General features: G+C 44.2%; 1 protein-coding gene across 5 annotated transcripts; it reads left to right on the top strand.

Annotated features, from left to right (window-relative positions):
* The first annotated feature begins 9,963 nt into the window (after window positions 1-9,963).
* LOC112216778 (GRAM domain-containing protein 4-like) lies at window positions 9,964-76,065 on the top strand. 5 transcript variants are annotated; one of them, XM_042300057.1, is made up of 20 exons: window positions 9,964-10,125; window positions 15,444-15,660; window positions 30,340-30,460; window positions 57,817-57,937; window positions 58,667-58,740; window positions 60,479-60,623; window positions 61,629-61,654; window positions 61,769-61,860; window positions 62,420-62,511; window positions 66,298-66,346; window positions 66,463-66,534; window positions 66,664-66,707; window positions 66,831-66,940; window positions 67,352-67,506; window positions 68,034-68,051; window positions 69,549-69,693; window positions 69,836-69,929; window positions 72,560-72,650; window positions 72,808-72,876; window positions 72,968-76,065. In XM_042300057.1, the coding sequence occupies exons 2-20, from the start codon at window positions 15,496-15,498 to the stop codon at window positions 73,079-73,081; spliced, it is 1,797 nt and encodes a 598-aa protein (XP_042155991.1). In that variant the 5' UTR covers window positions 9,964-10,125; window positions 15,444-15,495; the 3' UTR covers window positions 73,082-76,065. The 5 variants fall into 5 exon arrangements, with proteins under 5 accessions (XP_042155991.1, XP_042155989.1, XP_042155990.1 ...); XM_042300055.1 differs by lacking the exon at window positions 9,964-10,125 and adding an exon at window positions 10,158-10,373; XM_042300056.1 differs by lacking the exons at window positions 9,964-10,125; window positions 68,034-68,051 and adding an exon at window positions 10,158-10,373.
* Window positions 76,066-118,644: the final 42,579 nt, after the last annotated feature.

The following is a 118,644-nucleotide window of genomic DNA, read 5'->3' as shown; positions in this document are numbered from 1 at the left end:
GGGCCAGCCAACGAGAGCGTTCAGGTCGCAATGGTGGGTAGAATATGGGGCTTTGGTGACAAAACGGATTGCACTGTGATAGACTGCCTCCAATTTGTTGAGTAGGGTATTGGAGGCTATTTTGTAAATGACATCGCCAAAGTCGAGGATTGGTAGGATGGTCAGTTTTACAAGGGTATGTTTGGCAGCATGAGTGAAGGATGCTTTGTTGCGAAATAGGAAGCCAATTCTAGATTTAACTTTGGATTGGAGATGTTTGATATGGGTCTGGAAGGAGAGTTTACAGTCTAACCAGACACCTAAGTATTTGTAGTTGTCCACATATTCTAAGTCAGAGCCGTCCAGAGTAGTGATGTTGGACAGGCGGGCAGGTGCAGGTAGCGATCGGTTGAAAAGCATGCATTTAGTTTTACTTGTATTTAAGAGCAATTGGAGGCCACGGAAGGAGAGTTGTATGGCATTGAAGCTTGCCTGGAGGGTTGTTAACACAGTGTCCAAAGAAGGGCCAGAAGTATACAGAATGGTGTCGTCTGCGTAGAGGTGGATCAGAGACTCACCAGCAGCAAGAGCGACCTCATTGATGTATACAGAGAAGAGAGTCGGTCCAAGAATTGAACCCTGTGGCACCCCCATAGAGACTGCCAGAGGTCCGGACAGCAGACCCTCTGATTTGACACACTGAACTCTATCAGAGAAGTAGTTGGTGAACCAGGCGAGGCAATCATTTGAGAAACTAAGGCTGTCGAGTCTGCCGATGAGGATGTGGTGATTGACAGAGTCGAAAGCCTTGGCCAGATCAATGAATATGGCTGCACAGTAATGTTTCTTATCGATGGCGGTTAAGATATCATTTAGGACCTTGAGCGTGGCTGAGGTGCACCCATGACCAGCTCTGAAACCAGATTGCATATTAGAGAAGGTATGGTGAGATTCGAAATGGTCGGTAATCTGTTTGTTGACTTGGCTTTCGAAGACCTTAGAAAGGCATGGTAGGATAGATATAGGTCTGTAGCAGTTTGGGTCAAGAGTGTCCCCCCCTTTGAAGAGTGGGATGACCGCAGCTGCTTTCCAATCTTTGGGAATCTCAGACGACACGAAAGAGAGGTTGAACAGGCTAGTAATAGGGGTGGCAACAATTTTGGCAGATAATTTTAGAAAGAAAGGGTCCAGATTGTCTAGCCCGGCTGATTTGTAGGGGTCCAGATTTTGCAGCTCTTTCAGAACATCAGCTGAACGGATTTGGGAGAAGGAGAAATGGGGAAGGCTTGGGCGAGTTGCTGTGGGGGGTGCAGTGCTGTTGACCGCGGTAGGAGTAGCCAGGTGGAAAGCATGGCCAGCCGTAGAAAAATGCTTATTGAAATTCTCAATTATGGTGGATTTATCAGTGGTGACAGTGTTTCCTATCTTCAGTGCAGTGGGCAGCTGGGAGGATGTGTTCTTATTCTCCATGGACTTTACAGTGTCCCAGAACGTTTTTGAGTTAGTGTTGCAGGAAGCAAATTTCTGCTTGAAAAAGCTAGCCTTAGCTTTTCTAACTGCCTGTGTATAATGGTTTCTAGCTTCCCTGAACAGCTGCATATCACGGGGGCTGTTCGATGCTAATGCAGAACGCCATAGGATGTTTTTGTGTTGGTTAAGGGCAGTCAGGTCTGGGGAGAACCAAGGGCTATATCTGTTCGTGGTTCTAAATTTCTTGAATGGGGCATGTTTATTTAAGATGGTTAGGAAGGCATTTTTTTTTAAATATCCAGGCATCCTCTACTGACGGGATGAGATCAATATCCTTCCAGGATACCCCGGCCAGGTCGATTAGAAAGGCCTGCTCGCTGAAGTGTTTCAGGGAGCAATTGACAGTGATGAGTGGAGGTCGTTTGACCGCTGACCCATTACGGATTCAGGCAATGAGGCAGTGATCGCTGAGATCTTGGTTGAAGACAGCAGAGGTGTATTTAGAGGGCAAGTTGGTTAGGATGATATCTATGAGGGTGCCCATGTTTAAGGCTTTGGGGAGGTACCTGGTAGGTTCATTGATCATTTGTGTGAGATTGAGGGCATCAAGTTTAGATTGTAGGATGGCTGGGGTGTTAAGCATGTTCCAGTTTAGGTCGCCTAGCAGCACGAGCTCTGAAGATAGATGGGGGGCAATCAGTTCACATATGGTGTCCAGAGCACAGCTGGGGGCAGAGGGTGGTCTATAGCAGGCGGCAACGGTGAGAGACTTGTTTTTAGAGAGATGGATTTTTAACAGTAGAAGTTCAAATGGTTTGGGTACAGACCTGGATAGTAGGACAGAACTCTGCAGGCTATCTTTGCAGTAGATTGCAACACCGCCCCCTTTGGCAGTTCTATCTTGTCTGAAAATGTTGTAGTTTGGGATTAAAATTTCAGAATTTTTGGTGGTCTTCCTAAGCCAGGATTCAGACACAGCTAGAACATCCGGGTTGGCAGACATCTCCAAAGTCAAGGATCGGTAGGATAGTCCGTTTTATGAGGCTATGTTTGACAGCATGAGTGAAGGATTATTTTTTTGCGAAATAGTGGCTAGGAGAGTTTACAGGAAGGAGAGTTTACAGTCTAACAAGACACCTAGGTATTTGTAACTGTCCACATGGTCTAAGTCTGAACCGTCCAGAGTAGTGATGCTGGACGGGAGGGCAGGTGCGGGCTGCGATCGGTTGAAGAGCATGCATTTAGTTTTACTTGCATTTAAGAGCAGTTGGAGGCCATGGAAGGAGAGTTGTATGGCATTGAATCTCGTCTGGAGGTTAGTTAACACAGTGTCCAAAGAAGGGTCAGAAGTATACAGAATGGTGTCGTCTGCGGAGAGAGGGATCAGAGAATCACCAGCAGCAAGAGCGACATCATTGATGTATACAGAGAAAAGAGTTGGCCCGAGAATTGAACCCTGTGATACCCCCATAGAGACTGCCAGAGGTCCAGACAACAGGCCCTCCGATTTTACACACGGAACTCTGTTTGAGAAGTAGTTGGTGAACCAGGCAAGGCAGTCATTTGAGAAACCAAGGCTGTTGAGTCTGCCGATAAGAATGTGGTGATTGACAGAGTCGAAAGCCTTGGCCAGGTCGATGAATACGGCTGCACAGTATTGTCTTTTATCAATGGCGGTTATGATATCGTTTAGGACCTAGAACATGGCTGAGGTGCACCCATGACCAGCTCATGACCCAGATTGCATAGCGGAAAAGGTACGGTGGGATTCGAAATGGTCTGTGATCTGTTTGTTAACTTGGCTTTCGAAGACCTTAGAAAGGCAGGGTAGGATAGATATAGGTCTGTAACAGTTTGGGTCTAGAGTGTCTCCCCCTTTGAAGAGGGGGAAGACCACGGTAGTTTTCCAATCTTTGGGGATCTCAAACGATACAAAAGGGAGTTGAATAGGCTAGTAATAGGGGTTGCAACAATTGCGGCGGATAATTTTAGAAAGAGAGGGTCCATATTGTCTAGCCCAGCTGATTTGTAGGGGTCCAGATTTTGCCTCAGTGCAGTGGGCAGCTGGGAGGAAGTGCTCTTATTCTCCATGGACTTTACAGTGTCCCAGATATTTTGGGAGTTTATGCTACAGGATGCAAATTTCTGTTTGAAAAACTGCCTGTGTATTGGTTCCTAACTTCCCTGAAAAACTTCCCTGAAAAGTTGCATATCGCGGAGTCTATTCGATGCTAATGCAGTACGCCACAGGATGTTTTTGTGCTGGTCAAGGGCAGTCAGGTCTGGAGAGGGCTATATCTGTTCTTGGTTAAAAAATGTTTTTGAATGGGGCATGCTTATTTAAGATGGTGAGGAAAGCACTTTTAAAGAATATCCAGGCATCTTCTACTGACGGAATGAGGTCAATGTCCTTCCAGGATACCCGGGCCCGGTCGATTAGAAAGGCCTGCTCGCTGAAGTGTTTTAGGGAGCGTTTGACAGTGATGAGGGGTGGTCGTTTGACCGCAGACCCATTACGGACGCAGGCAATAAGGCAGTGATCGCTGAGATCCTGGTTGAAGACAGCAGAGGTGTATATAGAGGGCAGGTTGGTCAGAATGATATCTATGAAGGTCCCCGTGTTTACGGATTTAGAGTTGGACCTGGTAGATTCATTGATACATTTGTGTGAGATTGAGGGCATCTAGCTTAGATTGTAGGCCGGCCGGGGTGTTAAGCATGTCCTAGTTTAGGTCACCTAACAGTACGAGCTCTGAAGATAGATGGGGGGCAATCAATTCACATATGGGGTCCAGGGCACAGCTGGGGGCAGAATGTGGTCTATAACAAGCGGCAACGGTGAGAGACTTGTTTTTGGAAAGGTGGATTTTTAAAAGTAGAAGCTCAAATTGTTTGGGCACAGACCTGGAAAGTAAGACAGAACTCTGCAGTAGATTGCAACTCCTCCCCCTTTGGCAGTTCTAAAAATAAAAAAAAACTTAGGGAGGAGGCTTCTAATGTTAACATACATGAAACCAAGACTTTTACAGTTACAGAAGTTAACAAATGACAGTGCCTGGGGAATGAGAGTGGAGCTAGGCACTGCAGGGCCTGGATTAACCTCTACATCACCAGAGGAACAGAGGAGGAGTAGGATAAGGGTACGGCTAAAGGCTATAAGAACTGGTCGTCTAGTGCGTTGGGAACAGAGATTAAAAGGAGCAGGTTTCTGGGCACGGAAGAATAGATTCAAGGCATAATGTACAGACAATGGTATGGTGGGATGTGAATACAGTGGAGGTAAGCCTAGGCATTGAGTGACAATGAGAGAGGTTTTGTCTCTAGAGACATCAATTAAACCAGGTGAGGACACCGCATGTGTGGGAGGTGAAACAAAGGGCTAGCTAAGGCATATTGAGCAGGGCTGGTGGCTCTACAGTGAAATAAGACAACAATCACTAACCAAAACAGCAATGAACATGGCATATTGACATTAAGGAGAGGCACGCGTAGCCAAGTGATCATAGGGACCAGTGGGTAGCTAGGAGAGCTGGAGACACGGCGATTCAGACTAGCAGCTGTCTGAAAGGGTCTTTGGGGGACGTTGCGACGGAAGAGTCTGCTGTAGCCCCCTCGGATGGTTACGTCGGCAGACCAGTCGTGTTGGATCTGCAGGGCTCCGTGTAGGCAGTAAAAGGGTCCAGGCCAATTGGCAAAATAGGTATTGTAGCCCAAGAAATTGGCTGATGGTCCTCTTCAGCTAACAGTCCGATATGCTCTAGACAGCTAGCGGGCTGCTGATAGCAGGCTAGCGTATGGGCCTTCAGGGGACGTCGCGACAGAGGAGCCTGTTGATACCCCTCGGGCGGTTTATGTCGGTAGACCAGTTGTGATGGATCGGCGGGGCTCCGTGTCGGCAGTAAAAGGGGTCCAGGCCAATTGGCAAAATATAAATGTATTGTAGCCCAAGGAGTGGCTGATGGACCTCTTCAGCTAGCTGTGAGATGGGCCTAGCACGAGGCTAGTTCCAGGCTCACTGGTGCTTGCTTCTGGACAGAGATGTTAGCCAGGGGGTAGCCACTCGGATAGCAGCTGTGATGATCCAGGTGAAAAGGTTTAGAGCTTGCGGTAGGAATCCGGAGATGTGGAGAAAAAGCGGTCCGATATGCTCTGGGTTGAATCGCGCTGTTCAGACTGGCAGGACTTGACCGGGCTAAGGCTAGCTGATGACCGCTAGCAGTGGCTAACTGACTACTAGCTAGTTAGCTGGCTAGCTTCTGTTTGGTGTTCCGGTTCTAAAATATAGAAAATAGCAGATCCGTACCACATTGGGTGAGGCGGGTTGTAGGAGAGTATGTTGAAACTGAGGTTAAAAATATATACGAAGGAAAAAATGTATACACACGGGACAGGACAAGACAAAGACGTCTGAACTGCTACGCCATCTTGGAGACCCTTTTGGGTAGGGATCCCTGCAAAGTACCGGCTAGTCGGCTGCGGAGAGACCCATAATGGCGGCGACACTTCCACCAAACCAGAGCGGCATCCAGCTACTGGGGTAGAAGAGAAAGAAAAAGTAGGCGGGCGTGGATTCCCCAGTAGCTTGTGTACGTTCTCTTCTTGACAGGGAATTCTCACCTTGTCTGATAGAGAATTACATGTCTATCAAAAATGTCAGCCCAAGATAATCCTAAAAGAAACACATAACTCATTTGAATTTTTGTAAAATTCACAATGTGAAAAGTGAAATGAATGTCAACTCATCAGATATAGAAATAGGATATCGATATATCAAATATCATTATCAACGGCTGGGGTCACTTTACGTCCAGGTCCATAATTTCAGAAAGTGAATTAAAATTCAATTAATCAACTTTTTAATTTTTTTTTACAATTGACATGCATATCAATTCATATCTGATCTCCTTTCTATCTCTTACAAAATGTCTAATCTCATTTCCCCTCATACAATTGTGTGTTTACATCATTAAAGAAGCACCAACCCCTCCAAGCTGTTCTATAATTGACTCAAAGTGTGTTAGTCGTGATTGCGTAAGAAGACAACATGTGCAATGAATGCTCTAGAAAATGCTCAATTGGGATTAGGACTTTTCTTAATAACATGGAGGGAGGATTTGGGCGCCTCAGCCCCACAGCTCTGATATATATATAATATATACAGTATATATATAAATAAATAAATAAAAGAGAGAGAGAGAGTTGTGTTTAGGCCAGAAATAGAGTAGGGATTACTTACTGTAAAACCATGGTATAAAATAATTTAGTTTCCACAAAACATACCTCCTGCTACTGTTACATGACCAATGAGAAATTTGGGATCAGGATTTTATGTCATAGTGCTGCGATATTGTGTCAAATAAAATGTGTTACAATATTGTAAGACGGTCATTGAATTACCTCAAATATGGTCTCAGTGGACTTACGTAACACAACGCATATGCACAGTGGTGATTGAAGTTTTTAAGTCTTGATTTGAATGTTCCTCTTAATCTGCTGTATTACTTAACAATGTAAGATAGTGTTGTGAGAGGATGACCTGGCATTTTATCTGATTGGTTTTACTGCAAGATGCTTGAATTGCAAAACAGTGCTTGCTTTGCTCATCCAGTGCAATGACGAACAGCTCAGTGACATTTTAGTCCATCTGTTTCATGTTTGTTAAGTGAGCATCACCTCGTGGAGGACATTAAAAGAGAGGGAGAGAGAGTAAAGAGAGAGAGTGGAGAGAGAGAGATTGGGTAGGAAGAGAGAGAGAGGGAGACCAGACTTCTGCCTAGTCCAAAATCAAACCCTCTTCTCCTAGACACTTTGTTGGTCTGAATGGATCAGATGGATGCAAGCCATATCATGAAATCATGAATATTACAGCAGCTCCACCTAGCCCTCCATTCTCAGATCTAGGTTTACAGGACAGACAAGCGACAGAAGGAGGCTGGTTTTGGACTGGGCCAAAACACTGAACAAAAGTCCCATGTTACATGTGTGAAATAAAAGATCCCAGAAATGTTCCATACGCAAAACAGTTTATTTATCTCAAATCTGTACATCCCTGTCACTGAGTATTTATCATTTGCCAAGATAATCCATCCACCTGACAGGTGTGGCATAACAAGAAACTTATTAAACAGCATGATCATTACACAGGTGCACCTTGCAAAGGCCACTCTAAAATGTACAGTTTTGTCACACAACACAATGTTACAGATGACTCAAGTTTTAAGGGAGCGTGCAATTGGCATGCTGACTGCAAGAATGTCCACCAAAACTGTTGCCAGAGAATTGAATGTTAATTTCTCTAGCATAAGCCACCTCCAATAGAGTTTAGAGAATTTGGCAGTACGTCCAACCGGCCTCACAACCGCAGACCACGTGTAACCATGCCAGCCCAGGACCTCCACATCTGGATTCTTCACCTACGGGATCGTCTGAGACCAGCCACCCGGACAGCTGGGGAAAGAAATACTGAGGAGTATTTATTTCTGTAATAAAGCCCATTAGTGGGGAAAAGCTAATTCTGATTGGCTGGGTCTGGCTCCCCAGTGGGTGAGTGGGTGCCCAGTCATGTGAAATCCATAGATTAGGGCCTAATTTTTTTTATTTCCATTGACTGATTTCCTTATATGAACTGTAACTCATTGAAAAAAAATAATTTAAATTCTTGCATGTTGAGTTCATATTATTGTTCAGTATACATGTCAGAGAGGCATGTTTGTTCTACGTAGCATATTACTATCTGAACATTCCAAAACATTGCATCCTGCTGAACATGCCCCAGTGTAAGTCTATATGCCTACTGAAGGGGTGTCCACATACTTTTGTATATATAGTGTTTGTGGACAACCCTTCAAATTAGTGAATTTGGCTATTTCAGCCTCACCGTTGCTGACAGGTGTATAAAATCAAGCACACAGCCATGCAATCGCCATAGACAAACATTGGCAGTAGAATGGCCTTACTGAAGAGCTCAGTGACTTTCAACGTGGCACCGTCATAGGATGTCAGTTTCTGTCCTGCTAGAGCTGCCCCGGTCAACTGTAAGTGATGTTACTGTGAAGTGGAAACGTCTAGGAGCAACAGCGGCTCAGCCGCAAAGTGGTAGGCCACACAAGCTCACCGAACTGGACTGCCGAGTCAGCACAAGAACTGTTAGTCGGGAGCTTCATGAAATGCTGTTCATGGCCGAGCAGCTGCACACAAGCCTAAGATCACCATGCGCAATGCCAAGCGTCGGCTGGAGTGGGGTAAAGCTCACCACCATCGGACTCTGGAGCAGTGGAAACGCGATCTTTGAAGTGATGAATTATACTTCACCATCTGGACAAATCTGGGTTTGGCGGATGCCAGGAGAATGCTACCTACCCCAATGCATAGTGCCCACTGTAGTGTTGTGAGGAGGAATAATGGTCTGGGGCTCTTTTTCATGGTTCGGGCTTGGCCCCTTAGTTCCAGTGAAGGGAAATCTTAACGCTAAAGCATACAATGACATTCTAGACCATTCTGTGCTTCCAACTTTGTGGCAACAGTTTGGAGAAGGACCTTTCCTGTTTCCTGCATGACAATGCCCCTGTGCACACAGCAAGGTCCATACAGAAATGGTTTGTCGAGATCGTTGTGGAAGAACTTGATTGACCTGCACAGAGCCCTGACTTCAACCCCATCGGACACCTTTGAGGTGAATTGAAACAAGACTGCGACCCAGGCCTAATCACCCAACATCAGTGCCCGACCTCACTAATGCTCTTGTGGCTGAATGGAAGCAAGCACACGCAGCAATATTCCAACATCTAGTGGAAAACCTTCCCAAAAGAGTGGAGGCTGTTATAGCAGCAAAGGGGGATCAACACCATATTAATGCTCATGATTTTGGAATGAGATGTTTGACGAGCAGGTGTCCACATACTTTTGGTCATGTTGTGTACTTTTGGCCATGAAGTGTATCAACAGTCTCATCACTGAGTCACAGACCTTGTCTCACAACAGACTGACAACAGACAGACAGACACAGGGTTCTAAGTATCAGCCTGTACAATAGAACACATTACTTTCAGCTGCTGGAGAGTATAGAGAAGACCATTCATTGTATGGTGACAATTGCATGTTGACTAGTCTACATTAGTTTTTGCGACAACTGCAATACAGGACAAACGGGCTTATACATTGTTTTGGAGCTCATTTCTGTAGATGATGGATGTTTAGATTTCTGCCTTGCTCATGTGAGTGGACACATGCAAAGGTTTGTATTCCAAAAACACTTGCCAACTGTTTGGTTATTTCATTAAAAATGGTTTTGTTGCAGTTTATATATAAATAATGTTTATATATGTGCAAATGTAAATTAATTCAATGTATGTATGTATGTATGCAATATTTAATTATCACCTGTATTACATGAGAGAACTGTCCCAATAATATATGACGTCAACTGTGCACATGCAATACTGTTGGTAGGCCTACATCGTTAAAATACTGTCAGCCAACAGAGGATGCTGATGGGCATTATGAAAGCAGACGAACACATAGTGAGAGGTACAACAACAGCAAGGGCAGGCTTGTTGATAACTTTGAAACTCCATAAGCGGCCCCTTTAAGAAAGGACGTCTGCTGACATGACGAAATGTCCTGGTCTTGTGTGAGAGAGCTATGAAATCAACAAGCGAGAGAGACTGGTTTCAAACGGTACTGAATGAGATAGTCTATGCTATTCTCTCTTAAGGGGGGGGGGAGTTGGCATTTCTACAAAACTAATCAAGGCTGCAGCGGGATGTAAATCGTTGCTCTGGTTTACAAAAGAGCGGATTGTGATGGCGGGGCTGAGGCTCAATAAACAGCTTGTGTCTTGGCGGTTGTGAGCAGGTGTAAGCTACTGGATACATTCAAAGGCAATTCTCAGTGTTAATGAAACTTTGCTACGATTTACGGGCTGGGTAAGAAAACTTGATATTTTTTAAATATAAATAATGTCCATGCAAAGTAGCCAAGCTCAAGTATTTACGTGTGGTGTGTATGTTGGCTTTTAGTTGGGTAATTCATTATTATTTAATGGAGCGCAAGGTCTACTGTGCGTAGTCTCATTTACGAAGATTACAATTTAATTGGGAAATAGGAATTGGCCAGTACAAATGAACGTTGCATCGCCATAGAGTAAAACAAAATGACTGGTGGGAAGCTGAGACTAACCTAACGGACTTGTTACATTATGTCACAGCGGGCCAACACCTACTGTTGCTTACGCGCTTTGTTACAGTCGCGAAGCAGCACAACACTGGTCCTTCATACTCCGTCGATCACGGTGTTTTTAGGCTCATATCTTCCCAGTACCTTTTTAGCCTTTTGAGCAGAAGTCTCAGTTCCATTCCACAAGTCATTGGATCAAGGCGTCTTCTGTACGGGGAAGGTTTGTTAAGAAACCCCCAGACGCTCGGTCTGAACATTACATGCCTCGCTTGCCGTACGGTTTTGGAAGCATAAGGATCTTTCATATCAGAAATAAATAATTTGTGAACAATGTTAAATGTATACTTTTTTTTATAGGGTTGGGGGGTCAGTGTCCCCACATGGACATATATCCATGTTTGTGTGTGCTTATAGAAGACACCTGTTCTAATTTGCTATCTGGCATGCTCCCAAACACCTGTATGTAAACAGAAGGCCGCTAAGAAACATGTCACTGAAAAAAATACGGTTAGCTGCAACTGTGGAAAAAGTTGTTAAAACGGTACACAACACAGCCTTGTTCACAGTGAAGGCCTTAATTCCACTATAAGTTTTGGAATACTGACTATCCAAACAGCAAGAGACAAGTGACCTAATTTGGATTTGTGTGTTCAGACCGCTGACAATAACAGCTAGTTGTCATAATAAGTGTGTGCTCAGCCTTCAGAAGTGATGTAGTAAGCTATGGTGACAAACAATGCCTCCTGCCATGGATGTTTCCCAGTAAGAATACTTTTTTTTTTTAAAGCCTCAAAGGACGAGATGATCCAACTTTCAAAACGAAGTCCATTTTGGATGGGCAACTTAGTTACCAACCTAGCTAGCTGTTTAGCCTTCTAGCACATTCACTCGTTTGTTTGGAAACTAATAAGAAATGCCAAATAACAGTCTAAGAACCAGACGGGTAAATTAATCCGATTTGACCGTTCAAACAAAGGTCCCATGGCCAGGAATCAGATTTGTATTTGACTTCAAACCACCTACGAATTTGCTTTGAAATGTGGCTTGAAATATCTACCACCATGTGCTTTTTGGCTGTTTAGATTGCAGGAAAAATAACCGATTCTTATGGGATATGCAGAGAAACAGGATTTGAGTCGCTTCAAACTGCCAATGCTTAAGTGTGGATTTTGCATTTGTGAAAGGATTTTAATGTGACATGACAGTAAACGAATTTAGGTTTCTAGAACCATATCGCAATTGAGAACCGATTCATGCTTAGTTTTTGGCTGCCAAAGCTTGTCTACCTTTGAACATAACATATATATGGTGCTTTGACTCTTTTAGGGAGTAATGGTAAGCTCCTTAAGAGTACATCTTGGCCTAGAAGTGCCTGTCCCTCACCGATGATGTGTTCATTGAATAGAGTTATTAGCAGAGTTGACATGGCGACTGGAATAATGGGGTCAGCTGTGGCTAGTTAGACTCGGTAGCCTACTGTAATTTATATTTGGGTCATAATTTGATCACCCATCATAGACTGAATAGCCTCAATCACAGCACATAATCAAACATTGTATTGTGATGATGAGTCTTCCTTTCAACCTAACAATTTACAGTGTGCCTACTTAGGCAATATGGCCATCCGCCTTGATTCCGACTGTAATAAAGTGAATTCCTTATTCATCTCGTCGTTTAGGCCTATAGTGTGTTGTCATCCTGATTTAGCCTAGCTTCCCGTTGTAAAATATGTGAGCTTGGACCAAGTGTAGTGAGACTCATAGACCAAGTAGAATCTCAGCAACTTGGATGAGAGAGAAATAAGCATGACTAGCTTTCTGGTGTCCCCCGAGAACTATACCAATGTCATTTTATAAATTCTAATTGTTGAAAATAGTTTTTTGTTGTTGTCCCTATTCCACTAAATTTGTAATAAAAATGACCGAACACTCAACTCCTTCACTAAAACGTTTCAACATATAGCCTAACTCTGACATTCATTCAGAAATCACTCTCTGAATGAACAATCACATGTAGACTACAGGTTCAATGGGTCTGCAACCAGGAATGACATTGACAGGGGGTTGCGTGTATTTCATGTGAAACTAAACCTATGTAAGGTGACTGTGCCTAGTAAATGTAACACCTACAGGTGGGTATGAGATGTGTAAAGCACTTGCCAATGGGGGTTTCCGGGTGGGCGTTTCTAGTTGGTAATATTCTCAGAAATGTCTGTCAATTTGTTTTACTATCCCTCACCCTAAACCTAACCATGTTTGATTTAATGTCTCTGTTGAATTCAACAATGTCCTATTTTCTATGCCAGGGTCTTCCATCACTGCTAACAATGCCAGTGACTATCCAGTTCCTAGAATGCTGTTCTCTTCTCAGAAAGTGCTCAATCAAAAAAAAAATTGGCATTGAGGATAGCAGAGCCAAGTCTCTCTGTGGCCCCTTCTCTTTTCCAGCAGACCCACATCAGAGGTGGGAAGCTCATTGACGTGAGACATGACAGCACTCATGGCTGGCATACAGTAGCAATGGCTCTCATAGGAGTATATAGACTGATGTGTAGTCATGAGTACTGTGTGTCAATGTGCCTGAATATTTATGAGGTGTGTGTGTCTTGAGTCTGTGTCGTCTAACTGTGTATATGTTTGACTGATTGTATGATTAAGCAGTACTTCAGACCTCTCTGGGAATATCCCATTGAAGAACTCACTCTTCTCTGAACAACATTACAGCTTTACCCTATAGTACCACCTCGCCTTGCTCCCGCAACTGTCCAAATGCTTCACTAAGCTGATGGTGTTGAGTTCTGTGGTCAATATCTGATCTAAGGTAGAGGTTAATCAACTCCTTAAATGGTCATGGTTAGGATTAGGGCAATGGTAATCTGATTCTAGATCTATGGTTAGGGATAACTTCTACCTGGATCATCATTGCTTGGGGCTTAGTGACACACTGAACATAGAGGTGTATAATGAGGTGAGCAGAGGACTTCCTAGAGATGCACATGAGGACACAACAAGCTTAGATGACATCCACCTTGAGAGCCAGATCAGATTCCACTGGCCTGAACTATCCTATAGGAAGTCCTGTGCCTCCATGTGTGTCATCCTTTTTGGTCTAATGGTGTCATCACTTGTAGGACACAGAGCTCTGAAGCTCACCATTTTACATTAGAGTGAAGGATCCCTTGGCTGTGTAGATGTGTCATTGGTGCCATTCGCATCATTAGATGCTCTCTCAACATTTAGGTTTGTTTGTGTGGGATTTTAATGAAGTGTGAGTGAGCCAAGGCCTTTCAGGTAGGTGTGTGTGTGTGTATCGCGTTCTTTCTCTGTTCACATGTGGGTGGAAGTGTTTTTTTGTTGTTTTTTCAGCTGAAGGAAAGGGATAGAGGTATGACGGTCCTGATGGTTTCTCTGCCCACACAGAGACCGGAGTCAGTGTTGTGGTCAGAGAAACATTGAGTATAATTCCTCTCCTCTCTTTCTCTCATCTAATGGGCGCCAGGCTTTCCAGCTCCTCTAGCTCACTGTTACTCTGAGACGTGCTGCTTCTGCTCCAAACTAATGAAAACGTGAAGGCTGTAGATAGAAAGATGCAGTAGGCCTATAACAACACAGCAAGAACCTTGAGGGCTGCATGGTGTTATCAAGCCAGATCTGTTTCTAAGGGGAGGGGTGTGTGTGTGTGTGAGAGCTATTGTGTCACCCACAAAGTTTCCGCTAGCCCCTTTCCACCCCCTTTCCAGGGCCGGCTCCAGACATAAGCGGTCGCTTAGATCCCCGACCTATTTGTTTTCTTCTATTCTTGTTTACAATGAAAGTGACTTGAAAGTGACAATTCCCAACCATAACAAACTGAAAATGCAACCCAAAAGTTTGTAGAGTCACACTTGATGTAATCATTACGTGCTAGGAATATGGGTCAAAATACTGTCAAATTTAATGTAATACACTATTAGTTTATTTGTCCAAATACTTCAAATGGGGGGGACTAGATACAGAGTGAGAAAGTTAGACCTAAATGCTAACCTCCCCTGTTATTGGTAATGGTGAGAGATTAACATGTTTTAGGGGTATGCTATTATGATACCTTTTGAATGGGAGGGGGGGGACTAGATGCATAAAGTGCTTTTATTTGAAAATTGTAAAACGGATATGTATGAAAATCCCTCAAGTTAAAGGTGACATTCTGCACTGTTGCCTCATACAGAACATTTGATCTCAAATCTAAAATACTGGAGTAGGCTATAAAACCAAATGAAATGTTAAAAAAAATTTTTTTTTTTAGCTTCACTGCCCATATATATATATATATATATACACACACACATACTCAGAGGGGGTAGATCTAGGTCAAAAGGATTCACATGAATCAGGTCATTAAGTCATAGTTTTGGAGTGTTTGAAGGGAGAGGGTGATCACATCTTGTCTCCATCTCGCTCCACGCCTCGTTCTGGGGTTGTGATCATTTCCTAAGCAGGAAGGGCTGTGGCCCTGGATGATGGCTGACGACTCAACCACTGATGGGCCTTCGATGGATCTACCGCTAGATCTATATGGCTGTGTTCCAAATGGCACTCAATTCCCTTTTCTAGCTCACTACTTTTGAGCAGGGCACTGTAAAGGGAATAGGGTATTTTTTTACCGCTTGTATCGGCAACACTCAACGATTGTCTTAACTTGTGCATCTGTGTTCCGTAGTGTTTAGGTACTTATTTACAAGAAACTACTTTTGTCCAAAGAAATGTCTTGCTATCGAACCCACCCTTTCATTTTCAGTGCTTTTCAAAGGGGAACCTCTGACCCTTGTCTGTTTGTCTTTTCAGGATTGCTGTACACCATGCTAAGGTAAAGCCGCTGAAGAGAGGGGTGTTGAACATGCTAAAGCGGCTGGACAAAATCAGGTTCAGAGGTCAGAAGCGAGACGACTTCCTGGATCTAGCAGAGTCCCCCAACGGATCCGACAATGAATGTAGCGATGACATCCTGCTGAGGACGAGGCCTTCACTCAAGTCACAAGACACGGAAGAACTAGGAGACCCTGTAAGAATGCATTCCACTTTGCTGTGTTCTTTGACTCAAATGAGAGACCGTGAGTAGGGCCACAAGTTTTTCCTTGCACTGTTACCCGACCAGGAAAAACTCTGGGCCATAGTTGGTCTGGAAAAACTCTACGTCAGTGTTTCCTAGCGTCCATGTTTTTACCTGTGCGCGCGCAAGCTTAGGGTTCTGTATGCAAATTGCCTATTATTTTGGCTGGCATGGCTAGAATAAGCGCTCTGACTTTGAGAGGCCTCAAAGGAGCATAGGGTGTGTGTGTCAGTCACCAGATTCTTGGAACGGCGCTTGATAAAACACACGGCATCAACGGCATCAACAAAACACAAAGCTATGGAATTTCTTGTGCAAGAGTGGTGTCGCATCTCTCCAAGAGAGTTCCAGACACTTGTAGAATCTATGCCAAGGCGATTTGAAGCTCTTTTGGCTCGTGGTGCCCCAACGCCCTATTAAGACACTTTATGTTGGTGTTTCCTTTATTTTGGCAGTTACCTGTATATTGTGTGTCAGTTAGTGATGTGCAGGCTGACTCAACCTGCAGTCCCCACGGTTATATCCACAAGGCAGATGGATTTAGGGTAGAAGTCGACCGATTAATCGGATTGGTCGATTAATTGGGGCCGATTAATTAAGGCCGGTAAACTCTGATTTTGCCAATTTAAAAAAAAAAGAAGTGTTTTTTTACACCTTTTTATTTAACCATTCAAGTCAGTTCAGAACACATTCTTATTTTCAATGATGGCCTAGGAACGGTGGGTTAACTGTCTTGTTCAGGGGCAGAACAACATATTTTTACCTTGTCAGCTCGGGGACTCAATCTTGCAACCTTAGGACTAACTAGTCCAACGCTCTAACCACCTGCCTCACGAGGAGCCCACCTGTTACGCGAATGCAGTAAGAAGCCAAGGTAAGTTGCTAGCTAGCATTAAACACTAATCAATCATAATCACTAGTTATAACTACACATGGTTGATGATATTACTAGTTTATCTAGCGTGTCCCGCGTTGCATATAATCGATGTTGTGCGCATTCGTGAAAAAGGACTGTCGTTGCTCCAACGTGTACCTAACCATAAACATCAATGCCTTTCTTAAAATCAATACACAGAAGTATATATGTTTAAACCTGCATATTTAGCTAAAAGAAATCCAGGTTAGCAGGCAATATTAACCAGGTGAAATTGTCACTTCTCTTGCGTTCATTGCACACAGAGTCAGGGTATATGCAACAGTTTGGGCCGCCTGGCTCATTGCGAACTAATTTGCCAGAATTTTACGTAATAATGACATAACATTGAAGGTTGTGCAATGTAACAGGAATATTTAGACTTCTGAATGCCACCCATTAGATAAAATATGGAACGGTTCCGTATTTCACTGAAAGAATAAACGTCTTGTTTTCGAGATGATAGTTTCCGGATTCGACCATATTAATAACCTAAGGCTCGTATTTCTGTGTGTTATAATTAAGTATGATTTGATAGAGCAGGCTGACTGAGCGATGGTAGGCACCAGCAGGCTCATAAGCATTCATTCAAACAGCACTTTTGTGCGTTTTGCCAGCAGCTCTGCTGTTTAGGACTTCAATCCTATCAACTCCCGAGATGAGGCTGGTGTAAAGATGTGATGTGAAATGGCTAGCTAGTTAGCGGGGTGCGCGCTAATAGTTTCAAACGTCACTTGCTCTGAGACTTGGAGTAGTTATTCCCCTTGCTCTGCATGGGTAACGCTGCTTCGAGGGTGGCTGTTGTTGTTGTGTTCCTGGTTTGAGCCCAGGGAGGAGTGAGGAGAGGGACGGAAGCTATACTGTTACACTGGCAATACTAAAGAACATCCAATAGTCAAAGGTTATATGAAATACAAATGGTATAGAGAGAAATAGTTCTATAATAACTACAACCTATAACTTCTTACCTGGGAATGTTGAAGACCCATGTTAAGAGGAACCACCAGCTTTCATATGTTCTCATGTTCTGAGCAAGGAGCAAGGAACTTTAACGTTAGCTTTCTTACATAACACATATTGTACTTTTACTTTCTTCTCCAACACTTTGTTTTTGCATTATTTCAACCAAATTGAACATGTTTCATTATTTATGAGGCTAAATTGATTTTATTGATCAATTATATTAAGTTAAAATACGTTTTCATTCAGTATTGTTGTAATTGTTATTATTACAAATACATTTTTAAAATCTGCCGATTTTTAATCGGTATCGGCTTTTTTTGTCCTCCAATCTGTATCGGCGTTGAAAAATCATGACCGGTCAACCTCTAGTTTAGGGTCATGAAATATTGTGTGTGTCAGTTAGTGATGTGCAGGATGACTCAACCTGCAGTTCCCACGGTTATATCCACAAGGCAGAGAATATTGTGTGGATGAAGGGCAGGTGGGCGGTCGGGTTGAATAAACTGAATACATAAAAATACAAATGTATCATTCTTATGCCATTTATATCTATAATTGACATTAGGTTTTTCTTTCATAGTTTACATTTTTTTTAAATTAGTGTGTATGCCTGACTTGACGCATGACAAATAGCCTACACACCAATTTCCAAATGGGCAGAAAAAGTTAACTTGGATCCACTGAGGTTAAAAGGACAATGTCTGCGTGTTTAATTCAACAAGAGAGAAGCTACAAAATGGAGAGTTAAAAATAAAAGAGAAGGGAGGGCCAGAAATGTGATGTTTGGTAAAGATTTGATGATGGTAATAGAGAATGATCAGTGCCTATGTTGTTTGAGGAGCTATGCAAATTCGCCAGTCACAAGACCAGGACTTCAAATAGGCCTATGGCATGTCAAGGGAACTGTTGCCTACTGTTCAGAAAGATTAAATGTAAACTGAAATCTGGACACTGACTATACAGTGCATTTGGAAAGTATTCAGACCCCCTTGAATTTTTCCACATTTTGTTACTTTACAGCCTTATTCTAAAATGTTAAATAGTTATTTCCCCCTTATCTACACACAATTCCCCATGACAAATCAAAAACAGGTTTGTAGAAATGTTTGCCAATTTTTTTTATTTTTAAACTACTGAAATATTACATTTCCGTAAGTATTCAAACCCTTTACTCAGTACTTTGTTAAAGCACCTTTGGCAGTGACTATAGCCTCATCTTTTTGTGTATGACGCTACAAGTTTGGCACACCTGTATTTGGAGTTTCCCCCTTTATTCTCTCTCTCTCAGGTTGGCTGGGGAGCTGCACAGCTATTTTCAGGTCTCCTGAGATGTTTGATCAGGTTCAAGTCCGGGCTCTGGCTGGGCCACTCGGACATTTAGAGACTTGTCCCGAAGCCACTCCTGTGTTGTCTTGGCTGTGTGCTTAGGGTCGTTGTCCTGTTGAACCAGTTTGGCTAGGCGGCCAGCTCTAGGAAGAGTCTTGGGGGTTCCAAACTTCTTCCATTTTAAGAATGATGGGGGCAACTGTGTTCTTGGGGACCTTCAATGTTGCAGAAATGTTTTAGTACCCTTCCCCAGGTCTGTGCCTCGACACAATCCTGTCTCCGCGCTCTACGGACAATTCGACCTCATGGCTTGGGTTTTTGCTCTGGCATGCACTGACATGCACCGTCGACCTTATATAGACAGGTGCATGCCTTTCCAAATCATGTCTAATCAATTGAATTTACCACAGGTGAACTCCAATCAAGTTGTAGAAACATCTCAAGGATGATCAATGGAAACAGGATGCACCTGAGCTCAATTTCGAGTCTCATAGCAAAGGGCCTGAATACTTATGTAATTAAGATATTTCTGTTTTATATATTTGTTAAAATGTCAACCTGTTTTTGTTTTGTTATTATGGGTGTGTGTGTGTGTGTGTGTGTGTGTGTGTGTGGAGATGAGGATTTTATATAATCCATTTTAGAATAGGGCTGTAACGTAACAAAATGTGGAAAAAGTAAAGGGGTCTGAATACTTTCCAAATGCACTGTATGTCTATGACCTGTCTTTAATATCTCCTGTTTTAATGTTACTACAGATGTGTGTGTGTGTGTGTGGCAGCTTCCAATGGAGTTGATTACATGTCCCTCAGGAAGACATAATAGACAAACCTACTTCAGAGAGGAAGGGAAAGCGAGTGAAGGAAACACAAGGCGGTTTGATATGCTCTGTTCCTGTTTACTCTGTTCATTCTTCAGAGGGAGGGTTGGCTGGATGGAGGGAGGGACACAGGGTAAACACAGTACTTCTATAGACTCTCATCCACTATGGTTACTCCGTGAATTTATCCTCCCCTGCTTGCCAATGAATATATCATTACTGCCGATGATCTCAGTGTTTGGACTTCTCTTGTCTTAAGGGGATATTTTAAACTGCGCCGGTCATCTTGACTTTTTCATGCTTCATCAGCCAGCCAGTGTTTTCCCCCCCAAATTAAAACAGTAGATTAGTCACTTGATTGTATAATTTCCTCAAAGGAGGCCAGTTTCTTGTGCTCATCTGCTGGTTTCTAATATAAATTGAGTCCTTTGCAGGGTTAGGACTCTAGGCTGAGTGCACACATTTTTTGCGCACATGTGTGTACGTCTCCCAGTATTTGTGGAGGTCGCAGGCTGCCCGCCGTGTGTTTCTATGCCAGGCATGTGGGCAGCTGCTCACTGAGTGGGTGTGCGAGGTCACTGACTGCAGGAGGCCTCAGGAAAACACACAAACATTGCGTACGCTCTTCATATACGGTGCCTTCAGAAAGTATTCAGACCCCTTGACTTTTTCCACATTTTGTTACATTACAGCACCTGTCTAGATAAGGTTCCACAGTTGACAGTGCATGTCAGAGCAAAAACCAACCCGTGAGGTCGGCGGAATTGTCTGTAGAACTCAGAGACCGGATTGTGTCGAGGCACAGATCTGGGAAGGGTACCAAAACATTTCTGCAGCATTGTTAAATGGAAGAAGTTTAGAACCCCCAAGACTCTTCCTAGAGCTGGCCACCCGTCCAAACTAGAGGTCGACCGATTTAATCGGAATGGCCATTTTAAATTGGGGCCGATTTTCAAGTTTTCATAACAATCGAAAATCGGTATTTTTGGACACCGATTTGGCCGATATTTTTATTTTATTTATTTAAAAGAAATATTTAACTAGGTAAGTCAGTTAGGAACACATTCTTATTTTCAATGACGGCCTAGGAACGGTGGGTTAACTGCCTCGTTCAGGGGCAGAACGACAGATTTTCACCTTGTCAGCTCGGGGGATTCAATCTTGCAACCTTACAATTAACTAGTCCAAAGCTCTAACCACCTGATTACATTGCACTCCACGAGGAGACTGCCTGTTGCGCGAATGCAGTAGAAGCCAAGGTAAGTTGCTAGCTAGCATTAAACTTATCTTTATAAAAAACAATCAGTCAAGTTAACTACACATGGTTGATGATATTACTAGTTTATCTAGCGTGTCCTGCGTTGCATATAATCGTTGCGGTGCGTATCGTTGCTCCAATGTGTACCTTACCATAAACATCAATGCCTTTCTTAAAATCAATACACAGAAGTGTATATATTTTTAAACCTGCATATTTAGCTAAAAGAAATCCAGGTTAGCAGGCAATATTAATCAGGTGAAATTGTGTCACTTCTCTTGCGTTCATTGCACGCAGAGTCGTTGTATTTGCAACAGTTTGGGCCGCCTAATTTGCCAGAATTTTACTTAATTATAAAATTGAAGGTTGTGCAATGTAACAGGAATATTTAGACTGATGGATGCCACCCGTTAGATAAAATATGGAACGGTTCCGTATTTCACTGAAAGAACAAACGTCTTGTTTTCGAGATGATAGTTTCCGGATTCGACCATATTAATGACCTAAGGCTCGTATTTCTGTGTGTTGTTATGTTATAATTTTGTCTATGATTTGATAGAGTAGTCTGACTGAGCGGTGGTAGGTAGCAGCAGGCTCGTAAGCATTCATTCAAACAGCACTTTTGTGCGTTTTACCAGCAGCTCTTCGCAAGCACAGCACGGTTTGACTTCAAGCCTATCAACTCCTGAGATTAGGCTGGTGTAACCGATGTGAAATGGCTAGCTAGTTAGCGGGGTGCGCGCTAATAGCGTTTCAATCGTCACTCGCTCTTGAAGTAGTTATTCCCCTTGCTCTGCATGGGTAACGCTGCTTCGAGGGTGGCTGTTGTCGTTTTGTTCCTGGTTTGAGTCCAGGTAGGAGCGAGGAGAGATACGGAAGCTATACTGTTACACTGGCAATACTAAAGTGCCTATAAGAATAGTCAAAGGTTAATGAAATACAAATGGTATTGAGAGAAATAGTCCTATAATTCCTATAATAACTACCACCTAAAACTTCTTACCTGGGAATATTGAAGACTCATGTTAAAAGGAACCACCAGCTTTCATATGTTCTGAGCAAGGAACTTAAACGTTAGCTTTCTTACATGGCACATATTGCACTTTTACTTTCTTCTCCAACACTTTGTTTTTGCATTATTTAAACCAAATTGAACATGTTTCATTATTTATTTGAGGCTAAATTGATTTTATTGATATTATATTAAGTTAAAATACGTTTTCATTCAGTATGGCTGTAATTAAAAATAAATAAAAATCGGCCATTTTTTTTAAATCGGTATCGGCGTTGAAAAATCAATCGGTTGACCTCTCGTCCAAACTGAGTAATCGGGGGAGAAGGGCCTTGGTCAGTGAGGTGACCAAGAACCCGATGGTCACTCTGACAGAGCTCCAGAGTTCCTCTTGGAGATGATTGTTCTTCTAGAAGGTTTTCCCATCTCTGTAGCACTCCACCAATCATGTATTTTAATGGTAGAGGGGCCAAATGGATGCCACTCCTCAGGAGCATGACGGCCTGCTTGGAGTTTGCCAACAAGATTCTCTGTTCTGATGAAACCAGGATTGAGGTCTTTGGCCTGAATGCCAAGCGCCACATCTGGAGGAAACCTGGCACCATCCCTACGGTGAAGCATGTTGGTGGCAACATGCTGCGGGGATGTTTTTCAGAGGTAGGGACTGGGATGCTAGTCATGGTCGAGGCAAAGATGAACGGAGCAAAGTACAGAAATTTTGCTCAGGATCTCAGACTGGGGCGAAGGTTCACCTTCCAACAGGACAATGACTCTAAGCACACAGTCAAGACGACAACACTGGGGTTGTGTTCTCAGCCGCATCCTGTACTCCCTGTTCACTCATGACTGCATGGCCAGGCACGACTCCAACACCAAGTTTGACGACGATACAACAGTGGTAGGGCTGATCACCGACAACGATGAGACAGCCTATAGGGAGGAGGTGGTGGTTGTATGGTTGCTCTAGAAGACCTGGTTGTGTTGTCAGGACAACCTCTCCCTCTGTGATCAAGACAAAGGAGATGATTGTGGACTACAGGAAAAGGAGGACCGAGCACACCCCCATTTCTTATCGATGGGGCTGTAGTGGAACAGCTTCAAGTTCCTTGGTGTCCACTTCACCAACAAACTATCATGGTCCAAACACACCAAGACAGTTGTGAAGAGGGCACAACAAAGCCTATTTCCCCCTCAGCAGAAAAGATTTGGCATGGGTCCTCATCCTCCCAGTTCTACAGCTGCACCATTGAGAGCATGGTTGCATCACTGCTTAGTATGGCAACTGCTCTGCCTTCGACCGCAAGGCACTACAGAGGGTAGTGCGTACGGCCCACTACATCACTGGGGCAAAGCTTCTTGCCATCCAGGCCCTCTATACCAGGCGGTGTCAGAGGAAGGCCCTAAAAATTGTCAGACCCCACCCACCCCAGTCATAGACTGTTCTCCCTACTACCACATGGCAAGCTGTACCGGAGCGCCAAGTCTAGGTCCAAAAGGCTTCTTAACAGCTTCTTCCCCCGAGCGATAAGACTCCTGAACAGCTAATCAAATGGCTACCCAGGCCCTTATTAAAAATATATATTAAAAAAATAAATGATGCTGCTGCTACTCTGTTTATAATCTATACATAGTCACTTTAAATCTACCTACATGTAGATATTACCTCAACTAACTGGTGCCCCCGCACATTGACTCTGTACCAGTACCCCCTGTACATAGCCTCGCTTGTTATTTTACTGCTGCAGTTTTAATAATTTGTTACTTTTTAATTTTTTTACTTCGATTTTTTTCTTAACTTAAAGTATTGTTGGTTAAGGGCTTGTAAGTAATTTAATTTTGATTTGAGGAGTGGCTTCGGGACAAGTCTCAATTGTCTTGAGTGGCACAGCGAGAGTCTGGACTTGAACCCAATCTAACATCTCTGGAGAGACCTGAAAATAGCTGTGCAGCAACACGCTCCCCATCCAACCTGACAGAGCTTGAGACGATCTGTAGAGGAGATTGGGAGAAACTCCCCAAATACAGATGTGCCAAGGTTGTAGCGTCATACCCAAGAAGACAGAGGCTGTAATCGCTGCCAAAGGTGCCCCAACAAAGTACTGAATAAATGTAATTTTTCAGTTTCTTATAAATTAGCAAACATTTCTAAACAGTTTTTGCTGTGTGTGTGTGTAGATTGAAGGGGGGAGGGACAATTTAATACATTTTTAATTTTTTTAAATTTAAAATGACGGCCTAACCCGGACGACACTTGGCCAATTGTGCGCCGCCCTATGGGACTCCCAATCACGTCCAGTTGTGATACAGCCTGGAATCGAACCAGGTTCTGTAGTGACACCTCTAGCACTGAGATGCAGTGCCTTAAACCACTGTGCCACTAGGAAGTTAAAAAAAGGGGAGTAGGATTCTTTAGACTATTGAAATTGTCTCCCATTCCCTTGTGTTTAACCTCTTAACTCACGTGCCAAACTCCAGGCCTGGCCCTCTAGCCCATTCAATCTGGCCCGCAGGTGGCCAGAAAACTGTGTAGTCAGACATAATGGACCTACATTTGTGGTCAGTTTCCTTTGTCCAGCTTGCTAACAGTCAGCTAAAGCTAAACAGTCCAGCAGCATCTCAAGTTCCAATAATGATGGAAAGAGGACTATTTTTACGGTGAGGAAATCTAGTAAATTTAAGTGCGGCCCTCCAGACCTTGGTAAAGACTGAATGCGCGCCCTGGGAAAAGGAGTTTGACACACCTAATCTTACTGGTTAACTCGCACTTCTAATGAACTGGCGCACTGGTCACGAGTATTAATCCCCTGGCCACAGCACACCCAAAATGTTCTCCCTCTGTGATTTAAGCCTGCACTGGGAACAGTGCCAGAGATACTGGGTCACCAACCGTTGCCACGCCTTCTTCCCAGTAGCCTAGAGTACTGCTGCTGCTTCAGGTTACTCTGTGTTAACGGTTAGCGTTACATCACCTTATGGCTTCTTGGCATCAGATGATACGAAAGTAGTTGTTTTCCTCCACTTCTCGTCTCTTTGGTCTCGCTATCTTTCTCTCACTGTCTCTAAACCGTCTCTTTGTACTGTATGTACCTCTCTCTCTTGTTCTATTCTAGACTAGTCTCTGTCTTGTTTCTGTGGGGGTTAGATGATGACAGGAGAAGGCTATTGATGGAAGAGAAGTGGAGTAAATGTTTATTTTCAGCTCAATAAGATGTCTCAGCCGGTCTGTAGCTTGAGGGTGAATAAGATAAAACAAATAGCATGACAGGAGGCAATTCCTCAGCGGCGATTCCTCCTGGCCGTTCTAGTATGGCCGTTCTAGTATGACCTATCTCCTGTAGCTTTTCATTCAATATCTCATACAACACTGAGATTGTAGGTGCAAGTGATCCATCCACATGTCAATGCACTGTCCCCATTCCTGATTTTAAGGCTTTCTGCAAAGGTACAAGGCTCCGATGCATTCTAATCAATATTTAGCTAAACTATGGAACTTTCGGATTGGTTATATTGAAGAGGAGTACTTTTGACTGTATCTCGGAGCAATCATGAATCTATTCCATGCTTCTGTAATGTTATGGTTCAGCCCATTTTTTTATTTATTTTTTTAATCCCCATCTAAGTAGAGCAAATCTCACTAGGAGTTTTTTTGCAAGTCATTTTTTAACTCCCGACCTTCGCTAAGGCGTTGTTTGCTTGACCTAATGTGGAAGGAGTTCTATCAACGTGAACAGGCATCTACTTTAGTAGTCTGGCAGACTGTATAGCAGTCCAGCCCCTCTCTACAACACCAGGCCAAGCCTGAGGGCTACAGCCTACAGCTGTCTCATGGGGCCCTTATTGCTCCCTATATGAACGGAGACTGTTTTGCACACATCCAACTTGGCACTGGAGCTGGACAAAACTATAGAAAGAAAGGGTAATGTCCTCACTGTTTTCTGCTATAAAACATCCATCCTTTCCCCCCTAACACTCCCTCCTATCACAACAGACCAGGTGGGTGGAGCTATCATTGATCTTTGCTGGAATGCTCTGATAGTGATGTTGAGGTCTTTCTATTGTTAGGTGTGCCCTCTGTTTGATTGTGAGTGGTCTGTCTCTGATGTTGGGGATCTGTTATTGGTCTGTCTTCGATTGGACAAAATTGTTTCCCCTATAATCACACGTCAAATATACCATTATGCAGCTTGTAGTTTGACGGTTTACCTGCCACAGATATAATTATTAGGGTTGGAAGGTATCCAGTTTTGTCATACCGTTTCTGTACCATATTGGGGTATACTGTATTGCCGAAGGTTTACACAAGGGGCGCTATTAAACAACAAAAATGGTACACACACAGTGCATTCGGAAAGTAGTCAGACCCCTTGACTTTTCCCACATTTTGTTAGGTTTACAGCCTTATTCTGAAATGGATTAAGTTGTTTTCCCTCATCAATCTACACACAAGCACCTTTTTGGTAGCGACTACAGCATCGAGTCTTCTTGGGTATGACGCTACAAGCTTGGCACATCTGTATTTGGGGAGCTTCTCCCATTTATTCTCTGCAGATCCTCTCAAACTCTGTCAGGTTAGATGGGGAGCATCGCTGCACAGCAATTTTCAGATTTCTCCGGAGATGTTCGATATTCTTTATCCCCTTACACTTGTGTCTATAAGGTAGTAGTTTTGGAATTGTTAGCTAGATTACTTGTTGGTTATTACTGCATTGTCGGAACTAGAAGCACAAGCATTTCGCTACACTCGCATTAACATCTGCTAACCATGTGTATGTGACAAATAAAATTTGATTTGATTTGAGATGTTCGATCAGGTTCAAGTCCAGGCTCTGGCTGGGCCACTCAAGGACATTCACAGACTTGTCCCGAAGGCACTTCTGCATTGACTTGGCTGTGTGCTTAGGGTCGTTGTCTTGTTGTAAGGTAAACCTTCATCCTCAGTCTGAGGTCCTGAGCGCTCTGAAGCAGGTTTTAATCAAGGATCTCTGTACTTTGCTCCGTTCATCTTTGCCTCAATCCTGACTAGTATCCTATCCCAGCCGCTGAAAAACATCCCCACAGCATGACGCTCCCACCACCGTGCTTCACCGTTAGGATGGTCCCAGGTTTCCTCCAGAAGTGATGCTTGGCATTCAGGTCAAAGATTTCAACTTGGTTTTATCAGACCAGAGAATCCTGTTTCTCATGGTCTAAGAGTCCTCCAAGCAGGCTGTCATGTGCCTTTGTTTACTGAGTGACTTCCGTCTGGCCACTATTATAAAGGCCTGATTGGTGGAGTGCTGCACAGATGGTTGTCCTTCTGGAAAGTTCTCCCATCTCCACAGAGGATCTCTGTCAGAGTGACCATCAGGTCATCACCTCACTGACCAAGGCCCTTCTCCCCCGATTGCTCAGTTTGGACGGGCTGCCATCTCTAGGAAGAGTCTTGGTAGTTCCAAACTTCTTCCATTTAAGAATGATGGAGGCCACTGTGTTCTTGGACATTCAATGCTGCAGAAATGTTTTGGTACCCTTCCCCAGATCTGTGCCTCGACACAATCCTGTCTCGGAGCTCTATGGACAATTCCTTCGACCTCATGGCTTGTTTTTTTTCTCTGACATGACTGTCAACTGTGGGACCTTATATAGAGAGGTGTGTGCCTTTCCAAATCATGTCCAATCAATTGAATTTATCACAGGTGGACTCCAAGTTGGAGAAACCTCTCAAGGATGTTCAATGGAAGCAGGATTCACCTAAGCTCAATTTTTGAGCCTCATAATAAAGGGTCTGAACACTAATGTAAAGGATTTTGTTTTTTATTTATTTGCAAAAATGCCTTCTGTTTTCACTGTTATTATGGGGTATTGTGTGTAGATTGAGAAACGTTTAATCAATTTTAGAATAAGGCTTTAATAATGTAACAATGTGGAACAAGTCAAGGGGTCTGAATACTTTCTGTGTGTGTACAAAACATTAAGAACACCTGCCTTTTACATGAGACTGACCAGGTGAATCAAGTTCAAAGCTGTGATCCCTTATTGATGTCACTTGTTAAGACCTGTTAAAGATGCATTTTTAAGCCTTGAGACATGGATTGTGTTTGTGCCATTCAGCGGGTGAATGGGCAAGACCAAATATTTAAGTGCCTTTTTGAATGGGCTATGGTAGTAGGTGCAAGGCACATCGGTTTGTGTCAAGAGCTACAGAGTTTTTCACACTCAACAGTTTCCCATGTGTATCAAGAATGGTCCACCACCCAAACAACCAGCCAAATGCTGTGGGAAGCATTGTAAACATGGGCCAGCATCCCTGAGTAACACTTTCAACTTGTTGTAGAGTCCATGCCCCAATCAATTTAGACTGTTCTGTTGGCAAAAGGGGGGAGAGCAACTTGATATTAGGACAGTGTTATTATTTTTTTGTACACACACACTGAGTGTACAAAAATATTAATAATTTAAAAAAATTATACACAACAATTTAGGCAACGGATCTTGATCCAGGAGGGGATTGAATGTCTGGTGTAACCAAGAAGCTTGATCTTGACATCTAGCCATCTTAGTTAGCAAATGTATAGCTGGAGCACTGAAGTAGATACATTAGTTGACACATCTTAGATTTCATGGGTGGGGGTGTCTTTTATGGGTACCCTTGAGCGGTATTGTAAATCTTACTGTCGATATTTCAAAATAGTCCGTTATGCGGTGTAAGCCTAATAATTCTATGTTTTCTGCCCAGGATCAAACATGAGACCAGCTCAATGCCAGCTGCTGACTTTCTAGTAATTTTCTGAAAAATCACTTTCACAATCATAGAAATAGAAGCATAGAACTGAGGGGGAGTAGACCTGAACAGTGGTTTTGTAAATGAAGATGCCCGTAATATGCTTCCCCCATTCATCCAGAGTTTGAGAAATAACCTTTTGTTGGGCTACGCAGCGTCCTAGTTCTTTAAATTCCTGGGCTCTGCAACATAGACCAACCCCCCCAACACACATGATGTGTTGTCTTCTTAGGTCTCTCTTTATGTGGTCTCTTGTCATGTGTTTTTGTCCTACACTTTTATTTTTAATCCCAGCACCCGTCCCCGCAGGGGGCCTTTTGGTAGGCCGTCATTGTAAATGAGAATAAAAGTTGAACAAATAAAATCATCAAACACACACACTACTACTCGTTCCTCAGTGCTGCAGATACTCCATGCTAGTTCTGCACTGCTGCTTCTTTACTCCTCAGGACCAGATCACATGACCTGGGTGTTTACTTCCTGTTCCAGACGCACCCAGTCTAGCCCCTCCCCTCTTGTTTCTCTCTATCCCCCTTCTCAAATCAACTCTCTGACATTTGGGCTACAGAGTGAAGGCTCTCTGTTTTTAGTTTTTCATTCATCTCACCGTCTTTTCTCTTCATCCCTTGTTAATCACTGGCTGCATCCCAAGTAGGGCATCTTTAACTAAATTCCTTTCTCTCTTCTCATCCCTTGTTCTCTCTCATGCGGTGTTTGTCTCTCATGCACTTGACAGGCAACATAACAGATTAAGACACGCTGCAGTCAGGAATGCTGCAGGGAGAAGCTGCTGCTGCAGTGTGTGTTCGGCTTTATGTGTGTGTTGGCCGTGACTGTCTTTGTCTGTGGCAGGAGCCTCTTAAAGGGACACCCTGCCTGCGTTGGTCCGTTGGCGGCTGGTAAACCTGCAGTGGCTCAGAATAACTGCAGCTTCCACGCTTTCCTTCTCTCCTCCCTCCTATCATCCTCTGTTGCTTTCTTTAACACAATCCTATTTCTGTCGCTTTCTCTTGACATCTTTTTCATCTACTGATCCTCTTCCCCCCCCCTCCACTCTTCCCCTCTTTCACCATCTCTCTCTCACCTGGTATTGGTCTGGTAATCTATGGAGTAATGCGGTGTCGTGAACTAAAGCCATGAGTCAGTTGGGGGTAGAGAGTGGTTGAGTCATCAGTGTTGCGTTTGAACTAGAGGACAGTCAGTCGGTAGGGATCTACTCTGCAACGCTTTTCAAAACGGGAGGGAAACGCACTGGCTGTGTGAGTCATCATACTGGAGATATAGCTACTCCGCCGTGTGTGTGTGTGTGTGTGTGTGTGTGTGTGTGTGTGTGGGTTTTATTCATGCTTGTTTTAATGTGTGTTAAGTCGATCTCATGTATGTTATTTTTAACGTGCGTTTCTTCTGTGTGTGATGTCATGCCTGTATTAATGTTAATTTAGCCTCTTGGTGTGTGTTCGTGCGTGCAGATGAGTTCTGGGGCTCTCACCATGGAGCCCGCCTTTCAGGACTTCCAGTGTGTGTGCGTGTGCGTTTAATATTACGCCTGTATGAACGTGCACTTCTCCTCTGTGTGCAGGCGGGTTCGGGGGCTCTTAACATGGCTGCAGCCTTTCAAGACTTCCAGAGGAGCGAGTCGGACCGGCTAAACGAGGTGAAGGGTCATCTAGAGATTGCCTTACTGGAGAAACACTTCCTACGTAAGTGACCTTAACAACCCTAACACACGTTTTAGCTGCTGTAGCTTTTTATTCGTCCTCTGTTGCGATCTGCTTGTGGACATGAATTGGGGGAGTCTGTGTGAGAATGGGAGAGGCTGGAGGAATGGGTGTTGTGGTGGAGGGATGTACGAGGGAGTTGGGGAAACTGGTTCATACTCTAACACACACCTCTGTGCTGGGTCAGCCACACTCGTAATGCCTCTGGCCAATGTGGCTGCCCTGCCCCATTAACCCAACTCAGGGATGGGTACATACTGTACCAAGCCTATGCTGCTGTAGTGTAGCACGTGTAGTGGCCTGTGCTTGTGTGTGTGTGTGTGTGTGTGTGTGTGTGTGTGTGCGTGCAGTTTTTCCATCCACAGGTCTGCCAGTGTGCCTCTGCATCCCTGAGAGTGTGAGTATGCATTGCTGAAGCTAACACGTGGGCTAAAACTGTATGGCCAAAGCCTTTTGCTAAGGCTACAGTGGGACAAAAAAGTATTTAGTCAGCCACCAATTGTGCAAGTTCTCCCACTTTAAAATATGAGAGGTCTGTAATTTTCATCATAGGTACACTTCAACTATGACAGACAAAATGAGGGGGAAAAAATACAGAAAATCACATTGTAGGATTTTTAATGAATTTATTTGCAAATTGTGGTGGAAAATAAGTATTTGGTCACCTACAAACAAGCAAGATTTCTGGCTCTCACAGACCTGTAACTTCTTCTTTAAGAGGCTCCTCTGTCCCCCACTCGTTACCTGTATTAATGGCACCTGTTTGAACTTGTTATCAGTATAAAAGACACCTGTCCACAACCTCAAGCAGTCACACTCCAAACTCCACTATGGCCAAGACCAAAGAGCTGTCAAAGGACACCAGAAACAAAATTGTAGACCTGCACCAGGCTGGGAAGACTGAATCTGCAATAGGTAAGCAGCTTGGTTTGAAGAAATCAACTGTGGGAGCAATTTATTAGGAAATAGAAGACATACAAGACCACTGATAATCTCCCTCGATCTGGGGCTCCACGCAAGATCTCACCCCGTGGGGTCAAAATGATCACAAGAACGGTGAGCAAAAATCCCAGAACTACACGGGGGGACCTAGTGAATGACCTGCAGAGAGCTGGGACCAAAGTAACAAAGCCTACCATCAGTAACACACTACGCCGCCAGGGATTCAAATCCTGCCGTGCCAGACGTGTCCCCCTGCTTAAGCCAGTACATGTCCAGGCCCGTCTGAACTTTGCTAGAGAGCATTTGGATGATCCAGAAGAAGATTGGGAGAATGTCATATTGTCAGATGAAACCAAAATAGAACTTTTTGGTAAACTCAACTCGTTGTGTTTGGAGTTGCATCCAAAGAACACCATACCTACTGTGAAGCATGGGGGTGGAAACATCATGCTTTGGGGCTGTTTTTCTGCAAAGGGACCAGGACGACTGATCCGTGTAAAGGAAAGAATGAATGGGGCCATGTATCATGAGATTTTGAGTGAAAACCTCCTTCCATCAGCAAGGGCATTGAATATGAAACGTGGCTGGGTCTTTCAGCATGACAATGATCCCAAACACACCGCCCGGGCAACGAATGAGAGGCTTCGTAAGAAGCATTTCAAGGTCCTTGAGTGGCCTAGCCAGTCTCCGGATCTCAACCCCGTAGAAAATCTTTGAAGGGAGTTAAGTCCGTGTTGCCCAGCAACAGCCCCAAAACATCACTGCTCTAGAGGAGATCTGCATGGAGGACTGGGCCAAAATTCCAGCAACAGTGTGTGAAAACCTTGTGAAGACTTACAGAAAACATTTGACCTCTGTCATTGCCAACAAAGGGTATATAAGAAAGTATTGAGAAACTTTTGTTATTGACCAAATACTTATTTTCCACCATAATTTGCAAATAAATTCATTAAAAATCCTACAATGTGATTTTTCTGGATTTTTTTTCTCATTTTGTCTGTCATGGTTGAAGTGTACCTATGATGAAAATTACAGGCCTCATGTTTTTAAGTGGGAGAACTTGCACAATTGGTAGCTGACTAAATACTTTTTTGCCCCACTGTATATGGCTGAAGCTATAGGCTTGAAGCTATTGCTAATTGCCAGTGCTAAAGCTGTATGTCCAAAGCTATAGTGAAGCTAAAGCTATATGGCTACATGTACAGTGCTAAATAGACACTCTCCTAGTAATTATTTGGATAGTGAAGCTAAAATGTTAAATTTAGCTCTATACTCCAAAATTTTGGATTTGAGATCAAATGTTTTTGTTTTATGTGGCGACAGTACAGAATATCACTTTTTTTTTTTTGTATTTTTCATACATACCGATTTAAAAAATAAATAAAAAAAAGAATAATTATTATTTAGAAATGAAAGCACTTTGACTCTAAGTCCTGTTAAATAAAACGGCACACCAAAAGACTTCCATAATTCATAAATTACCAACTGACTCTGTAGTGAGAATGTAAGCTAATTAAAAGCAAGCTAATTGCAATGCCTCATAAAGATTCACATTGGTTAAAGAGGATGGGCTATCAGCTGATCATTCATGTTGTTGATTATGTAAATCTACTAGTTAGCTAGCTATGCTGTCCCCCCCAATTTTTTTTTACTTGATTATAGTTTGTTCTGTTGCTGACGTGCCTCTTACCAGTGGCGATTTTGGCATGTAAATCTTGATGGGGCAAACACCCCATTTTTATATATATATATATATATATTATTGTTTAGTGATGTGTAGTGGCTTTGTTGGCATGCATCAACCATAAAATAAATATATATACTAAACAGTACATAAATTGCACTATAATGGTGACAACCTGTGCCCACAAACTGTTAGGGCCTACATAAAGCTGTCCCAACAGCAGTGGTTTCTTTTCAGCACCATGGATTGACTCCTTACCACCTCTACACCTGGCTATCAGCCTTGTCTGGCAGTGACACAGTTCATTCAGCCTCATTTACTGCCTTTTTAAAAAGACATAGCTACTATGGCTGACTTGCCTAAACAAATGTGTTTTCTACTGATTATTGAGATTTTGAAATTATGGCATAAGGGACCGACAAGCGCATAAGAGGCCATCCGTAATTTATATTAAGACATTAATGAGCGAGCTAGGATGGATGTAGTCAGTATAACTATTTGATCAGCACTTTTGAAATGTACAGCGACAGAATACAGAACATGGGCTGTTCGTTCGTACAGTATTCTCCCTGTACACCAAGTCAGAACAGTAGGATAAATAAAGGGGGCATATAAGCAGATAATGAAAGCTCTTACAATATTAGATTACATTTAGCTAAAACAGTCTATAGGCTACCTGTGCACCACCAAGTCAAAACAGTAGGTGAAATTGAGGGGGAAAGGGACAAAATTATTAGGGTGAGGCACATGGGGCTTTCAAGATGCTGGGAACTCGGGTGGGGGGAACAAGGTCAACTCATGACGTCAGTGATCTTTAGGTCGGAGCTCTAGAAAGAGGCCAGAGTTCTCAACTTAGATTTTAGAGTTTGATGACTGTTAAACATTTTGCCAGTCGGTACTCGAACCCCCTCCAGAGTTTCCAGTTGTCTTCAACTGTAGTGTATTTATTTCAAAGGTTAGTATTTCGTTCTCATTCCAAGCACGCAATGGTTACATCAAACTTGGTACTCTACAAACTCAGGAGTCAGAAAGCAGAAGGTGAGTTTTTAATACGGAACAGATGCAAAAGAACAAACATGGGATGCGAACTGAACGTGAGAGACATTAACACCTAAGGAATGATTTAACAAAGGGGGCTAAATAATCAGGGAAGTGCAGGTGTCCATAATGAGGGGGTGCCAGGACCGGTGGTTAGTAAACTCGCGACATCGGAGTGGGACTAGATGTGACAATCGTGAATGAGTGCATAAATATCATAACCACCCCCAAAAATGCTAACTGCCTCTGTTATTAGTAATGGTGACAGGGTCACATGTTTTGGGGGTATGATCTTATGACACCTTCAAATGGGGGGACTAGATGCATAAAATGCTTTGACTTCTAAATGGTTAAATGGATATGTATTAAAATACCCCTAAATAAAAGGTGCCATTCTGTACCTTTTGCCTCATACAGTACCAGTCAAAGGTTTGGACACCTACTCATTCAAGGTGTTCTTTATTTTCTACTATTTTCTACATTGTAGAATAACAGACATCAACTATGAAATGTAACACACATGGAGTCGTTAAACAAATCAAAATATATTTGAGATTCTTCAAAGTAGCCACTCCTAGCCTTGACAGCTTTGCACACTCTTGGCATTTTCTCAACCAGCTTCACCTGGAATGCTTTTCAAACAGTCTTGAAGGAGTTTCCACATGCTGAGCACTTGTTGGCTGCTTTTTCTTCAATCTGCAGTCCAACTCTGCCCAAACCATCTCTATTTTGTTGAGGTGAGGTAATTGTGGATGCCAGGTCATCTGATGCAGCACTCAATCACTCTCCTTATTGGTCAAATAGCCCTTACACAGCCTGGAGGTGTGTTGGGTCATTGTCCTATTGAAAAACAAATGATGCTCCCACTAAGTGCAAACAAGATGGGATGGCGTATCGCTGCAGAATGCTGTGATAGCCATGCTGTTTAAGTTTGCCTTGAATTCTAAATAAATCACTGAGTGTCACCAGCAACGCACCATCGCACCACCTCCATGCTTCACAGTTCGAACCACCCATGCATAGATCCGTTCACCTACTCTGCGTCTCAGAGGCATGGCAGTTGCAACCAAAAATCTCAAATTTGGACTCATCAGACCAAAAGACAGATTTCTATCAGTCAAATGTCCATTGCTCATGTTTCTTCTACCAAGCAAGTCTCTTCTTATTGGTGTCTTAGTAGTGGTTTCTTTGCAGCAATTTGACCATGAAGGCCTGATTTTTCACACGGTCTCCTCTGAACAGTTGATGTGTCTGTTACTTGAACTCTGAAGAATTTATTTGGGCTGCAATCTGAGCTGTGGTAACTCTGGGTCTTCCTTTCCTGTGGCGGTCCTCATGAGAGCCAGTGTCATCATATCGTTTTAATGGTTTTTGCAACTGCACTTGAAGAAAATAAATTCCACAAATTAACTTTTAACAAGGCACACCTGTTAATTGAAATGTATTCCAGGTGACTACCTCATGAAGCTGGTTGAGAGAATGCAAAGCTGTCATCAAGGAAAAGGGTGGCTACTTTGAAGAATCTCAAAATATGTTTGTTTAAAAAAAAAAAAATGTTGGGTTACTTCATGATTCCATATGTGTTATTTCAAAGTTGTTGATGTCTTCACGATTATTCTACTATGTAGAAAATAGTAAAAATAAAGAAACCCTGGAATGAGTGTCAACTTTTGACTGGTATTATAAATATGTAACATTTGATGTCAAATTACATCAAATCCAAATTAAATATTTTTAGCTAAAGCTGGTATGGCTGCCAGGTGTATTCTGTTAAGTTTTTCTTATTTAGGTATTCTTTTAGCAGGTTAATTATTTAGCCGTAGTCTCCCTCAGCCCTGTAGAGGGTCCTTATGAAGACCCTGTTACACACACACACACACACACACAGATGGATGAGAGACTCGGCATCTAATAACAGCACGGTCTCATCACCAGTACTCATTTAGACAGACCAATAATGTCCCAATGAATGTTGTCTACAGAGCTGAGTGCCATTTGTGTCGTTGGTACTTAGCCCACTTTTTTTTTTGGTCAGGGCAATTTGCTCTTTCAAGTTCACTCTCCTGTTTGTGTGGGATCTGTATGGAGAGGGGAGGTAGATAGAGGGGAAGTCTATCTAAAAGATAATCTGCATATACACTTGACATACTCATGCATTATTCACCTCTGCTTTGTTACCAATGACAGTCTTCCATAGCTGATGTTTGAGTTAGTCTTCATCATGTTATAGAAGATGGTACCAACATGGCAGCCTTGCCTTGCTGAAGGTCAGAATAGAGATGTGTTTAGTCCCTGGCCTCTCTACACACGTCATACTCAATGGCAGTAGGGGACTGTTGTGTTCGTGAACTAGAGTGAATCTGTTTCTGGGTTATACAGGTCCTGACCAGGCCCCCCCTCTGCTCTCTTTCTCCCGTCCTCTATCCCTCTCTTCCTCCCAGTGTAATTGGACCAGTAGGAGCGGTGAAGCATGAGAATCCATTAGCAGCTAAATGGACTTTGCTCTGTTTATTCTTGCTTTCTGTTCATCTCTGCTTTCTGTTCTGTTCATCTCTGTTTATCTCTGCACAGTTTGTTCAGTGTGGGGAGGTAGTGGAGCAGCGTGAAGAGAGAGAGAGAGAGAGAGAGAGAGAGACAAGCATATGGGGTCTGAGTGGATGAGACTTGCTCGTGGTTAGACTATAGCATTGCCTATAGTTGTTCTGAGGCCCGTCTGAACAGCTGAAAAAAACCTCACGCCACTAGACAGGCTAATATGCTACTAGAACTCTCAGAAGAGATCAATCGAACTCGACTAAAATAATGGATATGCCATTGAAAAACGAGATGCTACAGGAAAAGGGGAGTGTGCATTCTCTTTGAAGTGGAACAGGTTGAGAGCTTCAAGTTCCTTGGTGTCCACATCACCAACAAACTATTATGCTCCAAGCACACCAAGACAGCTGTGAAGAGGGCACGACAAAGCCTATTTCCCCCTCCAGGAGAAAATATTTGGCATGGGTCCTCAGATCCTCAAAGTTCTACAGGTGCGCCATAGAGAGCACTGGTTGCGTCACTGCCTGTTACGGCAACTGCTCGGCCTCCGACCGCAAGGCGCTACAGAGGGTAGTCCGTATGGCCCAGTACATCACTGGAGCTAAGCTGCCGCTACTGGAGCACCAAGTCTAGGTCCAAAAGGCTTAACAGCTTTTACCCCCAAGCCATAAGACTCCTGAACAGGTAATCAAATGGCTAACCAGACTATTTGCATTATGTACCAACATTCGTGTCTAGTTTGAGAAACAAACGTCTCATAAGTTCAACTGACAGCTTCATTAAATACTACCCGCAAAACACCCGTCTCAATGTCAACAGTGAAGAGGTGACTCTACGATGCTGGCCTTTTGGGCAGAGTTGCAAAGAAAAAACATACCTCAGACGGGCCAATAAAAAGAAAAGATTAAGATGGGCAAAAGAACAGACACTTGACAGAGGAACTCTGAGACTGGTGTTTTGCGGGTACTATTTAATAAAAGCTGCCAGTTAAGGAATTGTGAGGCATCTGTTTCACAAAGTAGACACTAATGTACTTGTCCTCTTGCTCAGTTGTGCACTGGGGCCTCCCACTCTTTTTTTATACTGGCTAGAGACAGTTTGTGCTGTTCTGTGAAGGAGGTAGTACAGTGGTTTTTTTTTATTGCTTCTTTAATTGCTTTAACAGTTTTCAGCTGTGCTAACATAATTGTAAAAGTTTAGCCTTTTTAAAATGATTTTGGATTAGCTAACAACATGCGATTGGAACACAGGAGAGATGTTTGCTGATAATTGGCCTCTGTACACCTATGTAGAGTTGAAGTCGGAAGTTTACATACACTTAGGTTGGAGTCATTTTTCAACCACTCCACAAATTTCTTGTTAACCGACTTTCCAAAACCAGTTTGTTAGGATATCCGCTTTGTGCATGACGCAAGTATATTTTCCAACAATTGTTTAGACAGATTATTTCACTTATAATTCACTGTATCACAATTCCAGTGGGTCAGAAGTTTTCATACACTAAGTTGACTGTGCCTTTTTAAACAGCTCGGAAAATTCCAGAAAATGAGTCAATCGGTGTGCCTCTTTGCTTGACATCATGGGAAAATCAAAAGAAATAAGCCAAGAGCTCAGAAAAATAATTGTAGACCACCACAAGTCTGGTTCATCATTGGGAGCAATTTCCAAATGCCTGAAGGTATCAAATTCATCTGTACAAACGATAGTACGCAAGTATAAACACCATGGGACCACGCAGCCGCCATACCGCTCAGGAAGGAGACGTGTTCTGTCTCCTAAAGATGAATGTACTTTGGTGCGAAAAGAGCAAATCAATCCCAGAACAACAGCGAAGGACCTTGTGAAGATGCTTGAGGAAATGGGTACAAAAGTGTCTATATCCACAGTAAAATGTGTCCTATATCGACATAACCTGAAAGGCCGCTCAACAAGGAAGAAGTCACTGTTCCAAAACCACCATAAAAAGCCAGACTACGGTTTGCCACTGCACATGGGGACAAAGATTATACTTCTGGAGAAAAGTCCTCTGGGCTGATGGAACTGTTTGGTCATAATGACCATCGTTATGTTTTGAGGAAAAAGTGGAGGCTTGCAAGCTGAAACGCACCATCTCAACCATGAAGCACGGGGGTGGCAGCATCATGTTGGGGAGCTTTGAGCAGGAAGGACTGATGCACTTCACAAAATAGATGGCATCATGAGGCTGGAAAATTGTGGATATATTGAAGCAAACTCTCAAGACATCAGTTACGAAGTTAAAGCTTGGTCACAAATGGGTCTTCCAAATGGACAATGACCCAAAGCATACTTCTGAAGTTGTGGCAAAATGGCTTAAGGACAACAGTCAAGGTATTGGAGTGGTCATCACAAAGCCCTGACATCAGTCCTATATAAAATTTGTGGGCAGAACTGAAAAAGTGTGTGTGTGTGAGCAAGGAGGCCTACAAACCTGACTCTGGAGGAATGGGCCAAAATTCACCCAACTTATTGTGGGAAGCTTGTGGAAGGCTACCCAAAACGTTTGACAAAAGCTAAATAATTTAAAGGCAATGCTGCCAAACTCTATGCTAATTGATTGTATGTAAACTTCTGACCCACTGTGAATGTGATGAAAGAAATAAAAGCTGAAATAAATCATTCTCTCTACTGTTATTCTGACATGTCACATTATTAAAATAAAGTGGTGATCCTAACTGACCTAAGACGGGGAATATTTACTAGGATTAAATGTCAGGAATTGTGAAACTGAGTTTAAATGTATTTGGTTAAGGTAGTCATTTACAACATTAACAATGTATACACTGTATTTCTGATCAATTGAGAGAAAGCCAAGAGTGTGCAAAGCTGTCATCAAGGCAAACAGTGGCTACTTTGAAGAATATAAAACATATTTTGATTTAACACCTTTTTGGTTACTACATGATTTCATAGTTTTGATGTATTCTATTAATTCTACAATGTAGAAAATTGTAAAAGTAAAGAACCCTTTGAATGAGTACGTGTGTCCAATGTTTGACTGGTACAACAGGGCCCAAACATGGTGTACTATGTAGGGTATAGGGTGCCATTTGGGATGCAACACCCCTCACTATATGAGATGGAAAGTCGGTGAGGAAACAGCAGGCTTGTCTGTTGTGGTGATCCTGTTTGTTCTTGTTGCCTGATTATTGATATTGTCAACTAATCACTCCTTCCATTTCAGTTCTACAGGGACCGTTTTCCCAGTGCTGTTGTAGCACTAACCAGAGTCGTTGACCCAATGTAGGTTTGTAGAGTGCCCCGCCCTATGGGAGTTCCGGTCACGGCTGGTAATGACCCATAATGACACAGGCTGTAGTGACGCCACAACTCTGCGATGCAGTGTCTTAGAATGCTGCGCCCCTCAGGAGGGCAGGGCATATATAAATGTTTTTTTTTTTTTTTCACATGTAGATGTGGGAAACTAAAAATGCTAGCTAACTTGCAATTTTTTTTTTAGCCAGGCTGCCAGCTAGTTACTGCTAGCAAGGGAAGGCAACTCTTCCTTGCATTCACAAACTGAGCTGACAAGTTTCTATCGCCCCGTTGTGAATGGGAGTGTGTCCGGTGTGCATATCACATTACCAAAAGGTGTCTGCTGCTCAAAAAAATCCCACTCCACACACACACACACACACACACATAGATCAACTGAGTGAAGCTTGTCGTAACTTCCTCCTCATGTTGGGTCAGTGGGTGTGTTGCGATGCTTGAAAGACAGAAAGAACAGCTGGTCCCTCTCTCTCTCACGTGTGTGTGTGTGTGTGTGTGTGTTACATTGTTGTTGTGTCACTGTTGCCCTACGGTAGCTCCTGGCTCTCAGAACCGATTAGTATAGTTTAGATCTCGCTCTCTCTGTCATGGCTGATTCAACCTCTCTTCCCTACAACCCTCTCACTTCATGTACCCTGTGAAAAATCCGACAATGTCTCCTAGAACGACAAAGCACTATCGATACAGGTGCTTGTTTGGCTCTATTATGACTGGTTACTGACTGAGCTACTCACAGCTTCCTAGCTAGATCTGTGTTTTACGTGTTACTCGTTGTGCAGAAGAGGAATCTCAGTACTGTCGTTGGTTTGGTTTCCACTGCTTGCAGCCTGTTGTCCGGGGGTGTGTCTGTACTTCATGATGAGATACCTCCTTTAAGCATAAAGTACTGCAGATAACAAGACATTGCACAGTGGATGTTTAAATTTATATAAGGAGTTTAACTCAATACATCAAACATTAGGCAGCAACAAGCAGGCATCCCTATGTCTTCTCTCCAGCTATTTACAGTGGCATGCATCTCCCTGGTTGTCAGCAGGCTAATACTGTAATTATGCTGTTTAGGACACAGCCGTTAAACTATATTCAATACGTTATATGGATGATATAACATGGGCATATACCGTCAGTAATAGTCATATTCATTTATATAGAATATAATTGTAGTTCTTTCAGATCTCACTATGGGTCATTGGTTAAGCCTTGTTCAAGCACGTCTAACAGGCCAATCTATATAACACCCCACAATGCTATGGTTTCTTCACCACTTCACAAGTCTATTTGGTTACTAGCTTGTTAAGCAGCTTTCTTCAGAATACTAGCTCTCTTAAAGGTTCCTTTTGGTGTGGATTTGGTATTTTATTAGGATCACCATTTAGCTGTTGTGAAAGCACCAGCTACTCTTCCTGGGGGATGCCACCCACCACAGAGCGTTGTGGCTTCTTTTCTATTTTCAGGAACTTCAGTTTAATTTGACTGATTTCAAGTTAGCTTGTTAGGAGCGCTTTTTGTAGACTGCTAGCTACGGTACACCTGTTGCCTGGCATGCATGCAACTAGCATTGATAGCTCGCTAGCTCCACTGCTTTAGCATCCCGCCTATGAGTTTCCACTAGTTTTAGCAAATTTTACCTGTGGTCTCTAGCTCACCATCGGTTCCCACCGTTCAGAGTTAGCTGAACATTCAAGTGTCTTCGCTAGCTAGTGGGCTAACGGCACCACAGGTGCTTTAGCTGTCAACTTCTGCGCTAAACCCCCATTCAGTTTGTTTGGCTAACATTAGCGGCGCTGTTTCTTCTTAGTGTGTTACGCCACCATTGAAGCACCATCCCTTTTTAAATTCCCCTGTAGAAGATGACCTAGCTGTGTGTTTCTACCTCGTGTTACTTGGTTTACAAACCGGGTCACTATTCTGTTTTTCACACGACGGCATCATCACTCAGGTGAAGATAACCAGCTAATTAGCTAGCGTCCCTGTTCGCTCAAATTTCACTACACCGAAAGTATGAAGACTGCATTTATTCCCCACCACCCTGGTAAATAAAGCTGTCATCCTGCTTACCTGACTCAAACTCACGTTACCCCGTGTCTCTCAACTTCACGTTGTAGCAGTGTGAGTAGCTGGCTATCTGGTAATTCCATTTGCTTTCGTCCGTCCGGTCGAAACGAGATGTTGACAGGCTTACAGTCAATTACAGTCAGGGAAGGGGGAGAAAAAGCACCCAAGCCTAGCAAAGCTTGCCTTTCAATTGTGGGTATGATTCCCATCGGCTCTGTGCTACTTGCCTCGGCGTAGACCACGTTTTCGCGGCTCTCGTTAACTCTGCTAGCTCTGTGCAATGCGCTAAGCTTGGCCCTGGTGTCATTTAAATGTAGAGTACAGCACATGCACACTTCCATTAGTCCACAACGTTTGGAGAATGTTTACTTCTGAACAATGTTTCCTTCATTATCACCACTTCCTGCCTTAATGTTCCTGTCATAACCTTGTTGAGCTCTGAACTCTCATCTTTTTTTTCTCTCACCTTTTATATAACCAGGTAGGCCAGTTGAGAACGAGTTCTCATTTACAACTGCGACCTGGCCAAGATGAAGCGAAGCAGTGCAACAAAAACGAGTTACACAAACACATGTACAGTCAATAACACAATAGAAAAATCTATGTACAGTGTGTGCAAATGTAGAAGAGTAGGGAGGCCATAGAGGTGAAATAATTACAATCTAGCATTAACACTGGAGTGATAGATGTGCAGATGATGATGATGATGATGTGCAAGTAGAGATACTGGGGTGCAAAAGAGCAAGAGGATAAATATGGGGATGAGGTAGATGAGTGTGCTATTTACAGATTGGCTGTGTGCCGTGATCGGTAAGCTGCTCTGACAGCTGGTGCTTAAAGTTAGTGAGGGAGCTAAGACTCCAGCTTCAGTGGTTTTTATTTTATTTTTTAATTGCAATTCGTTCCAGTCATTGGCATCAGAGAACTGTAAGGAAAGGTGGCCAAAGGAAGTGTTGGCTTTGGGGATGACAAGTGAAATATACTTGCTGGAGCACGTTCTACAGGTGGGTGTTGCTATGGTGACCAGTGAGCTGAGATAAGGCAGGGCTTTACCTAGCAAAGATTTATAGATGACCTGGAGCCAGTGGGTTTGGTGACGAATATGAAGCGAGGGCCAGCCAACGAGAGCATACAGGTCGCAGTGGTGGGTAGTATATGGGGCTTTGGTGACAGAATGAATGGCACTGTGATAGACTGCATCCAATTTGCTGAGTAGAGTGTTGGAGGCTATTTTGTAAATGACATCGCCAAAATCAAGGGTCGGTAGGATAGTCAGTTTTACGAGGTATGTTTGGCAGCAGGAGTGGAGGCTTTGTTGCGAAATAGGAATCCAATTCCAGATTTAATTTTGGGTTGGAGGTGCTTAATTTGAGTCTGGAATGAGAGTTTACAGTCTAACCAGACACCTAGGTATTGTGCACATTCTAAGTCTGAACATTCCAGAGTAGTGATTCTAGTCGGGCGGTCGGGTGTGGGCATCAATCAGTTAAAGAGCATGCATTTTGTTTTACTAGCACTTAAAAGCAGTTGGAGGCCACGGAAGGAGAGTTGTATGGCATTGAAGCTCGTTTGGAGGTTTAAGTGTCCAAAGAAGGGCCAGATGAATACAGAATGTGTCATCTGCGTAGAGGTGGATGAGAGAATCACCAGCCGCAAGAGCGACGTCATATATACAGAGAAGAGTCGGCTCGAGAATTGAACCCTGTGGCACCCCTATAGAAACTTCCAGAAGTCCGGACAACAGACCCTCTGATTTGACACAGGGTTCTGTGTGTGTGTCTCTCTAACCCAGTGGGATGTAGGGCAGGGCAGCAATAGGAGAATATTGATCAGTCAGCCAGCCAGTCACCAACAGAACAGGACAGAACTAACTGTCCTGTATGGAATGCAGTTGGATTGTGTCAGGACAGCAGTGACATCAACAATAGCATGAGGTATGGTGACATCGGGGTCACAGTAGGGTGGAGTTTGTGTCAATAGTACAGTGCCTCTGTGACCTGTAGGGTCTGTGTTGTTTAATAGATCGACCCTGTGTGCATGGGCTTTGCGTGTGTGCCGGGGTTAATAGATCAGCCAATCAGTCTCTGACTGTCCCCACCTACCGATTTGACCAATCCACATCATGCGTGTTAAAATGAAGTTTACGTTTACAGTACATGACACGGCCATGTTTTTTTTTAAATTGATGTGTACATGCATGCAAAAGCGCTGTCTTACACGAACTACTTACCCTCGTTGTTGGTGTGTTAAGTACTGTACAGAATGTGAACAGTGAACACAGCAGGTCGGTGTGTGTGAATGGACCCATTGTTCTGCTGGTGTAATCTCATGCAGTACTTTTCCTTCTCTTAGCCTAGATGAGGGATTTTTTTGGTCTGCTTGCATACACACATGGCATTCACACTGGACGCTGCCTTTGACTAGTATAGGGGTCCTGAGGTTCTGTCGGGACAGACTGCATGGGAGGGGAGTAGTCCAACGTACTTGGTTGGTAGATTCCAGAACGTTTTAAGGACTCAAGGCTCCATCTCTAACTCTGCAGACTGGAAGGCCTCTCTTGTATTTATGCTATAGGATCCAGCTGTGACTTGCTATAAGCAGACTTGACCCACATACCCTGATTCTCTCCTCTGGAGTTTTGATCAGCTATGAGGTTGTTTGTTTGGTACAGATGTCGCAGTGTGACGCAAGGCTATGAACTTGACACCTAGACCGGCTGACTAGGAGCTGTATTTGAGTGCAGAGAGATTCTGAGTCTATTTGGGTCAGGTCCGTTAGGCAGTAACCTTCCACTGAATCCCAACTTCAGCGTAGTGGGACGAGGTTGTTTGGGCCTGTATCAGTGCTGGCGGGTCGCTTCTCTGAGGTGTAGAGAGTTGGGTCGCTTCTGGATTTGGTCGATACCATAGCCCAGTTGGAGTGTGGGATCCTGTGGTGTCGGTCAATACACTAGCTCAGCAGGGTGTGCTGGCTGTGTATCAGAGGAGATGGAGGACTGCAGCGGCCCAGGCCCAGACTTTGACGGGCTCGTTGACGGAGGTTGGACCGACAAGATTAAATCTCACAAGAGCAACCTCAACCTCAGTAAGTTAACATGACCCATTGTAGTTTTTAAGACCTCGGTCTCCCACAACCTCAGTAGGTTCATGTGATCCGTTTGTCTGTCTCGATAGCCCCAGAATATTTAACCTGCCTTTTCTGGGTAACTATCTCCTAACTCTCTGACCTGTCTGTGTACCTCCTGTAGATTTAAAGTTTCATTGGTTAGACCAGCAGCTCTAGGGTATGACACATCACTCTAACTGTGAAGGACTCCGTCTCCCCACTGTGTGTGGATGAGTGGGATATGGATTATGAGGAGATGGCACTCGAACCGAAAAAATCAGTTTCTTCTCAGCTGGTCAGTGGAGAGAATGGGAGAGCGACACTCGGGCATGAGTCTTAGCTATTTAAGGACAATTGAACCACAAACATGATATTTGTGCGTGACTCTGACCCTGGGTTGTAGGATGTTGTATGTTACTGGGGTTCATTGTGGCCAGAGAAGGAAGGGAAACAGGCACGCTCTGTTACTGTGCCACTGTGACCCAGGGTAAACTGCACTCCTGATTCTGACGCTTAAGTGTTAGAAGTACACTAGCACCTCTGTTATCTCTGCTTGGAGCACAGGTGTGCTTTCCGTTGTGATAATTAAATGTAACTGAATACGTCTGTATAAATTGTATTTCCAGGCACTAGCGTTTTGTCCCGTCCTAAGTTGGTTTAGACATGATTCTTCCGCCCCCTGGCTGAGTACAGAGAGAAATATGGTGTCTCCTATTGCCCTGGAAGAGGTATCCCTTAATCAATGTGAACTGTGCCTTGGTCTTATTATTGCTCTCACATTTTCTGTTTGCCGCAAAATTGAAAAACAACTGAGTCAAAATGCCTTGCTCTGGAGGGTGGCCTTTTGCACCCCCACCCCCCCACCCCCGTGGTTCTAATGTGGAATCTGCACCATTGCCGGAATCATGGACAGTGTGAATTTTAGAACATTCCATGATTTTAAAGACTCATGTACACTGAGTATACCAGACATTAGGAACACCTTTCTAACATTGAGTTGCACCCCCTCACCTGGTAGTCAGGCTTATTGACAACATGTAGGTATTGTTAAAGTGACGATGCATATATGATGAACAGAGAGTAGCAGAAGCGTAAAAAGAGGGGTTGGTGGGTGATGGGACACAATGCAGATAGCCCGGTTAGCCAATGTGCGGGAGCACTGGTTGGTGGGGCCAATTGAGGTAGTATGTACATGAATGTATAGTTAAAGTGACTATGCATATAAGAGAAACAGAGTAGTAGCAGTGTAAAAGAGGGGTTGTGGGGGCACACAATGCAAATAGTCTGGGTAACTACTTGGTTACCTGTTCAGGAGTCTAATGGCTTGGGGGTAAAAACTGTTGAGAAGCCTTTTTGTTCTAGACTTGGCACTCCGGTACCGCTTGCCATGCGGTAGTAGAGAGAAGAGGCTGACTCGGGTGGCTGGGGTCTTGACAATTTTTAGGGCCTTCCTATGACACCGCCTGGTGTAGAGGTCCTGGATGGCAGGCAGCTTTGCCCCAGTGATGTACTGAGCCGAACACACTACCCTCTGAAGTGCCTTGCGGTCGGAGGCTGAGCAATTGCCGTACCAGGCAGTGATGCAACCAGTCAGGATGCTTTCGATGTTGCAGCTGTAGAACCTTTTGGGGATCTCAGGACCCATGCCAAATAGTTTTTTGTTTCCTGAGGGAGAATAGTCTGTCGTGCCCTCTTCACGACTGTCTTGGTGTGTTTGGATCTTGATAGTTTGTTGTTGATGTGGACACCAAGGAATTTGAAGCTCTCAACCTGCTCCACTACAGCCCCGTCGATGAGAATGGGGATGTGCTTGGTGCTCCTTTTTCTGTAGTCCACAATCATCACCTTAGTCTTGGTTACGTTGAGAGAGAGGTTGTTATTCTGGCACCACCCGGCCAGATCTCTGACCTCCCTATAGGCTGTCTTGTCGTTGTCGGTGATCAGGCCTTCCACTGTTGTGTCGTCAGCAAACTTAATGATGGTGTTGCAGTAGTGCCTGGCCATGCAGTTGCGGGTGAACAGGGAGTACAGGAGGGGACTGAGCACACACCCCTGGGGAGCTCCAGTGTTGCGGATCAGCGTGGTAGATGTGTTGCTACCTATCCTCACTACCTGGGGGCGGCCTTTCAGGAAGTCCAGGATCCAGTTGCAGAGGGAGGTATTTAGTCCCAGGATCCTTAGCTTGGTGATGAGCTTTGAGGGTACTATGGTGTTGAATGCTGAGCTGTAGTCAATGAACAGCATTCTCACATAGGTTTTCCTTTTGTCCAGGTGGGAAAGGGCAGTGTGGAGTGCAATAGAGTGCATCATTTGTGGATCTGTTTGGGTGGTATGCTATTTGGAGTGGTTCTAGGATTTCTGGGATAATGGTGTTGATGTGAGCCATTACCAGCATTTCAAAGCACTTCATGGCTATGGACGTGAGTGCTATGGGTCTGTAGTAATTTAGGAAGTTTGTCTTTGTGTTCTTGGGCACAGGGACTATGGTGGTCTGCTTGAAGCATGTTAGTATTACTGACTCAATCAGGGACATGTTGAAAATGTCAGTGAAGACACCTGCCAGTTGGTCAGCACATGCCCGGAGTACACATCCTGGTAATCCATCTGGCCCCGCAGCCTTGTGTATGTTGACCTGTTTAAAGGTTTTACTCACGTCAGCTACGGAGTGCGTGATCACAGTCGTCCGGAACAGCTGATGCTCTCATGCATGCCTCAGTGTTGCTTGCCTCGAAGCAAGCATAGAAGTGATTTAGCTCGTCTGGTAGGCTCGTGTCACTGGGCAGCTCGCAGCTGTGCTTCACTTTGTAGTCTGTAATAGTTTGCAAGCCCTGCCACATCCGACGAGCGTCGGAGCCGGTGTAGTATGATTCAATCTTAGTCCTGTATTGACGCTTTGCCTGTTTGATGGTTCGTCGCAGGGCATAGCGGGATTTCTTGTAAGCTTCCGGGTTAGAGTCCCGCACCTTGAAAGCGGCAGCTCTACCCTTTAGCTCAGTGAGAATGTTGCCTGTAATCCATGGCTTCTGGTTGGGGTATGTACGTACAGTCACTGTGGGGACGACCTCCTCAATGCACTTATTGATAAAGCCATTGACTGATGTGGTGTGTTCCTCAATGTCATCGGAAGAATCCCGGAACATGTTCCAGTCTGTGATAGAAAAACAGTCTTGTAGTTTAGCATCTGCTTCATCTGACCACTTTTTATAGACCGTCTCTGTGTGTGGAGTACAGGTGAGCTAGAATTTTCTTTTCCCTCTGGTTGCACATTTAACATGTTGATAGAGATTTGGTAGGACTGATTTAAGTTTCCCTGCATTAAAGTCTCCGGCCACTAGGAGCGCCGCCTCTGGGTGAGTGGTTTGCTTATTTCCTTATACAGCTGACTGAGTGCGGTCTTGGTGCCAGCATCTGTCTGTGGTGGTAAATAAACTAAAAGTATAGCTGAGAACTCTCTAGGCAAGTAGTGTGGCCTGCAGTTTGTACACCCAGTGTATATTATCTGTGTCCATGTTCAGCCACAACTCAGAGAAACAGGTATTAGTTCTTCAGGTCCCCGTTCTTAATGTTTTGTATACTCAGTGTATTTTAACAGACAACTCCTATTTTTACAACTTAGGTCAGCTATTCTGGCCTATAGAAACTACCGAACCATCCAATGATTTATAAATAAATGATCTGTGCTCCCGAAAGGGTTGATCTCCATATAAACAACTTTTAGAAAGCTCATTCTGAGCCGTTAATGAATGTGAACCTTTAACTGGAACAGAATGTGGAACAATATTACCTTGACATCCCGTAATCCAAACCATCTATTTAAACGTTTGAAGGTTGTTCAGACTGGTGTTTAAATTCAAGGAAAAGTTTTTTTTACAATTTAAATTTGTTTACTGTTCCCCTTAAATCAGGTAGGCACATTCCTTCATATGGTGTGGGAGTGCCCTACAGTTACATTTCAAAGTGCATGAATGTAAATATTCAATGAGTTGCATCTACTATGTTACTAAACGTCAGTAGCTCCTTGAATCTCTCAAACGATCAGAGACCATTACAACTGTCAGGCAGAACATCAAAAAAGATGTTGGCACTTAGAAGGCAATCACCCCCCCCACCGGCCACTGTTAGAAGTTACAACATTAGAATTATTGACAGTGAGAGCAGAGCGAATGGTGCTAGTCAAATGACAATTAAGGCCTGGAAAATTATACCCATACAAATAAACAAACGATAAAACCAACATTTTTACAAAATCTTATTTTTTAAAAACTTTATTTGCTTTCAGACCCACAGGGAAGGGGTGGAATGGGGAGGGTGGAGGTAAATGCATCCTCTGTTGATGAGCAACCTTAGATGTTTTTCGGTGGGGTAGAGGGGGTCCGGGCTTAGGGCAGGCAGGCCCAGTGTTGGGGCCATCTCGATGACCTGCTGACGGGATGAAGAGTGACAGTGTGACTGGCTCCGCCTGATTACTCCAGTACATTCAATACCCATTACACAAGCATGGGGAGAGGCCTGTGTGTTACATTACCCAGAATGCTTCACTCTTATTACCTAGGCTGCCTCTCTGTCCTGTCAGCTGTTGTCTAATAGGGTTACAGGCCTTCTCTGGCACTTAGCACGAGGTCACAACTAAGCTACTTATACCACGCAGTGCTCAAGTCGAGACAAACTTTTTCCACCGGTGGCGCTTGTGCGACAAACTTTTTCAGTTGATGGGCCCCAGCACCTGATTTGGTCGCACACAATAAAAGGCCACTCTAAAATGTGCAGTTTTGTCACACAACACAATGCCACAGAGTTAAGGGAGTGTATAATTGGCATGCTGACTGCAGGACTGTCCACCAGAGCTGTTGTCAGAGAGAATGTTATGTTCATTTCTCTACTGTAAGCTGCTGTTTTAAAGAATACATCCAACCTGCCTCACAACCGCAAACCTCGTGTAACCATGCCAGCCCAGGACCTGCAGGGTCGTCTGAGTTCAACCACCCAGACAGCTGATGGAACTGTGGGTTTTTACAAGCGAAGAATTTCTGCACAAACTGTCAATTGTCTCCAGGGAAGCTCATCTGCATGCTCGTCGTCCTAACCAGGGTCTTGACCTGACTGCAGTGCCGGGCAGATGGCAGTCGGCGTGTATGGCTTTGTTTGGGCGAGTGATTTGCTGATGTGAGCAGTGTCCCATGGTGGGGTTATGGTATGTGCAGGCATAAGCTATGGACAATGAACACAATTGCATTTTATCGATGGAAATTTTAATGCACAGAGAGACGGTGACGAGATTCTGAGGCCCATTGTGCCATTCATCCGCCGCCATCACCTCATGTTTCAGCATGGTAATGCACGGCCCCATGTCGCAAGGATTTGTACACAATTCCTGGAGCTCAACATTTCCCAGTTCTTCCATGGCCTGCATACCCACCAGACGTGTCACCCATTGAGCATGTTTGGGATGCTCTGGATCGACATGTACAACAGCGTGTCCCAGTTCCCACTAATATAGTTGTCCTTTTTAATTCAATTGCGCGTCGTTGTGTTTGGCTAGCTGTTTTTGTCCTGTACAGTGTAGGCCATATGTGAGGCCAGAGTTTGCTAAACGAATGCCCCGCGACTGATACAAATCATCACATCATTCAGCCAGGTAGGCCTACTTTGCAGTCAACATTTTAATTAGGGAAGGGTTTTTAGGAAAGCCTTTACACATGTTCATTCAAACAGATCATAATGACCGAATTGCACATTGGCAAAGATTCAACCAAAACGTTGGGACTATTTGCATACATGGTATGCAATACCCATTGCTGTTCTGAATAAATCTTGACCATTTTTAAAACAAAGCGAATTGTGAACCAACAACTTGCTACATTGTTTTTCAGTGCCACGCTAAACTAGCAGGGCTGACACAGAACCTTTACCCTATAGGACGTTTACATAAATACATGTTTATGATCATGATTACACATACAAAGTGGGGTAGAGGTCAAATAAAGCAAACTTCCATTGTTAAAGTACTGTAGTAACTTGTATGATACGCCGAATTGAAGCGGAGTTGTACTCGCTACTAAGTAAGTGGGCTTGTTTTAGATGCATTCAGATACCTCCCCTGTAGTACTGGAGTATACAGTAGAGCTATAGTCAGGTGGGTCATTCTGCCAGTGCTTCAGCCAACTCTTCCATGTTCATTCATACCAGATCGTATCTGTAGGAGGATGAGGCTTGCCATTTTTTCTGCAAGACATATGAGCTTTCCACCCAGACGGGCACTTTTATTCATACACTGACAGAACACAATGAGATATTCCATTCTACCTGTCTGGGGGCCATTATTAACTGGATTGAGGGACAGAGAAAGGGAGGAAGAGATCTGTACAAGGAGGGAGGAAGAGAGGTGAAGGGAGGGCGGGGAATGTATGGGGATGGGAGAAAGAGACAGCTCATCTGTCGTCTGGGTTCTATATCCTAGAAATGGAATGAATTATATTTCTATGTTCTGTATCCTCCAGCTCAGAGAGAGAACTTCGATACTCTGCTTGTGGCTGTGCTAGCAGGTAGGGGGTAGCGTGGGGGACTGATACATATTTGATGAGGGTTAACAGGTAGAAATGAGAGCGATGGAGAGAGAGAGAAGTGTGACACTGCTGTAGTATAAATCTCCTATGTTAGATAATTAGGGAGATGGTGGTAGAGGAAACAGTCTGTGAATTATACATGTAGCCCTACAGGGGGGAGTAGCGTCTCTTTCGCCCTCTCTTTTTGTCAACCCCCCCCCTCCCCTCTTTCTCTTCTCTCAACATGCACTCACCGGGCGGACAGAAATCTATTGATCTGTTCTTTATTTTTTTCCTCTCTCACCCTCTCTTTTGTCCTTCTCTGTTTTGATTTTGACCCCTAGTGTCTGTGCTGCTTTGGAGTCAGAGTGATCCTGGTGACAGGTCTGTCTAATCACACTGTACAGGCTAGCGGGGTTGCTGTGTAAGGTTGCTTCAGTACATAGGCGACTCGGAATAAGATGGGATGTTAGTAGCAGCACGTTTTCTTTTGGAACAGCACTATTAATGTTTAGGAGAAAGACTGATCGAAGGCTGTGGGGTAAAGTAACACCAATATCTATATGGACGCATGTCATGTGGGTGCAGTAATTTGTACGTAGCTTCTAGCATTAGGTCAGCCACTGAGTTATGACTGGTGTGTGTGTGTGTGAGACAGGACATTATACCCTTGTTGTATGGAGACGAGTGTTGTGATATGGTGTGGGTAGTCATTTATAATGGATGTTCGTTCCACTGGCTGTTGAGCTGTGTTCATTTACTGTAATTGACATTCCCATAGAAAATAAGTACCCTGAGCGGTGAACCTACGTGGTGTAGTGAAGGGTTAAACGCTGTTTACCTTTTTTTTGTTTGTTTTTTTTTTTTTTTGCTTAAGCTTTTACCCACCTTATGCCGAAAAAATAAATAAAAATGCATTGACAATATAGGCGCTTTACTAAACTCACTGTGAACGGCGGTCAGAGTTTACCCATCTATTTTTATCACTGATAATACATTTGACAACCCCTCACCTCAGCACTGATCTACAGTATGGCAGTGTTTACCCTACCATTCCTTAGCATTTGTATAAGGGCGGTGGATCTCCTCACTTTGCTTTGTTGCTCCTGACCAGAGTTTAGCTTCTATTGTTTTCCAACTGACAACTCAGTTGAAAACAGTAGAACTCATCTCATCCTCTGCTCCAGTCTTTTTTTGTTTCCTTTTCTTTTGTTGGGAGGGGTGGATCGGCTTTAATATTTCAAATTGATTGTGGCTTCTACGTTGTAGAATAATAGTGAAGACATCAAAACTATGAAATAACACCATATGGAATCATGTAGTAACCACAAAGTGTTAAAAAAAAAAAAAAACTTATCTAAATATTTTGTTTGAGATTCATCAAAATAAGCCACCCTTTGCCTTGACAGCTTTGCACACTTGGCATTCTCTCAACCAACTTTGAGGTAGTCACCTGGAATGCATTTCAATTAACAGTTGTGCCTTGCTAAAAGTTCATTTGTGGAATTTCTTTCCTTCTTAATGCGTTTGAGATAATCAGTTGTGACATGGTAGGTAGGTGGGTGGGTGGGGCTATACAGAAGATGGCCTTATTTGGTAAAAGACGAAGCCCATATTATGGCAAGAACAGCTCAAATAACCAAAAAGAAATGACAGTCCGTTGTGACTTTAAGACATGAAGTTCAACATTTCAACAAGGTCAACATTTCAAGAACTTTCATAAATTCTTCAAGTGCAGTCGCAAAAACCAGGCGCAGTGATGATACTGGCTCTCATGAGGACCGCCTAAGGAAAGGAAGACCCAGAGTTACTATTGCTGCAGATAAGTTACCAGCTTAGGAAATTGTAGCCCAAATAAATGCTTCAGAGTTCAAGTACCAGACAGATCTCAACATCAACTGTGAGTTTGTGAATCAGGGCTTCATGGTCGAATTGCTGCCAAGAAGCATGGTGGAGGTGGTGTGGTGGTGTTTTGCTATGATTTTATTTAGAATTCAAGGCACACTTAACCATCATTCTGCAGTACTACACCATCCCATCTGGTTTGCGCTTAGTCCCACTATCATTATCACACTATCACTATCAAAACACACCTCCAAGGCTGGGTAACGGCTATTTGACAAAGAGGAAGAGTGACCTGACCTCAACCCAATTTGAGGTGGTTTGGGATGAGTTGGACTGCAGAGTGAATTCAAAGCTGCCAACAAGTGCTCAGCGTATGTGGGATCTCCTTCAAGACTGTTGGAAAAGCCTTCCAGGTGAAGCTGGTTGAGAGAGTGCCTAGAATTTGCAAAGCTGTGAAGGCAAAGGGTGGCTACTTTGAAGAATATATATATTTTTTTTGATTTAACACTTTTTGTTACTACATATATAATATGTTCATTTTATGGTTGTATCCTATATACAGTGGCTGTGAAAGTATTCACCCCCCTTGGAATTTTTCCTATTTTGTTGCCTTACAACTTGTAATTAAAATATATTTTTGTATCATTTGATTTAAACAACATGCCTACCACTTTGAAGATGCAGAATATTTTTTATTGTGAAACAAACCAGAAATAAGACAAAAAAAACTGAACTTGAGCGGTCATAACTATTCAAGTCAATAGTTTGTAGAGCCACCTTTTGCAGCAATTACAGATGCAAGTCTCTTGAGGTATGTCTCTATAAGCTTGGTACATCTAGCCCCTGGGATTTTTGACCATTCTTCAAGGCAAAACTGCTCCAGCTCCTTCAAGTTGGATGGGTTCTGCTGGTGTACAGCAATCTTTAAGTCATACCACAGATTCTCAATTGGATTGAGGTTTGGGCTTTGACAAGGCCATTCCAAGACATTTAAATGTTTCCCCTTAAACCACTCGTGTTGCTTTAGCAGTATGCTTAGGGTCATTGTCGTGCTGGAAGATAAACCTCTGTCCCAGTCTCAAATCTCTGGAAGACTGAAACAGGATTCCCTCAAGAATTTCCCTGTATTTAGCGCCATCCATCATTCCGTCAATTCTAACCAGTTTCCCAGTCCCTGCCGATGAAAAACATCCCCACAGCATGATGCTGCCACCACCGTGTGTGGATGGCGTTCTTGGGGTGATGAGAGGCGTTGGGTTTGCGCCAGACATAGCATTTTCCTTGATGGCCAAAAGGCTCCATTTTTGTCTCATCTGACCAGAGTACCTTCTTCCATATGTTTGGGATCTCCCACATGCCTTTTGGTGAACACCAAACATGTTTGCTTATTTGTTTCTTTAAGCAATGGCTTTTTTCTGGCCACTCTTCCATAAAGCCCAGCTCTGTGAAGTGTACAGCTTAGTGGTCCTATGGACAGATACTCCAATCTCTGCTGTGGAGCTTTGCAGCTCCTTCAGGCTTATCTTTGGTCTCTTTGTTTACTCTCTGATTAACGCCCTCCAATGTCCGTGAGTTTAAAATGTTTATTTATTTATTTTTAATAGGTGGGCTGTCCTCTCTTGGCAGGTTTGTTGTGGTGCCAAATTCTTTCAATTTTTTTTATAATGGATTTAATGGTGCTTTAATGGGATGTTCAAAGTTCCAATTATTAAATTTTTTATAACCCAACCCTGATCTGTATTTAACCTTAACTTTGTCCCTGACCTGTTTGGAGAGCTCATTTTTTAAAATTATTATTATTTTACCTTTTAACTAGGCAAGAATTCCTATGTTCAATGACTGCCTAGGAACAGTGGGTTAACTGTCTTGTTCAGGGGCAGAACGACAGATTTTAACTTGTCAGCTCGGGGATTCTATCTTGCAAACTTGGTTACTTGTCCAACGCTCTAACCACTAGGCTGCCTGCCACTCCTTGGTCTTCATGGTGCCGCTTGCTTGTTGGTGCCGCTTGCTTGTTGCTATTGCAGACTCTGGGGCCTTTCAGAACAGGTGTGTGTGTGTATATATATATATATATATTACTGAGATCATGTGACACTTAGATTGTGTACAGGTGGACTTTATTTCAATAATTATGTAACTTCTGAAGGTAATTTGTTGCACCAGATCTTATTTCGGGGCTTCATAGCAAAGTGGGTGAATACAGATGCACGCACCACTTTTCCATTTTGTTTAATAAGGGGGGTTAAAAACAAATCATTACACAAAGTTGTCCAAATTGGTTAGGTGTATGTTCAATACATGAATTCCAAATAAAAATCCATTTAAATGACGGGTTCTTATGCAACAAAATAGGAAAAATCGCCAAGGGGAATGAATACTTTTGCTTGTGTGTGTAAACTCAGAAGAAAGAAAATGAAACGTCCCTGTCTTAATTCATAAAAATCCAAATAACTTCACAGATCTTCATTGTAAGGAGTTTAAACACCGTTTCCCATGCTTGTTCAATGAACCATAAACAATTAATGAACATGCACCTGCGTAACGGTTGTTAAGACACTAACAGCTTACAGACGGTAGGCAATTAAGATCAGTTATGAAAACTTAGGACACTAAACAGGCCTTTCTATTGACTCTGAAAAACACCAAAAGAAATATGCCCAGGGTATCTGCTCATCTGCGTTAACATGCCTTAGGCATGCTGCAAGGAGGCATGAGATCTGCAGATGTGGCCAGGGCAAGACATTGCAATGTCCGTACTGTGTGACGCCTAAGACAGCGCTTCAGGGAGACAGGACGGACAGCTGATCGTCCTCACATTTGCAGACCACGTTGTGTGTTTATTGTCGGAAGGAATGAGCCTTACACTGAGGCCTTTACTTTGGAGCGGGATTGATTTGGAGGTGGGGGGGTCCTTCGTGGTCTGGGGCTGTGTGTCCACAGTATCATCGGACTGAGCTTGTCATTGCAGGCAATCTCAACGCTGTGTGTTACAGGGACGACCTCCTCCTCCCTTGTGGTACCCTTCCTGCAGGCTCATCCTGACATGACCCTCCAGCATGACAATGTCACAAGCATACTCCTCGTTCTGGGCGTGATTTCCTTCATGACAGGAATGTCAGTGTTCTGCCATGGCCGGCAAAGAGCCCGCATCTCAATCCCATTGAGCATGTCTGGGACCTGTTGGATCGGAGGGTGAGGGCTAGGGTCGTTCCCCCCCAGAAATGTCAGGGAACTTGCAGGTGCCTTGGTGGAAGAGGGAGTTAACATCTCACAGCAAGAACTGCCAAATCTGGTGCAGTCCATGAGGAGATGCATTGCAGCTGGTGGCCACACCAGATACACACCAGATACTGACCCCCCCCCCCCTCTTTTTGTTCAGGGACACATTATTCCATTTCTGTTAGTCACATGTCTGTGGAAATTGTTCAGTTTGTCTCAGTTGTTGAATCTTATGTTCATTCAAATGTTTACACGTTAAGTTTGCTGAAAATAAACGCAGTTGACAGTGAGAGGACGTTTCTTTTTTTGCTGTGTGTGTTGCAGACACTTTGCAAAGATTTGAATCTGGCGTCACTTTTGGTATCCGTTAATGTGCCATGTTCATCAACCATGTGCCTCCAGTCTTTGTGAGAGGAGCTGCCCTCTCTCTTCTAGTATTCATGAGACTGGTTGTGTGAGCATGAACACAGGGCTGAGCTCCGGCATGGGGCTGAGAGGAGTCATGGTCTGCCCAGTCACCTGATGACACCTGACACTACTGGAGTCAGCCAGGCGAGGGGAGGGAGGGAGGGAGGGAAAGAGGTCAGTAAGAAAGAAGAGGATCGGAGAGACTGAAAGAGGAAGCGAGGAAACAAGAAAGAAACAGGACGTTAGTGAAACAATTACCGGAGTGTTCCGTCAGCTGTGTATTGTGACTAGTGACCAGCCTCTTAGCATCGCAGTGGCTCGGCTCAGGATACATAGCATAGCAGTGAAAGGAGCCAAGTGGGACAATGTAAGAGGATCACAATCTCATCCCATGATTATCGTTCTGTACTGCAGTCTGCAGAGGTTGAAATTTAATCACAGCTCAGAAGCTACCAGAATAACACTTGTTGTTGTTCTGAAATGGCCTCTTGTAAAGCTGTGACAATATGATCCAGATCATCTCAAAGGTTTTGCAAAACCAGATTTTGAACAAATGGAAATTGTGTTCTGGAATCTATTTGTCTGTCTGTGGATTAACAGGGGTAAACAAATGTGGTGATAATCATCATTGTCATCATGATACCAGTCATTTAATGTGTTGTGTTTTTCAGAAGAGGAGTTGAGGAAGCTACGAGAGGAAACCAATGTGGAGAAGATGAAGGAAGAGCTGGAGAGGGAGAGAGGGAAGAGGCTCGACCTCGAACTGAGGATGAACGAGGTGCTAAAATCCAGGTCGGTGATGGAGAGAGCGAGGGGAACATAATGTGTGTCATCTCATTCTCTAAGTGTTGCTCACTTAGAGATAGTCACATCCCTCTCTGTCTGTGTATGTCTCTCGGTGTGTCTCTCGGTCTGTCTGTCTTCTGTGTGTTGTTTTTGTCGGACTGTTTTGCTTTATCTTGACAAGGTCACAGTTGTAAATGAGAACTTGTTCTCTACTGGCCTACCTGGTTAAATAAAACAACTCTAGGTGTGTGTGCTGCCTTCAGTGCTGCAACCCTGCCTACCCCAGTGAGTTGTCCTTCAGTGCTGCAACCCTGCCTACCCCAGTGAGTTGTCCTTCAGTGGGGTGGATCACCCTGCGCTCCAGCGGGTATAAATAGCTTGAAAACATGATTGGTGACATGCAAAACATGTTGGGACTACATAACAAATACCTAAAGATTGTTTTTGGGTTGAATTTTCCTTTAAGTAAAGCCTCGTGTTCACCCAGTCCGTTCAGAATGGATTTCAGTGGCATTTTAGCTCCTGCCAACAGGACCTTCCACCATGTGGAATGTCTCCTTGGCCTTACAGTAAGGTCTACAAGGGCATAGAGGGGCATGAAGATACACTATACATCAAATAACCAAAATTTAGAGGCGGCATAAATCCCATGAAGGGTGTACTTGAATGAGTCTTTGCAACACTATGTACACAAACAATCTTTCTCTTTTTTTTTCTCTTTTTTCTTCCAATCAGGTTGGAAGACTCGCCGCCACAGCCTGCCCGTAAACCCCCGTCTCCAACGCCTGCTGCCAATGGCAAAGACGCAGGTAAGCAAGGCAGAAAGTGGACTATGGTGTAACGCCTATGACCGCTGATAGTAAAACCCCAAAAACCACCCCCTATCTGTACGGTTTATGGATTGAAGAGACCAGATTGATACTGATCCCAGATCTGTAAAGATCTTAAATAAGATGCCAGTTTCAGTATTTAACGAACCTTGGGTCAGAAGAAACCTTTGTCAGAAACGGCAGTAACTCCCATCAGTGAAATAAAAGGGTTTGTAGGACTACAAGGCAGCCAGGGACTGTGGGAAGGCATTCAGGAGTCCGGTTGAAGCCAGTGATAGCCCGGTGGGGCTGTAGACCTGACGGGAAAAGAACAGGGGACCGGCGTTTCCTGTGACTCTATAGGGGACTGTGGGAAGACCGTAATAACCCTATATATGGGGGGGGGGGGATTCAGGATGATGGAGAATCTATTTTCTCCATGGGGGATTTCACATATTGACAAACACACTCACAAAGGATCTTGAATCACTTGAGACAATGCAGAATACCTGTTTTTCATCAAAGTTAATGTGTGTGTGTGTGTGTGTGTGTGTGTTCTCGTATCAAAACAATTTCTTCAAGAAGGATCCATTTCCCCATTCATTTTAAAACTCCAACCCAACCGTAAGGACGAGCAGCTTTAATAGCAGTGTTTAGTGCAGAACACATTCTGGGCGCTGAACATCCCCTCTACCAGATATATTTTAGTGTGTGTGGAGCACAGATAACTGGCAGGCAGCCTATCTGCCAGCAGGCTGGAAGAAAGACACTGTTTGTGTACGTGGGATGGAACAGTTTGAACTGTAGAAGTATCTTTTGTAAAAGCAAAAATCTTGATTCTTTTAGGGTTCCAGAACCAGTTTGTCTAGTAGCTTCAGGTGCTGGTGACACTGGCAAGGTTTTTATTTTAGGGTTCCTGATCACTGTTTTAGGGTTCCAGAACCAGTTTGTCTAGTAGCTTCAGGCGCTGGTGACACTGGCGAGGTTTTTATTTTAGGGTTCCTGATCACTGTTTTAGGGTTCCAGAACCAGTTTGTCAAGTAGCTTCAGGCGCTGGTGACACTGGCGAGGGTTTTATTTTAGGGTTCCAGAACCAGTTTGTCAAATAGCGTCAGGCGCTGGTGACACTGGCGAGGGTTTTATTTTAGGGTTCCAGAACCAGTTTGTCAAGTAGCTTCAGGCGCTAGTGACACTGGCGAGGGTTTTATTGTAGGAAATGGGCTAGGTTTAATCTAGGCCAAACAGGCCCATGGTGTTAGTTAGAGCAGCCTCGCCAAATGTAGAATGTGCGTACATGAATTTGTGTTTCTGTACGAGACACACAAGGAGCTCAGTGTGTAATTTAGGTTAATGGGTCTTTGGTATTAACTCTAAATTAAACCAGCGTCTTAACAGGGCGATCTACAGACCTGTATCTCCTTCTCTACCCGTCTTCATTTAATAAACAGCTTCAGGTAGTTCGTTGCCCTTGGTCACAGAAACTCCAAACCGACAGGGAGGCAACTTCATTGTACTAATTATAAACCTGCGCTGCCTGTAAACCTCTCTTCCTGTGTCTGTCTTGTCCTCGCTCTCCCTCATTCCCTGTCTTTCGAATGTGCATTTTATTAATGTTCAGTGACGAGATGAAAGTCAAAAAGAACAGACACGAGTCCTCTTCGTGTGCAGTAACGTGAAGCGCCCACTAACAAATAAAGAAGCCTATTGAGACCGTGACCTTCAACTCTGCCCCCTCCAGACAAAGAGAAGCCGCCGCAGGGGGAGACCCTGTACTTGCGGGCGTGGAGGTGGCTCTATGACAGGTTGGGGGTCTACATCGAAGACTTCCGCTTCGTCCCGGAGGAGAACACTGTGGAGGCTGAGGAACCGCTAAGCGCTAAAAGGTGCGTCGTTGTGCTCATATGATGGGTTGTCAAAATCCTAGAAATACAATCATGGATTATTGGTTTAAATTGGAATGTCTGTTCTTGTAAATGTATTTCTATGTTCTAAAAGGTGAGTACTGAACGAGGTGGTGAAAACGACAAGTCACATTGAGAGGCTGCGTTGTAGTAGTCTCTATTGGAACATGGTGAATTTGTTGCACCCCACATGGCCAGTACTCTACCACTCACAGAAACAGTAGTCTTTCACCCCAACCTTAACAGTAGAGATGTGAATCCTATACAGACACTCGATCTCTGGACCTTCTCTATATGTTGCACATCACTGAATACAGTGTCTGTGCCCTCTGGTGGTGGCTTGACCACACTACCACACTCCCTGCAGCCATTGACTGAGGCTATAGACATTGCCCTCGGGCACTGATTTAGGATCAGCTTCACTATCCCCCAATTCTAACCTTAACCATTAGGGGGTCAATTCCTCACTGATCTCAGATCAGTGTCTAGATGCAACTCATACATCATGCTCCACTTTAAGCTAGCTGGGTTCAGTCTAGGACTTGGCTCATTTTGCTGCTCAGCACAGATCAGATTGTACAGGGTTTACTCATCCTTCAGGTCATTGGCTGCTGTGACCGTAGGCAGGCGAGTACTGTAAACACACACACACATACGTACACGGTTTGAAGTGCACACGGATTGGATAAAAGTTGGCAGCACAGGTAGAAAGCTCTAGAAATAAAAAATGTAGAATGTATTGTAGCAGACCTTTGTGGAGAGAACCTAGAGAAATAGATTGAGCTCTTCATTCTTTCCTCTCCTCCTTGCCTCTGTGACTCATAAACAGAATGATCAGTGGGTTGAGGTGTCGCTACCTCCGCAGGAACATTTCGCTCTTTTAGTAGACGTTTGAGGATTGTGCTCCCCCACTGTGTGGTGTCAGTGTAAAGTGCATGCTAAAATTCCTGCTGTAACATCTACAGTTTTGTATGTCCCTCTCTCCAGGCTAACAGAAAACATGAGGCGACTCAGTGAGTATTTATAGATGAATTCCCACTCAGAACAGTCACACCTTCTGCCGTTGAGCTACTGCTGTCAGATATTGTAATGTGACAAGTTGATGACTGATTTTGTATTTTCCCCAGAGCGAGGAGCCAGACCTGTCACTAACTTCATGAGGAACCTCTCAGCCTTATCCAACTGGCACTCCGTGTACACCTCAGCTATTTCCTTCATAGTGAGTACAACTGCTCCTATCGGTCTTTTTTTTATTTTTAATTAAGAGATATGAGAGTCATGTCCAAATCATCTAGAAGTAACTTCATTGTGCTACACAATTCATTTGAGTGACTTTTAGGATGATTTGGACATGAAGCCCCAAAAAAATGCTAATATTGGTATCGTTGACTTGCATTGGAGTTGTGCCACAAATATAAAAAGTTGGCATTTGGTAACGGTGACGGATGAACAAAACCAAAGCATGGATCGCTGTCATACCATGTCCATAGACTGCTTACAGGGTAAGGAAACTAATATGTAACTGTAGGAGTTTGACTACTGGAAACCCTTCTCTCGACTTTGACACATGCTATTCCACAGAGATGGACATCGACCAAATGTCGCTTCTGTTTGTCTCTTCGACTTCCTCTCATTCGATGTCCCAGATCTCCCACTATATTCAGTAGTGCTTGTCATTTGGAAGACTGGTATATTACATCTAGTGATTGCGAGAAATAGGATGCAGCCTAAGTGCTGGATGAAATGACGAATGCCATTTGTGTTTCCTCTGGTCTCAGATCTACATGAATGCTGCGTGGCATGGCTGGGCCATCCCCATGCTCCTCTTCTTGGCCATCCTGAGGCTCTCCTTGAATTACCTCATTGCTAAGTGAGACATGCATACACACACACACACACACACATTGATGTTACATTGTCATGTATTGATGACGCTGAGTGATGAACTACACTGAACCAGAGTATGTGAGTGGAGCTCGAGCAGAGCATTCCCAAAGACTGGAGCGTCGGACTTCTCATCCACTCCAATTTTGTTCCGGTAGCACTCACTTCGCGAGCTCGGGGCATGCCTGGCCCAGCATGCATCTGTAGTCATAAACTTTTCATTAACTGATAAAACACACAGGTGCTAAATCAAGGTGACTTATAAAGCTGAGGACCAAGAGAAGGGAGTGCAGTGATGTAGTGTCCACAACTAAGGTGGATATATAACGAAGTGTGTCGTTGTAGCAAAGTATTTATAACAAATCTAAATCTCTTAGACGTTTCGTACGTGTTTTGTTCTATTATCTATACAGTATTCCTGGCATATTCCCACGTTCAAGGAGCTTTCTGTTTTGATTGGGTTATTTAGCCTAAAAACCTTTTTTAGAATTTTTTTTTTTTTAAACAACTCCATCTCTGCACAGCCTGAAAAGATTCGCCAAAAGGGTGTTTATCATCCCCAGTGGCTCTGCAAGTGAGGGGATATTCTCTGCTCCTGGCCGCCTCTCCATGTACCATCACATAAGCCTGAAGCCCCAGACTGGCCAAACTCTGATTTCTAAAAATGTATTATAAAAATGAATTTTTGTTGTTGTTTTAAATTGAATTTAATACTTAGTATATCACAATTTATAGACTGTAATGATGTAATGCAACGGAATGCTGAGTGCTTTATGTCCCTACCAGCCTATTGTGTAGCACTCGCAAATGCTTCACAATGTATTTCTTTGTATTCTATAGCCTTGAAATAATACAGCCCTAAATAATTATTTTTCCTTCCTTAGGCTCCCTGTCTGGCTCCTGGCCTATTTAGAGTGTTTATATACTGTTTAATGTGACATGTAGCCCATTTTGAAATGGTTTGCTTCTTCCATTCACCTTTTTCATGTTTAAACAAATACTTTTCATTCAAATGGTTTGGTTTCTTAAATACCAATTGGTCCAGGTAGTCACAACAATAGATGGGTGTTGGTTAAATTGTGATTTTTAATGAATGGAGCTTATTTGGAGTTTTTTTTTAGCTGAGCTGTAGGAAAGGACATGGAACGGTGTGAATGCTAACACGCAACAATTTCAAAGATTTTACAGAGTTACAGTTCTTCTCAGGAAATCAGTCAATTTAAATCAATTAAGCCCTAATCTATGGATTTCACATGACTGGAAATGCAGATATGCCTCTGTTGGTCAGAGATACCTTTTTTTTTTTTTAAGAAAAGTAGGGGCGTGGATCAGAAAACCAGTCAGTATCTGGTGTGACCACCATTTGCCTCATTGTGGGTGACACAGCTCTGTCGCATAGAGTTGATCAGACTGACGATTGTGCAATGTTGTCCCACTCCTCTTCAATGGCTGTGCGAAGTTGCTTTATATTGTTGGGAAATTAGACACTCTACCGGATACGTCGATCCAGAGCATCCCAAACGTGCTCAATGGGTAATATGTAAAATGCAATTATGTCCATTGTCCGTAGCTTATACCATAACCCTACCGCCACCATGGCGCACTCAGTTCAATGTTGACATCAGCAAACCGCTTGTCAACAAGCCGCAATACACGCTGTCTGCCCGGTACAGTTGAAACCGAGATTGATCCGTGAAGAGCACACTTCTCCAGCGTGCCAGTGGCCATTGAAGGTGAGAATTTGCCCACTTGGTTACGACACCCAGGTCAAGAACCTGGTGAGGACGACGAGCATACAGATGAGCTTCCTTGAGAAGGTTTCTGACAGTTTGTGCAGAAAGTTTAAGGTGCAAACCCAGTTTCATCAGCTATTCGGTTGGCTGGTCTCAGACGATTCCGCAGGTGATGTGGAGGTTTTGGACTGGTGTGGTTACGGTTGGTCTGCGGTTTTGAGGCCAGTTAGACGTACTACCAAATTCTCAAACAACATTTGAGGCGGCTTATGGTAGAGGAATTCATTTAATCTTATCTGGCAACAGGTTGGACATTCCCGCAGTCAGCTTGCCAATTGCACACTCGCTCTAAACTTGAGACATCTGTGGCATTGTGTTGTGTGACAAAACTGCATGATTTTAGTGGCCTTTTATTGCCCCCAGCACAAGTTGCACCTGTGTAATGATCACTCTGTTTAATCCGCTTCTTGATATGCCGACCTGTCAGGTACACTAATCGGTCAAAAGTTTTAGAACACCTACTCATTCAAAGTTTATTTTTTATTTTTAGTGAGGACATCAAAACTATGAAATAACCCATATGGAATCATGTAGTAACCCAAAAAAGTGTTAAACAAATCCAAATATATTTTATATTTGAGATTCTTCAAATAACCGCCACTTGCCTTGACAGCTTTGCACACTCTTGGCATGCTCTCAACAAGCTTCTCCTGGAAAGCTTTTCCAACTTTCTTGAAGGAGTTCCCACATATGCTGAGCACTTGTTGGCTGTTTTTCCTCCACTCTGCAGTCCAACTCCTTCCAAACCATCTCATTTTGGTTGAGGTCTGGGGATTGTGGAGGCTAGGTTATCTGATGCAGCACTCCATCACTCTCATTCTTGGTCAAATAGCCCTTTACACAGCCTGGAGGTGTGTTGGGTCATTGTCCGGTTGAAAAGAAAAATTGATAGTCCCACAAAGCCCAAACCAGATGGGATGGCGTATCACTGCAGAATGCTGTATTAGCCATGCTGGTTAAGTGTGATTGACTCAAATGCATTAAGAAATTCCACAAATTAACTTTTAACAAGGTACACCTGTTAATTGAAATGCATTCCAGGTGACTACTTCATGAAGCTGGTTGAGAGAATGCCAAGAGTATGCAAAGCCGTCATCAAGGCAAAGGGTGGCTATTTGAAGAATCTCAAATATAAAATGTATTTTGATTTAACACTTTTTGGTTACTACATGAATCCATATGTGTTATTTCATAGTTTAGATGTCTTCACTATTATTCTACAATGTAGAAAATAGTAAAATAAAGAGAAACCCTTGAATGAGTAGGTGTTCTAAAACTTTTGACCGGTTGTGTAGATTGATTATCTTGGCAAAAGAGAAATGTTCACTAACAGGGACATAAAGAAGTAAGTGTGTGTGTGTGCACATATTTCAGCTCATGAAACAAGGGACCAATACTTTTACATGTTGTTCATATTTACCAAGTTTTGATCAATAAATTCATACTCTACTCTTACATGTAATTACACTCTACCTACCTATTTAATGTGGTGTAGCTAATTTTCTCAGAATCTTTTTAGAGCAGGGATGGGCCACTTTGATAGGGGTGGGGGCTTCCAAAAATCTAAACTCATCATGGGGGACCACAGAGGCTCGCGGGTCTGCGTGCAGACCCACACATGCAGTCAGAACCGTCCCTAGTCTTTTTAGAGACCATAAGCAAAACTTTGTTCCCTGCCACTTTGTGAAACAAAACATTTTAATGACTTACAAATCAAACGGTACTAAAAGTGTAGATAGCTGGCCGCTAGACTAATTTACCAATCTAAAAAATATTAGCTGACACGGGCAAATTACGTGACAGTCAGTGACTGACACAAGAGAAACTGCTTATGCACAACCAAAATGTGTGTGTTCTTTTATTTGAACTCTCAACAGTAAGATCGTTTGAAATTGATCCGCAGGTGCGGGCTGCCAGTTGCCCGTCCTGCTTTTAGAGTTGTTTGTTGTTGTTGACATTTTTACATCTTCCCTTTTCAGAGGTTGGAGGATTCAGTGGAGCATTGTGCCGGACATTACGGATCCTATAGTAAGACGCCTCCCATTTCACATGACTTCCTCTTAGCTTCCTGATCCCACAGGAAGTGGCCTGTCGTATTTCCTGCCTATGGCATGAGCTGATTTGTTTGTGTTTGTTTCGTGCAGGAACCGTCAAAGGATGATTTGACTGTGTCTGAAAAGTTCCAGTTAGTGCTTGATGTTGCACAAAAAGCCCAGGTACAGTAGTAGCCAGCACCGACACACACAAGCACGCATAAATATGCACGTCATCACACAAATACACACACACACCACATTAAGACTTTGTGTTTTGGGGAAGTCATTTTTCGGGGCTTTTTTTCACAGAACCTTTTTGGTAAGATGGCGGATGTTTTGGAGAAAATAAAAAAGTAAGTAAGAAATGGCTGTTTCACTGTCTTACCATTCTATGCTCTGTCCCTCTGATGTTGGTCTGAATAGTTAATCCAAACGGTTTCTCTCTCGCCCTCGCTCTGTCGTGTGTGTGTGTGCAGCCTATTCATGTGGGTGCAGCCTGAGATCACTCAGAAGCTCTACATCAGCCTGTGGGTTACCTTTCTCTCCTCCTGCATACTGCCCTATAAACTCGTGGGCTTCATGATTGGTGAGTACAAGCACACATAAACATACACACACACACACACACAGACACGCTGCTGCAGCCACACACACACACACTGAGTGAAATGCTATAGTTACGTAACATTCAATATAAAAACACCTGTTCTCTTCATTGCTGCTCAGGGGCATTGTGTCTCTTGGCACACTGAGATTCATTGTTTGTTCCTCTCTAAAGCAATTAGTCTTCTCCTGTGTGTTCCCTGTTGGTGCCTGTTTAGTTTACAGCAGACACACGGTTTATGAAATGCATAAAACATGTAAACAATAAAGTATACCAACACATTAATTTTTTTTTTTTGCAATCCATTGTGCTTAGCAACATTACTGTCAACTTTTTTCATTTTTTTTAATCTGAAGAGAATTGGCTTTTTAAAGTCTCTTCTTTTTCTCTCAGGGCTGTATGCAGGGATCAAGTTCTTCATCATAGACTTCTTGTTTAAGAGCTGTCCCAAGCTGAGGGACAAATATGACACCCCTCACATTGACTGGAACAACCTACCAACTGATCCACAGTTGAAGGAGAGGACCAACGCTACAATGTCTCGACGGGTGAGGACACGCACTTATGAGTGCATACACAGACGCACATGTACATATCCACACACGCACGCGACATATCCAGCATACAATAACACACACACACACTGTCATCTGACATAACTTACTCTGGGCACGCACAAATAACTCTCCCCATAGAGAAAGGAACCAATTGTTTATCCAACCCAAACTTCCCGAACACTAGCCCTTATCCAAATGCTAAATAACTAAACCATAACCACATTACAAAAGTATCTACTACAACTCAAGCATAGATTTTTGATAGAAAAATAACCATGATGAGCCTTGAACCACTTAAAAAAAAAAAAATGAGCCCTTTAAACAAACCTAATTTACCTCGACACTGCCACCTGAATGTCATGCTCTGTCATATGCGCGTGTGTGTGTGTGTGTGTGTGTGTCTGTATGTGACCGTGTGTTGAGGGTTTGCGATGTCTTATCTTGGTCTGTTTCCTCAGCCAGTTGGCAGTAATGTTAGTGGTGCTTTAGTGACGTTGTGTTTTGTTTCTCTCTCTCAGCTGTCTGGGTCTGAGAAGGTAGGGACTCTGGTGTGCCTCTGTCCCCTTACGTTACGTAGTGCCTGTGTGTGCCACCAGCTAAAACATGTATAAGTGTGTGGTTCACGACAAAACCTCCCAGCATTAACTGAGTGTTTGAATAAATGGATCAAAAATGTCAAAGTAAATATCCACTTTTAGTGGGCCATAATGGCATAATGTTGAACCCTTTACTTGAACCAATTCTGAATTGATTTGTGACATTTGTTTTAATCCATTTTCCCAGACATACTCTGTAGTAACCAGGTTGTTCAGTGTGCTGCCACAAACCCAAAGCACCACTGTTAAAAGCAACTTCAATGTGACTAGAGTAGTAATACACTATAGTCCGGTTTACAGTAGCACCTCTTTTTTTTCCCACATAGTTTACCTCTCGAACACACAATTGTTATTCCTTCATATCGATGGTAAGATGGTAAGATGGTAAGGTAAAACTTTCTAGTGATTCCAATTTAGTAGAACAATCACTCGATTTTAAAATCATTTGCCAGGTAACCCCTGGAAAAACAGAGCTAACTAGTGTGTCTGAATTCCACAACTATGTAGCTAAGACTTATTCTACTGCTATTCTAAGACTTATTCTACTTCTATGTAACGTTACAAATAATCCCATCTATCTACTGTATAGTTAGGGGCCGGCCTGCCTGCCTGCCTGCAGCATGAGGGCGTATATTGTACTGTAGCTGTAAACGGCATGGCCATTTATCTGCAGAGCTCCCTACTCTCACTCCCAGCATTACATACACTAACTAATCCACTACTATACCATACTGTCTGTACTGTACACTGACTTCTGATTCCACCCCCCTCTGCCTGACGTGTGCACTCGCTCACCCCCCTTCAGGGATTTACCCTTCACTAAAAGCATTGGATTGGTGGGTGTAAGTATGCATAGGCAAAAAACAGGTGGGCAATGTTCCACCATAAGCTATACATTGAGGGGTAGTGAACCAGTGCACACTTCAGGGCAGAAGTGTAGAGGATACCCTTGGAATAGACAATTCAATCAATTAAGTTTACATAGCAATGTCCTTAGAAATGAAACTAACAAAGATGACTGATTTACCTACATGTACTGTAAGTGTACTGTGTCGATATGATTGTGTCTGGGGTGGGGGGACTGCTCTGCGCTTTGCACGAGAACCTCACCCTGAGGCTGATGTTAGATAAGACACAAGTTGTTTGCAAGGCTATGTTATGAGGAGCACATACTCCTACTGTGTACAGATGAATGGCCTCCATCTTATGTTTCCTCTCTCTCTCTCTCTCTCTCTCTCTCTCTCTGTGAGAGGCAGTCTCCCAGTTTAGTCTCCGAGAGAATCCGTAGTGGAAGATGGCTACAGTAGTGCTCTGTAGTAAAATTATTCCTCTTCTTCCTCCTCCTCCTCCTTCCCCACCCGCTCCCCAACTCCTTCTCCTCATCTTCCTCCCTCTCCGTGTGTCCACACTCCTCCTCCCACACCCCCTCCCCTCTAGATTCAGCCTGTGGTGGCTAGAGGTAGCCTAGCAACCGTCCCGTGCGGTGTAAACCTGGATGCTGACAGCGCCAGGATTCATAGCACCAAGAAGGGAGCCTTTCATGAGATCTTCAACGTCTCAGAGAATGAGCGCCCTCTACCAGGTCAGAGGACTTACTGCACCTAAAATAGAGTTTTTATTTTCTTTTTCTTCCATTTAACTTTTTTGTTTGTTGTTAAAATACATTTGTCGAGCCGCTTGTGGAAGTAAATCAATATAAACCGTTTCTGTTTGTGTGTCTACAGTGTGTGAGAATGGGTGGAGGTGCTGCCTCATCAACAGAGACCGGAAGATGCCAACGGACTACATACGAAACGGCATGCTCTATGTTACAGAGAAGTAAGTAGACCTACCTCATCACGTACGGATTCTCTATCAGACTAAACTGGTAGACAGCCTCTCATAACAGGAGCTTTTCACCTCTAGTGGTCTGCTCATCCTTTTAGGCGTGCCATCTTTACTCTCTGATGTGGCTGTGTACAATAAATCAAATCAAATCAAATTTTATTTGTCACATACACATGGTTAGCAGATGTTAATGCGAGTGTAGCGAAATGCTTGTGCTTCTAGTTCCGACAATGCAGTAATAACGAACAAGTAATCTAACAATTCCAAAAAAACTACTGTCTTATACACAGTGTAAGGGGATGAAGAATATGTACATAAGGATATATGAATGAGTGATGGTACAGAGCAGCATAGGCAAGATACAGTAGATGATATCGAGTACAGTATATACATATGAGATGAGTATGTAAACCAAGTGGCATAGTTAGTGGCTAGTGATACATGTATTACATAAGGATGCAGTCGATGATATAGAGTACAGTATCTACGTATGCATATGAGATGAATAATGTAGGGTAAGTAACATTATATAAGGTAGCATTGTTTAAAGTGGCTAGTGATATATTTACATCATTTCCCATCAATTCCCATGATTAAAGTGGCTGGAGTAGAGTCAGTGTCATTGACAGTGTGTTGGCAGTAGCCACTCAATGTTAGTGGTGGCTGTTTAACAGTCTGATGGCCTTGAGATAGAAGCTGTTTTTCAGTCTCTCGGTCCCAGCTTTGATGCACCTGTACTGACCTCGCCTTCTGGATGACAGCAGGGTGAACAGGCAGTGGCTCGGGTGGTTGATGTCCTTGATGATCTTTATGGCCTTCCTGTAGCATCGGGTGGTGTAGGTGTCCTGGAGGGCAGGTAGTTTGCCCCCGGTGATGCGTTGTGCAGACCTCACTACCCTCTGGAGAGCCTTACAGTTGAGGGCGGTGCAGTTGCCATACCAGGCGGTGATACAGCCCGCCAGGATGCTCTCGATTGTGCATCTGTAGAAGTTTGTGAGTGCTTTTGGTGACAAGCCGAATTTCTTCAGCCTCCTGAGGTTGAAGAGGCGCTGCTGCGCCTTCCTCACGATGCTGTCTGTGTGAGTGGACCAATTCAGTTTGTCTGTGATGTGTATGCCGAGGAACTTAAAACTTGCTACCCTCTCCACTACTGTTCCATCGATGTGGATGGGGGTGTTCCCTCTGCTGTTTCCTGAAGTCCACAATCATCTCCTTAGTTTTGTTGACGTTGAGTGTGAGGTTATTTTCCTGACACCACACTGCGAGGGCCCTCACCTCCTCCCTGTAGGCCGTCTCGTCGTTGTTGGTAATCAAGCCTACCACTGTAGTGTCGTCCGCAAACTTGATTGAGTTGGAGGCGTGCGTGGCCACGCAGTCGTGGGTGAACAGGGAGTACAGGAGAGGGCTCAGAACGCACCCTTGTGGGGCCCCAGTGTTGAGGATCAGCGGGGAGGAGATGTTGTTGCCTACCCTCACCACCTGGGGGCGGCCCGTCAGGAAGTCCAGTACCCAGTTGCACAGGGCGGGGTCGAGACCCAGGGTCTCGAGCTTGATGACGAGCTTGGAGGGTACTATGGTGTTGAATGCCGAGCTGTAGTCGATGAACAGCATTCTCACATAGGTATTCCTCTTGTCCAGATGGGTTTGTGCAGTGTGGTTGAGATTGCATCGTCTGTGGACCTATTTGGGCGGTAAGCAAATTGGAGTGGGTCAAGGGTGTCAGGTAGGGTGGAGGTGATATGGTCCTTGACAAGTCTCTCAAAGCACTTCATGATGACGGATGTGAGTGCTACGGGGCGGTAGTCGTTTAGCTCAGTTACCTTAGCTTTCTTGGGAACAGGAACAATGGTGGCCCTCTTGAAGCATGTGGGAACAGCAGACTGGTATAGGGATTGGTTGAATATGTCCGTAAACACACCGGCCAGCTGGTCTGCGCATGCTCTGAGGGCGCGGCTGGGGATGCCGTCTGGGCCTGCAGCCTTGCGAGGGTTAACATGTTTAAATGTCTTACTCACTTCGGCTGCAGTGAAGGAGAGACCGCATGTTTTCGTTGCAGGCCGTGTCAGTGGCACTGTATTGTCCTCAAAGCGGGCAAAAAGTTATTTAGTCTGCCTGGGAGCAAGACATCCTGGTCCGTGATGGGGCTGGGTTTCTTCCTGTAGTCCGTGATTGACTGTAGACCCTGCCACATGCCTCTTGTGTCTGAGCCGTTGAATTGAGATTCTACTTTGTCTCTGTACTGGCGCTTAGCTTGTTTGATAGCCTTGCGGAGGGAATAGCTGCACTGTTTGTATTCAGTCATGTTACCAGACACCTTGCCCTGATTAAAAGCAGTGTTTCGCGCCTTCAGTTCCACACGAATGCTGCCATCAATCCACGGTTTCTGGTTAGGGAATGTTTTAATCGTTGCTATGGGAACGACATCTTCAACGCACGTTCTAATGAACTCGCACACCGAATCAGCGTATTCGTCAATACGTATAATATACCACGAAATGTTGCCATTATGCTGCAGATTCTCAGCGCTAGATCCAAGAGTGGATGATTTGTGCGGACTCTCCTCTCCATCTTTGGTTCTCTCCTCCTCCTCCTCTCTCACCATCTGTCTCTTTGTGTCTCAGTTATCTGTGCTTCGAGAGCTCCAGTTCCAAATCGGCCTCCTCCAAGAAGAATAAGGTCATTAAGCTGGCGGACATCACAGATATCCAGAAGGTGTCGATCTACACACTCAACTAATTCAATGTTTTTGTCATAGCCTTTCTGTGATGTCACATCCTGATGTGCATCTTCCAGCAACTGATAGATTCCTTTTGAAATGAATGGATCATAATTGTATTTATCTGATCCCTTCTCTGGTCTCTGTTCCCAGTACAAAGTGCTGTCTGTCTTACCTGGGTCAGGAATGGGAATCTCCATAGCCACTCCCTCCACACAGAAGGTATGGAAATAAAGACTCATTTGACTTTTTTATTATCCTTCACATATTTCTGAGTAAATGAAATATGATTTGTGGATTTCTGTCTCCTCAGCCTCTGGTGTTTGGTGCCATGATCCATCGAGACGAGGCCTTCGAGGCGATCTTCACCCAGTACATGAAGATCACAACCACCTCCAGACAACCCTTGGGCAGCCCTGAGCTGTAGCCCTGCTATCCCCATGGAAAGAGGCCTGGGCAGGGGTCGGGGCTGGGCCACCTACCCCTGAACCCTCCCTGGCTAGAGAAAAGACAATTGGGGGAAGTGATGGGACACACCTCTTCTCCTCCCTCTCTTATTTACAGTGACTGGACAGTCTTCTTCTATGACTGAGAGGTGTCTGGTGTGCGCGCTCGCCCCTCTGTCTGGTGTGCGCGCTCGCCCCTCTGTCTGGTGTGTGCGCTCGCCCCTCTGTCTGGTGTGTGCGCTCGCCCCTCTGTCTGGTGTGTGTGCGCTCGCCCCTCTGTCTGGTGTGTGTGTGGAGGTGGGACTTATAGTCCAATAGGGATGGTGAACACATTCCAACACTGTAGGAAGAAGGATGGGGGGGGGTCATTATTTTTAACACAGACTTCTCATCATAGGGGAAGGAGCTGGCTCTCCTGCCTGCCTGCCAGCTTTCATTTGCTTCAGAGAGATGTGTGTGTGAGCTGCCAAGACATCGTGCGTCTCTGCTCACCTGTCTTCTCTCTTTCTCGTGAAGTCTTGAGTCAGTGTTGCTGTTACTGCTGGTCTTGCACGGAACCGTACGGTAGCTAGATGTTTGTGTAGAAAACAAAACGCTGTGAACATCGAGCTAGCATCGGAAACAACGTTCAACGCGACAAGAAGCCTTTTCCATCCGTTTACATCGTTGCTGTAGATTTTCCTTGGGGACACTCGCGCACATTTCAGCAACAAACCGTCTGCTTTCAGCTGTCTGTTTGCATATGACGTGTATATGTGTGTTGTACGTTCAACACTCACGACTGAACCGTACTGTGGGTCACGCACAGCGGTGGGGACCTTGGCGATGATGTTCGTTGTGAAACGTTTTCAAATGCCTTTCTTTTGAATTCCGCTTATTTTTCTAATAACCAACTTAGTTAAAGGCAGGTCTTGGATCTGTGGATTGTGTTCTAAAACTAAAGCACACGTCATAGCAGACCTAAACCCTGAATAATGTGTCGAAACTGAAGGTACGTAGTTTAAATGTAACATTGCTGGTTCAGTGAACTACACTTGTGTGCTGAGTAACCCCGAGGCCTAAAAGATGAGTTAATGCCTTGGCTTTAGCCTAGTAGACTAACACATCCTTAAGGTGCGTACTGTAGGTCACACAAACATACTAATGATTTTTGCAGTGTCTCAAGGCCCAGTACCTGTTACTTCAGTATTTAGTGACATGTTACGGTATAGTAATACTATGGTAGTTAACGGTAATACCACTAATACCAATCTGTAGTATTAAACACTGGAGTGTTCAGATGTGTACAATGTGCTGTCCTGTTCAGGAGTAAATTTGAACTTGGTTAACTTGACTAGTAACTAGTTAATTCGTCCGGGAGTTTGTCAGTATTTCAATGCAAGTCGAGGCAGTCAACTGGCTTGGTTCCGTAGTATTCATTCACAGCAGGATGAAGAAGTAGTTTGAACGGAATATTTCAATGTCACTTTATCATTGTCACCGGTGTGGGTTTAAAAGCTGGTCTTTTATTTCTCAGATAGGTTTGATATGTAGAATTGTCATGAATGCCAAACCCAGTGGATGTGGGACACCTTTCTGTGTTTTGTAAAATGGCTGGAAGAGTTATTGTGGACATCTGGGCATATTTCTGGTCTATCGTTTGCTTCGAATCAGAGCGTAGATTAAACTATGCTCTCAGATCCTTTTTTTTTTTGCCTCTCAGCACAACAAGCTAGTCCCCTAAAAAGCATTCATCTTCCCACACTGTTAACAAGCCCGTATGAACTGTGTCAGTTATTGTCTTATGACTGGGTGTGAAATGTCATTTCTCTAGGTTGTCTAAGGAACTCATGCTGTCAGCGTGTTGATTTGAATGGTTGTCTGACTTTACATTACTGTAGTCTTAATGCTTACCTGGAACTTAGTCGAGTAGTAACCACGAACTTTGAAATCAGGGTCTGTCCTAAAAGAAGCACACAGAATGTATTGTGTTACTGCTGTAAAACTCTTATTTTCTGTCGTTGCCAAAACGTTATTATTCTTCTTCTCTTTACTGCTGCTTTTCCTGCTGCCATGTTCTGCCAACACCTACATGTTTACTGAAGGTTAAAAGACACAATTCATTTCTTGGTTTTTTTCTTTTTGTGGAATGCCGGTTTGAGCTCCTTGCCACAGGTGGAGTCATGAAGACTGGACAGATATCTTCCTCTTGCGTTTTTGAGTTAGTGTGTCAACTGTCTGCTTTTTAAAAAAATCTGCTCAGACTGGTCTCAGGACAACCTCTGCTGCTCAGCGTCATCCCAACGGCAAACGTAACCCTGATCCCTGATCTGTTTTATAATACTTTAATAGCTAAAGCTAAAGTTTAGCTGTTCTGTTGAGATTGTTGTCATTAGCATATACTGTGTACATGTACTGAGTAGCATGGTGATGACAGTCCAAGGAGTTGGATCATGCAGCTAGTGACAGACCTGGGACCAGGCTAACAGTAGGTAGACGGTGACAGCCGAGAACATTCTAGACAGATTATATTCACGCTGCAACAAAGAAATGTCAGTGATCGTTCATAGGGTAGTGCTGTGCGGTACATGGTACAATCATGATAATCTTTTAGCTGTTTTTGGATCACTCACAGGCCTTCCTTACAGGCAGCAGAGGTCATCATGGTGACTCGGAGAGCTCCTGTTCACTGGTTTCTATTGGTCTCCTTCTGTGCGTCTCATTGTGTTAACCAAGTATTAGTTAAATGTAAACATTAGTCAATTACTTCATGATATTCCCGTACAGTATATCACTGCGAAGTTCAATATACTGCAATCATCTGACAGTTGTGGGTAATTATGTCATCTGTGTGTCCGAGGACTAAAATGACGAAAGAGGAATTTATATACAATAACGTAATCCTTTGCGTTTTTAAAGAAGACAATGTCTATTGTAAAATATGTGATGTACATTTTTTTATTTAAATAAAATGAAGTATTTCCCATTCTCTGTATTGTAATCCTTTGTACTACACCTATCGATACTTATAAGAGTAATGTTAGTCATTCCAAATGAGCATGGAGGTACTTGTTGATTGAGGTCCAGAGACTGCAATTCCCACATTCGGCCACTTGATGTCACTACAGGACAGATGGATGGAGACCTGATAATGACCCTTACAGAAACTAGAGGGCAGGTGTTTCAAAGGTTGTGAAATCATGTAAAAAAGAACTCCCACGGTATAGGTCACACTAACGATAGTGTTTCTCAACGCATTTTTGCATTACCAGCTAAGTATATTGTAAAGACCTGTTCTGCATTTTGTTTTGTGTAATAATGTGGTGGAAGGGAATATGACTGCATTCACACAGTGTTTCCTCTTTGTACTTGTTTTATGGTAAGAAACGATTACGATTTCATGATTGCATACATTTTAACTTGATGCTCCGACCGAATTCTTATTCTTCACATTGAAAAACAAAAACACAATCAACAATTTGGTCAAAGTATCATATTGGTACTGTAGAGAATGACACCGAGCCCCAAATTTCTCATCTGAACACACAAAATATATATATTAAAGCACAGTGAGTTTATTTCCTGTTGGAAACACTGACATCGTCCCGGAGTGGATGAGTACATGCTACACTACGAAGAGTTGAAGAGACGCAGCATCCGTCACACACTTCTCTACTTTAGGCCTTTGGCAGGATGGGGAAGTTAGTTCAGAGAAACTATTTAACAAATGATACCCCTGAGTTGCCTGACCGTTTGATGGAGCCGGTGTATTTTTAGGCCTTCTGATTGAAAGCGACATTGCCAAGATACCCCCTCCTGCTCTAGTTGACAGGGTAGTTTGTACACTTTGACAAAACAGTGACACTCTCTCGCCAATGGCTCAAATCTGTCTGACACACACACACACCACACCTCTGGTGAGTGATGTCTCCCATCATCACCAGTGGGCTGAGGTGACCTCCCTAGCTCCATGGGAGGTGGAACGGTAGACATTTGGCTCTTTGTGAAGTGGACATTATTCACTGTGGTCACGTCCCAAATGACACCCTATTCCCTATATAATGCACTACTTTTGACCTGGTCAAAAGTAGTGCACTATGTAGGGAATAGGGTGCCATTTGGGGTGCATTCTGTATACATGTTAAAACGATGTTCTCCCCACAAGGATACCAACCATAGCCATTCCTCTCACTGTGCGGCCTGGCTGTCAACACTGCTAGGCTGAATACTGATTACCCAATGTTAGGTCTACGGTGCCAGTCTACCAAACGCTCAATAACTTTACCTTGGTAACATAGTTACATATTACAATCACAGCACAACAACACCGGTATAAGACCAACTTAATGTAGTGCGTACTGCGTTTGTCTCGTGTCCTCTTTGGTACTTTTGGTCCTGTTCGCCTACTTCACCCATATTCCTGTAAAGTGGATGAGCTCCGTTCAAGACTATATTATCAACAGGACATTAAACTGTAATATTCTATGTTTCACTGAGTCGTGGCTGAATAAGGACATGAATAATATACAGTTACCCAGGTTTTCCGTGCATCTGCAAGACAAGATCGGGGTGGTGGTGGTGTGTCTCTCTTTGTCAACAACAGCTGGTGCGCAATCTCTAATATTAACGAAGACTCAAGATGTTGCTTGCCTGAGGTAGAGTACTTCATGATAAGCTGTAGACCACACTATTTACCAAGAGAGTTCATCTGTATTCTTCGTAGCTGTCTATTTACCACCACAACCCGATGTTGACACCGCGGTCATAAGGTCATAAGCAAACCAGAAAATGTTCATCCAGAGGCAGCACTCCTAGTGGCCGGGGACACTTTACATTTATATTTTCGTTCAATCCAAAGTTTTAGAACACCTGCTCATTCAAGGCTTTTTCTTTATATATATATATATATATATATATATAAAAATACAAAAGTATGTGGACACCCTTTCAAAATTAGAGGTGTATCAAATCGAGCAAACAGCCATGCAATCTCCATAGACAAACATTTGCAGTAGAATGGCCTTACTGAAGAGCTCAGTGACTTTCATCGTCATAGGATGCCACCTTTCCAACAAGTCAGTTCGTCAAATTTCTGCCCTGCTAGAGCTGCCCCGGTCAACTGTAAGTGCTGTTATTGTGAAGTTGAAATGTCTATGAACAACAACGGCTCAGCCGTGAAGTGGTAGGCCACACAAGCCCACAGACTGAAGCGCGTAGTGTGTAAAAATCGTCTGCCCTCGGTTGGAACACTCAATGCCGTGTTCCAAACTGCCTCTTGAGCAACGTCAGCACAAGAACTGTTCATCTGGAGCTTCATGAAATGGGTTTCCATGGCTGGGCAGTCACGCACAAGCCTAAGATCACAATGCGCAATGCCAAGCGTCGGCTGGAGTGGTGTAAAGCTCGCCACCATTGGACTCTGGAGCAGTGGAAATGGATTCTCTGGAGTAATGAATCACTCTTCACCATCTGGCAGTTCGACGAACGAATTTGGGTTTGGCAGATGCCAGGAGAACGCTACTTGCCCGAATGCATAGTGCAAACTGTAAAGTTTGGTGGAGGAGGAATAATGGTCTGTGGCTGTTCATGGTTCGGGCTAGGCCCCATGTTCCGGTGAAGGGACATTTTAACACTGCAGCATACAATGACATTCTAGATGATTCTGTACTTCCAATTTTGTGGCAACAATTTGGGGAAGTCCCTTTCCTCTTATCAGCATGACAATGCCCTCGTCCACAAAGCGAGGTCCATGCAGAACTGGTTTGTCCAGTGTGGAAGAACTTAATTGGCCTGCACAGATCCCTGACCTCAATCCCATCGAACACCTTTGGGATGAATTGAAACGCAGACTGCGAGCCAGGCCAAATCGCCCAACATCAGTGTCGAACCTCACTAATGCGAACCTCACTTGTGGCTGAATGGAAGCAAGTCCTCGCAGGAATGGTCCAAGATATAGCAGAAAGCCTTCCCAGAAGAATGTTATAGCAGCAAAGGGGGGATCATTTTGGAATGAGATGTTCGACGAGCAGGTGTCCACATACTTTTGGTCATGTAATATATTATATATACACATTAAATACTGTATATAAAAAGTATATGTACAACAGAGATATACACACACACACGTTCTCTCACTGGGTGAAAGCAGAAATTAAGGCAATGACAAGTGGAAGCATTCCTTAGTCCAACTAAATTAGTTGTTGTGGTGACAGCAAGTGACAGTGTCACTTTTTATTATCCATCCTCCCCTGTCCAATCGCTCACACTCAGCTGCCAAACTCTGCAGAATGAGGGGAGGCTAGCTGGGGTCAAGCCACTGTCAAGACTCGGTGGCTAGTGTTTTCCATTTTTCCCCCACAATACAGATTATTTGCTCAGAGCCTCAGAGAAAGCAATTACTGGTAGTGTTATGAATTGTTTACTGTTATGAACGGCAGGGCTATTGATCCAATGTCATTAAAGTGATTTGAGACAAGAGGTTCTTTTCGATCTGTTTTGCTGAAGCGTTCCAATTTGAAGGTAATGAGCCGACATACGTGAATGCAGTCTCCACTAACTCGGGAACATTGACTTTAAATTTCAATCACGCTGTAATGCTGAACTTCCTTGATGCAGGTTGAATAGAGCCCAAGGTCTGCAGTAACATAATGGATAGACTTATCTGGGAACCATTGAGCACGTTTTTGTTTAGTGTTGTTCAAGAGGGGGAGGGAGGGGGGTGTTATTTGAAAACTTTACTGATGAAGAGAAGAGACAACAAAAACAACCCAAGTCATTTTATCACTCCGGTTGAATATATCTGAGGCCAAGACCCTTTCAGATATGTGTGGGGGAATTAGCGGTGTTTCTCTGTGTAATGTTGAGCAAACATCTGTGATGTGTCCCCCCTTAAACTTAAACACCTGCTGTTCAAAACGCTCCCTCTCGGGAGGGACGGAGATCTATAATTAATGAAGGGTTTTTATGCGAGGGAGAACCACTAAATCCTCTGATAGGAAACTTCCTAGTCAAATATTAAATATTCATAAGAAGTCAGATAACTTGGACAGCGGGAGATTGAGGTAAGGAGGCTTTGATGATGAGGTATTAGGAAGTTTAGGGCTACATTCTAACAGATCTATGCTAGCTGACATCCACATAGCGGTTGTTTTGGCAGTGTCAGAGGTGGAACTATGTTATGCCCATTCACATTGTGACGAATTTATTTTGACCTACGTCCTCTTCAGAGAGTCTTGTTCCGCTACTGGACGCAACAATTCCTGGCATAGGAAGACTGGGGACATTGTCATGAATATTCATGAATCTCGGCGAGTGATAGGTTGACCCTTCTTGAGTGTGCGACGTCACACAGATGCTCTACAAAGCCTTCTGTTTAGCTAGCACGTAGCGCCTGCATGAGCAGAGCACTGACCGAACAATCAGCTTTAGCTTGATCACCAAATTAATTGGAACATAAATCAAAAGCTTCACCAGCTAGCTACCAATCTATTTTAGATTCACTGTTCGATCATTCAAAAACCGGTGTTTTTTTTGACGGTTGACAATGTTATTGGTGCATTACCGGCACTGTGCTGGAGTTTGGGCCAGAGACAGCACTAGCAACATCACTGGCAGTGGGAGGTGTTCCTAATGGTATTCCTAATGTTTGGTATACTTAGTGTACATCTAGCTGGTTTTTCTATGCATCGGCAAGATCGAATGGCAGCATCAGGTAAGCTGAAGGGGGTAGGTGTGTGTCTCTTTGTTAACAACAGCTGCAGCGCAATCTCTAATATTAAGGAAGTCTCAAGGTTCTGCTGAGTTAAAATACCTCATGATAAGCAGTAGACAATACTATTTACCAAGAGAGTTTTCATCTCATTTTTCGTAGTTGTCTATTTACCACCAGAAACTGATGCTGGCACTAAAGTCACACTCAACGAGCTGTATAGGGCCATAAGCAAACAATAAGATGTTCATCTAGATGTGGCGCTCCTAGTGGCCGGTGATTTTAATGCAGGGAAACTGAAATCTGCCTTACCTCATTTCTACCAGTATCTCACCTGTGCAACTAGCGGAGACAAAAAACTCTAGATTACCTTTACACCACACACAGAAATGCATACAAAGCTCTCCCTCGCCCTCAATTTGGCAAACCTGACCATAACTTTATCCTCCTGATTCTTGCTTACAAAAAAAAAACTCAAACAGGAAGTACCAGCGACATGCTCAATATGGAAGCGGTCCAATGAAGCGGATGCTAAGCTACAGGACCGTTTTGCTAACACAGACTGGAATATGTTCCAGTACTCATCCAATGGCAATGAGGAGTTTACCTCATCAGTCACCGGCTTCATTAATAAGTGCATTGATGACGTCAATATTTGCACCCTTGGTAAATATGAGCAAAACGGGCTATGATAAAAAATGTCTTTGCTGTTATCCTCTTTGGTCTTTCGTTCAAAATATTCACAAAAATGCTACCTTTAATTAAAGTTAAATTATTTTAAAAAATAAATGTAAAATACATATTTTTCTCAGAAACATTTGTGCCAAAATGATTGGCACCCCTAGAAATTCTTATGAGTAAATCTAACTGAGGTATATTCCCATTCATATTTGACATTTTTAAGTTCACCTGAGCGATTAGTAACACTTAAGTAGTAAGCCACGACCTGTTCCACTTGGGTATAAATATGAGTTGACACACAGGACACACATCCATCACTATGGGAAAGACCCGAGAATACAGTAATGATGTGTGACAAAAGGTTGTTGAGATGCACAAATCAGGAAATGGCTATAAGAAAATATCTCAACGGTTGAAAATGGCCATTTCCAATATCAGGGCAAAAATGACCTGCAATGACCTCCAACATCAAAAAGGCAAAGCTTCAATACAGGACTAAGATCAAATCCTACTACACCAGCTCTGACATTCGTCGTTTGTGGCAGGGCTTGCAAACTATCACAGATTACAAAGGGAAACTCAGCCACTAAATGCCCACTGACGCAAGCCTACCAGATGAGCTAAATGCCTTTTATGCTCATTTTGAGGCAAGCAACATTGAACCATGCATGATAGCACCAGCTGTTCCGGGTGACTTTGTGATCACTCTCTCTGTAGCTGATGCGAGTAAGACCTTTAATAAACAGGTTAACGTTCACAAGGCCGCAGGGGCAGACGGTCCGCAGGACCAGGATGTGTACTCAGAGCATGTGCTGACCAGCTGGCAAGTGTCTTCACTGACATTTTCATCCTTTCCCTGACCCAGTCTGTAATAACTACATGTTTCAAGCGGACCCCCATAGTCCTTGTGTTCAAGAACGCCAAGGTAACCTGTCTAAATTACTATCATCCCATTACACTTGTCTTCTTTAGCCATGAAGTCCTTTGAAAGGCTGGTAATAGCTCACATCAAGACCATCATCCCAGACACGCGGGATCTACTCCTATTTTCATACCACCCCAACAGAGCCACAGATTACGCAATCTCTATTGCACTCCACACTGCCCTCTCCAACTTGGACAAGAGGAACACCTATGTGAGAATGCTGTTTATTGACTACAGCTTAGCATTCAACACCCTAGTACCCTCAAAGCTCATCACTAAGCTAAGAATTCTGGGACTGAACACCTCCCTCTGCAACTGGATCCTGGACTTCCTGGCGGGCCGCCCCCATGTGGTGAGGCTAGACACCAACACATCTGCCATGATGACTCTCAACATGGGGGGCCCTCATGGGTGCATGCTTAGTCCCCTCCTGTACTCCCTGTTCCCCCACGACTGCGTGGCCGCGCGTGACACCAACACCATCATTAAGTTTGCTGATGACACGACGGTGGTAGGCCTGGTCACCGCCAGGGTTGGGTAGGTTACTTTCTAAATGTAATCCGCTACAGTTACTAGTTACCTGTCCAAAATTGTAATCAACAGTGTCACTTTTAGATTACCCAAACTCAGTAACATAATCTGATTACATTCCATTACTTTGAGATTACCTTCCCCTTAAGTGGCATTAGAAGAAGACAAAAATGTACGTTACCAATTTAACAACATTTATTGCAGGATTGCTGGCCATATATGGATGTTACATTTTACTTTATGTTATGGGTTGTTTATGTAGGCTTCTCCTAACCCATCTCTTTCTATTACATCTAATAATACGATTAAATTATATCTTTACATTAAAAACCAAAGTCCATCAGAGTTCCAGTCATTCCAATAAATGTTATACTCCTTGATCTTCAAGAATAGGACTTGGAAGTATAGATTAGCCAAATTGTTTTACCTGGGCGTGACCCCAAAACTAAGGATTTACTGTATTAGCCACGTCTGTTGTTTATGATTTTGTTGTCATGGAGGACTGATTGGGCTCATTGATTCGAGTTGAAAAATAAAGCACTATTAGTATAGTATAGTAGTGCACAAAATTAAGCACTACTGAAAGGTGCTATTTACAGTTGAAGTCGGAAGTTTACATACACACCAAAAAAATTGTAGAACTCCACAAGTCTGGTTCATCCTTGGGAGCAATTTACAAATGCCTGAAGGTACCACGTTCATCTGTACAAACAATAGTACGCAAGTATAAACACCATGGGACCACGCAGCAGTCATACTGCTCAGGAAGGAGACGCGTTCTGAACGTACTTTGGTGCGAAAAGTGCAAATCAATCCTAGAACAACAGCAAAGGACCTTGTGAAGATGCTGGAGGAAAGGTACAAAAGTATATTTTTCCACAGTAAAACAAGTCTCTTATTGACATAACCTGCAAAGATTGTAGGTTACAAAAAAGTACAAAGATTGTACTTTTTGGAGAAATGTCCTCTGGTCTGATGAAACTTAAATAGAACTGTTTGGCCATAATGAACATTGTTATGTTTGGAGGAAAAAGGGGGAGGCTTGCAAGCCAAAGAACACAATCCCAACCGTGAAGCACGGTGGTGGCAGCATCATGTTGTGGGGATGCATTGCTGCAGGAGGGACTGGTGCACTTCACAAAATAGATAGCATCACGAGGGAGGAAAATAATGTGGATATATTGAAGCAAGATCTTAAGACATCAGTCAGGAAGTTAAAGCTTGGTCGCAAATGGGTCTTCCAAATGGACAATGACCCCAAGCATACTTCCAAAGTTGTGGCAAAATGGCTTAATGACAACAAAGTCAAGGTATTGGAGTGGCCATCACAAAGCCCTGACCTCAATCCTATAAATGTCTGAGCAGAACAGAAAAAGCGTGTGTGAGCAAGGAGGCCTACAAACCTAGTTCAGTTACACCAGCTCTGTCAGGAGAAATGCTACCAAATACTAATTGAGTGTATGTAAACTTCTGACACTGGGCATGTGACGAAATAAATAAAAGCTGAAATAAATCATTCTCTCGACTATTATTCGGACATTTCACATTCTTAAAATAAAGTGGTGATCCTAACTGACCTAAAACAGGGATTTTTTACTTGGATTAAATGTCAGGAATTGTGAAAAACTGAGTTGAAATGTATTTGGCTAAGGTGTATGTAAACTTCCGACTTCAACTGTACATGTGAAAAATGAATGCCATATGCTTCATTTGCTAAAGGCCTATTGTTTACCTTTTTGTTGGCGACACTTTGATATCTTGATAATATGCAGCTGTTTAAAGGGCAAATCAACAGATGAAACAATAACAAAACGCTGCCCCGCCTCTGTTTTGGTAAAAAGCGGAGGGATGGGCCTGGAGAAATGTAACCAATCTCAGATGAAGCTAGGGATGCAAGAACTGACCATCCATGATATCAACATTATAGTTTTAACCATGAGGCTATACAGTGTTTGTTTACATTCACAATGTTTACAAACATTGGAGACAAAAAAACATATTTTGGGTTTTCATTTCTAAGTTATGTTCTTCAAGAATCAATGGATAAACACTACCTTTCAAACGTTTGGGGACACATTTGGCATAACACATATGGAATAATGTAGGAACCAAAAAGATTTTAAATCAAAATATATTTTATATTTGAGATTCTTCAATGTAGCCACCCTTTGCCTTGATGACAGCTTTGCACACGCTCGGCATTCTCTCAACCAGCTTAACTGGGTAGTCTTGGATTTTACTTCAATTAACAGATGTGACTTGTTGAAAGTTAATTTGTTGAATTTCTTTCCTTCTTAAATGCGTTTGAGCTATGTTGTGACAAGGTAGGTTTGGTATACAGAAGATAGCACTATTTGATAAAAGACCAAGTCCATATTATGTCAAGAACAGCTCAGAGAAGCAAAGAGAATCAACAGTCCATTATTCCTTTAAACATGAAAGTTAGTCAATATGGAACATTTCAAGAACTTTGAAAGTTAATTCAAGCCAATTGCAAAACCCATCGACCGCTATGATGAACTGGCTCTCATGAGGACCACCACAGGAAAGGAAGACCCAGAGTTACCTCTGCTGCAGAGGAGAAGTTCATTAGAGTTACCAGCCTCAGACATTGCAGCCCAACAGAGTTCAAGTAATAGACATCTCAACATCAACTGTTCAGAGGAGACTGCATGAATCAGGCCTTCATGGTCGAATTGTTGCAAAGAAACCACTACTAAAGGACACCAATCAGAAGAAGAGTCTTGCTTGGGCCAAGAAACATGAGCAATGGACAACAGACCGACCGATGGTAATCTGTCCTTTGGTCTGATGAGTCCAAATTTGGCATTTTTGGTTCCAGTCTTTGTGAGACGCATAGTAGCTGAACGGATGATCTCCGCATGTATGGTTCCCACCGTGAAGCATGTAAGAGGTGGTGTGATAGTGTGGGGGTGTTTTGCTGGTGACACTGTCTGTGATTTATTTAGTGTTCAAGGCACACTTAACCAGCATGGCTACCACAGCATTTTTTCAGCGATACGCCATCCCATTTGGTTTGTGCTCAGTGGGACTATCATTTGTTTTTCAACAAGACAATGACCCAGCACAGCTCCAGGCTGTGTAAGGTCCATTTGACCAAGAAGGAGAGTGATGGAGTGCTGCATCAGATGACCTGGCCTCCACAATCCCCTCACCTCAACCCAATTGAGATGATTTGGGATGAGTTGGACCAGAGAGCGACATTAAAGCAGCCAACAAGTGCTCAGCATATGTGCAAACTCCTTCAAGACTGTTGGAAAAGCATTCCAGGTGAAGCTGGTTGAGAGAATGCCAAGAGCGTGCAAAGTTGTCAAGGCAAAGGGTGGCTACTTTGAAGAATCTAAAATCTAAAATATATTTTGATTTGTTTAACACTTTTTTGGTTACTGTATGATTCCATATGTGCTATTTCATAGTTTTGATGTCTTCACTATTATTCTACAAAAATAAAGAACAACCCTTGATAAGTAGGTGTGTCCAAACGTTTGACTGGTACTGTAAATATAATTTTATGTCCACAAACGGATGTGGCAACTACAGATTGCCCCTTTAAGTCTACCAAAAGTGTGCCAGTTTGAACATATGTCCATTAGGCCTATGGAAAAATATGTTTTATCAGTATGAATTAGATTGAGCAATAAAAGCCCCACTTTTATTCCATAGGCTGGGATCCACACTGTGCAGCTGTTGCAAGAGCGCATTTTTCACTGGCTGACCACTGGTTTCAAAAACAACGATTGATAGGCACCTTAAACTTCTTGAATTCAACCATTATTGGGTTCAAATACACATTTAGATTTGTGAACAGCCATCCACAACAACCACAATCCGTAAGGCGCAAAAGGCTAAATGAGAGAGCAGCAGTGTGATTCACATCGATGCGCTATGTAGATATCAATAATAAGTGATATCCGTATCGCCCTAGACTACACCACTGCTGTCATTCTTACCTCCAAGCGTTTATTCAAGTTGGATAATCGTTGGAATTCCGACAGCAGTCTCACCATTGAAAGGAATAGCTTGGACTGTAGCCTACAACAGCCTATTCCTGCTCTTTTCCCGCGATCCATCAAACCCATGTGCTGTGTCATCATAGTGGTCTCTGACTTGTGTTCAGACTCGCTCAGGTGGAACAAACTTAACTTTGCGCCATTTTTCAATGCTGATTTGAATGTCATTGAGAAAACAGAGAAGTGTGAAATGTTTTTTCCCCACAAAAATCCCTTCTGAATTTAAAAGTAATCCTGGAAGGAATCATCTAGTTTTTCAAAAGTATCTGTACAATATTTTCTGATTACAGTTACCGTTTTATTGTAATCTGTTACTCCCCAACCCTGTCGATGACGATGAGACAGTTTATAGGGAGGTCAGAGACCAGGCAGTGTGGTGCCAGGATAACAATCTTTCCATCAATGTCAGCAAGACAAAGGAGCTGATCATGGACTACTGGAAACGGAGGGCAGAGAACGCCCCCATTCACATCGACGGGCTGTAGTGGAGTGCTAGTTGAGAGCTTCAAGTTCCTCGGTGACCACATCACTAAGGATCTATCATGGTCCACACACACCAGAACAGTTGTGAAGACGACACGACAAAGCCTCCTCCCGTCTAGGAGGCTGAAAATATTTGGCATGGGACCCTCAGATCCTCAAAAAGTTCTACAGGTGCACCATTGAGAGAAAGTCATAGACTGTTCTCTCTGCTACCGCACAGCATGCGGGAACTCGCACAGCAATTCTGGAACCAATAGGACCCTGAACAGCTTCTACCCTAAGCACAAGACTGCTAAATAGTAAATTAAATAGTTAACCAAATAGCTACCAGGACTATGTGCATTGACTGAGCCTTTTTGCACAACATTTTTGACTCATAACATATTCTGCTGCTACTGTTTATTATCTATCCTGTTTCCTAGTCACTCTAGTTATATGTACAGTACATATCTGCCTCAATTACCTCTGCACATCGACTCCGTACTGGTACCCCGTGTATATAACCAATTTATCATTATTCATTGTGTATTTATTATTCCTTTTCTATTATTTCTCTATTTTCTCTGCGTTGTTGGGAAGAGCCAGTAAGTAAACAATTCACTGTTAGTCTACACCGGTTGTTGATGAAGCATCTGACACAATAGAATTGGATTTTGATTTGAATTTACAATTTTGGAACACTGAAATGTGAAATGTTATCTACACCTCGATTACACTGATAGAAATTGTCATTATTGAGCTAAATGATTTGCAATTCGAGTGTCATTATTTCTATATAGCCCACGCTCTCTCGTTCTGAAATTCGAGTGTCATTATTTCTATATAGCCCACGCTCTCTCGTTCTGAAATTCGAGTGTCATTATTTCTATATAGCCCACGCTCTCTCGTTCTGAAATCCGAGTGTCATTATTTCTATATAGCCCACGCTCTCTCGTTCTGAAATTCGAGTGTCATTATTTCTATATAGCCCACGCTCTCTCGTTCTGAAATCCGAGTGTCATTATTTCTATATAGCCCACGCTCTCTCGTTCTGAAATTCGAGTGTCATTATTTCTATATAGCCCACGCTCTCTCGTTCTGAAATCCGAGTGTCATTATTTCTATATAGCCCACGCTCTCTCGTTCTGAAATTCGAGTGTCATTATTTCTATATAGCCCACGCTCTCTCGTTCTGAAATTCATTATTTCTATATAGAGTGTCATTATTTCTATATAGCCCACGCTCTCTCGTTCTGAAATCCGAGTGTCATTATTTCTATATAGCCCAAATCGCTCTCTCGTTCTGAAATCCGAGTGTCATTATTTCTATATAGCCCTGACGCTCTCTCGTTCTGAAATCCGAGTGTCATTATTTCTATATAGCCCACGCTCTCTCATTCTGAAATCCGAGTGTCATTATTTCTATATAGCCCACGCTCTCTCGTTCTGAAATCCGAGTGTCATTATTTCTATATAGCCCACGCTCTCTCGTTCTGAAATCCGAACTCGTGTCAGACAGGTGATCACAAGAGCAGCTGCTCACCGATTTGACTGCTCCAATGCAGTTACTCCTTCAACACCACCAAAACAACAGCTATGCGGGTGTCAGCTATCGCCCGTTAACACTTGATCTAATTGAATCTAGGCCTTGGTTTAGTTCATGTTGCTAGACTATGTGAGATTCCCAGTTTCCCACCCCTCCCCTCAACTCCCTGCATAACACTGACTGATGATGGTATTAATAACTGTTGATATTAAGCACTTCAGTGCATATTCCCCCACCATGGGTCTGCTGCTAAATGGAATGCAAACAGTAGCAGATTTACCACAGGCCTATATAAATCACTAGGACTTTAACACAGACTGCAGGTCTCGGGCAAGGTTCCTTATCGTGTAAGCATGGTTCACCAAACCACCTCCCCATCTCTGTGTGGTAAAGCCAGAGACACAGAGGTCTCTTTTCTTCCAGGTGAGAGAGAACGAAGATTCCAATCTAACTCTCCTTTAATCCCCCTCTCTTATCGTAAAAAAAAAAAAAAAGCCTGATGACATGGCTTTCCTACAATCACTATCATTTCCTTCACATCCAAGTGTCTTTCTGTCGATATCCTGGCGGCGTCACAAATGGCACCCTATTCCCTACATAGTACACTGCTTTGTAGTGACTAGTGTGCCGTTCGGGATGTACGCCGTGTCCACACTACACCGGCAGATTAAATTACCTTTATGGCACACGGCCGTTGTGATACACACAGCGCTGGCTAATCATACCGTGGTGATTCAGACGGTAAGAAAGTAAAGGAATGTCATTGCTGTAAACATGGACATGCTCCCCAGTTAGGTTATGGTAATTAGGGGTATTAATTAGGGGTATTAATTAGGGGTATTTGTGCTGTATGGAGGTGGTTGAGAGCTGTAGCCAAGGCACTTCTGAGTCTGGAGAGACATGAAGTCTTCCACAATCGGAGGGGCTGAGCTACTGTTCTCTCTCTTGCCTCAAGCCTCTCTTCCCTTCTCTACTCTCTCCACTCTCCCTTCTTCCCTCATGTCATATATTCTCTACTTATCCTTCAATAGTCACCGAACCTTTTTGTGCCATGGCCCACCAAGACCTTTCCTTTAAAACCAACCTGTGTTGATTCTCGACCCACCATTTGTGGACTGGACCACTGTGTTTGCTTATGGCCATTTCAAAAATAGTTGTGTTAAGGCCACTCTGTTTATTGGCTTTAAAATGCTTATTCCCCCCCATTCAGAGGACTGTAGCAGACAGGCAGATACTGTGCTGGAGGAGGAGATAGAGGAGATGGAGAGGTTCTCAACAGCAGGTGATGGAAGATCAGGCCCTTTACTTTACTTAAGCTGCTGACTGGAGCTGTAGAGAGCCAAAGTGGGCTGAGGCTAAAGTAGCGGCCCAATTAGCACCCTTTTCCCTGGCTACATAGTGCACTACGCTATGGGCCCTGGTCAAAAGTAGCACACTTTGAAGGGAATAGGGTGGAATTTGGGATGTAGAATACTGTACATCCTTACGGGAGCAGAGGGAACGCTAGGATGGAAAGAAGAAGGTGATTCAGAGTTATTTTGAAGCCTCTAACATCACTTTAAGTGATCTGTTTAGTTGGAAAGACTGGTGCTTGCTGTGAAGCTAAGATGATGGAAACAAAGTCTAGACATTTGATGTGTAATAATAACGACAATAAGTCTGACGTCTTGTGGAATTACCATCTCCTTTTGATTTAGAAGAAACTATTGAAAATGGCAAACTGTGTTTGGGTTTACTTGAATATAAGAGACTAAATCATATTTTACTATATTTTTCTACATACTCGATTCACAAGAAATGAAATGTATAAATCACACCTTAAAGTTGTTGTTTCTGGTGTTGAAGAATCTTATTGTTCAGAAATGTGGTGGGTCTCTTCGTTCGCTGGACTTTATCCTGCTAACTGTTCCAAATGTCCCAACTGAATTTGGTAAAAGGGCTTTTATGTACTCTGCGCCATCGTCTTGGAACACCTGACAAAATACTTTTAAACTGGAAGAACATGTCCCGATTGGTGTTTTTAAATCACTGATAAAGGATTTTGAGGCTGATTCCCTGACCTGTCAATGTTTTTAATTTGCTGTTTTATACTCTTGTGAATTCAATGGTTTTTACTAGATTCCTTGTAGTTTTTCAAGCTGTTTAGCTGGAACTCTGTGGGTGCTGTACGATCTGTAATACCCCAGGTGACCACTGTGTGGCAGTCCCTGAACACGGTAGTGAGTACTGTACTGAGACCAATAAAAACAGGAAGGTCCCTGATCCTTGACTGCTGTCCACATAGTAACAGAGGGCAAAAAGCATCCCGTGTCAGTGCAGCTCTCTCATGTTGGACTACAAGAGTGTGTGTGTGCATAAGGGCCACCAATGGACGCCTATATGTCTGGTCACAAACCCATACTGAGGCTCATGGGAGCTGTAACACTGTAAACGTTCTTGTTATCCTGAGAGCAGTTACCAAGGTTACCCTTCTAAAACGCTTTCCGTCTAATGGCAGTTGTATCTCACTGCGCTGTACCAGATGTAATAAACGGCTGGCTGGCTGGCTGGCTGGCTGGCTGTCTGTCTCTGTCTGTCTCGGTCTCTCTCTCTCTCTGTGTCTCTCGGTCTCTCCCTCTCTCGGTCTCTCCCTCTCTCGGTCTCTCTCTCGGTCTCTCTCTCTCTCAGTCTCTCTCTCTCTCGGTCTCTCTCTCGGTCTCTCTCTCGGTCTCTCTCTCGGTCTCTCTCTCGGTCTCTCTCGGTCTCTCTCTCTCTCTCGGTCTCTCTCAGTCTCTCTCTCTCTCTCTCTCTCTCTCTCTCTCTCTCTCTCTCTCTCTCTCTCTCTCTCTCAGTCTCTCTCTCTCTCTCTCTCTCTCTCTCTCTCTCTCGGTCTCTCTCTCTCTCGGTCTCTCTCTCTCACGGTCTCTCTCTCTCACGGTCTCTCTCTCTCTCTCTCTCTCACGGTCTCTCTCTCTCTCTCTCTCTCTCTCTCTCTCGGTCTCTCTCTCTCTCTCTCTCGGTCTCTCTCTCTCGTTCTCTCTCTCAGTCTCTCTCTCAGTCTCTCTCTCTCTCTCTCGTTCTCTCTCTCTCTCTCTCTCGGTCTCTCTCTCTCTCTCTCTCTCTCTCTCTCTCTCTCTCTCTCTCTCTCTCTCTCTCTCTCTCGGTCTCTCTCTCTCTCTCGGTTCTCTCTCGGTCTCTCAGTCTCTCTCTCTCTCTCAGTCTCTCTCTCTCTCTCTCTCTCAGTCTCTCTCTCTCTCAGTCTCTCTCTCTCTCTCTCTCTCTCTCTCAGTCTCTCTCTCTCAGTCTCTCTCTCTCTCTCGGTCTCTCTCTCTCTCTCGGTCTCTCTCTCTCTCTCGGTCTCTCTCTCTCGTTCTCTCTCTCGGTCTCTCTCTCAGTCTCTCTCTCTCTCTCTCTCTCTCTCGTTCTCTCTCTCTCTCTCTCGGTCTCTCTCTCTCTCTCGGTCTCTCTCTCTCTCTCGGTCTCTCTCTCTCTCTCGGTCTCTCTCTCTCTCTCGGTCTCTCTCTCTCTCTCGGTCTCTCTCTCTCTCTCGGTCTCTCTCTCTCTCTCGGTCTCTCTCTCTCTCTCTCTCTCGGTCTCTCTCTCTCGTTCTCTCTCTCGGTCTCTCTCTCAGTCTCTCTCTCAGTCTCTCTCTCAGTCTCTCTCTCAGTCTCTCTCTCTCTCTCTCGTTCTCTCTCTCTCTCTCTCTCTCTCTCTCTCTCGGTCTCTCTCGGTCTCTCTCTCTCTCTCGGTCTCTCTCTCTCTCTCTCTCTCTCTCTCTCTCTCTCTCTCTCTCTCTGTCTCTCTCTCGGTCTCTCTCTCGGTCTCTCTCTCTCTCGGTCTCCCGCTCAAGCAATAGCTTTCTTCTTCTACAAGTGAGAGAAAAACAACACTGGTGATTTAGTTTACTGTGGTTGACTCCCCGCTCTGTTCAGTGCCCTTGTGTGGTCCATAAGTGGACGCCTACCTGCTGTGCGTACCTGAGCGTGTAAGTGCGTGAGTATGTACCTAAGTGTGTACCTGCTGTGCGTACCTGAGCGTGTAAGTGCATGAGTATGTACCTAAGTGTGTACCTGCTGCTCACCAGTAGTGGTTTCCACGTCTGAAAGGTTTGGTTTTTCTATGCTCTCTGGGCATGGTTCTTTAAATGGTTTAGAAATAGCCCAGTCAAAACATCTTCCATCAGCCCCCCGCACTGAGCAAACACAGGGATTAGTTATGTGTGGAGGTGTGTTAACTCTTTAGCAAATCTCTCCTCAAGACAAGTTCACAAAATGCTTCATGTTCTCATTTCAGAAGCTATTACCAACCTGACAGTATGTTATAAAGGCTAATCAGCTTCGGAGGTCTACAATCGGAGCTTTCAAACACTTAGAAAGTGGTTTAAAGTATCAAAGAACCATAGGGTCTTGTCTTCAAATAAGAGCTGGTCCCTTTGTTAAGGCTAAGCTATTAAAAGGCAGAACATAAAGATTAACATCTCAGTCCCGTCATCTATAATGATTCACTAAGATAGACTGGTGATATTCTACTCATCCCACTCTCCTTGCCATCTTCTCTCTGGTCTGTCCACTAACTCCCACACACACCTACATCCCTAGACGCTTTCCAACTCTCCTAACGAGTAAGGAGTGGAGTATGGTTGGCGTGTAGACATGGCTCTACCTTGCTATGCTTATGTATTTATGTCATTTAACCTTAAATTTACCCAGACAAGTCCGTCGAGAACCAATACTCATTTACATAACATTGCATAACAGTGAACAGGACCACATACACCGGAAAATACACAAAACACACTGTACAGAGGAAAGGTACATATTCATCAAATACACAACAATAAGAAATATACAGTGGGTCAGAGCAGAAAGGTCCAAGGCAACACAGCAGACTTAATGATCCTCAGATAGCAGTTCCGTGAAATATGTTTTTGAAAGAGTGTAGTGGGGACGAACGTATCAAATCTGAGGGTCTTTCGCGGCTCGTTCCAGTCGTTGGCGGCGGGAAGCTGGAAGAAATGGTGGGCGTATGGAACTGAAGGGAATGAGTGAACACAGGTTGCTAAAGTTAGGACTTGCCCACGAGGGACTTAAACTGGGATCACTGGGTCGGACGTTTTGTACGTAACGAGGGCCAGTTGACCAGGGTGTAAAGGTCACAGTGGCGAATGTGGCAGGGGACACTGGTAACAAAGCAGATAGCAGTGTGATAAATTACATCTAGTTTATTGAGGAACGTGTTGCGGGGCAAGCCTGTAAACTAGATCGCCATAGACCAGGATTGCCAGGATGGTCATTTCGGTCTAAATGTCTGTGTCTTTGGCTGTTAGACTCCCCTCTGTCCCGTGTAATCACCACACAATAGTATAAGTAGAGCCAAAATCCGAATAGGTTGAACAGAATGTTGAGCAGAGTTAGATGCCAGGTAGTACTGTGGGTTGTAAGGTTGTGTCGTCAACCCTCCTCTTGATCCTTGGAAGTACAGGAGGCCATAAGGGGACTGTCTAACTATTGGCAGCAGTTGGGTCTTTCTCCCGGTTGCCATGGTGAGCTCTGAGCAGAATGAAGATGAAAAGCGTGAGGGGAACAGTAATCAGATTGTCTCCGGCAGTCTGCCTCTGGATTCATCTTCTCCTGCTAGTCTAGAACACACGCGGGCATGCGCCCCGCACCTCCAAAACTCAGCGCCACATTAATCACCATCCAGCCCCAGTCACATCTCATTCCACCAGAGCCAGGGAGAGGCAGCCACCACTCTGCTCTAAGCCCAGATTCAGGCACTTCGACTGGGACACACTCAGTAGTCCTCCAACACCCACCCACCATTTCTTCTTTACACTAGATATTGTTTGTTACACCCAGAGCTCCCAAATGAGAAAGCATTTGGGGGCTAAAAGCATAATGATTTTGTCTACGGGAATCACAGTGACTTTCTCTGTTGGATTCACTTTGTAAAATAGTAAAGCTCAACAACAAGGTTCTCTCTCTCTCTCTCTTCCTCTCCCTCGCTCTTCCCTCGCTCTTCCCTCTTCTCTGGTTCTCTCTTCCTCTCCTCTCTGTTGCTGTTTGTCATCTTCGCCGCAGGCAGCTAAGAGCAGCTTAGCGCGTCGCGGTCATAACACCGCTACGAAAGCAATTCATAATTACAAAATGGTTTATAATTACGCTGTGGTCACGGGTTGTTAGCTGACTCCGTATGCGTACTGCATTGTGCACCAACCTCCTGTGGTTTTACCTATTAAACCCTCACTCCGTCTCCCTCCCTCTCCATCTCTCTCCGTCTCTCTCAAATTCAAATTGCTTTATTGGCATGAATTGCAATTTGTAGATATTGCCAAAGCAGTGTAGTGGTACAGCATTTCAGTAAATATAGTAGAATGCAATGAGAATAATGACAGTTCATTTCAGTAGTAATAATAATAGTACATAATGTATACAAGTACGACACTACTGCTGTTGTATTGCGTAATCGTCGTTCAATAAATGTAATTAAATAAAAAATAAGATTAGAAATGGCAGTTGCATTTCACTGCGTTGTACCACTATATTTTAGGAGTGTGTTGGGGGACTTAATAAACTGTTGGGTGACTACAGTACCCCTCTCTTTCCCCACACACAAGCGCACGCACACACACAACATACAAGCACGCGCACACACACACACACACACACAACGTTCACTCAGACGTACCCGGCAAATTAATCTCCCAGCTCCCAGATATGCCATTCCATATTTATTTTCTCTCCAGTCTTCCCCAGTACTTTAGTGACACCGACCACATGAGTGTAAAGAGAACATCTGGTGGCCTTCTGGCTGTGATAGTGGAGGGTGAAGGTATATGTGGGACCCTATTCCTTATATAGTGCACTACTTTTGACTAAAGCACTATGGGCCCAGGGCTCTGGTCAAAAGTAGTGTACTACATAGGGAATAGGGTGCCATTTGGGAATTAGCCAGTGTGTTTGTCCCCCAACGATATTCACTACACACCAACTGTTCTCCACATTGGAGAAACAGATCCTCTCTTGCCCTCCTCCCCCACTACTCCTCCCCTCCTCCCTTTTTTCCTCATCCTCCCCTCCTATACTCTCCTCCACTCATCGTTACCAGGTCAAGGTTTTAGCTGACTCACCTGTTCTCCTAATGGGCCTGGGCACCTGCAGCGGAGCAGAAATACATCTGTAGTCATCACTACTGTACATGCATATTGCCATCAATAGCTCTCATGTTCAGTACGAAGCTCCTTCCAATCCTAGTGGACCCTAGTTGGAAAACACAAGAGAAAGGACCATGCAAAATATGGGTCTATGCATGTATACAGTCCCTAAAGAGAGCCTATCATTGTTGAAATGGAAGTTTAAAATCTACTTGCTGTGAATGTACACAGACAGCTACCTAGTAAAGCATGCAGTGTATGTTGCTTCTGACGTCTGTCTCTACACTGTAATGGAAAACAGTAATTTATTTGGTAATTTTACGTATTAGCAACAGTAAAAAACATACTGCAATACACTGTAAATGATGGTGCTTTGGAATACTACTCCATTCGAATACAGCACCGTATTAATGAATTCATTCATTCTGATTACAATAGCATTTACTTTATTTTTTACAGTATAATACATGCCATGTTACAGTATTGTACTGTAACATTAAACACAGAATTTTACTTACCACCGAGCATGTAAATTATTGTCATGGTGTGTGTGTGTGTGTGTGTGTGTGTGTGTGTGTGTGTGTGTGTGTGTGTGTGTGTGTGTGTGTGTGTGTGTGTGTCCTTGATGTGTGTGGTTGAATGCACTTGTATCATCGGTTGCTTGAGTTGGTGAGGCTGATGACAAAGTCTGATGATAGACCACCGGAACATCAAATAATTGGCATATACAGTGCCTTGCGAAAGTATTCGGCCCCCTTGAACTTTGCGACCTTTTGCCACATTTCAGGCTTCAAACATAAAGATATAAAACTGTATTTTTTTGTGAAGAATCAACAACAAGTGGGACACAATCATGAAGTGGAACGACATTTATTGGATATTTCAAACTTTTTTGAAATATCGTGCAAAATTATTCAGCCCCTTTACTTTCAGTGCAGCAAACTCTCTCCAGAAGTTCAGTGAGGATCTCTGAATGATCCAATGTTACATTACTCTTGCATTACTCTTACAGAACTTCCACATGGGCAAGGATATTGGACATTTTATCAAAGCTTATTGGAGACTTGTTTTTAACTAGGACAGAATCACTTAGAACGTTTCCCAACATAATATAGGTACAGCAGATCCCCTTATTGTATGAGACACTTTTGAATGTGCCTTTTAGAGGCCATGCAATTCAATACTCATCTTTAAAACAAAAGCAATTTGGGTCAAAATGATTCATATTATTAACAAAGGAAATAGAGGGACTAACAGTACAGATAGACAGCAATACAAGCTGTACCATAGAGGCAGAGAATAAATTAGGAAGGAAAAACAAAAAGAAATGGAGGAACTTATTCAAGAAAGATATAAAATATGTTCTAAATATAATGCAAACTGGATGGAATGCACCAAATACGTTATCTTTAGAATAGAAATGCTACCAAAAATAATTTATTGAAACTTTTTTTTTTAGAAATGGAGTCACCCATGGTTCACCAAACTATATGAAAGAGGAAGCAAAGTACTCTGAGCATGTTTTAGTGTCAGTCTCTTCCATCTCCACTAACCAGTCAATTTTAAGGATTCTTTTTTCTATTAATAATGTCAAATGAACAGCTGTCCAGAAAGACTGATGTCAAGACCAAATTACAGAGGAGGAAAGTGCAGGAAAACTCCAGGGCTGGATGACATACCAGTTTAGGTTTTTACCTAACTTTTTTTAATGTACTCAGAGGACTGTTATTAGCATGTTTTAACCACTCCTATAAAAATGGTTGATTATCAGATACTCAACAAGGTCTGATTTCATTATTAATTATTAAATACTTGTTTTCCACCATAATTTGCAAATAAATTCATAAAAAATCCTAATGTGATTTTCTGGATTTTGTTTTCTAATTTTGTCTATCATAGTTGAAGTGTACCTATGATGAAAATTACAGGCCTCTCTCATCTTTTTAAGTGGGAGAACTTGCACAATTGGTGGCTGACTAAATACTTTTTTGCCCCACTGTATATAATGAATATGAATTCGGAGGGCAGAAATGATGAATAATTAAAGCATTAGACCTCTCATTAGACCTCTTCAGTCATACAGAAGTTGTACTTAAATCCAAACTGGTTCTCGAGCAGATTTAGAACGTCTCAACCCATGTTCAAGAATGGCCTTTTTCCTTTATTCAGATTACAACTTCTCACTTTTGGTAACTTGAAAATGAAATCTTCTACAAAATATCGCTATTTTTAAAACAAGCCAAAGAAAGTTTAATCCACCAGAAAAGACAACAAATATTACAACAAATATTATGGTTAAACTAAAATATAGTAATTGATGAAAAATAACTAAATTTTTGGAAAAAATATTTCAAAACTGTATAATCTTAAGACTGGTGGAGGTATGTCACACATGCAGCTAGCAAAAATATATGGAAATGTCTGCTCTACTCAAAATGACAACCAACTGATTAACACCAAAATGAAACAGGAGAGTGCAACTTGTCTGTCGACTCTGCATTAAAGACTAAAACTGGTTAAAGAAAAGTGTAATAAATAAAAAAACAGTTTCATTTGAGGACCCAAAATTGACAGCTGTGCCATATAGATTGCTAAATAGTCGGGAAGAGATTTTCGATGTACCGATTCATATTAGGTCATTTATTTTGGTACTGTCCATATGTAGCTTGTTTTTGGTCACAGGTTCTGGAACGGCTGAAGAATTGTAAATGATGCAAACAATTACATTCATGGGAAAAAAAGACTGATGGTAGATATAGAGGTGCTAACAACTTAATAACCCACAGTTTTGCTGTCTGAGTGCTGTACAGAACCCCCTCTCTGTTCTCAGAGCCATGTCCAGTCTATTGAATGGACTCCACTATATTCTCATCACAGCCGAGGAGACAAAGGGAAATGTCTGTCTGGGTATAGCAGACCTGTGTAATGAAACGTGACTTCAGGGCATTGTGAACATCTGAGCCTCTTTAGCTAGTGCTCAAGGTTTCTGATGCAGTGTACATACAAGTACAAAGAAATAGGCATACACAAATATACACATGCACACACTCACGCATACGCCTCACACGCACACACGCACGTGCGAACTCACACCCACACACAGCAACGGGGGACAGCTGAATGCCTGGCAAGGTCACATCAGTAATTAACATCTGTCTCGGCTCCAGCTCAATTCATTATGTTCTAATCTTACTGGTCCTGGCCCCTGTACCATGTCAGGTCCCTACTGAGGGCCTCACACATGCACACACGCAAGCACAGCCCTGAGTGCACAAACACACACACACGCAAACTTGCATGGAAGCGTACATGCACGCACTTACACAGACACACACACACACACACACACACACCAGGTCTCCATTGACGGCCCTTGTCTGAATAGATTCTTGCTCTCATTACCACGCCGTTGTGTGGGCATCATTCATTCCCACATTGTTTTGATTGTGTGTGCGCGCCTGCGTTCGCGTGTGACTGCTTGCGCGTGCGTGTGCGCGTGCGTGCGTGTGTGTATCTGCGTGCATCACAATGTGTCCAGAGCCCGTTAGGGAATTCCAGTAGACGGACTGCACTGTGCTGATACGGAGCGTCTTTTGTCTGCCTATGCGGTACTCCATATTAAAAATCAAAAAAAGGTGCAAGTCTCTCTAAGAGGCAGTTCATTACTCTGCACTCCAACGGAAGATGGGGACATTATCCCGTGTGAATAGCCATAACAGTTTTGATACATTCTGAATTCACACACAACCTTTACAACATGTTTGTGTAAGGCTGTAGAATATGTCACGACAGCTGAGTTGGGCTTTAAAGGATCTTATATTTTTATCCCCAGTTTTCTTTTACTTCTTTTACTGCCTCAATTCAATGAAATATATTTGAACAAGGGATATTCAGTTTTGTTCCTCTGCGTTTTAATAACAGGGTATCGTGTCCTTTTCATACCCTGGGTATTCCTCTCAGAACGGAACAGCAGTGTGGATGAAACGTTGCCTTAGGGCTCTATTTAATCGCTGAAGCATTACAGATTGCGTGATCGAAATGTGAAGGTCATTTCCAATTGAGCCGACATAGGCAGCGTTTACCGTGAGATGCAGTCTCCCTAAAGCAGGAACATTGCTTTTAAATTTCAATCACGCTGTAACGCTGAACTTCCCCGGTACGTATTGAATAGCGCATTTTTGAAAGTACATTACTTTCAAAAATCAAATCAACGTTCCCCGTCTCCCCTAACCTCGATACAAACATCTATATCTACTCATGTTCAAATCAACGTTCGTGTCTCCCCTAACCTCGATACAAACATCTACATCTACTCATGTTCAAATCATCTACGTTCCTGTCTCCCTAACCTCGATACAAACATCTACATCTACTCATGTTCAAATCAACGTTCCAGTCTCCCCTAACCTCGATACAAACATCTACATCTACTCATGTTCAAATCAACGTTCCTGTCTCCCCTAACCTCGATACAAACATCTACATCTACTCATGTTCAAATCAACGTTCCTGTCTCCCCTAACCTCGATACACACATCTACTCATGTTCAAATCAACGTTCCTGTCTCCCCTAACCTCGATACAAACATCTACATCTACTCATGTTCAAATCAACGTTCCTGTCTCCCCTAACCTCGATACATACATCTACTCATGTTCAAATCAACGTTCCTGTCTCCCCTAACCTCGATACAAACATCTACATCTACTCATGTTCAAATCAACGTTCCTGTCTCCCCTAACCTCGATACACACATCTACATCTACTCATGTTCAAATCAACGTTCCAGTCTCCCCTAACCTCGATACATACATCTACATCTACTCATGTTCAAATCAACGTTCCAGTCTCCCCTAACCTCGATACAAACATCTACATCTACTCATGTTCAAATCAACGTTCCTGTCTCCCCTAACCTCGATACAAACATCTACATCTACTCATGTTCAAATCAACGTTCCAGTCTCCCCTAACCTCGATACACATCTATCTACCTGTCTCCCTAACCTCGATACATCTACATCTACTCATGTTCAAATCAACGTTCCTGTATCCCATACATCTAACCTCGTTCAAATACACTCCCCTACATCTACATCTACTCATGTTCAAATCAACGTTCCTGTCTCCCCTAACCTCGATACAAACATCTACATCTACTCATGTTCAAATCAACCTCGATACAAACATCTACATCTACTCATGTTCAAATCAACGTTCCAGTCTCCCTAACCTCGATACAAACATCTACATCATGTTCAAATCAACGTTCCAGTCTCCCCTAACCTCGATACAAACATCTACATTTGGCTCATGTTCAAATCAACGTTCCCGTCTCCCCTAACCTCGATACACACATCTACTCTAAATCAACGTTCCTGTCTCCCTAACCTCGATACACACATCTACATCTACTCATGTTCAAATCAACGTTCCAGTCTCCCCTAACCTCGATACAAACATCTACATCTACTCATGTTCAAATCAACGTTCCAGTCTCCCTAACCTCGATACAAACATCTACATCTACTCATGTTCAAATCAACGTTCCTGTCTCCCCTAACATCTCGTTCAAATCAACGTACAAACATCGACATCTACTCATGTTCAAATCAACGTTCCAGTCTCCCTAACCTCGATACAAACATCTACATCTACTCATGTTCAAACATCTACATCTACTCATGTTCAAATCAACGTTCCTGTCTCCCCTAACCTCGATACAAACATCTCTACTCATGTTCAAATCAACGTTCCAGTCTCCCTAACCTCGATCTACAAAAATCTACATCTACTCATGTTCAAATCAACGTTCCAGTCTCCCCCTAACCTCGATACAAACATCTACATCTACTCATGTTCAAATCAACGTTCCCGTCTCCCTAACCTCGATACAAACATCTACATCTACTCATGTTCAAATCAACGTTCCCGTCTCCCCTAACCTCGATAAAAACATCTACTCATGTTCAAATCAACGTTCCCGTCTCCCCTAACCTCGATACAAACATCTACATCTACTCATGTTCAAATCAACGTTCCAGTCTCCCCTAACCTCGATACACACATCTACATCTACTCATGTTCAAATCAACGTTCCCGTCTCCCCTAACCTCGATACAAACATCTTATTTGAGGCTGACATTTACTTTCTTATCACTGCCTTTCGTTGTCCCGAAGGTGGAAAAGCAGACGGTCTGCTTATCGTTCTGCTTATCGCGGACAGAGTTTGACGGGAGTGAACCCTCTCACTTCTCCTCTTCCATTCTGACCGGACCTAGACAAATTGACCTCATTACCTGGGTGACCACCAGAGTGGCTGTCAGAAAATCACAGGTATAGTCTAGTGTTTCCCAAACTGTTTCACTCAGGGCCCCCCCCCTTTGTCTTTTGTTGTATGAATTTGTTGTTTGTCTGCCACCAGGTGGAATGGTTTGATTTTTGTCTTACACAAACAAAATAAGAAATAAAGGTCAAAAAAAAATCTATGAAAAGAAAAGAGGATAAGGGTTATGTTTGATAGATAGGTAGTTGCAACACTATGTCCTCCCCCAAAAGCAGTGCTTACTCAAACATATGCTGCTGTGGACGCCCGCTGGGGTTTGTGTGTGTGTGTGTGATCATACATAGACATGCGTCTCCTGGACCAGTGCTGCCTAGATTGGCTGGTGGTTTGCGGCCCGGCCTAGGCCTCATGAGGAGTGGCGGTAACAGGAAGCCCGCGTCCCAAATGGCACCGTTTCTCCTGTAGTTATACCCTGGTCAAAAGGTAGTGCACTAAATGGGGAATAGGACGCCATTTGGGACACACACGCAGCCTCCTGTTTGCCTGACGCACAACGTAACCTTTGAGAGGATGGATCCTGACTCAGCGGGCCGTGTTTGACTTCACAGCCCGGGAGTGTGAGAATCCGACTGTCAGCGGCAGGAAATCATCAGCACAGGCCTGCTGGCTTCCCCGCAGACACTGCCCTGAACACACACACACTGCCGACACTCTCCTCTCCCCGGAAGGAAATGTTTCTTTAGCATGCCGTGTAGGAGACGTGAGGTGAATGATTGCTCTGCTTCTGTGGAACAAAGTGTTTTGCTGTTTTTGTTCAATCATACATTTAAGAGGATCTTTAATTGAAGGCTGGACCTACGTTGATTGCTTTGCTTATTTCAATTATTCTGTTAAGTTCAAATGAAAAGGAGGACTTGTGGTTGGACTGGGGCAAAGATAGGACTCAACTTAGATATGACCCGTTTTTTTGAATGGGCCTTGCCATTGAGGACTTTTAAAGTAGTCAACCATTTTAAAGTAGTCAACTGGGTGGGGATTCCTATGGGATGGGAGTGATTAGCCAATGGTCAGAGCATTGTCTTCCTCTTCAAATTGGGCGCTATGGTTTTAAATGGTTTTAAGACATATCACCGCAATCTAGTGGCCACATGAAATACATGAATAATGATTTAGTTCAGGACTCCAGCACTGCAGATGGTGGTAAATCCCCAATATTAGCTTTACACTTTTTTTTCAAAACACAAAAGAAGAAGAAAATGGACTACTTAAAAATGGAGAAAGCCTCAATGGCGTTGACCATGTCACAAACGGCATAATGGCACAGATACAAGGTTTAGACCTCTTTCCATCTCTATGGGCTGGGGTTAGATGGTGGAGAATGGATGCGTTTCATAGGTGGATGAGTTTCAGGGGGAAGCATCTCACTGGCTGTAACTGAAATAAGAGCAGGTTAGGCGTGCATACCTGGCTCACAGAGGGAGAGGTGGGTTGCCTTCAGGAGAATGCGGCATTGGAGAACACGGAGGATAGAAGTAGTGTAGAGACCTGATGAGACTCTCTGTTCCACATGAGAGAATGATGTCTGTTCTACACAACCTATTTCTATCTGCAGTAGTCTTTAGCATTTCAACCACATCAATGCACCCAAGGTGTAATGATATCTGTAGTGAAGGGGAGGGGGGCACACAGAGCTATTTATTTTCCTTCTACACCTGCATTGCTTGCTGTTTGGGGTTTCAGGCTCAGTTTCTGTACAGCACTTTGTGACATCTGCTGATATAAATACATTTGATTGATTGATTGACTGGTTGTAGGGCAAGGGGAGACAGCCGAGATGGATATTTGACTTGCTAAGGTGACATGGAGAGAGTCTTCTGGCTTTCTGGGCACTGACGACAGTCAGACAGACTACCCTTCGGGGACCGCTGTGATGATCAATGACAATATTACCTGTCGTCAGCAGCCTCTTTGGACCAGTACACCTAGCCCCTCCACACACACACACACACACACACACACACACACATAGGGAATACATGAGTGTGGTCAATGGTCTATGAAAGGAGTAGGTCAGCGCTGTATGCTGGTGTATGATAGTATATGCCACCCATCTCTCCTCCGTTAACCAGGCTGCAGAGGGTGTTGACATCTGAACACCATCTGCAATAACAAGCAGGGAGAGAGATGGTGGCTTTCGTCTTGGACTCTCTGAATGTCAATGGGAAGGTAGATACTAAGGACTGTAGGGGCGGCAAATGCCAACAAGAACAGATATAATGAGTGCAGAAGGGACTCCGTGCTGTGGCGTGTTAGTCAGAAAGAGAGAAAATCCTTCAGTCTCTCCATACAATCACAGATTGGGACATTTCTGTGCTGTGTCCCTGTCGACATGCATGCAGGTGAAAGGTCAAATATCAGCACCACAGCAGCTGAGGAAAGACATTGCTGTTCCAACAAACCCACCTGTTTACAGTCCCAGAGGGTATGCAGTGTACCAACAGAAGTCTTATCATTCCAACACTGTGCGTCCGTGCCTGTGTGTGTGTTTAACGCAACAGTTTTTGTGACTAAACGAGTTGAAAATGCGAGGGAAACACATTGAACTTCGGATGTTCGATTCGGTGTATAAAAACTAAAGCGAAAAAAAAGTACATTTTGTGTGCATCATCATCATGCTATGATTTTCACCCACAACAAGTCTGTTTAGTGAAAACACAACACTGGCAGGAACATTTGCAGATTGCAGAATATTCGCATGAAAGTCTGTTGCCAATTGGATGGACACCTAGCTAGTGTTATCATTCCATGCTGTGTTCACACTCCAACACACCTAGCTAGTGTTATCATTCCATGCTGTGTTCACACTCCAACACACCTAGCTAGTGTTATCATTCCACACTCCAACACACCTAGCTAGTGTTATCATTCCATGCTGTGTTCACACCCCAACACACCTAGCTAGTGTTATCATTCCATGCTGTGTTCACACTCCAACACACCTAGCTAGTGTTATCATTCCATGCTGTGTCCACACTCCAACACACCTAGCTAGTGTTATCATTCCATGCTGTGTCCACACTCCAACACACTTAGTTAGTGTTATCATTCCATGCTGTGTCCACACTCCAACACACCTAGCTAGTGTTATCATTCCATGCTGTGTCCACACTCCAACACACCTAGCTAGTGTTATCATTCCATGCTGTCTTCACACTCCAACACACCTAGCTAGTGTTATCATTCCATGCTGTGTTCACACTCCAACACACCTAGCTAGTGTTATCATTCCATGCTGTGTTCACACTCCAACACACCTAGCTAGTGTTATCATTCCATGCTGTGTCACACTCCAACACACCTAGCTAGTGTTATCATTCCATGCTGTGTTCACACTCCAACACACCTAGCTAGTGTTATCATTCCATGCTGTGTTCACACTCCAACACACCTAGCTAGTGTTATCATTCCATGCTGTGTCCACACTCCAACACACCTAGCTAGTGTTATCATTCCATGCTGTGTTCACACTCCAACACACCTAGCTAGTGTTATCATTCCATGCTGTGTCCACACTCCAACACACCTAGCTAGTGTTATCATTCCATGCTGTGTTCACACTCCAACACACCTAGCTAGTGTTATCATTCCATGCTGTGTCCACACCCCAACACACCTAGCTAGTGTTATCATTCCACACTCCAACACACCTAGCTAGTGTTATCATTCCACACTCCAACACACCTAGCTAGTGTTATCATTCCACACTCCAACACACCTAGCTAGTGTTATCATTCCATGCTGTGTCCACACAAACACACCTAGCTAGTGTTATCATTCCATGCTGTGTCCACACTCCAACACACTTAGCTAGTGTTATCATTCCATGCTGTGATCACACCACAACACACCTAGCTAGTGTTATCATTCCATGCTGTGTCCATGCTGTGTTATCATTCCACACTCCAACACACCTAGCTAGTGTTATCATTCCATGCACACTCCAACACACCTAGCTAGTGTTATCATTCCATGCTGTGTCCACACTCCAACACACTTAGTTAGTGTTATCATTCCATGCTGTGTCCACACTCCATCACACCTAGCTAGTGTTATCATTCCATGCTGTGTCCACACTCCAACACACTTAGTTAGTGTTATCATTCCATGCTGTGTCCACACTCCAACACACTTAGTTAGTGTTATCATTCCATGCTGTGTCCACACTCCATCACACCTAGCTAGTGTTATCATTCCATGCTGTGTCCACACTCCAACACACTTAGTTAGTGTTATCATTCCATGCTGTGTTCACACCCCAACACACCTAGCTAGTGTTATCATTCCATGCTGTGTCCACACTCCAACACACTTAGTTAGTGTTATCATTCCATGCTGTGTCCACACTCCATCACACCTAGCTAGTGTTATCATTCCATGCTGTGTCCACACTCCAACAGGAGCAGTGTCTTAGTGGATCTGGATGTTCTGTGTGCTCATTTTAATGTGTTCAAAGTTACGGCTCCAGGCGTATGATAAAGCCAGAGAGAGAGGGGGAAAGACTGTGGAGAGAGGGAGATGGAAAGACTGTAGAGAGAGGGAGATGGAGAGATGGAGGGGGAAAGACTGTAGAGAGAGGGAGATGGAGAGATGGAGGGGGAAGACTGTAGAGAGAGGGAGATGGAGAGATGGAGGGGGAAAGACTGTGGAGAGAGGGAGATGGAGGGGGAAAGACTGTAGAGAGAGGGAGATGGAGAGATGGAGGGGGAAGACTGTAGAGAGAGGGAGATGGAGAGATGGAGGGGGAAGACTGTAGAGAGAGGGAGATGGAGAGATGGAGGGGGAAGACTGTGGAGAGAGGGAGAGAGAGACAGAGTGGGAAAGACTGTGGAGAGAGGGAGAGAGATGGAGGGGGAGAGGTTGTGGAGAGAGGGAGAGAGATGGAGGGGGAGAGACTGTGGAGAGAGGGAGAGAGAGATGGAGGGGGAGAGACTGTGGAGAGATGGAGGGTGAAAGACTGGAGAGAGGGAGAGAGATGGAGGGTGAAAGACTGGAGAGAGGGAGAGAGGGAGATGGAGGGTAAAAGAGTGGAGAGAGGGAGAGAGGGAGAAAGACTGTAGAGAGAGTGAGATGGAGAAAGACTGTAGCGAGAGGGAGATGGAGGGGGAAAGACTGTAGCGAGAGGGAGATGGAGAGATGGAGGGGGAAAGACTGTAGCGAGAGGGAGATGGAGAGATGGAGGTGGAAAGACTGAAGAGAGAGGGAGATGGAGGGGGAAAGACTAGAGAGAGTGAGATGGAGAGATGGAGGGGGAAAGACTGGAGAGAGAGGGAGATGGAGAGATGGAAGGGGGAAGACTGTAGCGAGTGGGAGAGAGAGACGGAGGCGGAAAGACTGTAGATAGAGGGAGAGAGGGAGATGGAGAGGGAAAGACTGGAGAGAGAGGGAGATGGAGAGATGGAAGGGGAAAGACTGTGGAGAGAGGGAGAGAGATGGAGGGGGAAAGACTGTGGAGAGAGGGAGAGAGATGGAGGGGGAGAGACTGTGGAGAGAGGGAGAGAGAGATGGAGGGGGAGAGACTGTGGAGAGATGGAGGGTGAAAGACTGGAGAGAGGGAGAGAGATGGAGGGTGAAAGAGTGGAGAGAGGGAGAGAGGGAGAAAGACTGGAGAGGTGGAGAGAGAGATGGAGGGGGAAAGACTATGGAGGGAGGGAGAAAGACTGTAGAGAGAGTGAGATGGAGAGATGGAGGGAGAAAGACTGTAGCGAGAGGGAGATGGAGGGGGAAAGACTGTAGCGAGAGGGAGATGGAGAGATGGAGGGGGAAAGACTGTAGCGAGAGGGAGATGGAGGGGGAGATGGAGGGGGAAAGACTGGAGAGAGAGGGAGATGGAGGGGGAAAGACTAGAGAGATGGAGGGGGAAAGACTGAAGAGAGAGGGAGATGGAGGGGAAAGACTAGAGAGAGGGAGATGGAGAGATGGAGGGGGAAAGACTGGAGAGAGGGAGAGAGATGGAGGGGGAGAGACTGTAGAGAGATGGAGGAGGAAAGACTATAGAGAGCGGGAGAGAGGGATACAGGGGAGAGACTGTAGAGAGAGGGAGAGAGAGACGGAGGGTGAGAGACTGTAGAGAGAGGGAGAGAGAAAGACGGAGGGTGAGAGACTGTAGAGAGAGGGAGAGAGAGACGGAGGGTGAGAGACTGTAGAGAGAGGGAGAGAGAAAGACGGAGGGGGAGAGACTGTAGAGAGAGGGATGGAGAGAGACGGAGGGATGGAGGAGAGACTGTAGAGAGAGAGAGGAGGGGGAGAGACTGTAGAGAGAGACGGAGGGGGAGAGACTGTAGAGAGAGGGAGAGAGAGACGGAGGGGGAGAGACTGTAGAGAGAGGGAGAGAGAGATGGAGGGTGAGAGACGGAGGGGGAGAGAGACTGTAGAGAGAGGGAGAGAGAGACGGAGGGGGAGAGACTGTAGAGAGATTTAGGAGGAAAGACTATAGAGAGAGGGAGAGAGAGACGGAGGGGGAGAGACTGTAGAGAGAGGGAGAGAGAGACGGAGGGGGAGAGACTGTAGAGAGAGGGAGAGAGAGACGGAGGGGGAGAGACTGTAGAGAGAGAGAGGGGAGAGAGACGGAGGGGGAGAGACTGTAGAGAGATGGAGGAGGAAAGACTATAGAGAGAGAGAGAGAGAGAGACGGAGGGGGAGAGACTGTAGAGAGAGGGAGAGAGAGACGGAGGGGGAGAGACTGTAGAGAGATGGAGGAGGAAAGACTATAGAGAGAGGGAGAGAGAGACTGAGGGGGAGAGACTGTAGAGAGAGGGAGAGAGACGGAGGGGGAGAGACTGTAGAGAGAGGGAGAGAGACGGAGGGGGAGAGACTGTAGAGAGAGGGAGAGAGACGGAGGGGGAGAGACTGTAGAGAGCGGGAGAGAGAGACGGAGGGGGAAAGACTGTAGAGAGATGGAGGAGGAAAGACTATAGAGAGAGAGAGAGAGAGAGAGAGAGAGAGAGAGAGAGAGGAGGAGGGGGAGAGACTGTAGAGAGAGGGAGAGAGAGATGGAGGGGGAGAGACTGTAGAGAGAGGGAGAGAGAGACGGGGGGAGACTATAAGGAGAGAGAGAGAGATGGAGGGGGAGAGACTGTAGAGAGATGGAGGAGGAAAGACTATAGAGAGAGGGAGAGAGAGACGGAGGGGGAGAGACTATAGAGAGAGAGAGAGATGGAGGAGGAGAGACTGTAGAGAGAGAGAGAAGGAAAGAATGTAGAGAGAGGGAGAACGAAAGACTGTAGAGAGAGGGAGAGAGAGACGGAGGGGGAGAGACTGTAGAGAGAGGGAGAGAGAGATAGAGGGGGAGAGACTGTAGAGAGATGGAGGAGGAAAGACTATAGAGAGAGAGAGAGAGAGACGGAGCGGGAGAGACTGTAGAGAGAGGGAGAGAGAGACGGAGGGGGACAGACTGTAGAGAGATAGAGGAGGAAAGACTATAGAGAGAGGGAGAGAGACGGAGGGGGAGAGACTGTAGAGAGAGGGAGAGAGAGATGGAGGGGGAGACTGTAGAGAGAGGGAGAGAGAGATGGAGGGGGAGAGACTGTAGAGAGATGGAGGAGGAAAGACTATAGAGAGAGAGAGATGGAGGGGGAGACTGTAGAGAGAGGGAGAGAGAGATGGAGGGGGAGAGACTGTAGAGAGATTTAGGAGGAAAGACTATAGAGAGAGAGAGAGAGAGATGGAGGGGAGAGACTGTAGAGAGAGGGAGAGAGAGATGGAGGGGGAGACTGTAGAGAGAGGGAGAGAGAGATGGAGGGGGAGAGACTGTAGAGAGATGGAGGAGGAAAGACTATAGAGAGAGAGAGATGGAGGGGGAGACTGTAGAGAGAGGGAGAGAGAGATGGAGGGGGAGAGAGACTGTAGAGAGATTAGGAGGAAAGACTATAGAGAGAGAGAGAGAGATGGAGGGGGAGAGACTGTAGAGAGAGGGAGAGAGAGACGGAGGGGGAGAGACTGTAGAGAGATGGAGGAGGAAAGACTGTAGAGAGAGGGAGAGAGAGACGGAGGGGGACAGACTATAGAGAGAGGGAGAGAGAGATGGAGGTGGAGAGACTGTAGAGAGAGGGAGAGAGAGATAGAGGGGGAGAGACTGTAGAGAGAGGGAGAGAGAGATGGAGGGGGAGAGACTGTAGAGAGATGGAGGAGGAAAGACTATAGAGAGAGGGAGAGAGAGACGGAGGGGGAGAGACTGTAGAGAGAGGGAGAGAGAGATTGAGGGGGAGAGACTGTAGAGAGATGGAGGAGGAAAGTCTATAGAGAGAGAGAGAGAGATGGAGGGGGAGAGACTGTAGAGAGAGGGAGAACGAAAGACTGTAGAGAGAGGGAGAGAGAGATGGAGGGGGAAAGACTGTAGAGAGAGGGAGAACGAAAGACTGTAGAGAGAGGGAGAGAGAGACGGAGGGGGAGAGACTAGAGAGAGGGAGAAGGAAAGACTGTAGAGAGAGGGAGAGAGAGATTGAGGGGGAGAGACTGTAGAGAGATGGAGGATTAAAGACTATAGAGAGAGGGAGAGAGAGACGGAGGGGGAGAGACTGTAGAGAGAGGGAGAGAGAGAGATGGAGGGGGAAAGACTGTAGAGAGAGGGAGAACGAAAGACTGTAGAGAGAGGGAGAGAGAGACGGAGGGGGAGAGACTAGAGAGAGGGAGAAGGAAAGACTAGAGAGAGGGAGAGAGAGACGGAGGGGGAGAGACTGTAGAGAGAGGGATATGGAGAAATGGAGGGGGAAGACTGTGGAGAGAGGGAGATGGAGAGATGGAGGGGGAGAGACTGTAGAGAGAGGGAGAGAGAGACGGAGGGGGAGAGACTGTAGAGAGATGGAGAAGGAAAGACTATAGAGAGAGAGAGAGAGGAGGGGGGGAGAGACTGTAGAGAGAGGGAGAGAGAGATTGAGGGGGAGAGACTGTAGAGAGATGGAGGAGGAAAGACTATAGAGAGAGAGAGAGAGATGGAGGGGGAGAGACTGTAGAGAGAGGGAGAGAGAGATTGAGGGGGAGAGACTGTAGAGAGATGGAGGAGGAAAGACTATAGAGCGAGGGAGAGAGAGACGGAGGGGGAGAGACTGTAGAGAGATGGAGGAGGAAAGACTGTAGAGAGAGGGAGAGAGAGACGGAGGGGGAGAGACTATAGAGAGAGAGAGAGAGAGAGAGAGAGAGAGATGGAGGAGGAGAGACTGTAGAGAGAGGGAGAAGGAAAGACTGTAGAGAGAGGGATGAGATAGACGGAGGCGGAGAGACTGTAGAGAGAGGGAGAAGGAAAGACTGTAGAGAGAGGGATGAGATAGACGGAGGCGGAGAGACTGTAGAGAGATGGAGGAGGAAAGACTATAGAGCGAGGGAGAGAGAGACGGAGGGGGAGAGACTGTAGAGAGAGGGAGAAGGAAGGACTGTAGAGAGAGGTCGAGAGACAGGGTAAGAAAGGAGAGAAAATAATGGGATAGAGTGAGGAGAGAGGGTCGAGAGTATAAGTGGGAGACATGTAAGAGAGAGAAAGAGTGGGTAGCGAGAGAGAAGAGAGAGAGGGGGATAGAGAGAAAGAGGGGGTAGCGAGAGAGAAGAGAGAGGGGTGGGTAGAGAGAAAGAGGGGGTAGCGAGAGAGAAGAGAGAGAGGGGGATAGAGAGAAAGAGGGGTAGCGAGAGAGAAGAGAGAGGGGTGGGTAGAGAGAAAGAGGAGGTAGCGAGAGAGAAGAGAGAGGGGTGGGTAGAGAGAAAGAGGGGGTAGGGAGAGAAGAAAGGGTGGGTAGAGAGAAAGAGGGGTAGCGAGAGAGAAGAGAGAGGGGGTAGAGAGAAAGAGGGGGTAGCGAGAGAAAGAGAGGGGGGTAGAGAGAAAGAGGGGTTAGCGAGACAGAAGAGAGAGGGGGTAGAGAGAAAGAGGGGGTAGCGAGAGAGAAGAGAGAGGGGGTAGAGAGAAAGAGGGGGTAGCGAGAGAGAAGAGGAAGAGGGGGTAGCGAGAAAGAGGGGGTAGCGAGAGAGAAGAGAGAGGAGGGGTAGAGAGAAAGAGGGGGGTAGTGAGAGAGAAGAGGGGTAGAGAGAAAGAAGGGGTAGCGAGAGAGAAGAGGGGTAGAGAGAAAGAAGGGGTAGCGAGAGAGAAGAGAGGAGGGGTAGAGAGAAAGAGGGGGTAGCGAGAGAGAAGAGAGGAGGGGTAGAGAGAAAGAAGGGGTAGCGAGAGAGAAGAGAGAGGGGGTAGAGAGAAAGAGGGGGTAGCGAGAGAGAAGAGAGAGGGGGTAGAGAGAAAGAGGGGTTAGCGAGACAGAAGAGAGAGGGGGTAGAGAGAAAGAGGGGGTAGCGAGAGAGAAGAGAGAGGGGGTAGAGAGAAAGAGGGGGTAGCGAGAGAGAAGAGGAAGAGGGGTAGCGAGAAAGAGGGGGTAGCGAGAGAGAAGAGAGAGGAGGGGTAGAGAGGAAGAGGGGGTAGTGAGAGAGAAGAGGGGTAGAGAGAAAGAAGGGGTAGCGAGAGAGAAGAGGGGTAGAGAGAAAGAAGGGGTAGCGAGAGAGAAGAGAGGAGGGGTAGAGAGAAAGAGGGGGTAGCGAGAGAGAAGAGAGGAGGGGTAGAGAGAAAGAAGGGGTAGCGAGAGAGAAGAGAGAGGGGGTAGAGAGAAAGATGGGGTAGCGAGAGAGAAGAGAGAGGGGGTAGCGAGAAAGAGGGGGTAGCGAGAGAGAAGAGAGAGGAGGGGTAAAGAGAAAGAGGGGGTAGCGAGAGAGAAGAGGGGTAGAGAGAAAGAAGGGGTAGCGAGAGAGAAGAGAGGAGGGGTAGAGAGAAAGAGGGGGTAGCGAGAGAGAAGAGGGGTAGAGAGAAAGAAGGGGTAGCGAGAGAGAAGAGAGGAGGGGTAGAGAGAAAGAGGGGGTAGCGAGAGAGAAGAGGGGTAGAGAGAAAGAAGGGGTAGCGAGAGAGAAGAGAGGAGGGGTAGAGAGAAACAGGGGGTAGCGAGAGACAAGAGAGAGAGGGGGGTAGAGAGAAAGAGGGGGTAGCGAGAGAGAAGAGAGAGAGAGGAGGGGTAGAGAGAAAGAAGGGGTAGCGAGAGAGAAGAGAGAGAGGGGGTAGAGAGAAAGAGTGGGTAGCGAGAGAGAAGAGAGAGAGGAGGGGTAGAGAGAGAGAAGAGAGAGGAGGGGTAGAGAGAGAGAAGAGAGAGAGAAGGGGTAGAGAGAAAGAGTGGGTAGCGAGAGAGAAGAGAGAGAGGGGGTGGGGTAGAGAGAGAGAAGAGAGAGAGGAGGGGTAGAGAGAAAGAGGGGGGTAGAGAGAGAGAAGAGAGAGAGGAGGGGTAGAGAGAAAGAGTGGGTAGTGAGAGAGGGGGGTAGAGAGAGAGAAGAGAGAGAGAAGGGGGTGGCGAGAGAGAAGCGCGAAAAGAGAGAGAAAGTGACAGGACAACCAGAGGGGGGCACTGTAGGGCCGTCACTTCTCTCTCCTCTTCTCTGCACAGACAGTTTAACAAATGTGGGTGGCAAACTCAGAGACATGTCCTCTCTCTCTCATTCTCTCTCCCTCCATCTCCTGGAGAGCCAGGCTGGGACGGTTATTGTGCAGTAAAGAGGAATGGGATGTGGCTGTTCTCTCACAGCAAGGCTTCTTCTCTTCCCACAGACAGTGTGTGCACCCATGTGTGTCTGTGTGTGTGTGTGTGTGTGTGTGTTCTCCTCCCCGACAAGGATAAGATGTCTCCCTCCTGGAGGTAACGTCAGTTTAACCCCATCAGATAATGACCACATTTGTTTGTCATTGTCATGCTGTGCTCCATACAGGGTCCTTTCCACTGACGCAATGGCCCATGATCCCCAGCAATGACAAACAGGAAGAGAGTCATGTGAAATAAAATGACACAGGAGGGGGAGACTAATGTATTGTAAACTTCTAACCAAACATCCCCAAGCTCTAAGCAACCAATGGAGAGAGAGAGAAGTGGATGCAACGGAAGTCGTACACTATATGTGTATATATATATATATATATATATAAAAAAGATGTGGATACCCCTTCAAATGACTGGATTCGGGTATTTCAGCCACACCCGGTGCTGACCGGGGTATCGAATCAAGCACACAGCCATGCAACCTCCACAGACAAACAGTAGAATGGCCTTACTGAAGAGCTTAGTGACTTACAACGTGGAACCGTCGTAGCAATGTCACCTTTCCAACAAGTCAGTTCTTAACATTTTTGCCGCGCTAGAGCTGCCCGGGTCAAATGTAAGTGCTGTTGTTGTGAAGTAGAAACGTCTGGGAGCAACAACGGCTCAGCCGCAAAGTGGTAGGCCACACAAGTGGTAGGCCACTCACTACCGAGTTCCAAACTGCCTCTAGAAGTAACATCAGCACAAATGTTCGTCGGGAGCTTCATAAAATGGTTTTCCATGGCCGAGCAGCCGCACACAAGCCTAAGATCACCATGAGCAATGCCAAGCATCGGCTTGAGTGGTGTAAAGCTCGCCGCCATTGGACTCTGGAGCAATGTAAACGCATTCTCTGGAGTGATGAATCACGCTTCACCATCTGGCAGTCCAATGGACGAATCTGGGTTTGGCATATGCCAGGAGAACGCTACCTGCCCCAATGCATAGTGCCAACTGTAAAGTTTGGTGGAGGAGGAATAATGGTCTGGGGCTGTTTTTCATGGTTCGGGCTAGTCCCCTTTGGTTCCAGTGAAGGGAAATCTTAAAGCTACAGCATACAATGACATTCTAGATGAATCTGAGGTTCCAACTTTGTGGCAGCGGTTTGGGGGAAGGCCCTTTCCTGTTTCAGCATGACAATGCCCCCATGCACAAAGCGAGGTCCACACAGAAATGGTTTGTCAAGAACTTAACTGGCCTGCACAGAGCCCTGACTACAACCCCATCGGACACCTTTGGGATGAATTAAAACGAGACTGCGACCCAGGCCTAATCACCCAACATCAGTGCCCGACCTCATTAATGCCCTTGTAGATGAATGGAAGTCCCCACAGCAATGTTCCAACATCTAGCGGAAAACCTTCCCAGAAGAGCGGAGGCTGTTATAGCAGCAAAGGGGACCAATAATAATTTTGCAATGAGATGTTCGACAACACGGTGTCCACATACTTTTGGTCATGTAGTGTAGATGGGAGTTTTTTATTTTCCTACGGTGTCTTTGTGTTTGACCTGATTCTGAAGAACGGGTGTGATGTTGGCAGTCTAGACCAACAGGATGATCAATCAATCAGCCAGCCAATGCATTCATCTCAATGCCAAAACACACTCCTAATGAGACCAGGATTGCATCCCAAATGGCACCCTAATCCCTTTATAGTGCACTACTTTTGATCAGGGCCCATACTGCTAACCAGGGCCCACAGTGCTCCATGTAGGGAATAGGGTGCCATTTGGGACACAGAACACCTCAGTTGATAGAAGGAACCCATCTCATCCAACTGCAAAGAAGTAGAACATGTTTATATTTCCGCCAATGTATTTTCATTTATTTATTTTATTTCACCTTTATTTAACCAGGTAGGCCAGTTGAGAACAAAAAAACAACACAGAGTTACACATGGGATAAACAAACGTACAGTCAATAGCACAATAGAAACATCTATATACAGTGTGTGCAAATGTAGTAAGATTAGGCAGGTAAGGCAATAAATAGGCCATAGTGGTGAAATAATTAAAATTTAGCATCAACACTTGGGTGATAGATGTGCAGATGATGATGTGCAAGTAGAGATACTGGGGTGCAAATAAGCAAATATAAATAACAATATGGGGATGAGGTAGTTGGGTGTGCTATTTACAGATTGGCTGTGTACAGTTACAGTGATCGGTAAGCTGCTCTGACAGCTGGTGCTTAAAGTTAGAGAGGGAGATATAAGACTCCAGCTTCAGTGATTTTTGTAAATCATTCCAGTCATTGGCAGCAGAGAACTGAAAGGAAAGGCAGCCAAAGGAGGAGTTGGCTTTGGGGACGACCAGTGAAATATACGTACCTGCTGGAGCGCGTGCTACGGGAGGGTGTTGCTATGGTGACCAGTGAGCTAAGGCGGGGCTTTACCTAGCAAAGACTTATAGATGACCTGGAGCCAGTGGGTTTGGCAACAAATATGTAGTGAGGGCCAGCCAATGAGAGCATACAGGTCGCAGTGGTGGATAATATATGGGGCTTTGGTGACAAAACAGATGGCACTGTGATAGACTCCATCCAGTTTGCTGATTGGAGGGTTGGAGGCTATTTTGTAAATGACATCGCTGAATTCAAGGATCGGTAGGACAGTCAGTTTGAGGTTGTGGTGATGAATGTATAACAATGTACAACAGATCTAAGAAATACTGCCTAACAACATAAATCCCTTCTAACAACTTATGCTGTAGTTGTTTTCTATCCAACCATGCAATATTTTAGATAAACCTTGTATCCAGTCAATTAAACTCTCAGTGAACCCGAGCCTCATTTGACTTCAGTTGCCTGAGAGTCAAACGCAATATGGTTAATAGTATCATTTAGAGGGGAATGGAATGGCCTCAAATGGCCACCTATTCAATTTATGGGGCCTGGTCAAACGTAGTGCACTATGTAGGGAATAGCATGCCATTTTGGATGCATACATTGTTCCCGTTGGATTGGGCTGATCTGATGGGGCTCAGCGAAGGGGGGAAAGGAGGAACATTACGTGGTGTGATTACTTTAAGCACCATTAGGGATGCAATAACTTGGGAGTGTTTCGCTACAGAACAAGTCCAGCTCGGCTGGTCTGAATTGGACAGAGAAAAAGCTGTTCCACTATACACACAGTCCTAATCAACTGACTAACTGTCTGGTAGAGACCAAGGTTTGGAGTCTATTCAAATTGAATGAACATCAATAGCTTTTCATTTTTAAAAGTTGATTGAGAAGTCATTGAAAATAAGACTGCCTTTTTACAATTATTGAATTGGAATTTCAGTTTAAATCCTGAATTGACTGCTTTCATTTTTTTTTTTAAATGGACCTAAACCATGGCACCTGCAGTAGCCTGTTACTACACCGGAGGGCAAATTGCTACAGGCAGAAAGGTCTCTGCTCACATTGCCATGTCATGCATCATCTTATGTTTGTAATTAAACAGGAAGTAAATGACAGCAGGAAATGCCAGTGTTTTGGGAATTATATCCTACAGCTGATTATTGTGGATGGCAATCATTCGACTGCAATGAAGCAGGCCTTCAATTGTAGACAGAGAAAGGTTCCTAACCAATACAGTCTTTACCTCACCACGCTCTCTCCAGTGTTCACTCGTCTGTCAGTGACCTCCCAGTAGGTAACATTCTCTCCAGCCAGGCCTGTGAAGTTTTTATTAGTGTCCCACTGAGAGGCTATGTAGGGTTACATTGTGAGGGCCAGTGTAGGCCCAGCCGGCACAGAGCTAAGGATTGGGGTAATTGGGTATACACAGCTCTCATAGCAGACTGCCTAGTCTGGCACAGTGGTGTAGAGTGTGTGGTCAGTCCTCTCATGGCCTGCGGTGATGGGGGAGGGGGGCAGGTATCAGGGTGTTTGAAGTGGGCGTGTTGGACCCATTGATCTATGGCAGTCTGAGTTCTTTGAGGAGAAATGGAAGCAGGAGGACTGCTACAATCAATAGATGGATAGAGCCCCGCGGCAGGCAGCCAGCAACACTTTGGGTTCACTCCTCTGATCCTGGTTCTTGCACTCCTCCGCTCACAGCCACTGCCTCAGGAAATACAAAACACTTTCTCCATCTCTCCCTCTCAGAGGGGGTGGCAGATAGCCTAGTAGTTAGGAGCGTTGGGCCTTTAACCGAAAGGCCGCTGGTTCAAATCCCTGTGCCGAGCAAGGCAGTTAACCCCCAAACAACAAGTACTCCCTGGCTGCCGATGACGTTGATTAAGGACCCGAATGATTTGCTTTTACCCAGTTCTGCATCACATGGCCTTACGAATTCTTCTGCATCGGCTCCTTACCTGGAGTGGCTGTTTCTCTAGCCCATTAGAATGCATTACCTGAGCCCAGCTGTGGCTCTTTAGGGCCCGAGACTAGGGATCAGTGTAGACAGCTACTATCCTGGGTTCTGACAGAGCGGAGCTGTCTCAAGGTGGATGGGAATGGAAACTCATCATCTGGGTAAAAATGCAAGTGTAATCACACTCACAATGAGTTGTCTCCAATCTCCATGCAGTTTAGGTGTGAGCCAAGGACAGCAGCTGGCTGTGTGTGTGTTTATCGTTGTGTCTCAGGACGAAGGCCGGGTTTCTTGAGAATGAGACAGTGGGTCCCGATGGGAA

This window comes from Oncorhynchus tshawytscha, linkage group LG17, assembly GCF_018296145.1.
Source record: "Oncorhynchus tshawytscha isolate Ot180627B linkage group LG17, Otsh_v2.0, whole genome shotgun sequence".
NCBI classification, from domain to species: Eukaryota; Metazoa; Chordata; class Actinopteri; order Salmoniformes; family Salmonidae; genus Oncorhynchus; species Oncorhynchus tshawytscha.
The sequence above is the reverse complement of the archived record's forward strand: the minus strand, read 5'-3'. Positions and strand labels throughout refer to the sequence as shown.

Coding starts and splice junctions, on each gene's coding strand:
- LOC112216778 (XM_042300055.1), top strand. CDS start 10,345: ATGAAACTTTGCTACGATTTACGGGCTGG. Junction 61,655..61,768: donor AGAAAACATGAGGCGACTCA/GTGAGTATTTAT, acceptor TATTTTCCCCAG/AGCGAGGAGCCAGACCTGTC. Junction 66,708..66,830: donor GTTTTGGAGAAAATAAAAAA/GTAAGTAAGAAA, acceptor GTGTGTGTGCAG/CCTATTCATGTGGGTGCAGC.